This window comes from Arvicanthis niloticus, chromosome 6 (assembly GCF_011762505.2).
Source record: "Arvicanthis niloticus isolate mArvNil1 chromosome 6, mArvNil1.pat.X, whole genome shotgun sequence".
Taxonomy (NCBI): domain Eukaryota; kingdom Metazoa; phylum Chordata; class Mammalia; order Rodentia; family Muridae; genus Arvicanthis; species Arvicanthis niloticus.
Genome location: NC_047663.1, coordinates 71,834,871 through 71,940,393, shown reverse-complemented (window position 1 = coordinate 71,940,393; position 105,523 = coordinate 71,834,871). Strand labels below are relative to the sequence as shown.

General features: G+C 42.4%; 7 protein-coding genes and 1 pseudogene across 11 annotated transcripts; 2 read left to right on the top strand and 6 right to left on the bottom strand.

Annotated features, from left to right (window-relative positions):
- Positions 1-3,429: 3,429 nt before the first annotated feature.
- LOC117710958 (T-cell-specific guanine nucleotide triphosphate-binding protein 2-like) lies at positions 3,430-12,861 on the bottom strand. Its single transcript, XM_034506300.2, is given in 3 exon segments — positions 3,430-3,546; positions 3,548-4,841; positions 12,301-12,861. Coding segments are annotated over 2 exon segments (1,389 nt in total). The 5' UTR covers positions 4,820-4,841; positions 12,301-12,861.
- Positions 12,862-18,725: 5,864 nt separating this feature from the next.
- LOC117710857 (T-cell-specific guanine nucleotide triphosphate-binding protein 2-like) lies at positions 18,726-41,524 on the bottom strand. Of its 5 annotated transcripts, none has more exons than XM_076936979.1 (5): positions 41,340-41,519; positions 38,067-38,228; positions 23,670-23,821; positions 20,667-20,788; positions 18,726-20,241 (listed from the first exon to the last, which is right to left on the bottom strand). In XM_076936979.1, the coding sequence occupies exons 4-5, from the start codon at positions 20,739-20,741 to the stop codon at positions 18,979-18,981; spliced, it is 1,338 nt and encodes a 445-aa protein (XP_076793094.1). In that variant the 5' UTR covers positions 20,742-20,788; positions 23,670-23,821; positions 38,067-38,228; positions 41,340-41,519; the 3' UTR covers positions 18,726-18,978. The 5 variants fall into 5 exon arrangements, 4 of the variants coding, with proteins under 4 accessions (XP_076793094.1, XP_076793097.1, XP_076793095.1 ...); XM_076936982.1 differs by lacking the exon at positions 41,340-41,519 and adding an exon at positions 38,311-38,565; XM_076936980.1 differs by lacking the exon at positions 41,340-41,519 and adding an exon at positions 38,315-38,565.
- Positions 25,047-35,765, top strand: LOC117710334 (interferon-gamma-inducible GTPase 10-like). Its single transcript, XM_076936985.1, has 2 exons — positions 25,047-25,344; positions 34,288-35,765. Exons 1-2 carry the CDS (start codon positions 25,265-25,267, stop codon positions 35,294-35,296), a joined length of 1,089 nt encoding a protein of 362 aa, XP_076793100.1. The 5' UTR covers positions 25,047-25,264; the 3' UTR covers positions 35,297-35,765.
- Positions 41,525-44,709: 3,185 nt separating the features above from the next.
- LOC117711564 (T-cell-specific guanine nucleotide triphosphate-binding protein 2-like) lies at positions 44,710-50,230 on the bottom strand. Its single transcript, XM_034507302.2, has 2 exons — positions 49,550-50,230; positions 44,710-46,011 (listed from the first exon to the last, which is right to left on the bottom strand). Exon 2 carries the CDS (start codon positions 45,991-45,993, stop codon positions 44,749-44,751), a length of 1,245 nt encoding a protein of 414 aa, XP_034363193.1. The 5' UTR covers positions 45,994-46,011; positions 49,550-50,230; the 3' UTR covers positions 44,710-44,748.
- Positions 50,231-63,267: 13,037 nt separating this feature from the next.
- Positions 63,268-64,860, top strand: LOC117711563 (interferon-gamma-inducible GTPase 10-like). The gene has a single exon (XM_034507301.2). The coding sequence runs from the start codon at positions 63,364-63,366 to the stop codon at positions 64,624-64,626; it is 1,263 nt and encodes a 420-aa protein (XP_034363192.1). The 5' UTR covers positions 63,268-63,363; the 3' UTR covers positions 64,627-64,860.
- A 7,769-nt stretch (positions 64,861-72,629) lies between these two features.
- Positions 72,630-73,922, bottom strand: LOC117710333 (U1 small nuclear ribonucleoprotein C-like; annotated as a pseudogene).
- A 1,192-nt stretch (positions 73,923-75,114) lies between these two features.
- Positions 75,115-76,436, bottom strand: LOC143442814 (T-cell-specific guanine nucleotide triphosphate-binding protein 2-like). The gene has a single exon (XM_076936978.1). The coding sequence runs from the start codon at positions 76,372-76,374 to the stop codon at positions 75,118-75,120; it is 1,257 nt and encodes a 418-aa protein (XP_076793093.1). The 5' UTR covers positions 76,375-76,436; the 3' UTR covers positions 75,115-75,117.
- Positions 76,437-80,271: 3,835 nt separating this feature from the next.
- Positions 80,272-87,841, bottom strand: LOC117711562 (T-cell-specific guanine nucleotide triphosphate-binding protein 2-like). The gene is given in 3 exon segments (XM_076936977.1): positions 80,272-80,426; positions 80,429-81,681; positions 87,557-87,841. Coding segments are annotated over 2 exon segments (1,386 nt in total). The 5' UTR covers positions 81,660-81,681; positions 87,557-87,841.
- Positions 87,842-105,523: the final 17,682 nt, after the last annotated feature.

The following is a 105,523-nucleotide window of genomic DNA, read 5'->3' as shown; positions in this document are numbered from 1 at the left end:
TTCTTAGTGCATTGCTTCCCAGGCCTCATGACCTCTGGTCCCTTAGCACAGCCCATCCAGTTTCTCCTGTACAGTCTGAGTATAAAGAAAGAAGGGGCATAAGGTAGGGAGCAGAAAAGATTCTTGACATGTCTGCTAGATGGTTGGATACATTATTATGTATGTATAATCAACTCTGTTTTAGCCATGAAGAAGATTGAAATCATGTCTTTTGTAGAAAATTGGATGTAATTGTAGGTAGTCATATTTAGACAGTAAAGCCAGTCTCAGAAAGACAAATCTATTTTCTCATTCACAGAGCTTAGATTTTGTATAAATACACGTTGTAGATATTGTATAAAAGTGGAAGTGAACCTGGGAAACAAAGGAACTGAGGGCAAACTCATAGCATCCAGTGTCTGCTTGTTTGAAAGTTCAACACAAGTTGCTAAAAAGATTCATTTGAAAGGAGATATGTCTGTATGTTATCCCTTATCTTTCAAAAAAGCAGGCAGGGGATGACCTCAGTTTCATGCAGAGTACTAAGAAATTACCTGTGTGATTCTCTTTTCTAGTGTTCAGTTTACAAACTTCAGGGAAACAACTCTCTCCCACCCTCTCCCCAAAATTGAAAATTCCAACTGGATACAGAGGAAAGTCATGAAGGAAGGAAGAAACTTAGGAAGATATGTTAAAGAAGACACTAAAAAAGGTACTTATTTTTAAAGTTAAGAAACCTGAATTAAAAAGTATTTCCATCAAAGCCCTTCTCTGAGGAAGCATCAGTTTTTGAGGGAGAAGAAACAGGATAAAGGTCAGATGTTTCCTTTAGGAATCCACATATTACATATATGTCCATATATTAGATATTTTGGACATTTAGGGTACATTGATTTTTTTGTCTGACACTCCTATTTTATTATAATCTCAGGACAGTAAGAGTATATTTCATAAATTGTGGAAAACCAGACTTCATGACAGCTATGACTGTAGATCACAGTTTATCGATATTGATACTAAAAAGATCAGAACTTTGGGATGAAAGTATAAATCCATAGCTGTATTTTTTTCTTTTGATGTTAGAAATGCACACAGAACTTTAGAATTAGAAATGCAGGCAATCAGGAGAGATGGCTTTCAGTTTGCTCTAACATTCTGGTGTATGAAGATTTCAATACAGAAGCTTGAGGTAACCAAAATTCTATTCTTGAGCCAAACAATTTGTTAGAAACCATGTCATCAATAAAAGTAAAGTAAAGGAGGGCATCAGTTTACAGGCCTCTCAAATGCTACCATCCTACAGTCACTAGGAATAATGTATTAAAATATCAAAACTCCCATGCTAATAATTTGGGAATTTGTATGTGAAGTTGCATGCATGTGTGTAGGTGCACAGTTGTATAGTATGAGTTCCAGAGGTCTATCCATCTTTGCCTCTGTGGTGTGGGGATGCCCACAATTGATTTACAAGTAGAAGCAATATTTAGGAACTCCTAGTAATTGTGGCCACAGAAATGAATTCAAATTCATGAACAATGCATCATTTAGACCCTACTATTTATGTCACAGTTGTTTGCAGTGTTTAAGAGTCCCAGTCTTGTGTGACCATCTCAAATAATGGTTCTTAAATATTCTGATATGGACTGAGTAAAAACTCAATAGATGGCACCAGAATATTGATATGGCCAGGCAGAAATAAACCTAATATTACATAAAAACCCAACCTCCTTTTCACTTTCTCACTTTTTTTGAGAATTTTCTTAATAAGGACATCCCATATAAGTGGTAGATATTTCCATCCAGAAGCACAAATTGCTACACAGAACAGCATAACTATTCAAATTAGCCAAGGCAATGATGCACACAAGGGATCACAAATCTCTAATAAAATGAAAAGGGCTGGAAAGATGTCTCAGCAGTTGAGAGAGGCCTGGCTCCTATTCTAGAGGTTCTGAGTTCAATTCTCAGCAACCATATGGTGGTTCAAAACCATATATAATGGAATCTGATTCTCTGTTCTGAGTGTATGGGAAGACTCGTATACATACAAATAAATGTATAAATAAATATTTTAAAAGATTTCAAAGAAATTGTAGTAGATTAAATTCTTGTCAAATATTTCATGAATAATGAAAAAAAATCTCAATCACATGAGAGGCGAGAAATGTTGAAGGAGGAAATGTATCCGATGAACAACAGAGCATGTATGATAGGAACATGAAAAAGGGACTTTTGAGGGTAAAAGGGAACTAGATAGATAAAGGAAGGGCATGGCAGAGTTCAGTAGGCAAAGGAATGAATGAATAACAGATAGGAATGAACAAAAATGTATGACATACATGTATGGAAATGCTATAATGAAACTCACCATGCTGTATGTGCACCTAAAATGTAATGAAGTAGAAAAAAAAAAAAAACCTCAATGAGATCCAAGAAAATACTGATGAATGAAATTAAAATGAAAACATAAGATTTGCCTGAGAAATTCACAAATGTAAGATTTTGAAAGAAATCTTAAAAGTTCATTTACAATAGACACAACACACACATACCAGATAAGAAGGCAGAGTAAGAAGGTAGGAAGAAAGGAATGTAGAAAACAAGCAAGGAAGAAAGCAGTCAAGTTCAATAAGTAACCAGTGATGTGAGATCATCACTCCAAAGCAGTGATGAAAGAAATCTCAAAGTAGATAACAAAAGATGCTAAGATTCCCATGTTGATAGTTTATAAACATTCACATAGTCAAACCGTCCATACTTCACAAAGTGAGCTACAGATTCAGTGCAATCTCAGCTAAAACATCAATGCCATTTAGAATTGGACTGGACTGTGGAATCACAAAACTCACATGGGAGCAGAGAAAACTGCAAATAGCCAAAACAATATTGATCAAAACCATCAAGCTAGGAGTCAATGCAATACCTAATTTCAAGGCATAGCACAGAGCCACAGTGACAAAAACAGCCCAATAGTGATGTGAAGACAGGCCTATCGACCAACAAACTGATAGGCAGAGTATAGCCAGAATATCTATAACCATGTAGCCAACAGAATGTTTCTACACCCAATCAATATCTCAGCAAGGCTTCCAAATACTCATATTCCACAAAGGGCACATGGTTTGAAGAATGAAACTGGGAAAACTGGACATCAGGCAATACTAAACCTTAACTCTCACCCTTTACGCTATACAAAAACCAACACTAAGTGGGCCAAAGGGCTTTCTATTACTAATATAAGGTGGAAACCTTGAAGGTCTTAAAGGGAAATGGGTATGAAAAACTTCATCAGATTTTCCCACATGGGGTCCGCAAAACATAACAATCAAAAGCAAACTGGCAAGTAGCATTCCATCTAACTGAAATACTTCTTAACTACAAAGCAAGTAAACACCACAGAAATGAGATGATTTACAACAAAAAGCCTTAGGAATGCATCATGTAATAGTCTCAACCAGAGAGACCCCAGCACGTCCACAGGTGCAGAAAATGGATATGACAAAATTCATCAGAGTGGCTTTGAAACATCTCAATGAAGGGAAATAGAAAGTGCTTTCTGGAACAACTGTGGAAACACTAATTTTTCCCATGGCCTCCCCCAACATAGAGAGGCTTTAGAGTAGAATGAGCTCACCTTCTCTGTCAACAGCTCTTCTTTACTGAGGATAATTTTAACATCGCTCGCAACCGTGTCTATGAAATAATTTTGCAAGTGGAAAACCTTTGAAAAGTAAGGATGTCTAACGTAGTTCAATAGTTTGTCTGTTAAGGATGTATCTGTCTCATCTGAGAACAAATGTGGAGACTTAATGTTTGCCTTGAGTTCCTCCAGTGTCACGTTCAAATCCTCAGCGATGTTTTCCAGTGATGCCTCATCCAGGCCAAAGGAAGATCTATAGTCATTCAAAGTCTGTTCCAACATCTCTAGGTCATTTTGGGTCAGTCCCCTGAATGGCATGGTAGCCCTTGGCATTCTGGATTCCTTCAAGATCTTTTGTTTCAGCAGCTCCCTCTTCCGGTCTACGGTGGAATCCGTAACAATTGGCAAAGTGATCATGAACATGTGTCGTTTGTAGGCTGGGAGCTCTCTCAGAAGGGTGGTTTCCAGCTTTGGGAAGTCAAGGTCAGACACATCAAAGTTAGAGACTAAGAAGACTGGAGGCTCCTGGTGGGTAACCTCCTTAAGCATACTTGAAATGGTATTTCGAATCTGCTCTAAGATATTCTCTTTATTGAATGTCCGAGGATCACTAAGTCGTACAATCATTAGATCAAGATCTATGTGGGTTCGAACAAAATAGAAACTCCTCCTCATTTGCACAATGGCTTTGGCAAGTTCTGCATCACTATGTTTAAAGCGTCCAGAAGAGACAATAATGAAGAAGTCATACTCCTCAAACTTGATTTTCTTCAGATAATCATGTAGTTGGAAGGCAGTAGACCCAATACCAGGCAGGTCCCATAGTGTCACACTGGGACACTTTGCATATGCGTATGGTGTTCTCTCAGTGGTTGTACATACCACCCCAGTGGGAGCAGCTACACCTTCTTCATCAGCTTTTACTCCCTGTAGAGCATTGATGAGACTGGACTTTCCCGCCCCAACCTCCCCTATCACTGCAATGCTCAGTGGGGCTTTCTCAATGTCACTCAGAGCATTGCTGATTGAAGAAACTGTTTCCCGAAGGTCTCCTTCCTCTAGGGATGCTTCAATGTAGGCGATCAATTCCTGAGACAGGATATTGGTTTTCATATTGAAATTCTGAAGGTTTGTGTCAAAGCTGGAGGTCAAATCAGGATCCTCCTTTGAAGGGGATGTAGAAGAAGAAGTCTGACCCATGACTGGGAAATGTCAATGGTACCTAAGGGAGGAAAGAACCAGGAAAGTCAACAAATTAGTTCAGCAATAACAACCAATGGGAGATCAGGTCCCAGAATCTGCCCCCACAGTATAAATAAGGACTTTCTTTTCTTTAATTAAATGTATGGGACTAAATAGCACTTACTCCTGGGTTTAGCTTTAAATTTTGGTTTGACTCACACTGCTTAACATTAACTATTTTATTCCTTACAGAGATTTGTGGATTTCAGGTTTCAAAGCTCTGTATAAATCTGGCTCAGAGCTGGTCAGCTCCCAAGTCTGGTCTGTGGCAATCACTGATCAGTCCAGGGGCAGATTCTCAAAAAATTATCCCTGGTTGACTGAGACTGGTTTATAGTGTGGTTTGTGGGTTAACTTCTGGACCCCAACACAAGTGTTTTCAATTTGTTTTTTAACATGCCCCAAGTGATGTCTCATCTTGGTGTTCAACTTCTGGAATGAAGTGAAACCCATGTAGCTAGGCACACCTGTGAGACATTGTTCTATAACGGGTCATTTGAGGTTGGAAGATCTACCCTAAATCTGGGCTACATCTTCTGGTGGCAGCCCACAGAAAAAGAAGAAGAAGACTTTTATTCTTTGCCTGCTTGCTCTTACTTGCACTGCCAAGTTTATCCATTCTGCTGCTGAGGCATTCCTTCACTGGTGTTAGAGTGAACTTCTTAAGGTTTCCCGTGTACACTGAAGGCCAGCTGTGACGTTCAGCCTCGTGGACTGAGTTCTTGGCCTTTCCTTCAGGATCTATCTACTCTCAGACTAGCCAGGTTACAGGTGGTGAGCTACTCTATTAAACCTCCTTTAATGCATATAGATTCTTGCTAACAGTTCTGCTCCTGTGGAGAACCTTGACCTAAACTATGCAGAAATGAGAATATTCTACCTATAGCACCCCAGTTGAGAGGAAGGTTGGCCAGTACTCATGTATCTTAATGTTAGAGAGAGTCTTCTTAACATCATCTGCTGATGACAGGGCTCTTGTCTGCTCCTCTTGATTCCAGTAACACAGAACTATATCTTTATTCTGTGCTTCCCAAATGGGAACATGTGACTCTTATATAGAACAGGTCCAAGATGCATTATGGCTGGATGGTATATGATGGTACTTTTCTAGAATAATAGGAATATATTAGATGTTCAGCCAGACTTGGTTTATAAGTTCATGCTGGCCACAGGAGGATCAGGTAGATTTTAGGAATAGGGTGTGCAAGAGGCCCCCAGAGGGAGGAGTTAATCTCAGACTGGGGACAATTTTTCTAAGAGCCCATGGATTTTACCAAAATCAAACATGCTCTTCACGATAAGGTACTGAGGAAATTGTGAAAGGAAAGAACACATCCCAAAATAGCCAATGTTGTGCCAGATGAGAGAACCACCAAGCAAACGCACTGAGCACAGGAAGAAGATATGGGTTTCCATTTACTAACCACTCTTTATTCAGTTTAGTACTAGAAGTCTTAGCTAGAACAATAAGACCCCAGAAATAAATAAAAAAGTATATAAGTAGAAAAGGGAAGAGTCAGAGATAGTACAAGGTTCTCTCCAGAAGAAAAGCTAAGTGTTCCTCAGAGAAGTCTTAGAATCATTTCAGCAAAGTGGCAGAATTCAAAATTAACATACAAATCTTGGTCACCTTCATGTATACCCAAGACTTATGTGCTAAAGGAGAAATGGGGAATCAATCTCATTTACATTATTTAGCCAGCACCTTCTCTCCAATAACATATCTTGGAATAAGCCTAAGCAAGGAGGGAAAAGTCCTCTATGGTGAAAAAAAAAAAAAACAAAAACCAAAAAACAAACAAACAAACAAAACTCATGCCAAAGGATTAGAATTCATGTCATAAAAGTAACTGGCTTAAGAAAGTTGATCCAGGGGGGCTGGAGAAATGGCTCAGTGTCTAAGAGCACTGACTGCTCTTCCAGAGGTCCTGAGTTCAATTCCCAGCAACCACATGGTGGCTCACAACCATCTGATGGCCTCTTCTGGTGTGTCTGAAGATAACTACAGTGTAGTCATTTAAATAAATAAATCTTTTTTTTTAAAAATAAAACTAATGTACAGATTCAAATGCATTTCCTATCAATATTCTAATGCCATCATTCACAGAATTAGAAAGAAAATCTTAAAATTTAGTTGTAAGCATCAAAGATCTCAGACAAACAAAGCAAGCCTGAGGCAGGGAAAATACTGATGACATCACTGTACTTGGTTTCAAACTCTGCTTCAGACAGACAGGGTCAAAAGCACATGGTGTTGCCTGAGTATCAGACAACTTAAAAAGCAGGAGAGTGCAGACAATACAGATATAAACCCACAGGGCTACAACCACCTACTTCCTTTCTTTGTTTCTTTGTTTCTTTCTTTCCTCCTCCACCTCCTCTAATTTTCTTTCAAAGGATCTTATTGAGAAAGGACTTTCCTTTAGAAATGGTGCTCAAAACTCTGGGAAGAAAACACTTTAAGAAGTAGGGGTAGGTAGGGGCTTTCCCAGTAGGGTTCCAGCTGCTCAGGAAATGAGGCCATGACTACAAGCAGGGGCTCATGGAAATGAAAAGCTTCTGTACAGCAAAGGAAAAAGGCAAGGAAAGGGACAGATTGACAGATGGGAGGGGACCCTCATTAGCAATTCATTCAGCAGAAGATTAATATTTAAATTATGTTAAGAACTAAAAAAAAACCTCATCAATAAGAAAACAAGCAGCCCAATCCATACATGGGGCATGACTGAACAGTGTTCTCTGGAGAAGAAATACAAAATCCCCTTCCTCCATACCTCACCACACACACCCATAGAACATATTCTCATTCTCTTCATCTTTTTATAAACGCATTGGTGCTGAGATTTGGATCTAAAAATTCTGCAGGTTTGCATCCCACCCCAGCTGCCACAAGAGATCCATGCTTGCTAGCCTAAAACTGGTAAGCCCCCATCCCTCAGTGGTCAAAGTAACTGTTCTCACGGTCCCAGTGGAGAGTTTGTGAACTCAGAACTACCCCTGTGTTGTCCTTGAGGATGGGAGACATTTAGTCTTTCACTGGCCTTCGTTTTAGGACTTATTTTCTTGGGTGAGATTACCCTCTTCCTTTGAGACAGTTTCTTTCTTGCAGCTGAGAATTCCTGGCCAGGCCTGGACAAACTGCTCTCTCAGGAGCACTGGCTCCAAGAGTTAGTCCTTTAGTGTCTTTCCCAGGGGTCAGTCTTTTCTGCACCTGGTCCCTATTTACTGGGATGTCTTGGTCTAGTTCACAGTTAACAGAGAATAATATCTTTCTACATGGCCACTAAACTGGTAGTTTCTTGCCAGCAACCTGTAGTGTAGACTTTCCCCTCTCCTTCATTTGCGGCTGGTTGCAACTACTAGTTCAGCCAGTTTGCCTGAAGAGCAGGGGTGTCCTGCCAGGGACCCTGTCTGAGACTTGCTTTCTCAAGAGAGCGACCACCTGCTGCTTGGCTGCCGGCTTCAGTGCATGCAAGAGAGCCCCCCTCCCTACCCCCTTCTGCCCAGGACTTGTAAATTGAGTGCTAGCAGTGTTTTCACTGGTACTGGGATACTTCAGCTGCATGTTTTTCTCTGCCCACTGCAGACTCTTGCTGCCAGAGGCACTAGGCCGTCATTTCTGGCAACTAGTAAGAAGTCCTGCCCCACAGAGGCATGGACCCAACCGCGCACCTCTCGGGCATGCTGTACAGCTAAATCCAGGAACACATACATTTCAGTGCCCTGTCCAGACCCTTGGGTGACCACACCCCTTGAAAGCTCCTCTCATTCCTCCCTCTCTCAGGGCCCTTTAAAAAAAACAAAAACAAAAACAAAACAAACAAACAAACAAACAAAAAAAACCCTAGGTCTAGGGTAGAGAAGTTTTCCAGTAAGTCCAGGATTTACTGTGTGTAGTCTCTAGGTGGCCTCTGAATTATTCTTGGGATGCCGGTGCGAATAATCAAATAACCCTCAAATGGGTGCTGTGATGTCTTTGAACATATATTTTAAGAGATCTTCACACATACTGCCAGCCAGCAGTCTGGTAAATGGAAAAGGGTTTCCCAAGGGCTTACTTATCCATGCTCTCACCCCTGGCTTGTTCCCATGGCCTGCGTGCTCAGTTTTTGTCACAAGCCTGAAACTGCCGGACAAACTCATTTTCTGTCACCACGATCTTATGCCACTGCTGCCAGCTTTCTTATTCTGGTCCCAGCCAAATGTTTCTTTGATAATACAAAAATGTGCTTTTTCTCTACCTACACAACCTGCCAAAGTTACATAAGACTCTTTTCTATCCTGTCTTGATAGATTTTTACTACTGCTATTAAATTGTTAGGTTGTAACCAATCAATACAGGCCTCATGCTTCTCAGAAGTCTGCTAATAATATTATTAAGATTATTATAGACAGAATTCCAAAAGACTTTAACAGTTGACCCAAGATGGTCTCAGAAGATGTGGATACACCTGTAAGATACTCTCTGGGTTGTAATATGATAATCACTGAGAAATGCAGTGGATAAAACCAGATACCTGAGTCAAATGGCTTAGCTAAATAAAGTTAAATCATTTCTCATGTCACGTGTATCCATTCCACAGGAAAAAAAAGCCCCGTGTCTTCTGTGCTTAGAAGCCGGACTGACTCCGCCCAAGAGGCCATGGAGACCACGGGAATTGTTGGCTAGTGGACTCTGTCATTTTAAAATATATAACTGGTAGATTATTGTTTATTCGTTCTCAGACTTCTGACTACATTGACATGTAGAAAAAGCTTTCACAGATGTAATCTGTTACCTCATTACCTAAACTCAATTTCCATCAATTAAATGCTTCATATTTCCTCTTCTTACTATGCCACTGTCCTAACATTAACTCTAATAAAACATTCCACTATATGATCTAACTTTTTAATCACAAATTCTTGTTCTGCTCCATAAGAGGCCCATCTTAAGGACTGTTGATGTTAACTCATGTTATTATCTCTGCAAACTTATAAGCTACAAGAAACCCACTCAGATCTACCTCTCATGGGCCAAATAGTCTCCACCCAGATAAGTACGTCTGCCCAAAGTTCCCACTCACTAACTATTCTAGGGGGTGGGATTGTTCTGGGTTTCAAATGTACATCTTAAGAAAAAAATTTTCTTTCTCCCAAACGTACTTAATCTTATTCCCTACATCTTGTCAAGTCTAGGCACATCCAGAACAGCTCTAAAGAAGAAACCTCCAGATGTTTCATCTCCTGTCATACACAGAGGCTTCTCCTGGATCTGTTCCTTCTGACCTATCCTCAGATGGTTCCATAGACCCTGTACAGCAGGAAACAGCCAACTCTCCTAAGACAGAACAAACATCCCCCATACCCATTCTTCTAGGTTCCCTAGAGACACATCGCCCCAATGCCAGCAGGAAGTAGCCAGATATCACAATGACCCTATTCCTGCTTCACCATCAGGTCTTTCTAATTTTTCTTTTTTAATTCAACCCAAACAGGGGAATGTTAGCCTTCTGTCTAAACTCCACCCTCACAGTTTCCAAGCAACAGCCAGGTGTGCTCCTCCCCACAATTACCTGGGAACAACCAGGTAGGCTTGGCCCACTGTAAAATGGGCTGCTTGCCCCCTCCTCTCTCTATTGCTCTCTTGCTTCTCCCTTCCCTTCTCCCTTTCCCCATCCCCTTTCCCCTCTCTCCACATGCTCATGGTCAGCCTCTGCTTTTCTCCTCTCTCTCTCCCTCTTTCTGCCTTTCTCTGCCTCTACTACCCTCTTATCTCCCCTCCCCATGCCCTAAACAAACTCTATTCTATATTATACCATCATGTGGCTAGTCACTCGGGAAGAGAGGCCTCAGCATGAGCCTGCTGAGACTTCCTCTTTCCCCATACTTCACCACACACACCCATAGAACATATATCCTATTACTTTATCTTTTTATAAACACATCACAAATGGCTAATAAATATTTTTAAAACATGTTCAGTATCCTCAACCATTAAAACATAGGAATTGTAGTTACTTTGGGACTTCATCTCACCTGAGTCAGAGGTTTTCATAAAGAGAGAACATGGCAACAGATGCTGGTGTGGATGTAGGGGAAGGGGAGTCCTTATTTGCTGCTGTGGGGTTGTAAGCAAGCATAGCCATTATGGAATCAGTGGCACCATTCCTGAGTGTAGCCCTGAAGGACTCTCTATCCTAGCACAAAGACCCTGGCACATCATGTTCATCACTGCTCTAGTGACAATAGCTGGGAAACACAATCAGCCCAGATGATAAGTGGATAATGAGAATGTGCCACAGAGACACAGTGCAACTGGATTCATGCACAATATCAATGGAAGTGTAAAACTTTCAGACACACTGGCAGAGCTACTAAATGTTAAGTGAGGTCACCCAGTGTCACACAGGCAAACCTGATGTTCTCTCTCATATGTGGATTTTAGCTTCTCATTTTTAGGTATGTACATTTATGTAACAGGAAGTATTTGCAGAGGCCAGGAAACTGGAAGGGGGCCCATAAGAGGGGTTAAAAAATAGCTTTGGGTCAGATAGATAGTAGCATACACAGGATATACAAGTGGACAGTGGAATAATGGGAACTGAGAACTTAGAACAGGCAGGACAGCCAGGGAGGGAGCTGCGACACAGGACTGGCTGTGATGGAGCCAACCCAAAAGTGGTATGTGTCAACAAGCTATAAGGAAATATGCTCCTTTCTCAAGTTCATAAAAAACAAAATAAAGTTTGAACGGTGATATGCTTAGTGGGTGGATGAAGCTGCTCCCAAAGCCAAAGACTATTCAGTGGGAGTCTTAGACCCAATGGTGGGCTACTTCCCCATGATTTAATGACTATGAAGGCTCCCGAACTGTTCCCTTCAACCTCCGCCAGACATTCAAGGTATTGTTTGTGCTGGTTATGTTGATAATGGCTTCTCATAGTTTTTTCTAGACAAGGAAATAGCAGTGAGTGTTCTGGATACAATTTATCTGCTTGAGTTTGAGGTTATCCTGATTTACAGGTTCCAGACCGGCCAGAAGCACACAGTGTGATCCAGTCTAAACCAAAACGAAAACCAAAATAAATAAATAAATAAATAAATAAATAAATAAATAACAACAACACAGAGTTACAGAAACAACCCTCCACCCCACAGGGGTTCCCGAATCCACTGAGGAATCTGGTCACACAAGTTACTCTCTTTCTCCAAGCTCAAGGTAGTATCAGAAGAGCAACAACCCAGGGTGTGTGGATGACAGGGAAGTTTGTTGCTTCCTGGCTGGTGGGTTAGGGGTACTTTGTGGTGCAGAAGACAGAGAAGGGCCTCTCTGTGAACAACCTCTGAGTGAAAGAAACCATAACAGAAGATCCTCTGCCCTGGTCCCAGGAGACTTCCCCTGAGACCACAGGTAAGTAGGGTTTCTGGTCAAGCTGCACTTAGAACCCTTCACTTACCTCCTCCCAAGTAGTGATGCCAGTGGTCCTCCTGTGATGTCACCTCTTCTCTGGGAGCAAGGTCACTAGGGTAGCTCTCTATGGACTCCTCTGAGCTGGGAAATTCAGGTAACATGGGATGGTGAGTGTTGGTGTCTCGGTGCTCTGGAGAGAAGAACAGCTGGGAAGCAAAGGCAGATGTTTTCAGATCTCAGTCTACACAGTCTTGGCTCTGTTCTGCAGTTCCTAGATCTGAATCCTACCTGCCTTGTCCTTGAAGGGAGGAACTGCAGTGAGGTTAGGTTTTGGTTTCTATTCCTCTCTGTCTGGTTTACACAGTCAGCTGAAAAGGTTTCACATCCTTCAACAGAGTGGGAAGTGGAGATCTGCTGAAGTGGCCAACTCCAGGGCTTCCTGAGAGCCCTACTGGGTACTTTGGAAGTATTAGCCCAGTGTCAGGGCTCCCACCCCAACACTGACCATTCTCCTTTCCTACCTCAAGACCCTCTATTCCTATGATGTCATCTGTTCGTGGGTCAGAACTGACTTTCAGACCCAGTGATCTCATGGTTCAATGATTGCAGACACTTCCTGTAACCCTGCCCCTTGCCAGTTGTCCTGTTTACATGACATTCTTTCATGTTTCTCTGTCTCTATGTCTCTCTTTGTATGTGTGTGTGTGTGTGTGTGTGTGTGTGTGTGTGTGTGTGTGTGTGCATAGATGGACATGTGTGTGTAGATGCTGTTCTTTCTCAGATATCATTTTCCTTATTTTGAGACAGAGACACTCACTGGCCAGGACTTCATCAATTAGGCACAGGTGGCTGATGAGTGAGCTTCAGGTATTTGCCTCCCTCCTTCCTCAGTGCTGGGATTACAAATTCACTCCACTATGCCTGCCTTTTATGTAAATTCTGTATATTCAATTCTTAACTTTATCATTGAAAGACAGTTACTTTACCAATTAATTATCTATCTCCCTAGCCACTCATAGAAAAATCCTTAGTGACTGTGAACATTATGATTAATGTGTTAAGTTTACTGTGCTACATTCTGTAAAAACAAAATTATTTTTTTAGCTTGTACAAGCCATGAGGACGTTGCTTCTGCTTTGAATGTACTCTGTCAGCTGGCCAATTCAACTATTTCCGGGTCCAGTTGGGTTACCCTTAAAAAAATGCTAATTGTTCAACAGTGTTTCACTGCTCCCAGATAATCTTACAAGGTCACAAATAAACAAGCTGACTGCCAAGCTCTGCTGTTTTATGAACAGGCTTGCTTGGATGGCTGAGGGCCCTGCTGGAGGTCTGTTACAGAATCAAGGCTTGGCCACACCCAGATAGGATTAGAGTTAATTTGATCCCCAAATAATAACTGTGCTTTTTCTCCTCTATAATTCTTTGACTAACAACATCTGAGGCCTTACCTAGAGAATTCTCTCTCATTTGGGTTTGGTCAGTCTCCTTTCTAATAAAACACAACTCATTAAGACTAAAATAAAACTCCTGTCAAACTAGTGACTATCTGGATGACCACAAACCCATAGCATCGAATAGGAAAATGTTGGAGCAGGGAAGACCACTGGATTGGCCTCCTGTCCCTACAGTCTGTGCCTATGTAGCTAGGAAGTCTGTGCATGGTCAGCCCAGGAGTTGGGTTGGGAAGGGTGGCTTCTAATGTAAGGCACCCTTGGAGTCATTTTACTAGAGAGAGGACTTCTTCATGGGATCAGAGACCAGTACTCCCAGTGAAGATGGAGGGGAGTTTCTCATCAAAATGCAGTGCATGAAGCAGAAAAACAAGCCATGGTGCTCTCAGAGGTTCAGGGCAGATCAACTGTCAGGATCTTACTAGAAAGGTGGGTAAGAGGAAAGGTTGGATAATGGGGGGGGGGGAGAAAGAAAAAGAGAGAGACAGAGAGAACACACACACACACCACACCACACAGACACAGACACACACACACACACATACACACACTCACACTCAGAATGAGGTCCTAGGCATGGGCTGACAAAAGCAGAAGTACTGGAACTTAAGAGTCTAACTACAAACTTCCCTGCCAGGGTAAGCAATAAAAGCTGAGTCCCTCTCAGACTAATGAAGCTGAGCTGCACAGAAGACTCTGCATCCAGACCAGCTTCCCGGGAGAAGCAGAAAGCCAGTGAGTTGCCTGGAAGAGGGTTAGACCAGAACCACTTGTAAAGGACACTCTCTGACCTGCTGAGTTGCTCCAGGTTCCCAGCTTTCCTGAGCTGTCACTCATGCAAGGGTGGGCCTTGGTGATGCAGCTGTCTTTGAGTATTTCCTGCTGCTGTTAGAAACCCCAAATAAAACCTATTGGCTCAACAAGTTGGACTTTGGTGGTATCTGTTCCTTGGTCTGTGGTGGGCTCCCTATCTGGGGTGTGCAGACATGTGTATTGTGACCACCCAGGATAAAATTTGTCCCTTTACACCCACCTGTCCCTGGACACAATTTATACCATTGTCTTGGTCTCAGTGCCTCATCCCTGGCAAACCTTTTCCTTCCTGTCACCCTCTGTTCTTGAAAACCTGTCATGCCCTGCACCAATCACCGTGGTCCACATGTTTGCAGATATCTAGGGATCGCCTTCAGATTCCTCTGTTGCTCAGAACCCGGGCTGCTCTTTTTCAGTTCTACTTTCCCCTGAGCTCCCAGTGTCTGCTTCTCCCAGTTCATCTATCAAGGGCTGAGGGTGGCCTCAGGCCCCAGTATTCTCTACCTAACAGAGTTGTAATTGTGACACCTTCCTGTACTGAGCAATGACTCTGGACACTTTTTATCATTCTTACTTTCTTTTAAAATCAATTGCGGTAACATTATTCATAAGTATTTGCTTTATGTCATAAATTACTGAGGTCAATACACATAAAAGGACACACATCTCTCATAATACTCCACTGTGATATCTTAGTTAGAAGCAGTGACAGTTTGTCACTTCAAGCTTCCCTGGGCTTTCAGAAGCAGGGTTTTGAAAGGTCTGTACCATTTCCCGCTGTTAAGAGGATAAATAGAAAGTGGGAGGGGTGATTTATGACAGGCTCTGCTGAGTTCAGTGCTGGGTGGAGGAATTAAAAGACAAACACAGTTGGATACTGGATTCCAACATGATTCCAACTGGAACCTTTATGATTCCTGGGAATGTGTGTGGAAGGGAGAAGAGAGATCAGAGAAGGGAATGAAGGCTGGAAGTGTGTGTGTGTGTGTGCGTGCGTGCGTGTGTGTGTATGTGTGTGTTCAGACATTTCTGTTCCATCTTTAAGAACTGTCAGTGCTTACTTTGGATTTTCTCATTCAGACCTCCGGCCTCCCCTGAGACTTCCATCATCTCTAGCTCACAAATCCCCAGCAGAGCTGACTTTTTCCTTTTCTCTCAGCTCTGAGCATTGGTTCCCAAGCCTCACCCATGCATGCAGATGCCCTGCCCTGGACTGTTCTTACTTCATTGGGCAGCTGCATGTATTTGCTGAACCTGGAACAATCCTGACTTGAGGCTTGGTGGGAGGAGGGGCAGCCAGTGCTCTGTGGCCAGGGCTTGGTTTGCTCACCTCCCACTCAGTAGGTCCTGTGCACAACTGGCAGTAATCCATACCCAGAGCTGGACCTGGGCTGTCTCCTGGCTTGTGCTTATAGTTTTTCATGTGAAGGGGCCAACAGTGACTGTCCTTTAACAGTGTAGTAAAATGAGTATGAGCCACTCAATATATTTAATATGTATTCCAGGTTATAGCCACCAAAGACAAAATATATCTTTCCACACCCACACGGATTGCACACACATACACAAAAGACATCCCAATGTTCACAAACTCTATGACACTTCTCATCCTTTGTTTTCCAAACGTGCCTGAGCCAATGGGAAGAGTCTGCAGTCACCTATTGTTTACAATGAGGTTGGCTGCAAGCACAAACCTTCACACAGTTACTGCCTGTTTGTAGCTACAGAGCTGAAACTCTTCCAAGCTATCCTGTTTAAAGAAAGCCTTTGATTTTCCTGGTTAATAATGGATTCACTGTGGAAAGACATGGAAATTTAACCATTGCATAATGCACATGACAGGTGGTTCTCCTTTACTTCCTTGGGTTCTGTAGTATGCGATGATCGTCTCCATGTTGTCCTTTCTTACTGTGCTCAACACTCTTGTCCTCACAGGGAGTTGGTCATTAGTCATTTACCACAGCATTTCCATGGCCTAAGAACCTGCTGAACTCACGGTCTTCATACCTGACTGTTAACTGTAGAGGCTGGTGTGTAGCTACAAGTATTGGGTCATCAGTTACACACAAGCACACATGCATGCAGATTGACCCCTTGGCAAACACACAGGCAAACACACATGGAAAGACATCCACAGACATATTTGCACCATGGATGGTGCCTTGTACCTTTGGTTGCCCCGGGATGATTGACTCATAGAATTTTTTTTGTAACTAATAAATGGACCCTGGTTTTCCTCTCAAAGAAATTTGTGTGGCCTAGCTTTGGGATGAGCATATTTGTTTATTCACACACTATTTCTTTGTGTAAATAGAGGAATTGTTCACTCTTTCCTGGTCTCAACTTGCTATCTAGGTGCAAAGGTGGCTGCTCTTCTCTCTTTCCTGCTCTTCTCGAAATATGTTAGCTCATATTTCAAGACAGGGCTGCAGGTATGATGAAGTCAGCTGCTGTACCCCAGTTCTTCAGCTCCTAGAATTGTATTGTGACTCTCACGATAAAACCAAGAAGGAGTTATGTTCAGGGCTTAGACAAGACTAAGAATGTGACAAGATGTATGTGCTGGGGAAAGGGATGACTTTGTCTCCAGAATGTCAGAGACACAGCCTCGAGACCCTTTCCTACAGGTTCTGCTTCCTCAGCCATTCTAACCTGTCAATGGACTAAATAAACCAGAATCATGGGGCAGGGGTTCTAGGAAGATGCCACAGTCTGAGGAGGCAGAAGCATGTTGTTATCAGTGGACAGTGATGTGTACTTGTAATGCACTTACCTGTAGCTAGGACCAGGGGCCTCCCATCTTCAGAGACAGACTTCATCAAGGACAGGATGAAAGTTGGGTGGCTTAGGACCCCCAAAACAAAGTTCTCAGTAAAAAAAAAAAAAGATTCATTTGTCCCATAGGGTCAAAGGGCAGGGAATAAAAGACAGACACAGGAGACTAGATGGAGGGAGAAGGGGAAAATATCTTCGTTCCTGAGGGTCCTGTGGCTCATAGGCAAATGGCAGTTTATAAAGGCAAACAGGTAAAGTCTGTGTTAGGATGAGGTGTTTAATTTTAATTGAGCATGTTGACTATGGGAACCAAAAGAGGCTTTTGATTGCTAGATGTCAATTCTTTGATGACTAGGTCTTGGTTGTTGACCTCAGGTAGAGGAAGTGGTCAAATAAACAGGATAGACCTTGGTGGCTAGCTTTAGGAATATAATCTAATGAGTTTTGTTTGTGTGTGTGTGTGTGTGTGTGTGTGTGTGTGTGTGTGTTTGTTTGTTTGTTTTTAGCAAGGCAGAGGGAATGGAGGAGAAGGACAAGGCCTGCCAGAGCCATGTTTGCAACCTTGGGCTGGCTAGCTTCATTTCACAGCCCATTCCATCTGCTGACAACTTCTATCTGCAAGATGTCAGCAACAGCTTTCCTCTGTGAAGTGCTGAAGCACACAGAAGCAGAGTAAAGTCTGAGCTAATGTTGGGCAGTGAGTGTTTTCTACACAGAGTCGGGTGTGTATTTTAGGAGTGTGGGAGGGCACATCTCTTCACATGCTCACATTCATCTTCAGGACCCAATGTAGATGTGAGAGCCTCTGCAGCAAGACACAGAGGCTAGTCAGTGTCTACCAAGGGCAGACTGTTCAGTGGAAAGTATTAGGAAGGAAAATCAGAAAGAGAATGTGGTGTCAATGATTGTTCTCTCATGTGAGTTGACAACTGAACTGAATGGAGAAATGTTTGAGTAGAGCCTGGAAAGAGGGAGGCTCACAGAGTACAGGGAATAAATAGAGAGATGTAAAAAATAAAGAAAGTCTTATGTGGCAGAGCCCATCAGAGTGACCAGCTTAAAACAATCTTATGTACATCTATACACCTATGAATAAGCAAAGGGGAAGTGCTTAAATGCTTTATGACAAAGCACCAATACCACCATGGTCACCAAAGAACCCAAATGTGGTTAGTACATGGCGCCATTAGTGTTAATAGTTAACTTGACAATATCTAGTATCTCCTAAGACACTCAGTTCTGGGTATCACAGTTGGGTTGCACTGTGTTTGTCTACACTGTGTAGAGTACCAGATGCTCTGTTTCAAAAACTCCTAGTAGCAAGGGGAGAAACAGAGCTGCCTGTGAGAATGCAAAAGCCTGTGAAGACTTTAGCAAGATAAAAGATCCAAGATTTATTTGAGGAGAAAAAATACAAACCAAATCCATATTGTGTGTTCTTTAAACATATGATTTTAATGGAAATGGACTTTGTTCATGTATTTGCACAATGTTGGAAACTCTTCTTTTTCTACTAGTACAGCACAATTGAACTCTTTCCATGTTGATCTTGCAGCTCAGGAAAAAGAAAAGGATGAATGCACTGGCCCTCCATAACGACTCCCCCGTACCCCTAAGAGTAGGCTATGAGTCAATGCACAATGTAAGGCAACGAGTAAACACTGATTGGAACTCTTGCCTCATTATTCCCAGTAGTCGAGGGGCATAGATATATATGTTTCCATCTCCTTCTCAAAAAGCCCTGGATTATTCAGAAGAGCGATGGCATCATTGGCTGCAGCATCAATAAAAAGATTCTGCAAATAGTAAGCCCTTTTATAGTAAATGGCTGTAGCAACTGGCCCACCAAGAACTGAAGAAATTCGTTTGATATATTTTGACAGCTTGTTTTCCAAGGACTCATCATTGTCTTCTGCAAACAAATGGGGAAACCGAAGGTGTACCTTAAAGTCATTCACAGACATGTTAAAATTCTTGGCATAGTTCTCCAGTGAGGCATCATCCAGCCCAAAGTAAGACCTGTAGAGATTGAATGTTTCATCCAGATTCTCTACCTCATCCATGATTATGCCACCAAGTGGAATGGTGGCCAATGTTCCAGCCCTTATGGCCTCCAGGAAGACTTTTTGCTTCAGGGAATCTCTCTTACAGTTAATGGTGGCCTCAGTAAGACTTTGCAAAGACAGTGAGAAGATGTGGCGCTTGTGGGCTGGGAGATCCTCTAGGAGTTTGGTTTCCAGTTTTGGGAAGTCATAGTCTGACATATTAAAGTTAGAGACTAGGAAGACTGGAGGCTCACTGGACAGAGCCTCCTGAAGATGCTCTGAACAGTCATCTCGAATTTTCATGAGGACCTTCTCCTTATTGAAAGTCTTAGGCTTACTCTTCTGTTCATTACCTAAGTCATTGTCTATCTTGGTTCTGACAAAGTAGAAATTCATCCCCATCATTTCAATGGCTTTGGCCAGTTGGGCATCATTTTCTTTGAAGCGTGTGGATGAGACGATAATGAAGAAGTCGTACTCATTGAACTTCATTTGTGTTAGGTAGCTTTGTGGTGGGAAGTTAGTGGACCCAATGCCAGGCAGGTCCCATATTGTCACGTTCGGAAGCTTTGCATGTGGGTATGCAGTTCTCCTCATGGTTGTCTCTACCACCCCAGTGGGAGCTGCATCTTCTTCTTCTTGCCCCACCCCCCTCAGGGCATTGATGAAAGTGGACTTCCCTGTGCCTGTTTCTCCTGTCACAGCGATGTTCAGAGGAGCACTCTCAATGTTTTTCAGTGCATTTTCGATTACAGAAATAGCATTCTGAAGCTTATTTTTCTCTACATAAGCCTCAATCAAGGTGATGGTGTCCTCAGGGATGATTTTGCTTTCCCTCTTAAAATTCTTAAAGAATGCATTAAAGCTGGAAGCCCAAGCCATGGCTCTGTATGGAAGAACCTGAATGGAGAAGAGAGGAATGAAATGCTAGTCATTAATTAAAGCAGGACAAAGCCTTGATGTTTCCTCTTACAGTAAAGCGGGACCCTCCCCCGACCCACATGAAATCTAGTATTGCCTTTCCTCTCGTCTCTAGCTTGCTGCTTCAATTGCTGACCTGGATAGAACAAGTCCTCTTGTTCAGGTTTCGATTTCTCCAAGATTTTTTTTTTTTTTGGTTTTTCGAGATAGGGTTTCTCTGTGTTGCCCTGGCTGTCCTGGAACTAACTCTGTAGACCAGGCTGGCCTCGAACTCAGAAATCCGCTTGTCTCTGTCTCCCAAGTGCTGGGATTAAAGGCGTGCACCACCACCGCCCGGCATCCAAGATATTTTTTAACATGTATTTTTCTAAGTCAGACTTCACTGACACTATGAAGTTACTCACTGCAGCCTTTATTATCAGTGTTAAGTCTTCTTTAAATTCCTTTATTTTCTTTAAATGACCAAAGTTCATTTCCATTAAATTCCTTTATTTTCAGTAAAATGAAACCATGCATGGTATCAACCCTAAAAGGACAGAGAAGTACATTCAATGTAAAAGAAGCAATACATATCCTGGCAGGGTCCTTAACCTTATGCAAACCCAGGAACTCTGGCCTCATTGTGTAGTCATCACAGGACAAGAGGCAGAAAGACTGATTTGTAAAGTATGTCCAACTAACTGCAAGTTCCCCTTTTTGTCTTAGTAGAAGTGGGACATGGCCTCTGTTGTAAGCAGACTCCTAAGTGGCCACAGTGGGCCCTGCTTCCTGCTGTTCAGAAGTTCATGTTGTATGCTCCCCAGTACTGTGTTCTCTGGGTTGATGAAGTTGGAAATCAAGACAAACTAAGGTTCAGAGCTTCCAAGAGATTATGCATCCAGTAAACACAGCCAGCACTGACAGGTAAATTCTGGGAGAACTCTGACAACCATGTAATGTGGTCCAGAATTTTAAGGTAATAACATTTCTCTAAAACACACTGGCTTGGATACTCCAGAAAACACAAGGATTAACTTGGAGAAAGAGTTAAAACAAAACTATGGAAAAAGACTACATTAGAAATCACTATTTCATATTTACCTACATTATTTATAGTGTATATAGGAACACATGCCTACATATGTATATCCTTTAAATGAAGTCATGATACTTCCTGTGGTTGACAATGCCTTCCTCTGAGCCACGGAGTAACAGAAACTTAATTGTCAGGCATGAGAAACTTCTTTTGTGTTGTTTGTCAGTGGTGTCCATAACATTCCCCAAATACAGGCAATGGCTGTTGCCCTTACTTGAGCCTCAGAAGTTGAAGGTCCCTTTTCTGAAGACACCACACACTTCAGATACAGAACTTGGAGAAATCAAGCTGAATCTGACCCAGAAGTCTTTCCCTAATGACTAGCTTTCATAATATCAAAAGGTGCTGTCATGTTGCCAAGGGAGGAAAGTGATAACCTATCTAGCTGTGACACCTATGAAGCACAATGATGATCATCACATTGCAATAACTGTAAAGGTACAATTGTGGCATTTGTGTGTTGGTGATAACACACCACTGTCTAGTTTGACTTCAGGCTGTCTGAACAGGAAGAAAATCATGCCTGGTAACTGAAAACCTAACCAACCATCTGTGACTAGTGAGGTCATAAGTCTCAGAAGAAAACCCACTGAGGCCAGTTTTCTATCCAAATTATAATTCCTAACTTCTCCTCAATTCTTATTCCACAGTTATGGGGGACTCTTGCTCATTGGTCATCAAAGATGCTCCGTTTCACAGCACTCAGGGATCACATCAGAAAGTCACAACCAGTCACAATACAGAGAGCAACTGACTGTGCAGTGCTCAGCCTCAGTTGATACATTACCACATAAGCCTTACACCTAAGACAGGCAACACTGAGGAAGAGGGTGCAGAAAGACTACCATATATATATATATATATATATATATATATATATATATATATGTGTGTGTGTGTGTGTGTGTGTGTGTGTGTGTGTGTGTGTGTATGTATGTATGTATATGTATATATAAATATATGTATATGTTTATATATATGTATATACATATATATATATATAGTTTATAGGTATGTCACAGTAATAAATAATTAGAGGCCATAAGTTTGAAATGAATTGGGAAGCAGGCAACCTTCTTGTCTCCCACCCTCCCACCCACCTCACTGAAGTAACTCCCCAATGCCTCAGAAACTTCTGATCTCCCAACTTGAAGTGCTTGATAGGCCTCTCAGGTACCCACTGCCTGTCCTTTCAGAGTCACCATATGTCAACCCACCCTATTCCCCAGGGCAGTCATCATTCATACTTTTGGGTCTTAGATACCCGAGTTCACCTGACCTTTGCTGACCACCCCATACATCAGAGCTTCTCTAAAAAATTATTTTATTTATTTACATTCCAGATGTTGGCCCCACTCCTGATCTTCCCTTCTAGAGTTCTTCACCTCATTCCCCCTCCCATTTGCCTCTGAGAAGGTGTCTCACCACCAGGTATCTGCCTTCCCTGGAGCATCAAATCTCTGAAAGATTAGGTGCATCCTTGCCCACTGAAGCCAGACAATGTAGTCCTTTGCTACCTATGTGCTGAGGGGAAGTGGGGATCTTGGACCAGCCCAAGTATGCTCTTTGGTTGATGGTTTAAAGATTAAAATTCCATTAAAAATGGTGGTTGAGGCTAGAGATTAAAATTTCCTTAAATCAAATACTCAATGGAAAGGCTCACCAACAGAGTGGACCATATGGGGAGAGGTCTTAGGAGTTGAAGACAATATAGAAGAATTTTCCAGCAAAAATGTCCCCAAATTTAGGGACAGTAAAGTACATCCAGATAGATACAAGAAGCACGTAGAACTCCAGATACACAGGGTAGAAAGAGAAACTCCTGAAGTTATAGTGAAAACCCTGAATATACAGAGCAACGTGGCTTGCAGACTGCACGAGAGAAACAGGAAGAACTTTAAAATAGACCTTTTAGAGTAACAAGTGACTGAAGGCAGAAGGATCTTTGAAAACCAGAGGTCCTAACATGATCTGCCAGATCTCCTCTGTGGCTGTTTCTGATCTGGGAATTTATCTCCTTGGGGCAGATGAAGAGCCTACAGCATGGACTCCAAGGACATCTGAGTATCTCCACCTGAACTTCTTCTCCAAGCTTGACTGCTCCAGAGGACAAGCAAGGATCACAATACACAGATGGAAGAAAGGGGTTGCCTTCTCTGCTTTGGGATGCTCTATGGTCAAGAAGATGGCCACTGAAGGATACTCCTCGGCCCAGGATGATCCCTGAGTACAAAGCCCTGAGCTTTTCTTTCCTGTTGTCAGGACAGCACTCCTCATGTTATCACACATCTTGGATTATAGAACAGAATAAACCTAGATACCCTTCACTTACCTCAGCAGTGGTGACCTCAATCTGGTGGCAGTAACGCTTCTGTGAATGCTCTCCTCTCAAGAAAGGTCTTTATCTAAAGCTGGAATTCAGATTCAGGATGTTTATGAAGTGAAGATGTGAGGTGTGGAGTTCTTCTGGTGTCCCAGGAAGAACTGCACAAAGAAAGGAGGAAGTCGTGGGATGGACAGTCTGATCTCCCTGAGTTTTTTTTGTCCTTACTGTTCCACACACAGCCCTTGTTCTCTACACTTTTCTTCCTGGATCTGAGCTCTATTTATCTAAACCACACAATGGGTGGGGGATGCTGTAGTCAGAGTAGGTTTCAGTTTCTATTCCTGGAAATGGCTAGTTTGTAAGAATCAAATGGGAACTCTATTGTGTTTTATAAAAAGAAATAGCCAGGAATATGTTTGGAAGAGATGCAGTATGGTGTGGGGGTCGGGGTTGGGGTAGGGGTCTGGGTGGGGAGGGGGGCGAAGAATGCCTCTGTGGGACCATGCTGAGGTATTTCTTCCCCCTGAGGTACCAGCCACAGGAATAGAATAGAGTTATTTAGGGCATGGGAAGGGGAGTTGGGAAGGGGAGAGAGGAGAGAGGAGAGAGGAGAGGGGGAAGGCAAGAGGGGACAGGGGAGAGGGGAGAACAAAGGAGAGGGGAGAGGGTATATGGGAGAGGCAGAGGAGAGGAGTAAAGGCAGGCCATGAACACCTGAGAAAGAGGATGGAGGGGAATGGGGAGAGAGAGAGACAGAGAGGAAAGAGAGTAAGAGGGTAAGTGAGTGATTAACAGACTGAGGTGGGGTCAAACATCCCTTTTATAGTGAGTCAGGCATACATGGCTATTGCCAGGTAACTGTGGGTTAGAGCCTAGCAGGAATGCCCCAGTCCATATATTCTCCTTTAGATAAAGTCTCTTATGTGAAGTTGTTTGAAGTGTAATGGAAAGCCTTACTAAATCTAAGGGGTGTTCCTTTTAACACAGTTTATGTAGAGACTCTGGCTTGCATGGATGGCCAAGGCACTGGCTGGACCTCAGTTACAGAATCAAGCCTTGCCAGATCTTTATCGTTATTGATCTACACACAGCCCTTGCTCTCTACACTTTTCTGCCTGGATCTGAGCCCTATTTATCTCAATCACTCAAAGGGGGAGGGAGGTGTGGGGGACTGACTCCTAGCAGAATGTGGCTATCATCTTAGCATCCATCTCGATCCATATACCCTGACAAGAGACTTGTTTTCAACAGCCCACAACAGCTGAGCACACTCTGATAAACAGCTTGTTTTTCTCACATATCTTGTTTTGTTGTTTAATGCCCCCACCTGCAAGACACACATGGTAAAGTGTCTTCAACTGTATTCCCCTGCTTGTGCTTATATATACGCACGATTTCCTTTCAATAAACTGGACTTGAACAGACTCTCTGTCTTGTCTCCATTCTTCACATCTCTTGCCCCTCAATCCCCACTCTCTCTCTTGCTAGACCCTGTTGACTAATGGGAATGAACCAGGTCACCTGGCCCCAAATCGTGGGGCTGCGTGGGCCAGGACATCTGGCATTAAACATGGGGCACAGGCCAGAGCCTCTGGCACTCAATGAGAGGCAGCAAGAACGAGAGACCCAGTGCCAACCGAAAATCAGAAGGTGATTGCAGGAAACTGCTGCGTGAAGACCAGTAAGTCATAATAATGAAAATGAGGCAAGAAATAAGTTAGCCTGAACTCAACTTTCTGTTTTTGTTTTGTTGTTTGCTGTTCATGTGTGTCAATTGTCTGCTTTTGTTTTTCTGTTTGAATGCTGTATTTCATGTTCAAAAGAAAAAGAAAAGCATATATCCAAAATTAGAATCCAAAATACAACCAAAGGTTGATGATGATTTGTCAGAGTCAAACTGGAATGACCTAGAGGAAGAGGCAGCCAAATATTACAACCCTGAATGGTCCCTTCTTCCCGATGACCCCCTCCCTGTGCACCTCTGCCTCCAGATGCTCCCGATATGGGGATCGTGGTTGTAGACCCTAGAAAGGACTTACAGGACAAAATTTCTCTCCTTAAACAACAAATAGAGTTAGAAAAAGAGTATCAGGACTTAATTAATCAGCTACAAAAATTAAAGACAGGGAAGAAGTCTCAAGAGGGCAAGAAAAATCTCCCAGGTTCTCACCATCCTAAACCCAGAGTCCAAAGACAGCTCCTGTCCTCTAGCTTTATTTCAGCCACAGATCAGCCAGAGGAGGGAGAGGCTGAGGCTTTCCCTGTATCAGAGTCCAGAGATGCTCAAGGGGTTGCTTGGAGACATTACACAGGGTTTAAATTTCAAATTATTAAAGAATTAAAAAAAATGCAGTGTCAAAATATGGTGTCACTGACCCCTTTACTCTTACAATCTTAGAGCCTGCCACAGAGGAGTGGCTGACTCCTGGGGATTGGAATACTTTAGTGAGACCAGTTCTTAGCAGTGGAGACCATCTTATTTGGAAATCATAGTATCATGAGAATTTTAAAGAAACAGCTAGGAAAAACATTCAGGCAGGCAATGGTTGGTCCTGTGATGCCTTAGTAGAAGAAGGGCAATTTGCTTCTAGTGATAACCAGATGCAATATGACCCAGGCTTATTTGCTCAAATTCAAAATCCAGCCATGAAGGCTTGGCATAAACTCCCAGCAAAGGGAGACCCTGGTGCATCTTTGACAGCAGTCAGACAAGGGCCTGATAAATGATTTTCTGATTTTGTTCATTGATTAATGACAACAGCAGGGAGGATTTTTGGTAATGCAGAGGCAGGTGTAGATTATGTGAAACAGCTTCCATATAAAAATGCCAATCCTGCCTGCCAAGTGGCCATTAGACCCTACAGTTCTGATTTTATTGATTTGCATACTATCTCTGTGCCCTTTGGTTAGTCTGGATAAGGGTTTATCTATCTTGTTGATTTTCTCCAAAAATCAGCTCCTGGTTTTGTTGATAGTTGGTATAGTTCTTTCTGTTTCTACTTGAGTGATTTCAGCCCTGAGTTTGATTATTTTCTGCTGTCTACTCCTCTTGGGTATATTTGCTTCTTTTTGTTCTAACGCTTTCAGGTGTGCTGTCAAGTTGTTAGTGTATGCTATCTCCAGTTTCTTTTTGTAGGCACTTAGAGCTATGAGTTTTTCTCTTAGTACTGCTTTCATGGAGTCCCACAAGTTTTGGTATGATGTGTCCTCATTTTCATTAAATTCTAAAAAGTCTTTAATTTATTTCTTCCTTGATCAAGTCATCATTGAGTAGAGCATTGTTCAGTTTCCACGTGTATGTGGGCTTTCCATTGTTTTTGTCATAATTAAAGACCAGCCTTAGTCCATGGTGGTCTGATAGGGTACAAGGGATTATTACAATCTTTTTGTATCTGTTGAGGCCTGTTTTGTGACTAATTATATGGTCTATTTTGGAGAAGGTACCATGAGGTGCTGAGAAAATGTTATATTCTTCTGTTTTAGGATGAAATGTTCTATAGATGTCAGTTAAATCTATTTGGTTCATAACTTCTGTTAGTTTCATTGTGTCTCTGTTTAGTTTCTGTTTCCATGATTTGTTCATTGCTGAGATTGGGGTGTTGAAATCCCCCACTATTATTGTGTGAGGTGCAATGTATGCTTTGAGCTTTAGTAAAGTTTCTTTTATGTATGTGGGTGCCCTTGCATTTGGGGCATGGATGTTCAGAATTGAGAGTTCTTCTTGGTACATTTTTCCTTTGATGAGTATGTAGTGTCCTTCCTTATCTTTTTTGATTACATTTGGTTGAAAATCAATTTTATTTGATATTAGAATTTCTACTCCAGCTTGTTTCTTGGGACCATTTGCTTGGAAGATTGTTTTCCATCCTTTTACTCTGAGGTAGTTTCTGTCTTTGTCACAGAGGTGAGTTTCCTGTATGCAGCAAAATTCTGGGGCCTATTTATATATCCAATCTGATAGTCTATGTCATTTTATTGGAGAATTGAGTCCATTGATATTAACAGATATTAAGGAAAACTGATTGTTGCTTCCTGTTATTTTTGTTATTAGAGGTGGAATTATGTTTGTGTAGCTAGCTTCTTTTGGAGTTGTTGGAATATTACTTTCTTGCTTTTTCTAGGTTGTAGTTTCCCTCCTTGTGTTAGAGTTTTCCATCCATTATCCTTTGAAGTGGAAAGATATTGTGTAAATTTGGTTTTGTCATGGAATATCTTGGTTTCTCCATCAATAGTGATTGAGAGTTTTGCTGGATATAGTAGTCTGGGCTGGCATTTGTGTTCTCTTAGGGTCTGTATGATATGAGTCCAGGATCTTCTGGCTTTTATAGTCTTTGGTGAGAAGTCTGGTATAATTCTTATAGGTCTGCCTTTATATATTACTTTGCCTTTTTCAGTTACTGCTTTTAGTATTTTTTCTTTGTTTTGTATATTTGATGTTTTGAGTATTATGTGACGGGAGGTATTTCTTTTCTGGTCTAGTCTATTTGGAGTTCTGTAGGCTTCTTGAATATTTATAGACTCCTCTTTCTGTAGGTTAGGAAAGTTTTCCTCTATAATTTTGTTGAAGATATTTACTGGCCTTTTAAGTTGGGAGTCTTCACCCTCATCTATACCTATTATCCTTAGGTTTGGTCTTCTCATTGTGGCCTGGATTTTCTGGATGTTTGGGGTTAGTAGCTTTTGGCATTTTGCATTTTCTTTGACAGTTGTGTCAATGTTTTTCATGGTATCTTCTGCACCTGAGATTCTCTCTTCTATCTCTCATATTCTGTTGGTGATGCTTGTATCTATGACTCCTGATCTTTTTCCTAGGTTTTCTGTCTCCAGAGTAGTCTCCCTTTGAGATTTCTTTATTGTTTCTACTTCCATTTTTAGATCCTGGATGGTTTTGTTTAATTCATTCACCTGTTTGCTTGTGTTTTATTGCAATTCTTTAAGGGATTTTTGTGTTTCCTCTTTCAGGGCTTCTACCTGTTTACCTTTGTTCTCCTCAAATTCTTTGAGGGTGTTGTTTATGTTCTTTTTAAAGTCCTCCATCATCATCATGAGAAGTGATTTTAATTCTGAGTCCTGCTTTTCTGGTGTGATGTGGTGTTCAGGGCTTGCTATGGTGGGAGAAATGGGTTCTGATAATGCCAAGTAACTTTGGTTTCTGTTGCTTATGTTCTTGCGCTTGCATTTTGTCATCTGGTTAACTCTAGTGCTACCTGCACTCACTGTCTCCTGCACTGCACTGACTGGAGCCTGCCTTTCCAGTTACCTTGCTTGTGGCAGAACTCCTCAGGATCCAGATGTCTCTGTGATCCTGTGATTCTGAGCTCCAGCTGCTCTGAGTAGAGTGACTCCTCTAGGATGTCTCAGGATATGGTATCTCCATGGGAGCAGACCAGCTAGGTATCCACTACTCTGAATGCAGTGGCTCTTTTAGGATGTTTCAGGATATGGTGTCTTCATGGGAGCAGACCAGCTGGGTGTCTGCCCCAGCCACAAGGGCCAGTCGAGGAGTGGAAGGAGAGTTGTATTCCACAGGGATGGGGTTTGGGTGCCTGGTGGGTACTGAGTGCTCCCTGCTCCCAGTTGTAGCTCTGGGGCATATGGCAGTGGGCAAGTCCTCTTACCAGCTGGGTGTCTGCTCCAGCCACAAGGACCAGGCAAGAGGCAGAAGGGGAGTGGAATTCCTCAGGGGCAGAGACTTGTTTTTCAACAGCTCACAACAGCTGAGCAAACTCTGATAAATATCTTGGTTTTTTTTTTCACATATCTTGTTTTGTTGTTTAGTACCCCCACCTGCAAGGCACACATGGCAAAGTGTCTTCAGTGCATTCCCCTGCTTGTGCTTATATATACCCATGATTTCCTTTCAATAAACTGGACTTGAACAGAGTCTCTGTCTTGTCACTATTCTTCACATCTCTTGCCACTCAATCCAGACTCTCTCTCGCTAGACCCTGTTGATTGACCTGAACGAACCTGGTCAGGAAGGGCTGTAGTCAGAGTAGGTTTCAGTTTCTGTTACTGGTAATGGCTAGTTTGTAGGAGTCAAGCAGCAACTCCCACATTCACCTGTAGATAAGGTCACAAAGGAGCTAAGCGGTTATGATCCCCAGGATTCCTCTGGGAGACTGCTAACTCATGTGATGGCATCTATCCCTGGGGAAACTATCATGTTGTGGGTCTTGGGATTAGAGATTTACCAGTCTGACTTAAGTTTTGGTTCTAGTAAATTAGAGCCTTTTAATTAAAAAAGAGACTGGCCAAGACATAACCAGATAATTTTGTAGGTAAGGCTCCAGCTATTGTCAGCCAAAGGATTATAAAGGAAAAACCACAAAGTTAATATTTTGGGAAAATTAATTAATATCTTGTCTGTTTTTGGGAAAGCGTTGATTCTGTAAGAGATGTCAAGCAGGTGCATTTAGCCATCCAAGCATGCAAGAAACCAAGTAAGCAGAATGCACATAGCAATGCTTAGCAGTTAGCTTGTTCAATCTTGCCACCCATTACTTGTAGAAATAGCCGGGGCAGTGAAATGTTTTTTAACAACTAGCAATTTTTAAGGACAGCCCAACTGTACTAGGAAGTGGTCCAACTCAGAATAGCTGGCAGGGTATGTTCTAGGTGGGAGCATCCTCCACATGGCTTATACAAGTTAAAACCATCTTTTAAAAACAAGCCTAACACAGAAAATGTATGCTCTGAACCTAATGTTCACCATGACACTTCTCAGTGAGCCCTGGCTGCAGACTTCATACAAGAAAACATAGGAACAGCGAGGAACGGCTGGTCAGAACCCTGGCCTTGAACCATGTGTCTCAGTGGCAAGTATGTTGTATGTCCTCAGTGATTCCATGTCTATGGGTTATCTTCACATGGTTAATTGCTTAGAAGCAGTGTGCAAGCGTCATCTCCCCGTGGTAGGAAAATGGGAAGACTGTGAGCATAAGTCATCACTTTCTCCCCTTCATTAAAAACCAAACAAACAATTTTATAGCTAATCAGTGTCCTGCTTCTTTCAGTCAGGGTTTCATGAACTGATAGAGATGAGTCTGTCTTAAACATGGTTGAGGTTTGGTTTGTCATGCCTGCCCTGTGTACTTCTGTTTTGGGTACTTAGCATCAGTGAAACCTCTCAGGGATGTGAGAGCCATATCAAAAGATTCATAGTGAGGTGGGGTCCTTAAAGGTCTATTAAGTCCTGACTTATGACTGAGATTCCTCCCACTGTTGTTTGTTTGTTTGTTTCCTCTCCATTATTGGGTGGTACCTCGGAAAAGGTTTTTGGTTTCTTCATTCTTCCATTTTATCTCATTAAATATAAGAAGCCAGTCTTTATTTTGTGTTTTATGCATGAAAACTAAAAACTAGAGCACAGAAATCTTCATTCATAAGAACAAACTTGCTTGGAGCTCTTGGAGGGCTGAGACCTGGGCAATGTGCCTGGGACACAAAAGGCAGGGGCTGTGCTGTGGGGAGCTCAGGAGATGTGTTCACAGCAGTGGGGAGGGACTGGTGAGAGCTGAGGACTCTGACTACTCTACATGTGAGGAGTTACCTTTATATTATTTTGGATGTCACCATCTGAGCCCACGACCTCTGCTCTTTCTCTCCCTCCATACATTCCAGTACACATGTTCCTTACACATGCATGTCTACTTGCCTGAAGTCTACTAGAAGGATCTCAGTACATTCATGTGCCACCATCTTACACAGGCCAGACTATTTCACTTGTATATGACATGACTTGTGCCATACCTCAGAGCTACTGTCACCTTCCTGTTATCAAAGTGTGATGAGTGCATCATCCTCTGCCCTGTATACTCCCTGCCTCTCCTCCATCAGCAAACCCTGGGAATTCACACCTCCAAATATTTAGGGAACACATCCATATTTCTCCAGAGCTCAGCACTTAATCCCTCTCTGTCTCTCTCTCTGTCTCTCTGTCTCTCTGTCTCTCTGTCTCTCTCTGTCTCTCTCTCTCTCTCTCTCTCTCTCTCTCTCTCTCTCTCTCCAACATCCCAGAGCCAGACTTTTCCTCCTGACTCACCTGGGACTCCATAAAGGCAGGCCCCACACCAGGGGAACCTCCAACCTATCAGAGCAGCCACTGTCATTTCCTCCAGTACTACATAATGACTCTACCCACCTTTGATGTTTTCTTTAGATGTTTATTTTCTTTTTTATAAATTTTGGGATGTCACCACACACAATCTTTGTATCTTAAGATAAATTGCTAGAATTTCATCATAGTACATCACAGAACTTTCATTAATCTTTCCACATTTGAGTTCTTTCAAAATCTTAATTCAGAAGATAGAACATGTTTAATCACTCATAGCTTACATGCAGTCACCAGAGGCAGTTTGAAAGTCTAGACTCCCCATTGTTCTTGGGGACCTAATCAGAAATCAGGAGGTCCAGAAAATGTAGATGTGACTGTAGAGTGGCTCATAGGTCATTCAGCTGAGCTCAGGGCTCTGCAAGGCCATTCAAGGACAGACATAACCCCTACACCAAAGTCAAATGAGGCAGGCAGTGGTTTAGCTCTATGTGACTATATATGGATGGAAAATGGAGCGAAAGAGTGAGGAGCAGACTTGAGGATTTTCTAGCCACTTCTGTTTCTGTCTTTTAAACTCCATAGAGCTTGTATCAAATTTCCTATGTCTTCACTCAATTCTGGAGACCCTGAGACTGCCTTATTCCATATCTCTGGCACAAAATTATTTATTCTGAGTTTTGGAGGTGGTGTAACTGTTACAAGTGCTGAGAGTAGAACCCACAGCCTCACACAGGCTTAGTACGTTCTCTACCATGGAGCCACCTCCACAGCCACACAGTGCTGCTATGGAACTAGGTAACACACAGCTAAATCTTCAAGAATACTATGTGAGAACCTGTGTAAGAAAGCTGTGAACTTTTGTGAATTGTGGGTGGGGCAGAGTAGAGGATATTCTTTCCACAAGGCATTCTTCTAGGAAGAATTACAGGAACTTTGATAAGTGAAGATACTTTCGAAGAAGGTCATGAGGAGAATTCCCTGGCATCTCCACATTATCTCTGGAAAAAGCTAAAGCCCAGGGGGTGGGTATTCTTGGTCCTTTTTACAAGAGCAAAGATAAGGTATAGCACCAGGTGCTCTCCCTCTCTGTTCTCGGATGTCCTGAAGCCAACTATAGATCTCATCTCATTTCATGTTTTGCTTTAAGAATAATAATAAAACTCAGTATTCCTGAGCTTAAATTCCCAGAGTCCCTGGATGCCCCAATGTTTTTGGCATGTCCTTCAATCCACAGAGACTTTGACTCACTGGCTATGGGGCAACTCAACAATATTGACTTGGAATTTGGTAGTGGGGGTGGAGATCAGATGATTCTGGATGGCCAGGGATTGTTTTGCTTTGTTTCCAGTATTCCTGAGCTCAAATTCCCAGAGTCCCTGGATGCCCCAATGTTTCTGGCATATTCTTCAATCCACAGAGACTTTGACTCACTGGCTATGAGGCAACTCAACAATATTGACTTGGAGTTTGGTAGTGGGAGTGGAGATCAGATGGTGCTGGATGGCCAGGGATTGGTTTGCTTATCCCTCTTTCCTGCAATAGCTTTTTAAAAAATTCTCCATCCATAGTTGAAGCTGGGGTTTCCTTTTGCTTGTCTAAGTCACACCTCTAAGTCACACCTAAGTCACGCTTAGGTCTTGTCTCTATATCTGATCTCTAGGTCACACCTTTAAGTCACAAACCTTTAATCTCACACAACTTTAATCTCACACACCTTTAATCTCACACACCCAAGGAAAGTCCTGGGTATCCAAACCAAGATGTTATCAGAGTGTGCTCAGTTGTTGTAGGCTATTGTAATCCAAGTCTCATGTCAGGGTATATGGCTCAAGATGGCTGCAAAGCTGATAGCCGCTTTCTGCTAAAAGTCGGCCCCCAACAAAAAACCACAACACAATCTCCTCTTAATCATGAATTTTTATTACATAAATGGTTAAAAGTTTCATATTTTTTTTAAAAAGTTATTTTAAATCCCACATTTGATCACTCAGCGTCTCATGTGGTTCCTTCCCATAAGTCTACTCCCTAAAGAAACAATCTTTTTATTACAGATTAAAGGAATTTGAGTAAGTCAGATACTTTTTAACAGGCAGTTTCTTTTGTACTAGAGGCAGCAGTTTGTGGTTACAAAAAGAAGGTGGACATCATGTTATTCTAATTCAACACAATTCTTATTCCTCTAACATAGTTAACCATGTACCTATCATATCTTATATTGTTATAGAAAAGTAAACGTGAGTGCTCTTAATCACTGACCCAGCTCTCCAGATCTTTCTACCATCATGGAAATAGTATCAAATAATATACAATTTAAGAATCAGTAAAACAGATTAAAACCCCATTAGTATTACAAAGCAAAAACCCATTGAGATTCTGTTACAGGAACAGAGCTGAACCATTACTTTTCTGGATTTTCTAGAATTTATTTTTGAAAAATCACTTTGGTAGGTTATAGCTTAGGGTAGAAATAAAAACACTATTATTTTTTAAAAGGCATACTTATAATTTGTTGATGTATACTTCGTTGGTTTTTCTTTACTAAACTGTAAATTCTTCCTTCTTCAGGACTGGCAAGTCCAGTTTCATAAATGCCCTGCGAGGGCTGAGTCATGAAGCTGAGGAATCTGTTGATGTCGGGACTGTGGAGACCACTATGTGTAAAACCCCCTATCAACACCCAAAATATCCCACAGTGATCTTCTGGGACCTGCCTGGGACCGGGACTCCCAATTTCCACCCAGACTCTTATGTAGAAAAAGTGGTATTTGCTAACTATGACTTCATCATCATTTCTTCTTCCCGCTTCAGCACCAATGATGCTCTCCTGGTCCAGAATATCAAGGATGCTGGGAAGAAGTTCTACTTTGTTAGAACCAAGGTGGACAGTGACTTATACAGTGAAGAGAAAACCAAACCCACAACCTTCAAGAAGGAGGAAGTCCTTCAGCGTATTCGAGACTACTGTCTGGCTAATCTCAACAATATTGGAGTGACTGAACCACACATCTTCTTGATCTCCAACTTTGATCTGGATGCTTTTGATTTCCCAAAGCTGGAGGAGACTCTGCTGAAGGAGCTCCCTGGGCACAAGCGCCACATGTTTGCCATGCTCTTGCCCAATATCTCTGATGCTTCCATTGAGATAAAGAAACATTTTCTTCAGGAGAAGATCTTCCTGGAGGCCTTGAAGTCAGCAGCTGTGAGCTTCACCCCCTTTATGAACTTTATTAGTGGCTTTGATTTGCCTCAACAAGAAAAGTGCTTGAAGGAGTACAGAAGCTATTTTGGCTTGGATGATAAATCGATTGAAGAGATTGCTGAAAAGCTGGACACACCCTTGGAAGACATCAAGGGCCAACTCAAATGCTTGGATTTCTGGTCCCTTGTAAAGGATGACAGCATAATAGCACAAGCTAGGAGTGCTGTCGAAGCTTTTTGTGCCGTGAAAGGAGGCCCTGCATCTTCTGTCATCCAGGCTTTGAAAGTCTACTGTGGGCGCACACAATTCCTTAACATAGTGGGTGAAGATGCTAAACTTCTCTTGAGAAAGATGGAAACATTAAATGTTGCCTAGCCAAACAGAAAGCGGATTTCAGGGTTTGTGTGTCCAAATCGGCAATGGAGTTGGTTGTCCTTCCACCAGACTCCCATGCAAGCTCTTCCCTAAGATCCAGAGATGTGTATCCATGCAGGAAGTTCACTGCTTTTCTTTAGAGATCACTACCATGCATGAATTAGTTTTTGCCCATGCCCTGTTTTCTATGTTCATTGATTTATTATTCTTGATAATAGCGAGCAATAACATACCATCTGACTCTCCGCGTAAAGAGATAACCTGTTTTGGATTTATTTGCACCAATAAAAAAAGTTTGTAATAACAAGATAAGACTTAGACATCACCATTTCCCATTTTTTTTTTTTTTTGCACTTAGCATTTCAACACCCTTCACATTGAACTAAGGAATGATCTATAAACATGAGAATGCAGTTAAAGGCACAGTAAACATTTGCCATGGGAAAGTGCAACATGCCTAAGAGGTGGTGACAAGATGAAGGAGTGAAGTAGAAGACCGAGGAAAGAGCAGGATACAGAGGAGGTCAAAAGGGAATCCGTGGTTAGGAATACAGCACAGTAATATGAGAACAGGTACGGCCAGTTGCAGGAATGGCAGAAATCTGATGCCGACTTAGGAAAGTAGAGGAAGTCAGAGGATGAAGACAGGCAGAGAGGAAACCAGAGTCACTTCAAAGAAGGTATAACATATGAGTTTGCTTTTTGCCTCAAGGGAGGCAGAAAGGAGATTGGGTAAAAGAATGGCCCAGCAGATCTCCTCAGTAGAGGATCACATTAAGCATGACTGTGGAGAGGTCAAGGTAGAGTTATCACCTCTAGGAAGCTCTCTGTAACCATCCCAGAGGAGGTCATGATGGTAGTCTGGGTTCAGGAGGCAGTGACAGAGATGGAAGCATTTGCTTTGGAGTAAACATGGAGCATGAAGTTGCTGCACTGGTTTTGGGGAGGCAGAGACAGGATTGTGGGGACAACCCCTGAGTGACCAGGAGAGGAGCATCACTACTACCTGACAGGCACAGAGAGGAATGGGAGGAACTGAAGTGAGGAGAGGGATCTGGGGTTCAGTTACATTCACATAGTCAGAATCTTCTGACACATACAGACTGGATGGAGGGGTGTAAATAATGTGATAATTGAGGTTGGGGGATTTTCGATGATGTTGGGTAAGTGGGTACAGTGAGATCAAAGACTTGACCCCCCAGAGACTCTTGTCTTCTAGGTCCCACTGTGGAGGTATTGAGCTAGACCTTATGTTTTATTTTTTCAAAGCTGGTAATTCATTGGATTTTTTTTTTTTTTTTTTTTTTTGCCTTTGGGATGAAGTGTATTTCCTTCATGACTTATGGTTTACTGATAAATCCTCCCCTTGAGGCTCAAAGTTTTGTGGTAAGTGTAACTGAACCTTGGAGATGACCCATGCTTTCTATAGGACTCTCTATCCTAGCACAAAGACACTGGAACATGATGTTCATCACTGCTCTAGTGACAATAGCTGGGAAATGCAATCAGCCCAGATGATAAGTGGATAATGAGAATGTGCCACAGAGACACAATGGAACTGGATTCCTGCATAATAACAAGGGAAGTGTATAACATTCAGACAAAGTGGCAGAGCTACTAAATGTTAAGTGAGGTCACCCAATGTCACAAAGTCAAACCTGATATTCTTTCTCATATCGGGATTTCAGCTTCTCATTTTTAGGTATGTACATCTATGTAGCCTGAAGTGTTTTTAGAGGCCAGGAAACTAAAAGGGGGCCCATAAGAAGGGTAAAAATAGCTTTGGGGCAGATAGATAGTAGCATACACAGGATATACAAGTGGACGGTGGAATAATGGGAACTGAGAACTTAGAACAGGCAGGACAGCCAGGGAGCTGCGACACAGGACTGGCTGTGACAGAGCCAACCCAAAAGTGGTATGTGTGAACAAGCTATAAGGAAATGTGCTCCTTTCTCAAGTTCATAAAAAACAAAATAAAGTTTGAATGGTGATATGCTTAGTGGGTGGATGAAGCTGCTCCCAAAGCCAAAGACTATTCAGTGGGAGTCTTAGACCCAATGGTGGGCTACTTCCCCATGATTTAATGACTATGAAGGCTCCTGAACTGTCCCCCTCATCCCCCGCCAGACAGTCAAGGTATTGTTAGTGCTGGTTATGTCAATAATGGCTTCTCATAGTTCCCTTCTAGGCAAGGAAATAGCAGTGGGTGTTCTGAGTACAATTTTATCCTCCTGTGGTAAATAAAACTGTTCCAGTATAACTGGGTGTCGTTGTGCATGCTTTTAATCTCAGCCCTAGGAGGTAGAGCAGCAGAGGTAGTTGGATCTCCTTGAGTTTGAGACCAGACTGATTTACAGGTTCTAGACCAGCCAGAGGTAGACAGTGTGATCCAGTCTCAACCAAAATCAAAAGCAAAATACAAAAAATAACTACAACACAGAGCTACAACAACAACCCTCCACCCCACAGGGATTCCCGCATCCATTGAGGAATCTGGTGACACAAGCTCCCATCTTTCTTCAAGCTCAAGCTAGCATCAGAAGAGCAACAGATCCAGGATGTGTGGATGATAGGGAAGTTTGTTGCTTCTTGGTTGGTGGGTTGGGGGTGCTCTGTGGTGCAGAAGACAGAGAAGGGCCTCTTTGTGAACAATCCCTGAGTGAAATAAGCCATAACTGGAGGTTCCTCTGCCCTGGTACTAGGAGACTACCCTTGATACCACAAGTAAGTAGGATTGGTCAAGATGCACTTAGAACCCTTCACTTACCTCCTCCCAAGTAGTGATGCCAGTGGCCCTCCTGTGATGTCACCTCTTCTCTGGGAGCAAGGTCACTGGGGTAGCTCTCTATGGACTCCTCTGAGATGGGACATTCAGATAACAGATGTGATGTAAAGTGTTGGTGTCTGGGTGTTCTGGAGAGAAGAACAGCTGGGAAGCAAAGGCAGATGTTTTCAGATCTCAGTCTACACAGTCTTGACTCTGTTCTGCAGTTCCTAGATCTGAATTCTACCTGCCTTGTCCCTGAAGGGAGGAACTGCTGTGAGGTTAGGTTTTGGTTTCTCTTCCTCTCTGTCTGGTTTACACAGTCAGCTGAAAAGGTTTCACATCCTTCAACAGAGTGGGAAGTGGAGCTCTGCTGAAGTGGCCAACTCCAGGGCTTCCTGAGAGCTCTACTGGGTACTTTGGAAGTACTAGCCCAGTGTCAGGGCTCCCACCTCGACACTGAGCATTCTGCTTCTCTACCTCCAGAATCTCTATTCCTATGATGTCATCTATTGGTGGATGAGAATTGACTTTCAGACCTAGTGATCCCATGGTTCAATGATTGCAGACACTTCCTGTAATCCTGCCCCCTTGCCAGTTGTCCTGTTTACATGACATTTTTTCATGTTTCTCTGTCTCTATGTCTCTCTGTCTCTGTCTCTTTGTGTGTGTGTGTGTGTGTGTGTGCCTGCATAGATGGACATGTGTGTGTAGATGCTGTTCTTTCTCAGATATCATTTTCCTTATTTTGAGACAGAGACACTCACTGGCCAGGACTTCATCAATTAGGCACAGGTGGCTGATGAATGAGCTTCAGGAATCTGCCTCCCTCCTTCCTCAGTGCTGGGATTACAAATTCACTCCACTATGCCTGCCTTTTATGTAAATTCTGTGTATTCAATTCTTAACTTTCTCATCGAAAGACAGTTACTTTACCAATTGATTATCTTTCTCTCTAGCCACTCATAGAAAAATCCTTAGTGACTGTGAACATTATGATTAATGTGTTAAGTTTACTGTACTACATTCTGTAAAAACAAAATTATTTTTAGCTTGTACAAGCCATGAGGATGTTGCTTCTGCTTTGAATGTACTCTGTCAGCTGGCCAATTCAACTATTTCCGGGTCCAGTTGGGTTACCCTTAAAAAAATGCTAATTGTTCAACAGTGTTTCATTGCTCCCAGATAAACTTACAAGGTCACAAATAAACAAGCTGACTGCCAAGCGTTGCTGTTGTATGAACTGCTTGCTTGGATGGCTGAGGGCCCTGCTGGAGTCTGTTACAGAATCAAGGCTTGGCCACACCCAGATAGGATTAGAGTTAAATTGTTCTTCAAATAATAACTGTGCTTTTTCTCCTCTATAATTCTTTGGCTAACAACATCTGGGGCTTTACCTAGAGAATTCTCTCTGGTTTGGGTTTGGTCAATCTCCTTCCTAATAAAACACCTCTCATTTATTAAGACTAAAATAAAACTCCTGTCAAACTAGTGACTGTCTGGATGACCACAGACGCATAGCATCCCATAGGAAAATGCTGGAGCAGGGAAGAGCACTGGATTAGCCTCCTGTCCCTACAGTCTGTGCCTCTGTGGCTAGGAAGTCTGTGCCTGGTCAGCCCAGGAGTGGGGTTGGGGAGGGTGGCTTCTAATGTAAGGTACCCTTGGAGTCATTTTACTAAAGAGAGGACTTCAGAGACCAGTACTTCCAGTGAAGATGGAGGAGAATTTCTCATCAAAATGCAGTGCATGAAGCAGAAAAATGAGCCATGGTGATCTCAGAGGTTCAGGGCAGATCTACTGGCAGGATCTTACTAGGAAGCTGGGTAAGAGGAAAAGGTTGGATAATGAGAGAGAGAGAGAGAAAGAGAGAGAGAGAGCAAGAGAGGGAGAGAGAGAGAGAGCAAGAGAGGGAGAGAGAGAGAGAGAGAGAGAACACACACACACCATACACAGACACACACACACACACAAACACACACACACAGAATGAGGTACCAGAAATGCACAGACAAAAGCAGAAGTGCTGAAACTGAAGAGTTTAACTAGAACCTTCCCTGCCAAGGTAAGCAATAAAAGCTGAGAGTCCCTCTCAGAATAATGAAGCTGAGCTGCACAGAAGACTCTGCATCCAGGCCAGCTTCCTGTGAGAAGCAGAAACCCAGTGAGTTGCCTGGAAGAGGGTTAGACCAGAACCACTTGTAAAGGACACTCTCTGACCTGCTGAGCTGCTCCAGGTTCCCAGCTTTCCTGAGCTGTCACTCATGCAAGGGTGGGCCCTGGTGATGCAGCTGTCTTTGAGTATTTCCTGCTGCTGTTAGAAATCCCAAATAAAAGCCATTGGCTCAACAAGTTGGACTTTGGTGGTATCTGTTCCTTGGTCTGTGGTGGGCTCCCTATCTGGGGTGAGCAGACATGTGTGTGTTGTGACCACCCAGGATAAAATTTGTCCCTTTATACCCACCTGTCCCTGGACACAATTTATACCATTGTCTTGGTCTCAGTGCCTCTTCCCTGGCAAACCTTTTCCTTCCTGTCATCCTCTGTTCCTGTCATGCCCTGCACAAAACACCTTGGTCCACATGTTTCCAGATATCTAGGGATCGCCTTCAGATTCCTCTGCTGCTCAGAACCCGGGCTGCTCTTTTTCAGTTCTACTTTCCCCTGAGCTCCCAGTGTCTGCTTCTCCCAGTTCATCTATCAAGGGCTGAGGGCGGCCTCAGGCCCCAGTATTCTCTACCTAACAGAGTTGTAAGTGTGACACCTTCCTGTACTGAGCAATGACTCTGGACACTTTTATCTTTCTTACTTTCTTTTACAATCAATTTTGGAACATTATCCATAAGTATTTGCATTATGTCATAAATTACTGAGGTCAATACACATAAAATGACACACATCTTTCATAATACTCCACTGTGATATCTTAGTTAGAAGCAGTGACAGTTTGTTACTTGAAGCTTCCCTGGGCTTTCAGAAGCAGGATTTTGAAAGGTCTGTACCATTTCCTGCTCTTAGGAGGATAAACAGGAAGTGGGAGTGGTTATAACAGGCTCTGCTGAGCTCACTGCTGGGTGGAGGAATTTATGGACAGACAGAGGAAGAAACTGGATTCCAACATGTGGGGAACCTTTAAGATTCCTGGAACTGTGTGTGGAAGGGAGATGAGAGAAAAGAGTGAAGGCTGGAAGCGTGTGTGTGTGTGTGTGTGTGTGTGTGTGTGTGTGTGTGTGTTCAGACATTTCTGTTCCATCTTTAAGAACTGTGAGTGCTTACCTTGGATTTTCTCATTCAGACCTCCGGCCTCCCCTGAGACTTCCATCATCTCTAGCTCACAAATCCCCAGCAGAGCTGACTTTTTCCTTTTCTCTCAGCTCTGAGCATTGGTTCCCAAGCCTCACCCATGCATGCAGATGCCCTGCTCTGGACTGTTCTTACTTCATTGCGCAGCTGCATTTATTTGCTGAACCTGGAACAATACTGACTTGAGGCTTGGTGGGAGGAGGGGCAGCCAGTGCTCCCTGGCCAGGGCTTGGTTTGCTCACCTCCCACTCAGTAAGTCCTGTGCAGAACTGGCAGTAATCCCTATCCACAGCTGGACCTGTGGTGAGCCCTGGCTCATGCTCACAGTTTCTCAGGTGAAGGGGCCAACAGTGACTGTCCTTAACAATGTAGTGAAATGAGTTAGAGCCACTCAATATATTCAATATGTATTCCAGGTTATAGAAACCCAAGCCTAAATATATATATTTCCACACCCACCCAGGTTGCACAAACATACACAAAAGACATACCAATGTTCAAAAACTTGAGCTGATCTTAGGTCTCTGTGACACTTCTCATACTTTGTTTTCCAAATGTGTCTGTGCCAATGGAAAGAGTCTGCAGTCACCTATTGTTTACAATGAGGTTGTCTGCAAGCACAAACCTTCACACAGTTACTGCCTGTTTGTAGCTACAGAGCTGAAACTCTTCCAAGCTATCCTGTTTAATGAAAGCCTTTGGTTTTCCTGGTTAATGATGGAATCACTGTGGAAAGACATGGAAATGTCACCATTGCATAATGCACATGGCAGGCGGTTCTCCCTTTACTTTCTTGGATTCTGTAGTATGTGAGGATTGTCTCTGAGTTGTCCTTTCAGTCCTGTGCTCAACACTCTTGTCCTCACAGGGATATGATCATTAGTCATTTACCACAGCATTTCCATGGCCTAAGAACCTGCAGAACTCATGGTCTTCATACCTGACTGTTAACTGTAGAGGCTAGTGTGTAGCTGCCAGTACTGGGTCATCAGTTACACTCAAGCACACATGCATGCAGATTGACCCCTTGGCAAACACCCAGGTAAACACACATGGAAAGACATCCACAGACATATCCGCACCATGGATGGTGCCTTGTACCTTTGGTTGCCCGAGGATGATTGACTCACAGAATTTCCATTGTAACTAATGAATGGACCCTGGTGTTCCTATCATAGAAATTTGTGTGTCCTAGCTCTGACGTGAGGATATTTGTTTTTTCACAGACTCTATTCCTCTGTGTGAATAGAGGAATTGTTCACTCTTTCCTGGTCTCAACTTGCTATCCAGGGGCAAAGGTGTCTGCCCTTCTCTCTTCCCTGCCCTTCTCGAAATATGTTAGCACACAAACTCAAGACAGGGCTGCAGGTGTGATGAAGTCAGCTGCTGTACCCCAGTTCTTCAGCTCCTAGAACTGTATTGTGACTCTCACAATAAAACCAAGGAGGAGTTATGTTCAGGGATTAGACAAGACTAAGAATGTGACAAGATGTATGTGCTGGGGAAAGGGATGACTTTGTCTCCAGAATGTCAGAGACACAGCCTCGAGACATCAGCCCCTTTCCTACAGGTTCTGCTTCCTCAGCCATTCTAACCTGTCAATGGACTAAATAAACCAGAATCATGGGGCAGAGGTTCTAGGAAGATGTCACAGTCTGAGGAGGCAGAAGCATATTGTTATCAGTGGGCAGTGATGTGTACTTGTAATGTACTTACCTGTAGCTAGGACCAGGGGGCTCCCATCCTCAGAGACAGAATTCATCAAGGACAAGATGAAAGTGGGATGGCTTAGGACCCCAAGACCAAGTTCTCAGCACAAAAGAGATTCATTTGTCCCATATGGTCAAAGGGCAGGGAATAAAAGACAGACATAGGAGACTAGATGGAGGGAGAAGGGGAAAATATATTTGTCCCTGAGGGTCCTGTGGCTCATAGGCAAATGGCAGTTTATAAAGGCAAACAGGTAAAGCCTGTGTTAGGACGAGGTGTTTAATTTTAATTGAACATGTTAACTATGGGAACCAAAAGGGGCTTTTGTTTGCTGGATGTCAATTCTTTGATAACTAGGTCTTGTTAGTTTCCTCTTCCACAGAAAAAGGAAATGGTCAGATAAACAGGAAATACCTTGGTGGTCAGCTTTAGGAATACAATCTAATGAGCTTTGTTTGTTCCTTTGTTTGTTTGTTTATTTGTTTTTAAGCAAGGAAGGGGAATGGAGGAGAAGGTGTGTCAGAGCCATGTTTGCCACCTTGGGCTGGCTAGCTTCCTTTCACAGCCCATCTGCTAAAAACTTCTTTCTGCAAGATGTCAGCAACAGCTTTCCTCTGTGAAGTACTGAAGCACACAGAAGCAGATTAAAGTCTGAGCTAATGTTGGGCAGTAAGTGTTTATTACACAGAGTCAGGGAGTGTATTTTAGGAGTGTGGGAGAACACATCTCTCCACATGCTCACATTCATCTTCAGGACACAATGTAGGTGTGGGAGCCTCTGCAGCAGGACACAGAGTTGGGTCAGTGTCTACCAGGGGCAGACTGTTCAGTGGAGAGTATTAGGAAGGAAAGTCAGAAAGAGAATGTGCTGTCAATGCTTGTTCTCTCATGTGAGTTGACAACTGAACTGAATTGAGAAATGTTTGAGTAAAGCCTGGAAAGATGGAGGGCCACAGAGTACAGGGAATAAATAGATAGATGTAAAAAATAAAGAAAGTCTCCTGTGGCAGAGCCCATCAGAGTGACTAGCTTAAAACAATCTTCTGTACATCTATACACCTATAAATAAGCAAAGCAGAGGTGCTTAAATGCTTTATGACAAAGCACCAATACTACCATGGTCACCAAAGAACCCAGATTTGGTTATTACATTTGGGTATTAGTGTTAATTGTTGACATGACAACATCTAGAATTTCCTGAGACACTCAGTTCTGGGTATCCTTGTTGGGTTACACTGTGTTTGTCTACACTGTGTAGGGTACCACATGCCCCTTTTTCAAAAATCCGCAGTAGCAATGGGACAGAACTGCCTGTGAGAATGCAGAAGCCTGTGAAGACTTTTGCAAGATAAAAGATCCAGGATTCATTTGAGGAGAAAAAACACAAACCAAATCCATATTGTGTGTTCTTTAAACATATGATTTTAACGGAAATGCACTATGTTAACATATTTGTACAATATTGAAGACACTTCTTTTTCTACTAGTATAGCACGATTGAGCACTTGCCATGTTGATCTTGCAGCTCAGGAAAAGGAAAAGGATGAATGCACTGGCCCTCCACAGAGACTCCCCCACCCGCCACCCCCACCCCCAGGAGTAGGCTATGCGTCAGTGCCCAAAGCGAGGCTACGAGTAAACACTGATTGGAACTCATGCTTCATTTTTTCCATTATTCCCAGTAGTCGAGGGGCATAGATATATATGTCCCCACCTCCTTATCAGAAAGCCGTGGATTATTCAGAAGAGCGATGGCATCATTGGCTGCAGAATCAATAAAAAGATTCTGCAAATAGTAAGCTCTCTTAAAGTAAATGGCTGTAGCAAGTGGTCCACCAAAACCCAAAGTAATTCGTTTGATATATTTTGACAGCTTGTTTTCCAAGGACTCATCATTGTCTTCTGCAAACAAATGGGGAAACCGAAGGTATACCCTAAAGTCATTCACAGACATGTTAAAATTCTTGGCATAGTTTTCCAGTGAGGCATCATCCAGCCCAAAGTAAGACCTGTAGAGATTGAATGTTTCATCCAGATTCTCTACCTCATCCATGATTATGCCACCAAGTGGAATGGTGGCCAATGTTCCAGCCTTTATGGCCTCCAGGAAGACTTTTTGCTTCAGGGAATCTCTCTTACAGTTAATGGTGGCCTCAGTAAGACTTTGCAAAGACAGTGTGAAGATGTGGCGCTTGAGGGCTGGGAGATCCTCTAGGAGTTTGGTTTCCAGCTTTGGGAAGTCATAGTCTGACATATTAAAGTTAGAGACTAGGAAGACTGGAGGCTCACTGCACAGAGCCTCCTGAAGATGCTCTGAACAGTCATCTCGAATTTTCATGAGGACCTTCTCCTTATTGAAAGTCTTAGGCTTGCTCTTCTGTTCATTACCTAAGTCATTGTCTATCTTGGTTCTGACAAAGTAGAAATTCATTCCCATCATTTCAATGGCTTTGGCCAGTTGGGCATCATTTTCTTTGAAGCGTGTAGATGAGATGATAATGAAGAAGTCGTACTCATTGAACTTCATTTGTGTTAGGTAGCTTTGTGGTGGGAAGTTAGTGGACCCAATGCCAGGCAGGTCCCATATTGTCACGTTCTGAAGCTTGGCATGTGGATATGCAATTCTCCTCATGGTTGTCTCTACCACCCCAGTGGCAGCTGCCCCTTCTTCTTCCTGCCCCACCCCCCTCAGGGCATTGATGAAAGTGGACTTCCCTGAGCCTGTTTCTCCTGTCACAGCGATGTTCAGAGGAGCACTCTCAATGTTTTTCAGTGCATTTTCGATTACAGAAATAGCATTCTGAAGCTTATTTTTCTCTACATAAGCCTCAATCAAGGTGATGGTGTCCTCAGGGATGATTTTGCTTTCCCTCTTAAAATTCTTAAAGAATGATCTAAAGATGGTGTCCCAAGACATGGCTCTGTATGGAAGAACCTGAATGGAGAAGAGAGGAATGAAATGCTAGTCATTAATTAAAGCAGGACAAAGCCTTGATGTTTCCTCTTACAGTAAAGCGGGACCCTCCCCCGACCCACATGAAATCTAGTATTGCCTTTCCTCTCGTCTCTAGCTTGCTGCTTCTATTGCTGACCTGGATAGAACAAGTCCTCTTGTTCAGGTTTTGCTTTCTCCTAGAAATTTCCTCACATGTATTGGTCTAAGTCAGACTTCACTTACACTGTGAAGTTACCCACTGCAGCCTTTCTTATCAGTTTTAAGTCTTCTTAAATTTCTTTATTTTCTTTAAATGAGCAAAGGTCATTTCTATTAAATTCCTTTATTTTCACTAAAATGAACCCATGCATGGTATCAACCCTAAAAGGACAGAGCAGTACATTGAATGTAAAAGATGCAATACATATCCAGGCTTGGTTCTCAACCTTAAGCAAACCCTTTACTAAGGAGTCCATATAGGTCCTTTGGAACTCTGGCCTCATTGTGGAGTTATCGTATAATGAGTGAATGACACAGGACAAGAGGCAGAAAGACTGATTTGTAAAGTATGTCCAACTAACTGCAAGTTCCCCTTTTTGTCTTAGTAGAAGTGGGACATGGCCTCTGTTGTACACAGACTCCTAAGAGGGCACAGTGGACCCTGCTTCCTGCTGTTCAGAAGTTCAAGTTGTATGCTCCCCAGTACTGTGTTCTCTGGGTTGATGAGGTTGGAAATCAAGACAAACTGAGGTTCAGAGCTTCCAAGAGATTATGCATCCAGTAAACACAGCCAGCACTGACAGGTAAATTCTGAGAGAACTCTGACAAGCATGTAATGTGGTCCTGAATTTTAAGGTAATAACATTTCTCTAAAGCACACTGGCTTGGATACTCCAGAAAACACAAGGATTAACTTGGAGAAAGAGTTAAAACAAAACTATGGAAAAAGACTACATTGGGAATCACTATTTCATATTTACCTACATTATTTATAGTATATACAGGAACACATGCCTACATATGTATATCCTTTAAATGAAGTCATGATACTTCCTGTAGTTGACAATGCCTTCCTCTGAGCCACGGAGTAACAGAAACTTAATTGTCAGGCATGGGAAACTTCTTTTGTGTTGTTTGTCAGTGGTGTCCATAACATTCCCCAAATACAGGCAATGGCTGTTGCCCTTACTTGAGCCTCAGAAGTTGAAGGTCCCTTTTCTGAAGACACCACACACTTCAGATACAGAACTTGGAGAAATCAAGCTGAATCTGACCCAGAAGTCTTTCCCTAATGACTAGCTTTCATAATATCAAAAGGTGCTGTCATGCTGCCAAGGGAGGAAAGTGATAACCTATCTAGCTGTGACACCTATGAAGCACAATGATGATCATCACATTGCGATAACTGTAAAGGTGCAATTGTGGCATTTGTGTGTTGGTGATAACACACCACTGTCTAGTTTGACTTCAGGCTGTCTGAACAGGAAGAAAATCATGCCTGGTAACTGAAAACCTAACCAACCATCTGTGACTAGTGAGGTCATAGGTCTCAGAAGAGAACCCATTGAGACCAGTTTTCTATCCAAATTATAATTCCTAACTGCTCCTCAATTCTTATCCCACAGGTATGTGGGACTCTCACTCAACAGCCATCAAAGTTGCTTCTTTTCACAGCACTCAGGGATCTTGTCAGAAAGCCACAACTAGTGACAATGCAGAGAACAACTGACTGTGCAGTGTTCAGCCTCAGTTGATATATTTCCACATAAGCCTTACACCTAAGACAGGCAACACTGAGGAAGAGGGTGCAGAAAGACTACAAGTGTCAAAAGACCAGAAAGTCAGCCTAAAGACTGAGTCTTCTAGATATGAACAGAATGATATACCCATGAATTCTTAACAATGTGGCCATTAAACACACCTGAACAATGACACCACCAGTTGACGTACCAAAGTGGATGTTTGGGAAATTGTATGGGTTGTTACACTTAGGTGAAGACTCACAAGCAATAAAAAATTGCAGTGAGGCAGAGTTAGTTTTACTCAGAGATGAGCTCCTTAAACAGTTATTCATTCCCTATGTTCATCTCTAATATCTGTTTGTCTCCCATCTGCTCTCCTGTCTATCTTATCTATCTATGTATCTCTATATTGAAGCTACATGAAATATATTCAGCAGGTTGAATTTATATATTTATTTGTTTATAGCTATGTCACAGTAATAAAGAATTAGAGGCCATAAATTTAAAATGTAATGGGAAGCAGGCAACATTCTTGTGTCCCACACTCCCACCCACCTCACTGAAGTAGCTTCCCAATGCCTCAGAAACTTCAGATCTCCCAATTGCAGTGTTTAATAGGCCTCTCAGCCACCCACTGCCTGTCTTGTCGGAGTCACCACATGTCTACCCGGGTACCCACTTCCCTAGGGCAGTCAGCATTCATACTGTTTTGTCTTAGACACCCAAGTTCACCTGATCTTTGCTGACCACCCCACACATCAGAGCTTCTTTAAAAAATTGTTTTATTTATTTACGTTCCAGATGTTGGCCCCACTCCTGATCTTCCCTTCCAGAGTTCTTCACTTCATTCCCCCTCTCCTTTTGTCTCTGAGAAGGTGTCCCACCACCAGGTATCTGTTTTCCCTGGGGCATCAAATCTCTAAAGGATTAGGTGCATCCATGCACACTTAGGCCAGACAATGCAGTCCTCTGCTATCTATGTCCTGGGGGAGGGGGGATATTGGAACAGCCCAGTATGCTCTTTGGTTGGTGGTTTAAAGATTAAAATTCCATTAAAAATGGTGGTTGAAGCTAGAGATTAAAATTCCTTAAATCAAATGCTCAATGGAAAGGCTCACTAACAGAGTGGACCCTATGGGGAGAGGTATTAGGAGTTGAAGACAATATAGAAGAATTTTCCAGCAAAAATGTCCCCAAATTTAGGGACAGTTAAAGCAAATCCTGATAGATACAAGAAGCACGTGTAACTCCAGATACACAAAGCAGAAAGATAAACTCCTGAAGTTATATTGTAGTGAAAACCCTGAATATACAGAGCAAATTGTTTTTCAGACTGCAAGAGAGAAACAGGAAAAACTTTAAAATAGGCCCTTCAGAGTAACAAGTGACTAAAGACAGAAAGATCCTTGAGAACCAGAGGTCCTAACATGATCTGCCGGATCTCCTCTGTGGCTGTTTCTGACCTGGAATTTTATCTTCATGTGGCAAATGAAGAGCCTATATATAACATGGACTCCAAGGACATCTGATTATCCCAACCTGGACTCTTTCTTCAAGCTTGACTACTCCAGAAGACAAGCAAGGCCCACAACACACAGGTGGAAGGGGTTGCCTTCTCTGCTTTGGGATGCTCTGTGGTCCAGAAGATGGCCACTGAAGGATACCCCTGTACCCAGGATGCTCCCTGAGTACAAACCCCTGAACTTTACTTTCCTGGTGTCAGGACACCACTCCTCATGTTATCATCAGACATCTTGGATTATCAAACCATCCGAACCTAGACACCCTTCACTTACCTTAGCAGTGGTGACCTTGGTGTCAATAACACTTCTGTGAATGCTCTCCTCTCAGGAAAGGTCTTTATCTAAAGCTGGAATTCAGATTCAGGATATATATGAAGAGAAGATGTGAGGTGTGGAGTTCTTCTGGTGTCCCAGGAATAACTGCACAAAGAAAGGTAGAAGCTGTGGGATGGACTGTCTGATCTCTCTGATCTCCCTCGGGTTTCTTTGTCTTTAGTGTTCCACACACAGTCCTTGTTCTCTAAACTTTTCCATCTGGATCTGAGCTCTATTTATCTAAACCACTCAAGGGAGGATGCTGTAGTCAGAATAGGTTTCAGTTTCTATTCCTGAAAATTGCTAGTTTGTAAGAATCAAATGGGAACTCTATTGTGTTTTATAAAAAGAAACAATCAGGAATATGTTTGGAAGAGATGTGATATGGTGTGTGTGGGGGAGGATGCCTCTGTGGGTCCATGCTGAGGATTCCCTTCACCCTGAGGTATCAGCCACAGGAATAGAATAGACTTATTTAGGGCATGGGAAGCGGAGCTGGGAAGGGGAGAAAGGAGAGAAGAGAGAGGAGAGAGGAGAGGGGAGAGGGGAATCAGGAGAAGGGAGAGGAGAGGAGTAAAGGTAGTCCATGAACACATGAGAAAGAGGAAGGAGGGGAATTGGAAGAGAAGGGACAGAGAGGAAAGAGAGTAAGAGGGTAAGAGAGTGATTAACAGACTGAGGTGGGGTCAAACAGCCCTTTTATAGTGAGTCAGGCATGCATGGCTATTGCCAAGTACTGTGGGGCAGAGCGTAGCAGGAATGCCCCAGTCCATATATTCTCCTTTAGATAAAGTCTCATATGGGACAAGTTGTTTGAAATGTAACAGAAAGCCTTACTAAATCTAAGGGGTGTTCCTTTTAACACAGTTTATGTAGAGACTCTGGCTTACATGGATGGCTAAGGCACCTGCTGGACTTCAGTTACAGAATCAAGCCTTGCCAGGTCTTTATCGTTATTGGTCTACACACAGCTCTTGCTCTCTACATTTTTCTGACTGGATCTAAGCCCAATTTATCTCATTCACCTAAGGTGGGGAGGCTGTAGTCAGAGTAGGTTTCAGCTTCTATTCCTCGAAATGGCTACTTTGTAGGAACCTAGCAGCAACTCCCACATTCACCTGTAGATAAGTTCACAAAGGAGCTAAGTGGTTATGATCCCCGGGATTCCTCTGGGAGACTGCTAACTCATGTGGTGGCATCTACCCCTGGGAAAACTATCATGTTGTGGGTCTTGGGTTTAGAGATTTACAAGTCTAACTTAAGATTTGGTTTTGGTAAATAAGAGCCTTTGAATTAAAAAAGACTGGCCAAGACATAACCAGAGAGTTTTCTAGGTAAGGCCCCAGCTATTGCCAGCCAATAGATTATAAAGGGAAAACACACAAAGTTAATATTTTGGGAAATTTAATTATATCTTGTCTGAGTTTGAGCAAGGCTTGATTCTATAACAGAAGTCCAGCAGGTGCCTTTAGCCATCCAAGCATGCAAGCAACCAAGCAGGCAGAATGCACATAGCAATGTTTAATCTTGCCATCCGTTACTTGTAGAAATAGCTGGGGCAGTGAAATATTTTTCAACAACTAGCAATTCTTTTAAGAACAGCCCAACTGCACCAGGAAGTGGTACAACTCAGGATAGCTGGCAAGGTATGTTCCAGGTAGGAGCAGTTTCCACATGGCTTATACAAGTTAAAACCATCTTTTTAAAACAAGCCTAACACCTCAAATTTATGCTCTGAACCTAATGTTCACCATGACAATTCTCAGTGAGCCCTGGTTGCAGACTTTATCCAAGAAAACATAGGAACAGCGAGGAATGGCTGGTCAGAACCCTGGCCTTGAACCATGTGTCTCAGTGGCAAGTATGTTGTATCTTTTCAGTGATTCCACATCTATGGGTTATCTTCACATTATTAATTGTTTAGAAGCAATGTGCAAGCATCATCTCCCCGTGGTAGGAAAATGGGAAGGCTGTGAGCATAAGTCATCACTTTCTCCCCTTCATTAAAAAAACAACAACAATTTTATAGCTAATCAGTGTTCTGTTTCCTTCAGTCAGGGTTTTATGAACTGATAGAGATGAGTCTGTCTTAAACATGGTTGAGGTTTGGTTTGTCATGCCTGCCCTGTGTACTTCTGTTTTGGGTACTTAGCATCAGTGAAACCTCTCAGGGATGTGAGAGCCATATCAAAAGATTCATAGTGAGGTGGGGTCCTTAAAGGTCTATTAAGTCCTGACTTATGACTGAGATTCCTCCCACTGTTGTTTGTTTGTTTCCTCTCCATTATTGGGTGGTACCTCGGAAAAGGTTTTTGGTTTCTTCATTCTTCCATTTTATCTCATTAAATATAAGAAGCCAGTCTTTATTTTGTGTTTTATGCATGAAAACTAAAAACTAGAGCACAGAAATCTTCATCCATAAGAACATATTTGCCTAGAGCTCTTGGAGGGCTGAGACCTGGACAATGTGCCTGGGACACAAAAGGCAGGGGGCTGTGCTGTCAGGAGCTCAGGAGATGTGTTCACAGCAGTGGGGAGGGACTGGTGAGAGCTGAGGACTCTGACTACTCTACATGTGAGGACTTTCCTTTATATTATTTTGGATGTCACCATCTGAGCCCACGACCTCTGCTCTTTCTCTCCCTCCATACATTCCAGTACACATGTTCCTTACACATGCATGTCTACTTGCCTGAAGTCTACTAGAAGGATCTCAGTACATGCATGTGCCACCATCTTACACAGGCCAGACTATTTCACTTGTATATGACATGACTTGTGCCATACCTCAGAGCTACTGTCACCCTCCTGTTATCAAAGTGTGATGAGTGCATCATCCTCTGCTCCATATACTCCCTGCCTCTCCTCCATCAGCAACCCTGAGAATTCACACCTCCAAATGTTTAGGGAGCACATTCATATTTCTCCAGAGCTCAGCACTTAATCCCTCTATGTCTCTTTGTCTTTCTCTGTCTCTCTTTCTGTCTTTCTTTCTGTCTCTCTTTCTGTCTCTCTTTCTGTCTCTCCTTCTGTCTCTCTCTCTCTCTCTCTCTCTCTCTCTCTCTCTCTCTCTCTCTCTCTCATGCTCCAGCATCCCAGGGCTTGACTTCTCCTCCTAACTCACATGGGACTCAATAATGGCAGGACCCAGCCCCAGGGAACCTCTGACCCATCAGAGCACCTACTGTCATTTCCTCCAGTATTGCATAATGGTTCTACCCAACTTTGGTGTTTTCTTTCGATTTTTAAAAATAAATTCTGAGATGTCACTGTGCACAATCTTTGTATCTTAACATAAATTGCTAGAATTTCATCATACTACATCTCAGAACTTTCATTAATCTTTCCACAGTCGAGTTCTTTCAAAATCTTAATTCAGAAGATAGAACATGTTTAATCACTCATAGCTTACATGTACTCACCAGAGGCAGTTTGAAAGTCGAGACTCCCCATTGTTCTTCAGGACATAATCAGAAATCAGAAGGTCCAGAAAATGAAGACATGAAGACTGTAGAGTGGGTCATAGGTCATTCAGCTGAGCTCAGGGCTCTGCTGGGCCATGCAAGGACAGACATAAGCACTAAAGCAAAGTCAAATGATGCAGGCAAAGGTTGAGCTCTATGTGACTATGAATGGTTAAAAAAATGGAGCAAGAGGGTGAGGCGCAGACTTAAGAGGTTTCCAGCCACTTCTGTTTCTGTCTTTTAAACTCCAGAGAGCTCTTATCAAATTTTCTGATTCTTCACTCAATGAGACTGCCTCATTCTGTGTTCCTGGCATGGAATTATTTATTTTGAGTTTTGGAGTTGGTGTTGTAAGTGCTGAGAGTAGAACCTACAGCCTCACACAGGCTGGGTATGTTCTCTACCATGGAGCCACCTCCACAGCCACACAGTGTTGCTATGGAACTAGGTAACACACTTATTTGCTAAACCATTAAGAATACTGTGTGAAAACCGGTGAAAGAAAGCTGTTAACTTATTGTGAACTATGGGTGGGGCAGAGTAGAGAATGTTCTTTCCACAAGGCATTCTTCTAGAAAGAATTACAGGAACTTTGATAAGTGAAGACACTTGAGAAGAAGGTCACGAGGAGAATTCCCTGGCCTGTCCACATTGTCTCTGAAAAAAGCTAAAGCCCAGGGGTGGGTATTCTTGGCCCTTTTTACAAGAGCAAAGATAAGGTATAGCACCAGGTGTCTCCCTCTCTGTTCTCAGATGTCCTGAAGACAACTCTAGATCTGATTTCATGTTTTGCTTTAAGAATAATAATAACACGCAGTATTCCTGAGCTTAAATTCCCAGAGTCCCTGGATGCCCCAATGTTTTTGGAATATTCTTCAATCCACAGAGACTTTGACTCACTGGCTATGGGGCAACTCAACAATATTGACTTGGAGTTTGGTAGTGGGTGTGGAGATGAGATGATGCTGGATGGCCAGGTATTGGTTTGCTTATCCCTCTTTCCTGCAATAGCTTTTTAAAACATTCTCCATCCATAGTTGAAGCTGGGGTTTCCTTTTGCTTGTCATTGCCAGTTTGTCAATTGCAGAAGTAACTTATCTCCAACAATGCAGAGGAGGGGCAAGTAGAAGATCAAAGGATTATTTCTACCTTCTGGGAATTCAGTGTACTATAGATTTTAGTCACCTAAGCCCAATTATCTGTTTCCATATGTATGTGAAGGGGGACTAACTCTCACCCCTGCTAGCACTCATGTTGACACTCACTTTTAGGGTTTCTACTGATGTAATAATACACCAGGACCAAAGGCAACCAGGGGAGAAAAGGGTCTATTTCACCGTATAGTTCCACTTCATTGAGAGAAGCTAGGATAGAAACTCAAGTCAGGAACGTGGAGGAAAGAACTGAGCAGAATCCATTAGGGAGTGCTACCCACTGGCTTGTTCTCTCTTGGATTGCTTGGTCTACCTTTTATAGCATCCAGGATCACTAGTCCAGGGAGTCATGTGATCTATCATGAACCAGACTTTCCTATATTAATTATTAAATAAAAATGCATGACAGCCATTGTGAGGTATGCCTCCAATCCTAGCACTCAGGAGGCAATGGACAGTGATCTCTGTGAGCTCAAGGTCAACCTGGTGTACATAGTGAGTTCTAAGACAGAGCTATGTAGAGACACACTGTCTCAAATCAACAACAAAAGAAAAACAAAAAAGAAAAAGAAAAAATGCATTATAGACTTGCTTAGTGACCAATCTTATAGAAGCATTTGCTCAGCTGTGATTCTCTCTTTTCAAATGATTCTAGCTTGTGTCAAGACCACATAACACTAGTCAGGATGCACCACTCCCACTAGAGCTGGCTCCAGCATCTCACTGACTTTTCTTGGACCTTGTCTCTGAACACTGCTTGGCTGATGGAAGTAACTAGTGATCAATTGATGTTTAGAATGGGAGACTCAATGCTCAGAAACCTTGACCCACTTCTGTATGTGCCACACACACACTCTGTGGGTCACACACAGCTTGAATCACCTAAGACCCTGCTTTGCAATTTGATAGCAGGAGCAAAAGCAAAGTAAATAACTTCAGACTTCACAGTACAACTGTGTCTCTTTTCTTTCTATGGCACTCTAGTGGCCCCATGTGGAGTGTGGAAAGTAAACAACTTCAGAATGCCTAACAGGACTATTTCTCTCGGTTGGCCCTTTCTTCATGTATTTGACAATGCTCTTATGGTATAACTTTGATTATTAACACTTTACCTCAGCAGTCACTATTCCAAGGAAGTGCAGGATTTGTGTTCATACACTTACACAGGATAAATGTAGAGTTCTGTGACTGGCCAGGTGTACTGGGTCATCTCTCACATAGAAACACATACCTATTACACACATAGACACATTATACCAGCTCATAGAAATGTACACATGTGCAGGCACAGCATTTGTACACATGAATGAAGACACAACTTTGTCCTTGAACCAGGATGATAAGGTCACTCACCATTTGCTTTGTAACTAAAGAGGAAAGCATAGTGTCTTCTCAGAGAGATTGCAGTGTCTTAGCTCTGAATTAAGCAGACATGGTTTATCCTGGACATTGAGACATCCAGCCCGTTCATGGTTAACTTCTCCCACTGTAACATGGAAGCCCCATGATGCTGAGGAATGCTCTCCACTGCTCTTCTGCTATTGTAGAGGTAAACATAGATGGTGTTCTTTCTCCACCTTTGATACTTCAGAGTATCTTCTTGGTGAATTTGGGACACATTGCCATATAACTGTGTCATGACTCCAGTTATCTGGAAGCCAGGCACCATACCCCAAAATTTCAATTTCTAGAAGTATATTTTAACTCCCACACAGAAACCAAGAAAAAGCTATCATAAGTTCTCACTGAGGAATCCACTAAGTATGTGAAAGTCTGTGTACAGGAGGAGACAGAATCACTGTGTGCCTCAAATAATCAGAAATAGGATGCCTGGACCATGGTGTCAACCTCCCACTATCTATATTCAGCCCGACAGTCAAAATGGAAATAACCCAAAATCACATGGAGCTGGAAAAAATTCCACAGTTTGAATGAACACAAGCATATAATTTATTCTTCATATCTGACACATGTGCTAAAATTATGCAGAAACACTGCCAATAGAACCCAGAACACCCTTGTTCAGAGACAGACATCACCAAGGATAGAACATGTCAGCAACAGCTTCTTCTCCCAACATGGCAGCAAATGGTGATAAATAGAAAAAAACAACAGAAATAGATTAAGTATGGAGCTAAGACCAGGTGCTGCGACACCACACCAAGGCTGAGTTAAGTATTAGATCTAAGTGTATTAGGACAGCTGTTGACCTGCTCCTTTTCATCCTGAGGCCTCATTGCAGTTGGAAAAGCCTCCGCAATAGGATACAGGGGCAGGTAAATGATCACCAGGAGCAGACTCTTAAGTAGAAGCTACCAGAGTGTACAAAGAGTGGAACAGAAAGAAAAGAATGTAGTGTCTCAAGAGAAAAAGAACAAGAAGAAACGAATGCATTAACACATGTTCTCTTACAAGAAGAGGGAGAATCAGGAGGGATAACTAACACTAAAGTTCTTTGAAAAAGCCACAGGAAACCTATTGCTACAGAAGATGCCTGAAATATAAAAAAGAGTTTAAATGGAGCAACACTACAATGGAGGGAGCAATGTCTCTCCCAGACACCATGGACTACCAAATAAAGATCTCACTGTGAAGTACAGATTATTTCTTTTTGAGTTGTTGGTCATTGGGATGCTGTAAACCCCTAAACATTCTAGGCTATTACCATTTCTCTTGGTTACTCCTCAGAACTTGACAGTAAGATCTTGTTTCTGAAGGCACCAAACAACGGAGTCACAGAGCCTGGAGAAATCAAGCTGGTAATGATCTGAAAGCTTCATTCCCACTTTCATAGTGCTGCAAGTTTCTAGGCATGCTGCTGGAGAAGAAAAATAACCAACAATATAACCCAGCTGTGAACCCTGTGAATCCTACAATAACAAATGCTCTGCAAAGATACACGCTCTGGCACAGCAGTGACACAAATGTTCTAGGGACAAACAATAACTTTCTGGCCAGATTTAAAGCTTCTGACACAAGACCAAACTCATGCCTGGTATTGTTAATTGGACTAAAAACCCATAGCTGGCTAGGACATAGGTCATAGCAGGAGAACCTAATATTATTATTCTGCTAAATCACATAGTGATAAATTGCTCCTAAGTTTTCATGGGTACTTTGTACTCGAGATTATCATGTCTTTCAACTCTTATCAAAGAAGCTCATTTTGTAGTAGTTGATGATTCACAGAGATGAACATCTCATCAGCATGCAGAGAATAAGAGATTGTGGAATACAATTCTCCAAATGGAATTCTACATCACACTCCTCTCCTGAACGCACATGGATCATTGCAGAAGAAGGGAAGGGGAGATTTTAAGAGCTGGAGGTATTGGAAATCTTCTGAGAAGCACTATATTCTGGATATGGTGGGACTGTTATATACATAAAATCTCAGAGGCTGTGAGCAGCATGCACAAGACCTGCACAAAATCAAGACAGCCAAAACTAGCATTTTTGAGAGAAGGACTCATGAGGTCCCACCCCTTTCTGAGAATCTATTAATTGCTGGCTTCTTGGGAAGAGAGAATCAGTTTCCTCAGGGATGTGTTTTCAGAGAGGCAACCCATGAGCCAGTGGATGCTGCTGTACCCATGTGCATACAGGCAGCACAGGTGGACGCGGTGGACTTCTTGAAAAGAGCAAATTGCTACATGTGGTGGCACATGCCTTTACATGTAGGACTAGGGAAACAGAGCAGAGTGATCTCTGAGTTGGAGACCAGCCTGGTCTACGTAGTGAGTTCTAGACCAACAAGCATAACATAGTGAGATTGTCAAAACAAATGAACAAACAAACAGAAACAAATAAACAAACCCATGAGAAACCACATTGGGATAAAAACATGGCAGTGGGGCTGAGGGAAAAAGAGGAAATTGTATGATGTCGTTGACTTCATGAAAACATCATATGTATGCATGAAATTCTTAAACAATAAGAAATGTATAAATTAACCTCAGATATATCCATAAATAAGCAAATAATCAAAGCCTAAAAATGATGCTCTAATGGAAAAAAATCTTGTTGATTTGATTAGAACAAACTGTTTAACTTTGTTGATATGTTGTACTGTCCACATAATAAAGACAAAAATTGCCTGTGGTTCAAGATAATGAAAATATGTTTAAAGATATGGAAGTTCTGACTGAATAAACATAATTACATGTTGTATAGCTGTGACAGTTAGTGTTAATTGTCAACTTGACAGAATCTTGGAACACCAGGGAGATGGGTCTTTTGCACAAACCTGTGAGGGATTATCTTCTTGCATCAACTGATGTTGTAAGAAAGCCTATCTTCACCTTGTGCCAGACTATGATCTCATCAGGGAATCCTGAGATGGATAAAATGAGAAAGAAAACTGAGTCCTAGGAAGAATCCACTGCTCTCTTTCCTGAATGGATGGGATGTGTCAGCCACTTCAGCCAGGATGGACTGTATGTTGAGTTGTGAGCAAGTATAAAGCCTTTTATCCTTAACTTGTATTTTATTACAGGTTATTTTTATCACACAACAGTGTGACTTTACATAGCACCTTGTCTAGGTCATAGTACTCGGGTATTTAGTTGATTTCTAGGGTAGATATTACCGTAAAGGTTTTTTTTTTTTTTTTTTTTTTTTTAAACAGGGTTTCTCTGTGTAGCCCTGGCTGTCCTGGAACTCACTCTGTAGACCAGGCTGGCCTCGAACGCAGAAATCCTCCTGCCTCTGCCTCCCAAGTGCTGGGATTAAAGGCGTGCACCACCACCGCCCGGCTCAGTAAAGGTATTTAAAAAAAACAAAAGATTAAATTTTAAATCAGGAGGTTTTGAATTCACCAGATGACCTTCCATCCTGTGAAAGCACCCATAAATCAATTAAAAATTTTACAGAGATAAAAAACCAGATATTCCCTAAGAAAAAGAAGAGAGATTTTTTTTTTCCCTCCAGGTTATTTGGATTCAGGCCTCAGGATTGAATCTTTCCAGGACTGTAAACCTGAAGTGAAGAAATGAATCACAAAAGTGTGAGTCAATTCAAGAAGAGGGAGGGGCATTGGGGGGAGGCTGGAGACAAAGGCTTCAGTAGTGACCTGGGATTTGGCTTTGTGTACAGAGGGCAGAGCTGGCTTGGATAGGCAGCAAGTCATGTCTTCCATCTTTCACAGATAGGAGTAGTGGATCTGGAGCTGCCTTTTGGTGCCAGTTCTGTGAGAGTTCTGAAAATGTTTAGACTGAGCAGAAAGTTTCTGCCAGATCTTATAGAAAAACATACAGAACTCACTGTAAAATTGCTGGATCGCATCACTAGGGAGCTAGGTCATAACCCTGTGAACTTTCCATAGTTAACAAAAATCTAAGTAACATTTCATCATTGGCACATGAATAAAGCTGATTTGCTGAGGTCTGAGGCTGTCTATTTTCCTCCATGAGAGACAGCGGGGTAACCTCCATCTTCACACTTACAGAATATACTTGAGAGTAAGCCTGTCTTGTTTTTTTAAGATGCTGAAAGATCTCTACTTGTTCTGATGTGTCCCTTAGATAATTAGTAATCAGAAATAAAATAATTATTTCTCATGTTCCTGGTCTTTCTCCCTGCACTTCTTCCCCCTTGCTTTTCTCTTCCCTTTCCTTATCCTTTGCCACCTCTTTCTTCTTTGTACAGAGATTGGATCTCTGGCTTCGTAAACCTTGGACTATGCAAGGCCTCTACCACTAAGCTGTATTCCAAGACTTTTTTTTTAATCTTTAATTTAAAAATGTATTTATGTATGTGTGTGTGTGCATATGTGCGTGTCTGTCTATGTGTGCATGTCTTTGTGTGTATACGTGTGTAAATTTGTGTGTGTGTGTGGGGGGGTGTTACAGACATGCTATGGCACATGTGCAGAGGTCAGAGAACAGTTTTGGAGAGTTAGACTTTCCTTCTACCTTATGGAGGTGGGTCTCTCTTGTTTCCATGACTATGCTGTATACTCTAGGTATACAGTCTGCAAGCTTCAGGCTGCATTCTCCTACGGCTCTTATCTCAAAGAAGGATTGGGGAAGTTGCCAATGTGTGTCATATCTGGCCTTTTTTGCGGGTTCCAGGGATTAAAGGTCACCAGACTTGCATGAAAAGTGGTTTTACACGTTGACCCTTCATCCTGGCCCTGTTTTTAGTTTTCATTACCATCAAAAGGATTTTATTTTGGTCAATGACACATAATAGATATGGCAATTGTGTTGTTTGGTTTTTAAAATATTACTTAAGTATGCAGTATAATAGGTTGCATTCAAGAACTTTTATAGTAAAATTTTCTATAAGCACAATCCTTTCTTAATACATTCCCTTATATTGTTTCATATGTAAATAATCTACAGACCCAGACATAAGACTATCAACTCTAATGATCTAGAAGTCCATATATATTTTGTAGTTAGAGAAAGCATACATTCTGAAAAAGCATACACTCTGGTTTTATCAATAATGTGCAGTGTGCACTGTGCTTATCAGCAATCAGATGCTGATCACCAATTGTTGTCTCCTAACGTGGTCTCCTGAGAGTAACCCTTCAGTTCCTTTGGTAGAGGCACCATGGGTTTTTAAAAACATGAAAATAACCTAAGCCATTTTTAAAGGCAAGATTTCACTATGTTGCCGATGTAGCCAAGACTGTACTTGAAGTCACAATTCTGACTTCCACCACCCAAGCACCTTGTGTACTTAGCACTGTACTTAGCCAAAAGCTGATGTTTGTTTAATAACAGCAGAGAAGTTGATTTGTCAAAGTCCAGCTTCAACAGTGAGATCAGTAATCCAGGGTTGGTGTCTAATGTAAAACAGGCTCTCTCTGTCTCTGACTTTCTCTGTCTGTCTCTCTCAGTCTGTCTCTCTTCTTTGTCTCTGTCTGTCTGTCTTTCTCCGTCTCTCTGTCTCTGTCTCTGTCTCTGTCTCTGTCTATCTCTCTCTCTCTCTCTCTCTCTCTCTCTCTCTCTCTCTCTCACACACACACACACACACACACACACACACACACACACACACACACACACAAACACAAACACATACACACACATTTGGTGGATGAAGCAATGTTCCAACAACTTTATTTTTTTTTCTTAGTGCTTACATAACAAAATAAAATCCCTCATGGAGGAAAAAAAAAAAACCACAACACAATCTCCTCTTAATCATGAATTTTTATTACATAAATGGTTACAACTTTCATTTTTTAAAAAAAAAAAAAAGTTATTTTAAATCTCACATTTGATCACTCAGCTTCTCATGTGGTTCCTTCCCATAAGTCTACTCCCTAAAGAAACAATCTTTTTATTACAGATTAAAGGAATTTGAGTAAGTCAGATACTTTTTAACAGGCAGTTTCTTTTGTACTAGAGGGCAGCAGTTTGTGGTTACAAAAAGAAGGTGGACATCATGTTATTCTAATTCAACACAATTCTTATTCGTCTAACATAGTTAACCATGTACCTATCATATCTTATATTGTTATAGAAAAGTAAACGTGAGTGCTCTTAATCACTGACCCAGCTCTCCAGATCTTTCTACCATCATGGAAATGGTATCAAATAATATACAATTTAAGAATCAGTAAAACAGATTAAAACCCCATTAGTATTGCAAAGCAAAAACCCATTGAGATTCTGTTACAGGAACAGAGCTGAACCATTATTTTTCTGGATTTTCTAGAATTTATTTTTCAAAAAATCACCTTGGTAGGTTATAGCTTAGAATAGAAATAAAAACACTATTATTTTTTAAAAGCATACTTATAATTTGTTGATATACACTTTGTTGGTTTTTCTTTACTAAACTGTAAATTCTTCCTTCTTCAGAAAATATGGCATACCTTTGCTTACAGAGAGGAGCAAGTTGTCCCCGAGAGGCTCCACCCAGGGGCTGACTCAGACAGATAGAGATACCCCCAGCCAAACAGTGGATGGAGCTTGGGGACACTTATGGAAGTATAGGAGGAAAGATTGCAGGCTGAAGGAGATAGGAACTCCATAGGAAGACCAACAGAGTCAAGTAACCTGTACCCTTGAGACTCTCAGATTCTGAACTACTTATCAAAGAACATACACAGGCTGGACCTAGGCCTCCCCACACGTATGTAGCAGATGTGCAGCTTGGTCTTCATGTGGGTCCGAAACAAATGGAGCAGGGGCTATCCCAAAAGCTGTTACCTGTTTGTGGGATAAGTTCTTCTAGCTGGGCTGCCTTGTCTGGCCTCAGTGGGAGAGGAAGTGCCTAGCTTAACATAGACTTGAAGTGCCAGGATTTTATTGGGGGGTGGAGGGAGTAATGGGAAGGGAAAGATTCACTAAGAGGAGAAGGGGATAGGGCATGGGGGAAAGATTGTGTGAGGGGGTGACAAGGAGGGGCCCAGTGATCGAATGTGAATGAGTTAAAAAAAATTTGAAAAAATATATACTTGCTTTGTGAGTAAATAACCATTTAAGATTTGTTAGGTTAAAAAAAAATAGTGTCTTCAAGTTCTTTCTTATCCCAAACAATGTTTTTGAAAGATTTGCATAAAAAAGAAAAGAGTTGTTCTTCATTAGATAAACCCTTTGTCTTCTCTTAGGAATGCTAATGTATTAGTGTATGTGAGGTATTGAGTATGCCAATTTTACCACTGGACATTGTACACATTGTACATTGTGTGGACATATCACCTATTGTTATAACTCCATGAATACGGACAGTTACTATAGGTAAAGTGAAACAACAGAAATTTATTCTTTTTTAGTTCTCGAAGCCAGAAATCTAAAATTAGTTCAAAATGAAATTTGCACTTGAGTTTATCTGAATAATGCAAAGTATTGGCCCTACCTGAAAACTGTTAACCTCAGAAACCAACTCACTTCTACTGTGTAAATGATAATTCACAGATTCTGGGGGGTTGATGTGGACATCTTTGGGATCAATATTCTGACAGTGAAAGAGTGGCTACCATCTCCTGAATCTGAGACACAGACACCAATGAGAAAGAGAAGAAGTGTGTCTTCTCCCAGAATATAAATGAGATGCAGCGCCATGAACCACCTTGTGAGGACAGGAGTGGCCCACAGTGGCTACTGTGTCTGGAGGGTGGGTTTCTCTTTTATAAATCCTCTCTTCTTACCTCTTTGATCTTTCTCCCTCTCACACATCTTCCCTGGTAATTGCCATGGATCAGTTCATCTCAGCCTTCTTGAAGGGTGCTTCAGAAAACAATTTCCACCAATTAGCTAAGGAGTTTCTGCCTCAGTACTCTGCCTTAATCAGTAAGGCAGGAGGCATGCTCTCTCCAGACACTCTCTCTACTATTCACAAAGCCTTCCAGGAGGGAAAACTCTCTGATGTCATGAGCCATATTCAGGAAGCAATTAGTGCTGCAGAGAATGCTGTCCTGGAGGTGGCTGTGATCGGGGAGTCTGGGACTGGCAAGTCCAGTTTCATAAATGCCCTGCGAGGGCTGAGTCATGAGTCTGAGGAATCTGCTGATGTCGGGACTGTGGAGACCACTATGTGTAGAACCCCCTATCAACACCCAAAATATCTCAATGTGATCTTCTGGGACCTGCCTGGGACTAGGACTCCCAATTTCTACCCAGACACTTATCTAGACAAAGTGGGATTTGCTAACTGTGACTTCTTCATCATCATTTCTTCTTCCCGCTTCAGCCTCAATGATGCTCTCCTGGCCCAGAAAATCAAGGATGCTGGGAAGAAGTTTTACTTTGTTAGAACCAAGGTGGACAGTGACTTATATAGTGAAGAGAAAACCAAACCCACAACCTTCAAGAAGGAGGAAGTCCTTCAGCGTATTCGAGACTACTGTCTGGCTAATCTCAACAATATTGGAGTGACTGAACCACACATCTTCTTGATCTCCAACTTTGATCTGGATGCTTTTGATTTCCCAAAGCTGGAGGAGACTCTGCTGAAGGAGCTCCCTGGGCACAAGCGCCACATGTTTGCCATGCTCTTGCCCAATATCTCTGATGCTTCCATTGAGATAAAGAAACATTTTCTTCAGGAGAAGATCTTCCTGGAGGCCTTGAAGTCATCAGCTGTGAGCTTCATCCCCTGGATGACCTTTATTAGTGGCTTTGATTTGCCTCAACAAGAAAAGTGCTTGAAGGAGTACAGAAGCTATTTTGGCTTGGATGATAAATCGATTGAAGAGATTGCTGAAAAGCTGGACACACCCTTGGAAGACATCAAGGGCCAACTCAAGTGCTTGGATTTCTGGTCCCGTGTAAAGGATGACAGCATAATAGCACAAGCTAGGAGTGCTGTCGAAGCTTTTTGTGCCTTAAAAGGAGGCCCTGCATCTTCTGTCATCCAGGCTTTGAAAGTCTACTGTGGGCACACACAATTCCTTAACATAGTGGTTGAAGATGCTAAACATCTCTTGAGAAAGATGGAAACAGTAAATGCTGCCTAGCCAGACAGTAAATGGATTTCAGGGCTTGTGTGTCTGAAATGGCAATGGAGTAGGTTGTCCTTTCACCAGACCCCCAGCCAGCTCTTCCCTAAGATCCACAGATGTGTATCCATGTAGCAAGTTCACTGCTTTTCTTTAGAGATCACTACCATGCATGAATTGGTTTTTGCCCATGCCCTGTTTTCTATGTTCATTGGTTTATTATTCTTGATAATAGCGAGCAATAACATACCATCTGCCTTTCCATGTAAAGAGATAACCTGTTTCTGATAAATTTACAATAAAAAAGTTTGTAATAACAAGATGAGACTTAGACATCACCATTTCCCAATTGTTTTTCACATTTATCGTTTCAACACCTGTCGGACCCTGCTCCAGATGGGTCCCACAAAGTCTCTGTCTTGGCAGAGGATAGGGTGCAAACAGCCTTTGTCTTTGTTACTGTTGTTGTTGCTGCCCCCCTGCCTGTGGGTGGTCCAGGGTAGAGTGTCAGCAGGGAATCTTCTGCTGCTGCCTGTAGCTCTCTCTGCAGCAGAGAGAGGAGAACCCCTGGGGTTCTTGGAGAGCTGGTATCTTCTGAAGTGTTACAGCTCTTTGCTAAGCCAGAAAGTGCTGGCTAGGTAGTAGGGAAAGAGAGCAGATCTCTTGCCCAGTGTTGACAGCTAGCTGGTGAAGAGGGGAGGGTCCACGACAGAAGCTCTCGAACAACACAGGATGATTCTTGTGCACGCCTTTACTTTTCAATTAAGTTCAATATATACAGTTTGGGATGGGTGACGGTTTTAGCAGCAGGTGATCCTATTGGCTTGGTCTGAGGTTTTGGGGATGCCTCATATGCATGAGGAGAGCCTGGAGCACTATTCCTACATGACCTGATGGCCATAAACCTCTCTCTGTGGGAGGGGCTGTGAAGGGCAGAAGCTGAGAGAGGCAGGGGACCAGGAACAGAGCTGAACGCCTGCCATCCCAAAGGGTCTCCGGGGTTCAGAAGCTCATACGACCAGGTGCCTGGTTGTCTCTCATAGTTCAGCATCCCACAAACACCCTTCACATTGAACTAAAGAATAATCTATAAACATGAGAGACATGTGGTTAAAGGCATAGTAAACATTTGCCATGGGAAAATGCAACATGCCTAAGAGGTGGTGACAAGATGAAGGAGTGAAGTAGAAGACTGAGGAAAGAGCAGGATGCAGACGAGGTCAAAAGGGAATCCGTGGTTAGGAATACAGCGCACTAATGTGAGGACAGGTATGGCCAGTTGCAGGAATGGCAGAAATCTGATGCAGACTAAGGTAGTAGGGAAGTCTGAGGATGAAGACAGGTAAAGAAGAAACCAGAGTCATTTCAAAGAAGGCATAACATATGAGTTTGCTTTTTGCCTTAAGGGAGGCAGAAAGGAGACTGGGTAGAAGAATGGCCCAGCAGATCTTCTCAATAGAGGAGCACTTTAAACATGACTGTGGAGAGACCAAGGTAGAGCTATCACCTCTAGGAAGCTCTCTGTAACCATCCCAGAGGAGGTCATGATGGTAGTCGGGGTTCAGGAGGCAGTGATGGAAATGGAAGCATTTGCTTTGGAGTAAACATGGAGTATGAAGTTACTGAACTGGCCATGGGGAAGTAGAGACAGGATTGTGGGAACAACCCCTGAGTGACCAGGAGAGGAGCATCACTACTACCTGACAGGCATAGAGAGGAATGGGAGGAGCTGAAGTGAGGAGAGGGATCTGGGGTTCAGTTACATTCACATAGTTTGAATCTTCTGACACATACAGACTGGAAGGAGGGGTGTAAATAATGTGATAATTGAGGTTGGGGGATTCTCAATGATCTAGGGTGAGTTGGGTGAGTGGGTACAGTGAGATCAAAGACTTGACACCCCAGAGACACCCTGTCTTCCAGGTCTCACTGTGGAGATATTGAGCTAGACCTATCTACTTTATGTTTCATTTTTTCAAAGCTCATAATTCATTGGATTTTTTTTTTTTTTTGCCTTTGGGATGAAGTGTATTTCCTTCATGACTTATGGTTTACTGATAAATCCTCCCCTTGAGGCTCAAAGTTTTGTGGTAAGTGTAACTGAACCTTGGAGAAGACCCATCCTTTCTATAGGACTCTCTATCCTAGCACAAAGACCCTGGAACATGAGGTTCATCACTGCTCTAGTGATAAAAGCTGGGAAACGCAATCAGCCCAGATGATAAGTGGATAATGAGAATGTGCCACAGAGACACAATGGAACTGGATTCCTGCATAATATCAATGGAAGTGTATAACATTCAGACACACTGGCAGAGCTACTAAATATTAAGTGAGGTCACCCAGTGTCACAAAGGCAAACCTGATGTTCTCTCTCATATGTGGATTTCAGCTTCTCATTTTTAGGTATGTACATTTATGTAGCAGGAAGTGTTTTCAGAGGCCAGGAAACTGGAAGGGGGCCCATAAGAGGGGTACAAATAGCTTTGGGGCAGATAGATAGTAGCATATACAGGATATACAAGTGGACGGTGGAATAATGGGAAATGAGAAGTTTGAACAGGCAGGACAACCAGAGAGCTGTGACACAGGACTGGCTGTGGTTGAGCCAACCCAAAAGTGGTATGTGTGAACAAGTTATAAGGAAATGTGCTCCTTTCTCAAGTTCATAAAAAAAAAAAAAAAAAAAAAAAAAAAAAAATAAAGTTTGAACGGTTATATGCTTAGTGGATGGATGAAGCTGCTCCCAAAGCCAAAGACTTTGGACTTTGAAGTAGACCCAATGGTGGGCTACTTCCCCATGATTTGATGACTATGAAGGCCCCTGAACTGCTCCACTCAACCGCCACCAAACAGTCAAGCTATTGTTATTGCTGGTTATGTTGATAATGGCTTCTCATAGTTCCCTTCTAGACAAGGAAATACCAGTGGGTGTTCTGAATACAATTTTATCATCCTGTGGTAAATAAAACTGTTCCAGTATAACTGGGTGTCATTGTGCATGCCTTCAATCTCAGCCCTAGGAGGTAGAGCAGCAGAGGTAGTTGGTTCTCCTTGAGTTTGAGGCCAGCCTGATTTATAGGTTCTAGACCAGACAGAGGTAGACAGTATGATCCAGTCTCAACCAAAACCAAAGCCAAAATAAAGACATAACAACAACACAGAGTTACAACAACACTCCACCCTACAGGGGTCCTGCATCAACTGAGGAATCTGGTCACATAAGCTGCTCTCTAATCTGCCTCCCTCCTTCCTCAGTGCTGGGATTATAAATTCACTCCACTATGCCAGTAGTTATATGAATTCTGTGTATCCAATTCTTAACTTTCTCTTAGAAAGACAGTTCCTTTACCAATTAATTATCTTTCTCCCTGGCCACTCATAGAAAAACCCATGGTGACTGTGAACATTATGATTAATGTGTTAAGTTTACCTTGCTACATTCTGTAAAAACAAAATTATTTTTAGCTTGTACAAGCCATGAGGACATTGCTTCTGCTTTGAATGTACTCTGTCAGCTGGCCGATTCAACTACGTCCAGGTCCAGTTGGGCTACCCTTAAAAATGCTAATTGTTCAACAGTGTTTCACTGCTCCCAGATAATCTTACAAGGTCATAAATAAACAAGCTAACTGCCAAGCTCTGCTGTTGTGTGAACTGCTTGCTTGGATGGCTGAGGGCCCTGCCTGAGGTCTGTTACAGAATCAAGGCTTGCCCACACCCAGATAGGATTAGAGTTAATTTGATCCCCAAATAATAACTTTGGTTTTTCTCCTCTATAATTCTTTGGCTAACAACATCTTGGGACTTACCTAGAGAGTTCTCTCTGGTTTGGGCTTGGTCAGTCTCCTTCATAATAAAACACCTCTAATTTATTAAGACTAAAACTCCTGTCAGACTAGTGACTGCCTGGATGACCACAGACCCATAGCATCACACAGGAAAATCCTGGAGCAGGGAAGAGCACTGGATTAGCCTCCGGTCCCTACAGTCTGTGACTCTATGGCTAGGAAGTGTGTGCCTGGTCAGCCCAGGAGTGGGGTTGGGGAAGGTAGCTTCCAATGTAATGCACCCTTGGAGTCATTTTACTAGAGAGAGGACTTCTGTGAGTGATCAAAGACCAGTACTCCCAGTGAAGATGGAGGACAGTTTCTCATCAAAACGCAGTGCATGGGGCAGAAACATTAGCCATGGTGCTCTCAGAGGTTCAGGGCAGCTCTACTGGCAGGATCTTACTAGGAAGATGGTAAAGAGGAAAAGGTTCGATAATGAGACACACACACAAACACACATACACACAGACACACACACATACACACACATACACACACACACATACACACAGATAGATAGATAGATAGATAGATAGATAGATAGATAGATAGATAGATAGACAGATAGATAGATAGATTGAGAATTAGGGCTCAGGCATGGGCAGACAAAAGCAGAAGTACTGGAACTAACTAGAACCTTCCCTGCCAGGGTAAGCAATAAAAGCTGAGAGTCCCTCTCAGACTAGTGAAGCTGAGCTGCACAGAAGACTCTGCATCTAGACCAGTTTCCTGGAAGAAGCAGAAGCCCATCAAGCTGCCTGGAATAGGGTTAGACCAGAACCACTTATAAAAACACTCTCTGACCTGCTGAGCTGCTCCAGGTTCCCAGTTTTCCTGAGCTGTCACTCATGCAGGGGTGGGTCTTGATGATGCAGCTGTCTTTGAGTATTTCCTGCTGCTGTTAGAAACCCTAATCAAACCCATTGGCTCAACAAGTTGGACTTTGGTGGTATCTGTTCCTTGGTCTGTGGTGGGGTCCCTATCTGGGGTGAGCAGACATGTGTGTTGTGATCACCCAGGATAAAATTTGTCCCTTTACACCCCACCTGTCCCTGGACACAATTTAGACCATTGTCTTGGTCTCAGTGCCTTTTCCCTGGCAAACCATTTCCTTCCTGTCTTCCTCCATTCCTGAAAACCTGTCATGCCCTGCACCAAACACCGTGGTCCACATGTTTGCAGATATCTAGGGATCGCCTTCAGATTCCTCTGTTGCTCAGAACCCAGGCTGCTCTTTTTCAGTTCTACTTTCCCCTGAGCTCCCAGTGTCTGCTTCTCCCAGTTCATCTATCAAGGGCTGAGGGTGGCCTCAGGCTCCAGCCTCCTCTACCTAATGGAGTTGTATGTGCGACACCTTCCTGTACTGAGCAATGATTCTGGACACTTTTATGTTTCTTACTTTCTTTTAAAATTAATTGTGGTAACATTATCCATAAGTATTTGCATTATGTCAAAATTACTGTGGTCAAAACACATAAAATGACACACATCTTTCTGTTACTCCACTGTGATATCTTAGTTGGAAGGCAGTGACAGTTTGTCACTTCAAGCTTCCCTGGGCTTTCTAAAGCAGGGTTTTGAAAGGTCTGTACCACTTCCTGCTGTTAGAAGTATAAACAGGAAGCTGGAGGGGTGATTTATGACAGCCTCTGCTGAGCTCAGTGCTGGGTGGAGGAATTAAAAGACAAACACAGTTGGATACTAGATTCCAACATGGGGCAACCCTTTAAGATTCCTGGGAGACTGTGTGTGGAAGAGAGATCAGAGAAGACAGTGAAGGCTGGAACTCTTCTCTCTCTCTCTCTCTCTCTCTCTCTCTCTCTCTCTCTCTCTCTCTCTCTCTCTCTGTGTGTGTGTGTGTGTGTGTGTGTGTGTTCAGACATTTCTGTTGCATCTTTAAGAACTGTGAGTGCTTACCTTGGATTTTCTCATTCAGACCTCCGGCCTCCCCTGAGACTTCCATCATCTCTAGCTCACAAATCCCCAGCAGAGCTGACTTTTTCCTTTTCTCTCAGCTCTGAGCATTGGTTCCCAAGCCTCACCCATGCATGCAGATGCCCTGCCCTGGACTGTTCTTACTTCATTGGGCAGTTGTGGGGCGGTGGACTGTGAGAGGCAGCTTGGGCTTGGTCAAGCACAGGTTTTGAACCCTGGACCCTAATGGGACAAAATGTGCTCAGTTTTGCCCCTGGTTCTCCTCACTTAGCTTCAACCCTCCACAGCCCCTCCCAAGTAGAGGTTTGTGTCACCCAGCAGAGGTAGAGGGCTTGACTAAAGGCCTAAAAGTCAAGAGATTTTCATATTAATGAGATACCTGAAGGCCAGAGGACATAGCCAATTAAGCAATCCTTCCAAGACCCTCCTCCTTACAAACATCAGCCCCTTTCCCACAGGTTCTCCTTCTGCAGCCATTCTAACCTGTCAATGGACTAAATAAACCATAATCATGGCGTGGGGGTATTAGGAAGATGCCACAGTCTGAGGAGGCAGAAGCATATTGTTATCAGTGGGCAGTGATGTGTACTCGTAATGTATTTACCTGTAACTAAAACCAGGGGCCTCCCATCCTCAGAGACAGATTTTATCAATGGTAAGATGAAAGTGGGTCGGCTCAGAACTGCCAAGACCAAGTTCTTAGCACAAAAGAGATTTATTTGTCTCATAGGATCAAAGGGCAGGGAATAAAAGACAGACACATGAGACTAGATGGAGGGGGGAGGGGAAGTAGACAAGGGAGAAGGGGAGGGGTTGTTTGTCCCTATGGGGGACAAAGGTCTACCTCTGCATAGAGAGAAGGAACTTATGGCTCATAGGCAAATGGCAGTTTATAAAGGTAGGCAGGAAAACCCTGTTTTTAGATGAGGTGTTTAATTTTATTTGAGCATGTTAATTAATGGAGCAAAAAGGTGTTTTTGATTGCTGGATATCAGTTCTTTGATAAATAGACCTTGGTAGTTGACCTCAGGAAGAGGTAGTGGCCAAATAAACAGGGTAGACCTTGGTGGTTAGCTATAGGAATACAAGCTAATGGGTTTTGTTTGTTTGTTTGTTTTTAGCAAGGCAGAGGGAATGGAGGAGAAGGGCAAGGCCTGCCAGAGCCATGTTTGCCATCTTGGGCTGGGTAGCTTCCTTTCACAGCACATGCTATCTGCTGACAACTTCTATCTGCAAGATGTCAGCAACAGCTTTTCTCTGTGAAGTACTGAAGCACACAGAAGCAGAGTAAAGTCTGAGCTAATGTTGGGCAGTGTTTTCTACACAGAGTCGGGGTGTGTATTTTAGGAGTGTGGGAGGGCACATTTCTCCACATGCTCACATTCATCTTCAGGACACAATGTAGGTGTGGGAGCCTTGCGGTTTCTTCTGGATGGATCCACTACTACTTACTCATGGACTAGATTGCCACTGCTGATTCATGTTGGTGTTTTGCTAGTGGACTCGACTGCTGACAATGGAGGTTGGAATCACCTTAAAGAATTACTTTTAGATAGGTCCACAACCTCCTTGTCCTATTAGCCATCTTTCTCCCCTGCCTTTGTTCAGGGGCTATAAGGAATGGTGAAGCATTTAGGAACCTTTATTAAAATAGGTTTTGACAAATCTAAGACTATAAGTCCCCTCCAAAATCCAGTGTTTTTTCAGAGCTGTGTTATCTGTCTCATAGACATTTAAAAAATTTAAAGTCAATACAGTATTATTCAATCTGTATTGGTAAATCTTATACTTCTCTTTTGTTCCATGAGCATGTTATTTAAAGTCTTGTCAGATCTCTCCATAATTGTTTCTCTTGTAGGATTGTAAGGTATGCTTGGAACATGTTTTATGTCATAATGTTTAAAAAATTGTTGTATTCTAATGGATACATTTGTTGAAGCATTTTCACCTTCAATCTGTAAAGGAATCTCCAAAGAATGCCATCATCTCTAATAAATTTATCATCTCAGAATCATCCTTTTCATTAGAATTTCACTGAAATGTGATTATTTGTCAATAGTATGGTATATCAACATATGTCCATATTTTAGATTTTCAAATTCTATAAATTGGAACGCATATGCTATTGTTTGACATTATTCTGAGGTGGCATCATTACATAGACCAGGGAGTCTGAATTCAGAATATTGTATTGTTGGCCCTTAAAATCCAGAATCAGGGGACATGCTCCCACAGAAACACTCACAGACAGGATTTGCTGCAATAACATGAGGTTTATTGATAAATTGATAATAAGCAGTGCACCGGAGTTCTCTTGCATGCAGGTAAGTAGAATCCCGAACTAACATTAAGGGCAGTTTATATACCATTCTCACAGAATTCACCAGGACAGTTATACAATTACCTCTTAAACAATGATCACAGAGGCTAAACTCCAACAGCCATTCCCAGGTCTGGTTTCTAGGTAACTCAAATTTGCACCTTATCTTTACAACAAAGAGGGTCAGCTTAAGTGGCTTCTGTTTACCCAGGTGTACTGTGTTGAGGGCTCATCTCCCTCATAAACTCTTATCTTGGGCCCTTCTTCCTGGAATGTTTGTTTGAGTGTTGGGAATGTGCTCCTCCTGGGGTTGTGCCTCTGTGGCAGCTAATAAACTGAAACTCAAACTTAAGGATCTTTTAATTTTAAGTTCAAGCTGAGACCTAAAATTCTTACATTCAAGCTGAGATCTGAAATTACATTCTTACAGTATTCCTATTGGTTAGTTGCCATTCTAATCTTTAAGCCTTTGTGGATTTTTTTTTCCATCTGGAACTACTTTTGTGTTATTATAGGGTCCACATTGAATTCTTTTGAAGGTTCTTTATTTTGATTTTTAGAATCCTCCAACCTCTGTTCTATGGCCTGTAATCTTTTAGTCCATTTTTTAAAAAATCAATGTCTGTTTTATTTTGATGTTTTTAAGGAGGATATATAAAAGTGTAATCATTATTGAACTTACAGGTATTCTTATGTTGACAGTAAAGCCAAACTATATGGGGAACATATGTTCTCCTCTGTAAAGTTTTCCATTTTTATCATGGAATTTTTTTTTTTTTCTCTTTGTTAGAAAGGAAGTTCTTTGCCATGCATCTAGTAAACACTCAGGCTCAGCACCAAGTTCTCCTGGTGAAACAGAACAAGAAATACAAAATGATAAAGCACACATATGCTCTTATCTGTCTTGCCAGGTTATGCCAGGCCATGTGGGCATCATCATAGGGCAGGCAGGAGGTCTCATCATTGGAGGCTCAGGCATCATGAGCATGTGGCCTCCCAAGTCTGGTCTCATCCCAGGAGGAGAGGGGGCCCATCAATGGCATCACAGGAGGGCCTCCCATTTGGGGTGCAGGCATCATGGCAGGCAGAGGAGGATGTGAGAGACTAGGGGGAGGTGGGATCATGGCCCCTGCAGGCAGAGGAGCAGAGAATGGTGCCTGAGGGATCTTTCCTTGTTGAAATGCAGCTGTTGTTCTGTCAGTCAGGCTCTGGACCTGCTCTTCCATCCATTTCTGGTAAGGGTCTTTCACATTCTCTTTGTGTTTCCCACCACTGCAGTGTATCTTCCTCACAGATAGAGAATTGGGGTAAGATATGTATCACAGTAGTCACAATAAACTTAGGCATGATGCTCACAGGCCGTTGGCTACCTGGGTCCAGAAATTTTTTTAAAATTTCTCTAATTAAAAAAAAAATCTCTCTAATTTCCCCCCTTTTTTTTTGGAGACTTCATTTTTTTAAAATGTATCTTTTCTTTTTCTGAAGATCCTATTTTCTTCATTTTTCCATTCTTTTGGAGACTCTACTGCGTTTTTCTTTCCAATTCCTTCAGAGAATTTTTTTCTCTTTACTCTGGAGACTTATTTTTTTCCTGTCTCTTTTACAAAGAAATCCTACTTTATTTTTCTTTCTCTTTGTTTCTTTGCTTCTTTCTTTCTTTTTATGAGACTCCATCTTGTGTTTTCTTTCTTCTTTTTCTAGAAAAGTTTTTTCCTTTTCCCTTTTTGGAAGACTTTTTTTTTTTTTTTTTGTCTATTGAATTTACTTATTTCTTTCAGAATGAGTTCTAAACTAGTTTTTGCAATAAGTGGGACAAGTTGGGAGAGAGAGAGAGAGAGAGAGAGAGAGAGAGAGAGAGAGAGAGAGAGAGAAACAGACAAAGACAGACACTCTGGGATAGAGTCAGGCTAAAGAGATTAAACACCAAATTGTGGATCAAGTTGAATATATGGAACTGAGAAGAGGCAACAAGCCTCACATAGAACAGTATAAACAGATTAATTTAGTTATAAGCTAACTTGAGAACAAGCTTACCTAAGGTATAAGCATTAATGCATAAATAAATGAATCTCTGTGTCATTATTTGGGAACTGAGACGGATATAAAAAGCACAAACGGTTACAGAGTCTACTAACTTCTTCATCTTAGGAGAGTGTGGCACTGCTTGGGGAATTTCTGTGGGACAAATGATCCAAGTTTAATTAGACAAAAAATTTGTAAGTCACATGTATACAACCATATATTTTCATAATGATAACTTAATGGAAGACAGTTCTTATACTGTGGACAACTCTGTGTCCACTTGCTACATTGATATTCTATCTCTAAAAGACATGAATCCTCTGGCCATTCTCCCAAAATGTTTGCTGCTAAAAAATGGGCTTTAAGTTGGGGCACAAAGCTAGTCCAAAGGTTAGTAACTCACAGCTCCATTCCTGTTTCCCAGTATTCAGGGAAATCAGACATGTATGAACCTGGCTTCTCTGATAAAAACTCTTCCTTATTAAGGAGAGACTTGGCATCACTTGCCACAGTATCAATAAAGAGACTTTTCCAATAGTAAGTCTTTCTAAAGTAAAGGCCTGAGGCAAGTGGTCCCCCAATAATATAGGAAATAAATTCAATATATTTCAACAGTTTTTCTTTGAAGGACACGTCTTTGGTCTTTGTTAACAAATGGAGACACTTAAGGTGTGCCCTGATTTCATTCACAGACACATTGAAATCCTTGGCAATATTTACCAGTGAGGCTTCATCCAGACCAAAGTAAGACCTGTAGAGATTCAAGGTCTCCTCCAACTTCTGTATTTCATCTCTGATGAAGCCCCCAAGTGGAATGGTGGCCCATACTCCAGCCTTCAGGGCCTCCAGCCAGATCTTCTGTCTGAGGAAATACCTCTTCCGGTCAATGGCAGTCTTAGTAACACTGTGCAAGGACATCATGAAGATGTGGCGCTTGTGGGATGGGAGCTCACTCAGTAGGGTGGTTTCCAGCTTTGGGAAGTCAAAGTCAGACACATCAAAGTTAGAGACTAAGAAGAGTGGAGGCTGACTGGAGAGAACCTTCTGAAGCTTCTTTGAACAGTCATCTCTAATTTTCTTTAAGACACTGTCTCTATTGAAAGACTTTGGTTTACTTCTCTGTTCGCCACTGACATCTTGATCTATCTTGGTTCGGACAAAGTAGAACTTTGTGTTCATCATTGCGATGGCTTTGGCCAGATGTGCATCAAGTTCTTTGAAGCGTGTAGACGAGATGATAATGAAGAAGTCATACTCACCAAACTTCATTTCTGTTAGGTAGTTTTGTGGTGGGAAATTAGTGGACCCAATGCCAGGTAGGTCCCATATTGTCACATTGGGAAGCTTTGGGTGTGGGTATGGAGTTCTCGTCATGGTTGTCTCTACCACCCCAGTGGGGGCTGCACTTCCTTCTTCTTCCCTCGCTCCCCTCAGGGCATTGATAAAGCTGGATTTTCCAGTTCCTGTTTCTCCAGTCACAGCAATGTTCAGTGGGGCTTTGTCAATGTTTCTCAGAGCATGACTAATTTCAGACAGTGCTCCCTGAAGGTTGTTATTTTCCAGATGGGATTCAATCAAGGTGATGGTTTCCTCAGAGAGGAGTTTGCTTTCCTTCTTGAAATTCTTAAAAAAATTTTCAAAGCTGAATGCCAACATTTGAGCAGTTAAACGAGAGGGGCTGCAAGAGGAAGGCTTGCATGTAGCTTTGTTCAGTGGAGGGTGCTGAATAGAGAAGAAAAGAGAGACAGTGTAAGTATTAGTACAGCAGGGCAAGGCCTAGGAGTTTGTCCTTATGGTAAAGAAGGACCTCAGCTGCTGATACCAGTATAAGCAGGACACCTTCCTTTCTGCTCTGTGCTGATGGCTCCATCTCTGCTCTGCAGGTCTCATGCCCTCATTCAACTCTTACCTTCTGTGCTTTCCCTCTTTTTTGGTTGTCTCCTTCATGACCAACTTATTCCATATGGTTTCCTACATCAGTGTTTACTTCTTATTTTAAGTTGTCTTTGCATTCTGTTTACCTTTATTACAGTTAATACCCATAGGTTGTAAAATCCTTAAGGGCACAGATCAAGATATGAAAAACTCAAGCAACATCTCATGGAAAGGCTCCCTGTCTCTTTGTGTGCTTAGGTCATTGCTTCCTAGGCCTCATGACCTCTGGTCCCTTAGTACAGCCATTCTAGTTACTCCTGTGTAGTCTGTGAATTTGGGGTGAAGGGGCATGAGATAGGGAGCAAAAAAGTTTCTTGGCATGTCCACCAGAGGGCTGGATACATTACTATATATGTGTAATTGACGTCTTTGTAGCCATAAAGAAGATTGAAATTATGTCCTCGGTAGGAAATTGGATGTAACTGTATGTAGACATATTAAAACAATAAAGCTAGTCTCAGAAAGACAAATATATTTTCTCTTTCACATAGCCTAGATGTTATATAAATACATAAGATATAAGATAGATATGTCATGAAAATGGAAGTGAACCTGTCTGGGGGACTAAAACTGTAGGTGAATTCATAACATGCAATGTGTGCTTGTTTAAAACTTTAAAACTAGATGTTAAAAAGATTTATATGCAAGGCTATAGGTATCATCTTATTTTTTTCTTATTTCTCAGCAGGGGAGGTAGGGGACCACATCATTGTAAACAGTTTCCTAAGTTATTCCCTGTGTGTTCCTGTTTTGTAGTGTTCAGTCCAGAAACCTGAAGGACACAACCCAGAAAAATGAAAATCCCAAATGGATAAACAGGAAAGCCAGGAAGAAAGAAAGAAATATAGGAAAAGATATTAAAGAAGCCACTATCAAAAGAAAGTGACTTGTTTAAAAGTTAAGAAACCTGAATAAGAAAGTATTCCCATCAAAATACTTCTCTAAGGAAGCATTAGTTCTTAAGGCCAAAGACACAAGGTAAAGGTCAGATGTCTTTCCATCATGAATCCACATATTACATATATGTCTATATATTACATGTGGACTTTTAGGCCACATTAATTTTTTTCTGATACTCTTGGTTTATTATAATCTTGGAAGGACATTAAAACTATTTGTATTTCGTAAATTGTGAAAAAATAGACTTCATGATAGCTATGACTATAGATCAAAGTTTATCAATACTGATACTAAAAGTATCAAAACTTTGGGATGAAGGGTATAAATCACAGCCATATCCTTTTCTTTTGGTGTTTCAGACACAGAGGACTTTGGAATTAGAGTTGGAACACAAGGTAAATGCAGGAAGTCATGAGAAATTGGCTTCACTTAGCTCTGATACTCTGGTGTTAATAATGTGGTTTGAAGATTTCAATACAGAAGCTTCAGGTACACAGAATTCAATTCCTGAGTCAGCCAATCATCTTGTTGGAGGCCATGTCACCAATAAAGGTAAGAGAAAGGAGGGCATCAGTATAGATCTTACTGTTACTAGGAATAATGTATTACAATATCAAAACTCCCAGGGTAATTATTTGAGAATCCCTATGGGATGCTACATGCATGTGTGCAGGCTCACATGTGTATAGTATGAGTTCCAGAGGTTTACTGATTTCTTCCTCTCTGGTGCTGGGATGCCCACAATTGATTTACAAGTAGAAGCATTATTTAGGGACTGCTGGTAATTATAGCTACAGAAATGAACTCAAATTCATGTACAATGCATCGTTTATTCCCTACTATTTTTGTCAGTGTTGCTTAGGGTGTGTGCAAGTCCCAGTCTTGTGTGACCATCTGAAGCAATGGTTCTCAACAATCTTGACATGGAATAGACTCACTAGATGCCACCACAATAGTGATATGGCATCTACACTGTGATGGCTCACTGGAAAGAAATCTAATATTACATAACAACTTAACCTCCTAAGACACATTTCTCTGGAGAATTTTCTTAATAAGGACCTTCTATATAAGTGGAAGACATTTCCAGTGAGAAGCAGAAATTGCTACACAGAACATTATAACTATTCAAAATAGCCAAGGCAATGATGCACTCAAAGGATCATAAATCTCTAATAAAAAAATCTGAAGAGGGCTGGAAAGATAGGCCAGTAGTTGAAAATACTGGTTGCTCTTCCAGAGGTCCTGAGTTCAATTCCCTGCAACCATATGGTGGCTCACAACCATCTATAATGGGATCTGATTCTCTGTTTGAGTGTGTATGAAGACTCATATATAAAAAGAAAAGTATGAATGAATATTTAAAAATATTTCAAAGAAACTGTAGTAGATAAAATTTCTGTCAAATACTTCATAAATAATGAAAAAAAAATCTCAATCACATGAGAGGTGAGAAATGTTGAAGAAGGAAATGTATCTGATGAGCAATAGAGTATGTATGACAGAAACATCAAGAAGGGACTTTTGAGGGTAAAAGGGAACTAGGTAGATAAGTGGGAGCATGGCAGAGGTCAGTAGGTAAATGAATGAATGAGAACAGATAAGAATGAATGACAGTGTATAATGGCATACATGTATAGAAATGCCATAATAAAACTCACTGTTTCGTACTTGCACTAAAAATGTAATGACATAGAAAAAAAACACAATGAGATCCAAGAAAATACTGATGAATGAGATGAAAACAAAAACTTAAGATTTGCCTGAGAAATTCAGAAATGTAACATTTTGAAAGAAATCTTAAAAGTCAATAGACACAACACAGACATACCAGATAAGAAGGCAGAGTCAGAAGGTAGGAAGAAAGGAAGGTAGAAAACAAGCAAGAAAGGAAGCAATCAAGTTTCAATAAGTAACCAATGTAGCAAGATCCCCCAAAGCAGAGATGAAGGAAATCTCAAAGAAGGCAACAAAGATGCAAAGATTCCCATGTCTATAGTTTATAAACCTTAATGTTGTCAAAGTGTTCATACTTCACAAAGTGATCTACAGACTCAATGCAATTTCAACTAAAACATCAATGACAGTAGTGTAGAACTGGACTGTGGAATCCCAAACTCACTTAGGAACAGAGAAGACTGCAAATAGCCAAAACAATCTTGATCAGAACCATAGGGTCTAGGAGTCACTGCAATACCGGATTTTAAGGCATAGCACAGAGCCACAGTGACAAAAACAGCCCAATAGTGGTACGAAGACAGACCTATAGTCCAACAAACTGACAGGAAGGGTGGACCCAGAAATTTATCCATAACAGTACAAACAACAGAATGCATCTATAGTCAGTCAATATCTTATCAAGGCGTCAAAATACTTATACTGCACAAACGGCACATGGTTTGAAGAATGGAACTGGGCAAACTGGACATCAGGCAAGACTTATCCTTGACCCTCAACCTTCACCCTATACATAAACCAACCCTGAGTGGGCTAAAGAGCTTAATATAAGTTGGAAACCTTGAAGGTCTTAAAGGGAAATGGGCATGAAAAACTTCATCAGATTTTCCCACATGGGGTCCGTAAAGCATAGGAATCAAAAGCAAACTGCCAAGTAGCATTCCATCTAACTGAAATACTTCTTAAAAACAAAGCAAATTAACACCACAGTAATGAGATGATTTATAATGAAGAGCCTTAAGAGAGAATCACATGAAATTCTCAACTAGAGAGACGCCAGGATGTCAACGAGTGCATAAAATGGATATGACAAAATTTATCAGACTCACTTTGAAACATCTCAACGAAGTGAAATAGAAAGGTGCTTTCTGGAACAACTGTGGAAACACTATTTTTTCCCATGGCCTCCCCCAACATAGAGAGGCTTTAGAGTAGAATGAGCTCACCTTCTCTGTCAAAAGCTCTTCTTTACTGAGGATAATTTTAACATCGCTAGCAACCGTGTCTATGAAATAATTTTGCAAGTGGAAAACTTTTGAAAAGGAAGAATGTCTAACGTAGTTCAATAATTTATCTGTTATGGATGTACCAGGCTCATGTGAGAACAAATGTGGAGACTTAATGTTTGCCTTGAGTTCCTCCAGTGTCACGTTCAAATCCTCAGCGATGTTTCCCAGTGATGCCTCATCCAGGCCAAAGGAAGATCTATAGTCATTCAAAGTCTGTTCCAACATCTCTAGGTCATTTTGGGTCAGTCCCCTCAGTGGCATGGTAGCCCTTGGCATTCTGGATTCCTTCAAGATCTTTTGTTTCAGCATATCCCTCTTCCGGTCTACAGTGGACTCCGTAACAATTGACAAAGTGTGCATGAACATGTGTCGTTTGTAGGCTGGGAGCTCTCTCAGAAGGGTGGTTTCCAACTTTGGGAAGTCAAAGTCAGACACATCCAAGTTAGAGACTAAGAAGACTGGAGGCTCCTGGTGGGTAACCTCCTTAAGTATACTTGAAACAGTATTTCTAATCTTGTTTAACGTGTTCTCTTTATTGAATGTCATAGGTTTAAACTTCTTTTCCATCTTTAGATCAATATCTGTATGGGTTCGAACAAAATAGAAACTCCTATTCATTTGCACAATGGTTTTGGCAAGGTTTTCATCATCAAGTTTAACGCGTCCAGAAGAGACAATAATGAAGAAGTCATATTCCTCAAAGTTGATTTTCTTCAAAAAATTATATGGATGCAAGGCAAAAAATGAAATACCAGGCAGGTCCCATAGTGTCACACTGGGAATTTTTGCATATGCGTATGGTGTTCTCTCAGTGGTTGTACATACCACCCCAGTAGCAGCTGCACCTTCTTCATCCGCTTTTACTCCCTGTAGAGCATTGATGAGACTGGACTTTCCAACCCCCATTTCCCCTATCACTGCAATGTTCAGTGGGGCTTTCTCAATGTCACCCAGAGCACTGCTGATTGAAGAAACTGTTTCCCGAAGGTTTCCTTCCTCTAGGGATGATTCAATGAAGGTGATTAATTCCTGAGACAGGATTTTGGTTTTCAGCTTGAAATTCTGAGGATTTGTGCCCAAGCTGGAGGTCAAATCAGGATCCTTTTTTGCAGGGGGTGTAGTAGATGAAGTCTGACCCATGCCTGGAAAATATTGATGATACCTAAGGGAGGAAAGAACCAGTAAGCTCATCCAATTAGTTCAGCAAGAACAACCAATGGGTAGGGCCCAGCATCTGCTCCACATTATAAATAGGAACTTTCTTTCCTTCAATCAAATGTACAGGACTAAACAGCACTTTAGCTTTAAATTTAGGTTTGACTCACACTCCTTAATTTTTGACTATTTTCTTCTTTACAGTGTTTTTAGTTTTTCAAGATCAAATTCAAGCCTGTATTAGCAGCATTACCAAGGTTGTGCAATGAACCAGAAGTTTGAGCTTAGCCTGAGCTATGATACCAAGATGTTTTCTGGAAAAGAAATTCATTGAGTTCAAAGCTCTGTCAGTCTCTCCAAATAAGGTCATATTATGACATGCACACTGGCTTTCAGGTTTTGAGTTTTACTTTAATAACTGACATGAATGGTAGCTAATTCAATTGGAGAGCTCAGCTCCTGGTCAGAAGGAGGAGTCTTAAGGATGTGGGAGACTCTTGATCTATCCTTCTTTGGTTTCCTGTGACTTTGATATCTACCAAACTCTTTTCACTCTTTGGTGCTGAATGAAGACCATGTGGATGTGGTGGCCATAGTCTGTAGTGGGAAAGCTGCTACTGTTGTTTTGTGGAATGACCATAATATTCCCATCAATTTGCCATCTACGTATTTATGTATATTTGTAACCATGAACTGGTATGGCCACAGAAGCTGCTGTGTATTGTGAGTAAGACTAACTGTAGATTAAGTCATAATGGTCCAAGAGTTGAGCAGAAGTGACTTTTGAATACTCAGCCATAAACATGATACATAAATTATGGCCTCTAAAGCTTAGTGCAATGCAGAAGAGGTAACAGAAGTGATGTGAGAACTGGGGGAGGAGAGAAGTGTTTTGACAATATAAAAAATTGCTGAAACAGTAAAAATTCAAACTTTCAGTCAGTTAGTGTGCTAATGAGCAGTAGAGACAGCCATCAAGAGACTAAATAAAATGAGTAATACATACTTGAAAATTTACTCGATATCCTGAACTATTAGAGAAAGGACAATTAAATCAGATTGGTACTACCAAGAAACCACAACCAACAAAAAATTGTAGAAAAGTGGAACCATATTAACTGTTCAAAGTTGGTGCAGTTCCTTCAGAAATTGATCACTGTACAGAATTGATCAGGTAGACTACTCACTTCAACCTGAAGGACTGTTAGTCAACAGACTACACAGATGCAAGCACATCCATAGTTATAGCTGCTGTGTTGATCGTCAGTATAAAATCAGTTTAGTGTAGATATTTATATACAGATAAATGGTCAAAGAAATTATGGAACATGTATAAAATAAAGTTCTATGCAATTGTGAAGAAAATGTAACCATGACATTTTCAAAAAAAAATTAGTGTAACTGGAATTTGTTGATCAGAGAAAAGAATATGGACCTTGGAAAAACAAATAGCACATGTTGTCTTTCACAGGTTGAAGCTAACCTTACAAAAACGTATGTGTGTTTTTCCCAAAGAAGACCATGGCCTACAGAGGCAGAGGCATGCAGATGAGTTCAAGGTCAGCCTGGTCTACAAAGTGAATTCAAGAACATCCAGGGATGTTATACAGGGAACTTTGTCAGGAAAAACAAACAAAAACACTCAGCTTCCAAGATCTTTGGTGTCCTTTTTCCTAGTGGTCTTTCCTAACAGCTGCTAGAAGATGAGGTAGTGGAAAAACTAAGTTGTTATGGCCTGGATATCTACTGCTTGGCTAGCCATTCATTTTATGCCATTACAAACAAACTTTCTCATATGCTGTTACAACTGTTACATAGAAACTGTATTATGTGCTGTTACTAAAAACTTTTTCATGCCTGAGTTAAATGTTCACCCAAAGTCTGTTATGTTGTATGCTTTATTGTTCTTGGAAACCAATCATAACAGCAGCCAATTAGAACTGCTTTATATAGTTAGTCACAATAAGCCTGGAGTCGAGACATCCCTGGGAACTGACATCCTACTTTCTGCTATGTGCATTGGTAACTGACAGCTGGTTGGCAAGTTAGGACATGAATGCTAGGCAAATCAAGTCACCCTGTCACAGTTGAATAACCCAAGAAATGAGGACAGGATAAGGATGGCACAAATATATGTTCTTTAGGAAGTCTCCTATCCCTGAATGCAGATTAGTGGAATAACTTGGCACAGAGATTTGTGGATTTCAGGCTTCAAAGCTCTGTATGAATCTGGCTCAAGGTTAGTTGGATCCCAAGTCTGGTCTATGAAACTGAATGATCAGTTCTGGCACAAATTCTCCATAAACAATTCATGGCTCACTGAGATTGGTGTGTACTGTGGTTTGCAGGGCAACTCGTAGACCCCAACATAAGTATGTGTTGTAGATCTGTCTTTTAATATATTCCATGTGATGTCTCATCTTGGTAGTCAACTTGACTCCATCTGGAATGAACTGAAACCCAATCAGCTGGGTAAACCTGTGGGACATTTTTATACATTGGGTCATTTGAGGTTGGAAGATCTATCCTAACTCTAGGCTACATCTTCTGGTGGCAGCCCACAGAAAAGGACATGGAAGCAGACTTTTCTTGTTTGCCTGCTTCCTCTCATTTGCTCAGACAAGTTTATCCATTCTGCTGCTGAGGCATTCCTTCACTGGTATTAGAGCCCACTTCTTAGGGTTTCCAGTGTACACTGAAGGCCAGCTGTGACATTCAGCCTTATGGACTGAGTTCTTGGCCTTTCCTTCAGGAGACATCTATCGTTAGATTGGCCAGATCACAGGTGGTTAGCCACTCTATTAAATCTCTTTTAATGCATATAGATTCTTGCTAGCAGTTCTGTTCTTGTGGAGAACCTTGACCTAAACTATGTAGAAATGAGAATATTCTAGCTATATCATCCTAGTTGAGAGAAAGGTAAGATGAATGGCCAGCAGTCATGGATCTTAATAGTTGCATTATAGAGACAGTTTTCAACACATCATCTACAGATGACTGATTTCCTGTCTGTCCCCCCTGATTCCAGTCACACAGAGCTGTATCTGTGTTTTGGGCATCCCAGATTGGAACACATGTCCCTTATATAGAGCAAGTCCAAGGCCCGTTATGGCTTGATGGCGTTTGATGGCAGTTTTAGAGGAAAGTAGGAAGATAGTAGATGTTTAGCCAGACTTGTTTTCTAAGTTCATGTTGGCCACAGGGGAATCAGGTAGATGTTAGGAAACAGGGCACACATGAGGCCCCAGAGGGAAGAGGTAATCTCAGGCTGGGGACAAGCCTCCCAGAGACTAACGATCTGAGGAAATCAAACTTGCTCTTCATGATAAGGTCCTGAAGAAATTGGGAAAGGAGAGAGCACATCTCAACATAACCAATGTTGTGCCAAATAAGAAAAACTCCAAGCAAATGCACAGAGCACAGGAAGAAGATGAGGGTTTCCATTTATTATCCACTCTTTATTCAGTTTAGTAGAGGTCTTAAGCAAGAACAGTAAGACCTATGAAAAATAAAAAATACATAAATAGAAAAGGTAACAGTCAAAGATAATATAAGGTTCTCACTAGAAGATAACCTAAAGTCTTCCTCAGAGAAGTCTTAGAATCATTTCAGCAAAGTGACAGCATTTAAAATTAACATACAAATCTTGGTTGCCTTCATCTTCACTAATGACATACATGCTAAAGAAGAACCTGGAAATTAATCTCATTTACACTACTAGCCAGCACCTTCACCCCTATAACTTTCCTTGGAATAAGCCTAACCAAGGTGGGACAGGCCCTCTAAAATGAAAGCTTTAAAGGCTTCCAAAAAAAATTGAAGACATTAAAAAAATGCTACTCATGCTAAAAGAGTAGAAGAATTCATGTCATAAAAATGGCTGGTTAATAAAATTAACTGAGTGGGCTGGAGAGATGACTCAGAGGTTAACAGCACTGACTGCTCTTCCACAGGTCCTGAGTTCAATTCCCAGCAACCACATGGTGGCTCACAACCATCTGTTACCCTCTTCTGGTGTGTCTGAAGATAGCTACAGTGTACTCATATAAATTAAAAGAAAACTCTAGAAAGAAAAACACTTTAAGAAGTAGGGGTAGGTAGGGACTTTCACAGTAGGGTTCCAGCTGCTCAGGAAATGAGGCCATGACTACAAGCAGGGGCTCATGGAAATTAAAAGCTTCTGTACAGCAAAGGAAACAGACAAGTAAAGAGACAGATTGCTAGAAGGGAAAAGACCATTGTTAGCAATTCATTCAACAGAAGATTAATATTCAAAATATGCAAAGAACTTAAAAAAACCATGATCAATAAGAAAACAAACAGTTCTATCTAAACATGGACATGTAACTGAACAGAATTCTCAGAAGAAAAAACACAAATGGCATATATATTAATGTGTTCAGCATCCTCAGCCATTAAATCGTGAGACTTGCAGCTACTTTGGGATTTCATCTCACCTGAGTCAGAGAGCCTTTCATCAAGAGAAAACATGGCAACAGATGCTGGTGTGGATGTAGGGGAAGGGGAATCCTTATTTGCTGCTGTGGGGTTGTAAGCAAGCACAGCCATTATGGAATCAGTGACACCACTCCTGAGTGTAGCCCTGAAGGACTCTCTATCCTAGCACAGAGACCCTGGAGCATGATGTTCATCACTGCTCTAGTGACAATAGCTGGGAAACGCAATCAGCCCAGATGATAAGTGGATAATGAGAATGTGCCACAGAGACACAATGGAACTGGATTCCTGCACAATATCAATGGAAGTGTATAACTTTCAGACAAACTGACAGAGCTACTAAATGTTAAGTGAGGTCACCAGTGTCACAAAGTCAAACCTGATGTTCTCTCTCATATGTGGATTTCAGCTTCTCATTTTTAGGTATGTACATTTATGTAGCAGGAAGTGTTTGCAGAGGCTAGCAAACTGGAAGGGGGCCCATAAGAGGGGTACAAATAGCTTTGGGTCAGATAGATAGTAGCATATATGGGATATACAAGTGGACAGTTGAATAATGGAAACTGAGAAGTTTGAACAGAGGGGACAGCCAGAGAGCTGCGGCACAGGGCTGGCTGTGATGGAGCCAGTGAAAAACCGGTATGTTTGAACAAGTTATAAGGAAATATGCTCCTTTTTCAACTTCATAAAAAATAAAGTTTGAACATGAGTGGGTGAATGAAACTGCTCCCAGAAGCCAAAGTCTACTCAAGGAAATCCTAGCCTCAATAGTGGGCTACTCCCCATGATTTGATGACTATGAAGTCTCCCGAAACACTGCCAAACAGTCAAGGTATTGTTAGTGCTGGTTATGTTGATAATGGCTTCTCATAGTTCCCTTCTATACAAGGAAATAGTCATGGGTGTTCTGGATACAATTTTATCCCCCTGTGGTAAATAAAATGGCTCCAATATAGCTGGGTGTTGTTGGGCATATCTTTAATCTCAGCCCTAGGAGACAGAGAAGCAGAGGTAGCTGGATCTCCTTGAGTTTGAGGCCAGCCTGATTACAGATTCTAGACAAGCCAGAGGCACACAGTGTGATCCAGTCACAACCAAAACCAAAACAAAAATAACAACAACCCTCCACCAGAAACAGGTTCCTGTAATGACTCTGAGGAATCTGGTCACACAAGATGTCATCTTTCTCCAATGTCAAGCTAGCATCAGAAGAGCAACAGACCCAGGATGTGTGGATGATAGGGAAGTTTGTTGCTGCCTGGCTGGTGGGTTGGGGGTGCTTTGTAGTACAGAATACAGAGAAGGGCCTCTCTGTGAACAACCACTGAGTGAAATAAACCATAACAGAAGATCCTCTGCCCTGGTTCCAGGGGACTTCCCCTGAGACCACAAGTAAGTAGGATTTCTGATCAAGCTTTACATACCTGCTCCTGCTCCAATGGTCCTCCTGTGATGTCACCTCTTGTCTAGGAGCAAGGTCACTGTGATAGCTCTCTATGGACTCCTCTGAGCTGGGACATTCAGGAAACAGATGGGATGGAGAGTGTTGGTGTCTCGGTGTTCTGAAGAGAAGAACAGCTGGGAAGCAAAGGCAGATGTTTTCAGATCTCAGTCTACACAGTCTCTGTTCTGCAATTCTTAGATCTGAATCCTACCTGCCTTGCTCCTGAAGGAAGGGACTGCACCGAGGGTTGGTTTTGTTTTCTATTCTGTGAACTCCCTGTCAGGCTTACACATTCAGCTGAAAAGGTTTCACATCCTTCTACAGAGAGGGAGGTGGAGCTAATCTATAGTGGCCAACAACAGAGCTTCCTAAGAGCTTGGTGGGTACTTTGGTAGCTTAGCCCAGTGTCATGGCTCCTCCCTCCACTGTCCATTCTGCTTCCCTACCTCAAGACCCTGTTTTCAGATGATGTCATCTGTTGCTGGGCAGTACTGACTTTCAGATTCAGTGAGCCCATGGTTCAGTGATTGCAGACACTTGCTGTATCCCTGCCCTGTGCTTATTCTGTTGACATTCTTTGTCTCCTCTTCTCTCTCTCTCTCTCTCTCTCTCTCTCTCTCTCTCTCTCTCTCTCTCTCTCATGTGTGTGTCTGTGTGTGTGTCTGTGTGTCTGTGTGTATATGTGGTGGACATGTGTGTGTAGATGCTTTTGTTTCTCAGATATCATTCTTCTTATTTTGAGACAGACATCCTCACTGGCCTGGACTTCACCAATTAGGCATGGGTGGCTGACAGCGAGCTTCAGGGATATGCCTGCCTCCTTCCTCAGTGCTGGAATTACAAACTCACTCTACTATGCCTGTCTGTTATGTGGATTCTGTGTATCTAAGTCATAACTTTCTCGTTGAAAGGCAGTTCTTTACCAATTGATTATCTTTCTCCCTGGTCACTCATAAAAAAACTCATGGTGACTGTGAACATTATGACTAATGTGTTAAGTTTATTGTGCTACATTCTGTAAAAACAAAATTATTTTTAGCTTGTCTAAGCCATGAGGAAGTTAGTTCTGCTTTGAATGTACTCTGTCAGCTGGCAAGGTGGACGACTCCCTGGTTCAGTTGGGTTAGCCTTTAAAAATTGCTAATTGACCAACAATTTTTCACTGCCCTAGATAACCTTACTAAGTAATGTGTCACAAATAAACAAAGCTAACTGCCAAGCTCTGCTGTTGTATGAACTGCTTGCTAGGATGGATGAGGACCCTGCTGAAGTCTGTTACATAATCAAGGCTTGCCACACCCAGATAAGATTAGAGTTATTTTGATCCCCAAATAATAACTGCTATTTTTTCTCCTCTATAATTCTTTGGCTAACAACATCTGGGGCCTTACCTAGAGAGTTCTCTCTGGTTTCGGCTTGGTCAGTCTCTTTCCTAATAAAACACCTCTAATTTATTAAAACCAAAACTCCTGTCAGTTTAGTTACTGTCCGAATGACCACAGACCCATCGCATCACATAGAAAAATGTTGGAGCACTAGATTAGCCTCCTTTCCCTACAGTCTGTGCCTTTTTTGACTAGAAACTCTGTGCCTGGTGAGGCCAGGACTAGGGTTGGCAAGGGTGGCTTACAATGTAATGCACCCTTGGGGTCATTTTAATAGAGTGTGGACATATGCATGGGATCAGAAACTAGTACTCCCAGTAAAGACAGTGCATGGGGCAGAAAAATGAGCCACTGTGCTCTCAGAGGTTCAGGGCAGCTCTACTGGCAGGATCTTACTAGGAAGGTGGGTAAAGAGGAAAAGGTTGGAGAGAGAGAGAGAGAGAGAGAGAGAGAGAGAGAGAGAGAGAGAGAGAGAGAATGAATATGAGGTCCCAGGCATGGGCAGACAAAAGCAGAAGTACTGGAACTAACTAGAACCTTCCCTGCCAGGGTAAGCAATAAAAGCTGAGAGTCCCTCTCAGACTAGAGAAGCTGAGCTGCACAGAAGACTCTGCATCCAGACCAGCTTCCTGTGAGAAGCAGAAAGCCAGCGAGATGTCTGGAAGAGGGTTAGACCAGAATCACTTGTAAAGATACTCTCTGACCTGCTAAGCTGCTCCAGGTTCCCAGCTTTCCTGAGCTGTCACTCATGCAGGGGCGGGCCTTGGTGATGCAGCTGTCTTTGAGTATTTCCTGCTGCTGTTGGAAACCCCAATCAAACCCATTGGCTCAACAAGTTGGACTTTGGTGGTATCTGTTCCTTGGTCTGTGGTGGGGTCCCTATCTGGGGTGAGCAGACATGTGTGTGTTGTGATCACCCAGGATAAAATTTGTCCCTTTACACCCACCTGTCCCTGGACACAATTTATACCATTGTCTTGGTCTCAGTGCCCCTTCCCTGGCAAACCTTTTCCTTCCTGTCTTCCTCCATTCCTGAAAACTTGTCATACCCAGCACCAAACACCTTGGTCCACATGTTTGCAGATATCTAGGGATCGCCTTCAGATTCCTCTGTTGCTCAGAACCCAGGCTGCTCTTTTTCAGTTCTACTTTCCCCTGAGCTCCCAGTGTCTGCTTCTCCCAGTTCATCTATCAAGGGCTGAGGGCAGCCTCAGGCCCCAGCATCCTCTCCCTACAGAGCTGTAATTGTGACATCCTCCTGTTCTCAGCAATGACTCTGGACACTCTTTCTTTCTTTCTTTCTTTCTTTCTTTCTTTCTTTCTTTCTTTCTTTCTTTTAAAATCAATTGTGGTAACATTATTCATAAGTATATGCATTATGACATAAATTACTGAGGTTGATAAACTAAAATGACACACATCTTTCTGTTACTCCACTGTGATATCTTAGTTAGAAGCAGTGACAGTTGTCACTTCAATCTTCACTGGACTTTCAGAAGTTTTGAAAGGTCTGTACCACTTCCTGCTGTTAGGAGGATAAAAAGGATCTGGGAGTGGTTATGACAGGCTCTGCTGAGTTTAGTGGTGGGTGGAAGAATTAAAACAAAAACACAGTTGGATACTGGATTCCAACATGGGGCAAACCTTTAGGATTCCTGGGACTGTGTGTGAAAGGGAGATCAGAGAAGAGAGTGAATGCTGGGCTGGAAGTGTGCATTCTTGTGTGTGTGTGTGTGTGTGTGTGTGTGTGTGTGTGTGTGTGTGTGTTCAGACATTTCTGTTCCATCTTTAAGAACTGTGAGTGCTTACCTTGGATTTTCTCATTCAGACCTCTGGCCTCCCCTGAGACTTCCATCATCTCTAGCTCACAAATCCCCAGCAGAGCTGACTTTTTCCTTTTCTCTCAGCTCTGAGCATTGGTTCCCAAGCCTCACCCATGCATGCAGATGCCCTGCCCTGGACTGTTCTTATTTCATTGTGATGCTGCATTTATTTGCTGAACTTGGAACAATCCTGACTTGAGGTTTGGTGGGAGGAGGGGGAGCCAGTGCTCCCTGGCCAGGGCTTGGTTTGCTCACCTCCCACTCAGTAGGTCCTGTGCAGAACTGGCAGTAATCCATACCCAGAGCTGGACCTGGGCCGTTCCCTGGCTCGTGCTCACAGTTTCTCATGTGAAGGGGCCTGCAGTGACTGTCCTTAACAACGTAGGGAAATGAGTAAGAGCCACTCAATATATGCAATATGTATTCCAGGTTATAGCCACCCAAGCCCAAATATATCTTTCCACACCCACACAGGTTGCACACACAGACACAAAAGATATCCCAAGGTTCACAAACTCGAGCTGATCGTAGGTCTCTGGGGCACTTCTCATGCTTTGCTGTTTTTCAGACATGACTGGGCCAATTGGAAGAGTCTTCAGTCACCTATTGTTTACAATGAGGTTGGTTGCAAGTGCAGACCTTCACACAGTTACTACCTGTTTGTAGCTGCAGAGTTGAAACTCTTCCAAGCTATCCTGTTTAAAGTAAGCCTTTGATTTTCCTGGTTAATGATGGATTCACTGTGGAAAGACATTGAATTTAACCATTGCATAATGCACATGACAGGCAGTTCTTCCTTTACTTTCTTGGGTTCTGTAGTATGCAACGATCATCTCCATGTTGTCCTTTCAGTCCTGTACTCAACACTCTTGTCCTCACAGGAATATGATCATTAGTCATTTACCACAGCCTTTCCATGGGCTAAGCACCTGCTGAACTCATGGTCTTCATACCTGACTGTTAACTGTAGAGGCTGGTGTACAAGTATTGGGTCATCTGTTACACACAAGCACACATGCATGCAGACTGACCCCTGTGCAAACACACAGGCAAACACAAATGGAAAGACATCCACAGACATATTCACACCATGGATGGTGCCTTGTACGTTTGGTTGCCCGAGGATGATTGCCTCACAGAATTTCCATTGTAACTAATGAATGAACCCTGGTGTTCCTCTCATAGAAATTTGTGTGTCCTAGCTCTGACGTGAGGATATTTGTTTCTTCACAGACTCTATTCCTCTGTGTGAACAGAGGAATTGTTCACTCTTTCCTGGTCTCAACTTGCTATCCAGGCTACTCTCCTCCCTCCCCTGCTCTTCTTGAGATATGGTAGGACAGAAACTCAAGTAATGTCTGCAGGAATAATGAAGTCAGCTGCTACCCCAGTTCTTCAGTTCCTAGAAGTGTATTATGACTCTCACAATGAAACCAAGGAGGAGTTATGTTCAGGGCTTAGACAAAACTAAGAATGTGACAGGATGTGTGTGCTGGGGGAAGGGATGACTTTGTCTCCAGAATATCAGAGACACAGCCTCGAGACATCAGCCCCTTTCCCACAGGTTCTGATTTCCCAGCCATTCTAACCTGTCAATGGACTAAGTAAACCATGGTCAGGGGTCGGGGGTACTAGGAAGATGCCACAGTTTGAGGAGGCAGAAGCATATTGTTATCAGTGGGCAGTGATGTGTACTTGTAATGTACTTACCTGTAACTAGGACCAGGGGGCTCCCATTCTCAGAGACAGACTTCATCAAGGACATTATGAAAGGGCGTTGGCTCAGGACCCCCAAGACCATGTTCTTAGCACAAATGAGATTCATTTGTCCCATAGGGTCAAAGGGCAGGAAATAAAAGACAGACACAGGAGACTAGATGGAGGGAGAAGGGGAAGGTGATAAGGGAGAAGGGCAAATTATATATGTCCCTGAGGGTCCTGTGGCTCATAGGCAAATGGCAGTTCATAAAGGCAAACAGGGAAACCCTGCACTAGGATGAGGTATTTAATTTTAATTGAGCATGTTAATTATGGGAACCAAAAGTGGCTTTTGATTGCTGGATGTCAAGTCTTTGATAACTAGGCCTTGGTAGTTGACCTCAGGAAGAGGAAGTGGTCAAACAAACAGGATAGACCTTGGTGGTTAGCTTTAGGAATATAAACTGATGGGTTTCGTTTGTTTGTTTGTTTTTAGCAAGGCAGAAAGAAAGAAGGAAAAGGGCAAGGCCTGTCAGAGACATGTTTGCCATCTTGGGCTGGCTAGCTTCCCTTCACAGCCCATGCCATCTCCTGACAACTTCTTTCTGCAAGATGTCTTCAACAGCTTTCCTCTGTGAAGTACTGAAGCACACAGAAGAAGATTAAAGTCTGAGCTAATGTTGAGCAGTGAGTGTTTTCTACACAGAGTCGGGTGTGTATTTTAGGAGTGTAGGAGGGCACATCTCTCCACATGCTCACATTTGTCTTCAGGACACAAAGTAGATTTGGGAGCTTGTGCAGCAGGACACAGAGGCAGGTCAGTGTCTACCAGGGGCAGACTATTTAGTGGAGAGTACTAGGAAGGAAAATCAAAAAGAGAACGTGCTGTCAAAGCTTGTTCTCTCATATAAGTAAACAAATGAACTGAATGGAGAAATGTGTGAATAGAGGCTGGTAAGAGGGAGGGCCACAGAGTACAGGGAATAAATAGATAAATGTAAAAAATAAGGAAAGTCTCGTGTGGCAGAGCCCATCAGAGTGACTAGCTTAAAACAATCTTCTATACATCTATACACTTATGAATAGGCAAAGTGGAGGTGCTTAAATGCTTTATGGCAAAGCACCAATACTACCATGGTCACCAAAGAACCCAGATTTGGTTAGTGCATGGGAATATTAGTGTTAATTGTTAACTTGACAATATCTAGAATCTCCTCAGACACTCAGTTCTGGGTATCACTCTTGGGTTACACTGTGTTTGTCTACACTGTGTAGGGTACCAGATGCCCCATTTCAAACCCATAGTAGCAATGGGAGAAATAGAGCTGCCTGTGAGAATGCAGAAGGTCATGAAGACTTTCACAAGATAAAAGATCCAGGATTCATTCGAGGAGAAAAAATACAAACCAAATCCATATCGTGTGTTCTTTAAACATATGATTTTAATGGAAATGGACTTTGTTCACATATTTGCACAATGTTGGACACTCTTCTTTTTCTACTAGTACAGCACGATTGAGCACTTGCCATGGTGATCTTGCAGCTCAGGAAAAGGAAAAGGATGAACGCACTGGCCCTCCACAGAGACTCACACACACACACACAGGAGTAGGCTATGAGTCAGTGCCCAAAGCAGAGGTAAGGGTTTCACCCAGTCAAGATGAAGTTCCTGTGACATCTTGACAAGAGTGATTTTTAAAGAGCGGTTAATTCTTTCTACCTTACCTGAAGATTGAGGGTGCTAAAGAATGTGAAAATGCCAGGGGATGTCTAGGGCCTTAGACAGAATTTGAGAAACCTGGGAAGTAAATTCAGGACCATTGTCTGACTAAAGGGAGGCTGGGACACCAAATCGAGAGGATGATCTCTCAGAGGAGGAGATCAGAGACTGTCTGAACCCTTTTGTTAGTTGTGGGAAAAGCCTCTATCCAGCCTGAGAAAGTGTCCACAAAGACCAGGAGGTACTTGGCATGTTTGACAGTGGGCATGTGGGTAAAGTCAAGTTGCCAGTCAGTTCCAGGAAGGGAACCTCTAGCCTGATGGGTAGGAAAAGGGGTGCTACGATACCTTGAGTTGGGATCTGACATCTGACAGATTTTGCAAGAAGCAGTGATAGATTTTAAGAAACTTAAGTCCTCAGGAGTGGGCTGTAGGTGGGTCTTAACAAAATAAGACAATGTTTGTCTGTTAGGATGAAAGAGTTGGTGAAGATAGGACATAGTTTGATGAATGTCAGGGGGTGTAGGTAGGGATGTGGGTTGCAGTATAAGAATGCCCTGGGGAGGGTAAGATGAGTGTAGAAACCTAAGGGCCACAGCTCTAGCTGCCTCATCAGCTTGGTTGTTTCCCTTAGAGACAGTAGAGTCATCTGTCCAGTGGGATCTACAGTGGACAATCCCAATAGCTATGGGGAGATGGAAGGCTTTTAGCATGGCATAATTTGGTTTGCATTAGTTACTGATCCTCTTTTTGTGGTAAGTAACCCGAGCTTCTTCCAGAAAGCAGTGTGGGACAGGAGGATATGGAAAGCATATTTAGACTCTGTGTAGATGTGGAGAGATTGTCCCTGTGCCAGTTGGAAGGCATGAGTAAGGGCTATTAGTTCAGCCTGTTGGTTGGTGGTATGAGCAGGAAGGGCCTGTGCCTCCACCACCTTGGTGTCTGACACTATGGCATAGCCAGCTTTCCCGGTCCCTTCATGTAGAAAGGAGCTGCCATCTGTATACCAGGTAGAGATGGCCTGAGGAGATGTGCCCTCCTGTATGTGTGAGGGATGAGGTAATAGTTACTCTAAAGTTTCAGTGCAGGAGTGAGATAGGGAGTAGTTAGTATTAGGTCGAGGAAAAGATTGGAAATATTGAGAGGTGAGCATGATTGAAAGGTGAGGGTGGAGTCTTCTATTAGAGCTACCTGAAGAGAAAGAACCCTGGAGTGGGGTAGAGTCTGTAAGCCTTTATAAGTTAGGAGTTGTAATAGTTTGTGAGAAGAGAGGACAGGTATAGGCGATCCTAAGGTTAGTTTCTTTGACTCTCGATTAAAGAGTTCAGCAGTTGCTGAGGTATGAATACAAGGTGCCAATCCCTGGATGGTTAGATCTAGTCTTTTTGACAAATATGCTACAGGTGCAAAAGATGGTCCCAGTTGGTGACCTAAGACTCCAAGGGCAAATCCCTTCTTCTCAGTTACATAGAGGGAAAAAGGACGAGTCAGGTCAGGGAGATGCAAGGCTGGGGCCTTAAGGAGGGCCTGTTGGAGCCTTTGAAAGGGCTTAGTAACAGGTTTGAGAAGAGGTTCGTGGGTGGGGCCTAATGCTGCTTCATATAAGGGCCGAGAAAGTAGGGAAAAGGAAGAAACCCAGGAACACAAAAAGTTAGCCATTCCTAGGAATGATAAAATCTCTTTCTTTGTAGAAGAAACAGTTAGAGACTGAATCAGATTCTTTCTATCTAAGGTAATAGCCTTATGGGTTGGGGTAATTGTTAGTCCCAGGTGATAGGTGACCTGAGGAGTAAACAGTTGGACTTCAGAAGGTGAGACCCTGTAGCCTCGACTGGAAAGGAAATTTAGAAAAGCAGTGGTGTCAGCTTGGCTAATCTCTAGAGGGGACTACAGAGGAGGACATCATCTATGTAAAGTACAATCTTAGATCTAGGAAGAGATAAAGAGAGCAAGTCAGAAGCCAGGGCCTGGCCAAATAGGTATATGCTGTCATGGAATCACTGAGGTAGAACAGTCCAGATAAGTTGGGTAGAAAAGTAGGTGTCAGGATCTGTCCAGGTAAAGGCAAATATGTCTTGTGACTGGGCATCTAGAGGAATAGAGAAAAATACATCCTTGAGATCTAGGACTGAAAAATGAGAAGTCCCTGAGGGGATAGTAGAAAGAAGTGTGTAAGGGTTAGCCACAACAGGATGGAGGGGAACCACTGCAGAATTAATGCATTTGAGGTTCTGAACCAGTCAATAGTTACCATTAGGTTTCTTAACTGCTAGTATAGGGATGTTAAAGGGGGAAGAGATAGGGTGAAGGTGAAGGAGTTTTTTCCTTAAGAGGTCAGAAATGATAGGCTTAAGTCTTCTGAGGTTCTTGAGAGAGAGTGGGTATTGAGCTGGGGTGATGTACCTGGTAGAGTCTGGTAACTGGATGACAACAGGAGAATGATGTTTAGCAACAGAGGGGTTCTGGATGTCCCAAACCCGGGGGTCCACCTGAGAAGCTGGTAAGGGAAATAACATGTTAGTGTTAGTAGGTTCACTGGCTAGAAGAAGGAGCAGAGGAACTACTGGCGAGCTGGGGTTTAGGCAAATCAGGGGAGCAAAGGAAATAGAGGCTACCAACTTAGCTAAAATATCCCTTCTCAAAAAGGGGACAAGACACATAGGCACTACCAAAAAAGGAATGGGTAAGAGGTACACTCCTAAAAAATGCAACTAAGTGGGAGGGTTTAGTGAGAAAGGTAAGGTTTTCCTCCTACACCAACAATAGGAAAATGCAAAGGTGAAGTGGGTCACCAAAACTTCGCCAGAACCAAGTAAGTGACCCCAGTGTCCTTGAGGAAAGAGATGGATCTTCCACATACCATAATAGATACCAGGGGCTCCCTGCTAGTGATAGGCGTGGTCAGGTCGAGAGAGCTCAGACCCCATCAGTCCTCCATAGCCAATCCTAGAAGGTCAGCTGAAAGGTTTTCTGGGAGTGATGTTCCTCTGTTCTGGGCAACATGAGGTCAACTGGTACCCCAATGAAATGTTGAGAACTGCACTGCCCCACGTTTGGGGGCCAAAATGTTGTAGACCACTCTCTCAATGTTGGAACCTGCACTGCCAAAAGCCTTGGGGGCTAAACTGTTAGAGCCTGCACTGCCCCAAGCTGCTCTGGTCTGTGGGTCGGGGTTCAGCAAGGGAGAGAGTGAGGATGAATTCGAAGAATGGAGACCAGACAGAGTGTGATTCAATCCCGTTTATTCTTCAGTCTCTCTTCTTCTCTCCACGTTCCTAGTTCCTAGTACCAAGTACCAAATCTCAGGTCCTAATTCCTAGTTCCTCTGTAATAAATCTCAAGTCCTGATCTATGTTCCAAGTTGCTAGTCTCTTTCCCAGTTCCAAGTTCTCTTCCAAGTGCCTGCTCCCTAGTTCTCTGTCTCAAGTGTCTACTCTCAAGTACCCTTCCAAGTACAAGTCTCGAGTCTCAAGTGCCTACTCCAAGTGTCTAATACTTAATAATAATTTCTTCTTTCTGCCTCTTACCTTTTATATGTCTCACTTCTAAGCCACGCCTTTGTCATGCCCTTAAGTCATGCCCTTAGGTCTTGTCTCTAAATATGATCTCTAAGTCATGCCCTTAAGTCACACACCTTTAAGTCCTACACACACAAGGGAAAGTCCTGGGTATCTAAAACAAGATTTATCAGAGTGTGCTCAGCTGTTGTAGGCTATTGTAATCAAGTCTCTTGTCAGGGTATATGGCTCAAGATAGCTGCATAGATGATATCTGCCTTCTGTCAGCTCCCCACACCAATGTCCCTTCTGATGGCACCTAGGCCATGGTCCCCTTGGCTTGCTGGGGTTGGGGCAAGCCTTTGCCCAATGACCATGTTGACCACATTTATAGCAGGAGCCTGGTGGTCCCTGAGCCTTCAAAGGAGTCTGGGGTAGTGGCTGAGGCCGGTCGGATAGCCTATGCCAGCATGTGGTATTTCTGTTTTCAGGCTTTCTCACCTCTCTCATGGTACGCCTTGAAGGTCAGTACCAAGACTTCTGCCTGTGGAGTTAGGGACCCCCTCTTTAATCTCCCAAGTTTAGCTTTTATGTCAGGGTAGCTCTGGGGGAAAAAAGTAGGTCATCAGAAGTTGCTTACCTTCTGGGTTTTCAGGGTCCAGATTTGTATACTGCAATAAAGCCTTTGTTAGGTGTTCTAAAAACAGAGGTGGGTTTTCCTGTTTGTCCTGGACAACCTCTTGGAGTTTCTCAAAGTTTATTGGCTTTAAGGCTGCCTTTCTTAGGACTGTCAAAAGACATGTTATAACTCTATCTCTAGCTAAGATACCACCTGCAGAATTATAATTTCATCGAGAATCCTGGTCAGGAACTGCCTCAGATCCGATTGGATATGTTCCTTCTGTTTGATGAATCTGATCTACATGCATTTCTGCCTCTTCCCAAACTTGCCTACGTTCATCAGGAAGTAAATTGTTAGTGAGAATCATATGTACGTCATGGAAAGTCAAGCTATAAGATTGAGTGATGTACTGGAACTCTTTAATAAAGGCAGAGGAGTTAGAGGTATAGGAACCCAGTCTGATTTTTATTAAAAATTTTTTAATTAAAAAACACTTTATTTATCAATATCTGTATAAACATACATACCTATACATGTATACATATATAAACAATAACCAAATAATAAGATGCACTTCAAAAGCATGGGGAGTTGGGAAAAGTGGGAGGAATGAGAGAAAGGGAAAAACCATGCAAATACAGTGTTTATATATGAAATTCTCAAAAAGGAATCCAGTTTTAAAAAATGTTCAACAGATTAACCAGCATTTTACAACATGAAAACAAATATGACCCACAATTATGTTAAAGGACATTTTAACTCACTACAAACTCTGAAGTTCAAAATGAGATCAACAAAAAATTATTTTTCCCAGCATACCAACAAAAACCACAATAACGTTTTATAATTCAAAGTATTTCTGAGAACAAGGAAATAGATTGTCAGGAGCTAAGTCAGCAGAACCAGGGGTACACTGTGTGTGTATGTGTGTGTTTGTTTTTTTATCGAATCATAATTTTTACTCTTTAACATGGGGATTATAAACACAAAAATGGAAGATGTGGGGAAGGGGATGACACAGGAGCATAGGCGTTCAGAGGAAGCACAGATATCCTCCACAACAGGGCATCAGCTGGGTGAAGGCTCAGGGGTCAGGTCACTACAACTCTGCCCATGATTCACCCATCCCCATCTAACTTGGTACTATCCGCCAAAGGCTGCCCATCCACAAGGTCTATGATTACTCAGGCTGGCAGACCTCAACAAAAGCTGCCCATTTACAATAGTCTACAGCCCTCTGTTTTAGCGTTTTCCCATAGAGACCCAAGACTCCATGTTAGCAGACATGAAAGTCAGGCCCATTGCTGATCCTAGGCTCATGGCAGACTCTAGGCCTTTAGTGCATAAGCAGGGCTGTCCCTGACATCTCCCTTCTCCAAGTATAGAAGGACGGTGGCGATTCTAATGTTGCCAAGGCGGGGATAGAGGCCTGACCTCCAGTAATTAAAGGGGACCTTGTAATGGCTCCAGTCCTCCTGTCGTTGTTCAGTGAGGCATAAGGGCCATACCCGTCCCGATGTCTTTTTCCTGGAGAGGGGATACTTTTGACATCAACCCCTATGCAGTCAGGCTTGTCCCTCAGGGAACCCAGAAACATATTTTTAACTTTTATTTATATTCTCCTGCAGTGCTTAGCCTCGCAGCCCAAGCAAGAATTCAGATCGCTAGACAGAGGTGATTCTGGGTGGCCCCTCTCTGCTTGGTCTAGGGGCAGAAGTCCCCTCTTTTAGTTTGGGTGGAGATGGGACTTGGGAACACCCTGGGTAGAGTAACATCCTCATCTAGAGTCTCATGGTCCTCCATAATTGACATATGATAATGTATCTGAATAGATTTTGCTATCAGATTATATCTATCTGTTGTTTCAAAAAGTTAGCCTATTTAAGGCCCAGAGACCAAAGGAAATAAGCAAAAATAACCCAATTAATGATCCCAAGATGGAAGGAAGTAGAGTTAACAATCCTGGAGAGGTTGAAGACCAATTCTTGTACAAGCTCTCATTTTTCTCTTTCTGTCTCTGTCTTTTCTCAAGACCTCCTCTGACCTTTTCATGCTCTCTTTAACCCCCCCTGTTTTGTCTATGTAAAAGCAGCATTCTTTAAGGGCTATACACAGTCTAGAGCTGTACATAGTCTTTTCTACTGTAAAAGAGAAAATCAGGTCCAATAGAGTCCTTTACAATTTGGGGGGATCACATCAGACAACGAAACGAGGGATTTCTTCAGATTAGTGATGTCAATCTATGGCTGTTTGATGTCCTTGTCAAAGGTCCATCGGAGGTCTGAGTAGTATAAGTTCGGAGGCCAGCATCAGGATTAGAACTCCTAATAGCAGACATCACGGGCAGTTAATTTTTACCTGGAAGAAAAAAAAAAAGAAAGGAATTCTCAGGGAAATTTCCTTTCCCTGGATGTCAATTGTTATTCATCTTATTTATAATTGGGCCTGGTTTTGTGGGGGTATCTATTTAATTCATTAATCTTTTGGCAGCCATTTAGCTGTGCCTTTTGTGGCATCAAACAGTCATATCAATCCTCGGCCCCATATAGGAACTGAATCCTGGCCATTCCCTTTAAGGGTAGGAGGGTTCTTCCACATAGTTGTGGCATAGTTTTTATTGGTCTCAGCAATGCCAAAGGCAATCAGCGGCAGATTTGCCATAAGCTTTCAGTTTTAGAAAGTTAAGAGAAAACAAGGCATGCTCCTTCCATCCTCAGAGAGTCATAAAGACACTAAAGAAATATAGTCCTTTATTAATAATCTCTTTTATCAAAGGACTATTATAAGACAGCCAACAATTAATCAATCTATATAATATATCTATTAGTGAGAGCTTCTTCTACGTTTTGTAAAATTACTCCTCTTTTGTCAATTAATTGTTGAGGGAAATTAAGACTTGCATCTCTCTTAAGAATATTAAACAGAGATATAAATTCTTTTGTGAAGAGCTTAAACTAAGATCTTAACCAATTAGCATCTCCTGGAAACTTTTGAAAATCGTTTGAAGTAAGTAAACTATCTTTTTTTTTTCCAGACCCATTATCTGTTATTTTTTTTTATCGGATATTTTAGATATTTACCTTTCACTGTTATCCCCTCTTCTTTTCTCCCCCCAAACCCCTCATCTCATCTTCCAATTATCATGAAGGTGTGCTCCCATCATTCTCCCAATCCTGCCTCCCTGCTCTCATACTTCCCAACACTAGGGATCCTAACCTTCGGGGACCATGGCCCTCCCACTTCCACTGTTGCCTAACGAGGCCACCCTCAGTTACCTATACAAGTGGAGCCATGAATCCCTCCCTTTCTGTTCTCAGGCTGGAGGTTTAGCCCCTGGGAGCTCTGGTAGAGTATTTTACTGCTCCTTCTAAACTAAAACCAAAGCACTCACATGTGTCTATGCATTGTGTCTTAAGTATTGTGAGCTTTTAGGCTAATATCCACTTATCAGTGAGTGCATGCCATGTATGTTCTTTTGTGATTGGGTTACCTCACTCAGGATGACCAGTCTGATTTCTATTTGAGAAAGTTCACTCAGTGAGAAAGAAACATGTACTCTGACCAGACCTTCAACTCCAGCTACTTCCCTTAGAGGAAGGACAGATGCTGGTTTAGGTGTCCCTGGCGGACAAGGAATTGGAGGTTTGGCTGTGGCCTTAGAACAAGTGATAGGAGGGGTAAAGGTTGGTGCCAATGCAGGGCAATTAGAGTGGCTTGAAGCTGGCACAGAATGAGGGGAGGGGTCTGGAGAGGTCGAGCTAGTAGATTCTGAGGTATCCTGGTGAGAATAAACCAAGGAAGCAGTTTGGGTTTTGGCGGCATGGAAACAAGTCTGTGATGGAAGAGAGGTGGTTCGTCAGCTGGATCTAAGGGTGTAGTTTCATCTAATGGTGGTTGAGTAGGTTTCATGGCTAAAAGAACCTGGGGTGGGGAACAGGCAGAATACATAAAGGTATTAGAGCAAAGGTAGATGAATGCTTGGATATAGGGAACCTCTTTCCATTTACCAGACTGCTGGCAGTATATATGAAGACCTTTTAAAATGGGTCTAGCGTGCCATTAGGTGACCATTTTAAACCATTATCTAGAGGGTACCGGATCCAGACCTTTTGCAGAGGTGTATCAGTTTACAAGGCTTCAAATCAAGCATTAATTTTAGAGATGTGAGGTTTTTCAGGAGACAACCCAGTGGGGTGTCTGGGGATACAGTCAAAGACAATGTACCGGCCATTGAGTGACGGGGGGGGGGGGGGGGGAGCGCTGTTACTGAACTATTTATATTGGCATCCCAAGAGAAAAGTCGGTAATGAATCAGGCAGGCAGCCTAGATAGCAGGTCATCCCGAGAATATCTAGGGGCCTCGACCATGGCGAACTCCTGGAGATCCCCAGAAAGCATGTCAACCTGGTACCAGGATTTTCTAGCTGCTGCAAGAACTTGGGGAGTGGGAGGGTTGTGTGAATTGCTTTCAAGGAGGGCACTCACTCAACGGCCAAAGTCCTAAGTTGTAGGTCAGCCAGGAGGCCAGTCATGTGGACTGGGGCATTGAAATGCCAACTCTTCAGCCAGGAAAGGCTGGCCAGGCACTGTCTGGGCATCTAGGGTCCCTCTCGATAATTGGGAGCTCCTTATCAATCAATATGGCAGTGTGTGTTTGCGAAATTTGCAGGCTGGTATCAGGAAAGGTGGAACTGTGAGGTCTGTGTAGGCATGTCTGGCTGCATAGCTCACTTGGGGACTGCAGTGGCACAGCTCACGTGTTGGAAGTTTTGTGAGCCTCGCAGTGGTAAGTGGAGATGGTGTGCAGCAGCAGTGGAAATTCACATGGTTGGTGACAGCAGGTACAACAGATGGAGTCCACGTGGTGTAGCAGTTGCAGCAGTGGCAGCGGGAGGCCACGTGGCATTGGTCCTGCACAGTCACAACAGCCAGCAGCTACACAGCAGGTCTTGGTTCCAGAAGTCTTTGGTCTCGGCCCAAAGCACCAGTGTTAAACATCTGTGTGCAGCTTAGAACAGACCACACCAGACCAAATGGTTCGAAGGGGAGGGGGGAGTTATTCAGAAGGTAGGGTGAAGGTGGGAAGGGAGAGAAGTAGAAGATGGAAGAAGAGAGAGTGGTCAGGGGATTCTGCTTGTTTTATATGGGCAGAAATGTAACCTCTCCCAGGTAAAGGTGAGGTAGCCAGGTGGATTCTGGGAATGTATGGCAGTGGCCTTGGCAACAATGTGGTTGTCAAGCCTAGCTGTGATGTCACTAGCTTTGGAGCATGATACCAATAAAGGAGCCTACAGTGACTGTCCTTAACAATGTAGTGAAATGAGTAAGAGCCACTCAATATATTCAATATGTATTCCAGGTTACAGCCAACCAAGCCCAAATATATCTTTCCACACCCACACAGGTTGCACACACATACACAAAAGAAATCCCAATGTTCACAAACTCGAGCTGATCTTAGGTCTCTGTGGCACTTCTCATACTTTGTTTTTTCAGGCATGGATGGGCCAATGTGAAGAGTCTGCAGTCACCTATTGTTTACAATGAGGTTGGCTGCAAGCACAGACCTTCAAACAGTTACTGCCTGTTTGTAGCTACAGAGCCGAAATTCTTCCAAGCTATCCTGTTTAAAGAAAGCCTTCGGTTTTCCTGGTTAATGATGGATTCACTGTTAAAAGACATGGAAATTTAACCATTGCATAATGCACATGGCAGGCGGTTCTCCTTTACTTCCCTGGGTTCTGTAGTATGCAATGATCGTCTCCATGTTGTCCTTTCAGTCCTGTGCTCAACACTCTTGTGCTCACAGGAATATGATCATTAGTCATTTACCACAGCATTTCCATGGCCTAAGAACCTGCTGAACTCATGGTATTCATACCTGACTGTTAACTGTAGAGTCTACTGTGTAGCTACAAGTATTGGGTCATCAGTTACACTCAAGCACACATGCATGAAGACTCTGCAAACACACAGGCAAACACACATGGAAAGACATCCACAGACGTGTTCACACCATGGACGGTGCCTTGTACCTTTGGTTGCCCCAGGATGATTGACTCACAGAATTTCGGTTGTAACTAATGAATGGACCGTGGTGTTCCTATCATAGAAATTTGTGTGTTCCAGCTCTGAGGTGAGGATATTTGTTTCTTCACAGACTATTCTGTGTGAACAGAGGAATTGTTCACTCTTTCCTGGTCTCAACTTGCTATCCAGGCTGCTCACCTTTCTCCCCTTCTCTTCATGAGATACGGTAGAACACAAACTCGAATCAGGTCTGTAGGAATAATGAAGTCAGCTGCTGTACCCCAGTTCTTCGGCTCCTAGAACTGTATTGTGACTCTCACAATGAAACCAAGGAGGAGTTATGTTCAGGGCTTAGACAAGACTTAGAATGTGACAGGATGTATATGGTCGGGGAACAGATGACTTTGTCTCCAGAATATCAGAGACACAGCCTCGAGACATCAGCCCCTTTCCCACAGGTTTTGCTTCCACAGCCATTCTAACCTGTCAATGGACTAAATAAACCAGAATCATGGGGCAGGGGTTTTAGGAAGATGCCACAGTCTGAGGAGGCAGAAGCATGTTGTTATCAGTGGGAAGTGATGTGTACTTGTAATGCACTTACCTGTAACTAGGACCAGGGGCCTCCCATCCTCAGAGACAGACTTCATCAAGGACAGGATGAAAGGGCATTGGCTCAGAACCTCCAAGACCAAGTTCTCAGCACAAAAGATATTCATTTGTCCCATAGGGTCAAAGGGCAGGGAATAAAAGACAGACACAGGAGACTAGATGGAGAAGGGAAAGGGAACAAGGGAAAGGGGGAAAATGTATATGTCCCTGAGGGTCCTGTGGCTCATAGGCAAATGGCAGTTCATAAAGGCAAACAGGGCAACCCTGTGTTAGGATGAGGTATAAAATTGTAATTGGGCATCTTAATTATGGAAACCAAAAGTGGCTTTTGATTGCTGGATGTCAATTCTTTGATAACTAGGCCTTGGTAGTTGACCTCAGGAAGAGGAAGTAGTCAAATAAACAGGACAGACCTTAGTGGTTAGCTTTAGGAATATAATCTAATGGGCTTTGGTTTTTGTTTATTTGTTTTTAGCAAGGCAGAGGGAATGAAGGTGAAGGGCAAGGCCTGTCAGAGCCATGTTTGCCATCTTGGGCTGGTTAGCTTGCTTTCACAACCCA

What these genes read in the sequence shown, in the direction of transcription:
- LOC117711563 (XM_034507301.2), top strand. Translation starts at nt 63,364, where the DNA reads ATGGATCAGTTCATCTCAGCCTTCTTGAAGGGTGCTTCAGAAAACAAT.
- LOC117711564 (XM_034507302.2), bottom strand. Translation starts at nt 45,993, where the DNA reads ATGTCTTGGGACACCATCTTTAGATCATTCTTTAAGAATTTTAAGAGG.
- LOC117710857 (XM_076936979.1), bottom strand. Translation starts at nt 20,741, where the DNA reads ATGGAAATGAACTTTGGTCATTTAAAGAAAATAAAGGAATTTAAAGAA. An exon ending in CACTGATAATAAAGGCTGCA is followed by an intron (nt 20,242 to 20,666) that starts GTGAGTAACTTC and finishes TTCTCCATTCAG; the next exon opens with GTTCTTCCATACAGAGCCAT.
- LOC143442814 (XM_076936978.1), bottom strand. Translation starts at nt 76,374, where the DNA reads ATGTTGGCATTCAGCTTTGAAAATTTTTTTAAGAATTTCAAGAAGGAA.
- LOC117710334 (XM_076936985.1), top strand. Translation starts at nt 25,265, where the DNA reads ATGAGAGGCAGCAAGAACGAGAGACCCAGTGCCAACCGAAAATCAGAA. An exon ending in AAACTGCTGCGTGAAGACCA is followed by an intron (nt 25,345 to 34,287) that starts GTAAGTCATAAT and finishes TTCCTTCTTCAG; the next exon opens with GACTGGCAAGTCCAGTTTCA.